The sequence below is a fragment of the Macaca mulatta genome, chromosome 6 (assembly GCF_049350105.2).
Source record: "Macaca mulatta isolate MMU2019108-1 chromosome 6, T2T-MMU8v2.0, whole genome shotgun sequence".
NCBI classification, from domain to species: Eukaryota; Metazoa; Chordata; class Mammalia; order Primates; family Cercopithecidae; genus Macaca; species Macaca mulatta.
This window is the reverse complement of record NC_133411.1, coordinates 64,993,003-65,137,181: the sequence shown is the minus strand read 5'-3', so window position 1 is coordinate 65,137,181 and position 144,179 is coordinate 64,993,003. Positions and strand designations below refer to the sequence as shown.

Below are 144,179 nucleotides of genomic sequence, written 5' to 3'. Positions count from 1 at the left end.
TTCTGACAACTGGATGACTCCACCTAGACCAGCACCTCCTCTGTGGTCCCCACCCAGAAGTGGACTCAGCGCATGAGAACTGATTTACCCACTCCCCTGATCGCATCCCCAACCAATCAGTAGGGTGAGTTCACCCTACTCACCAAACTATCCTTGAAAAACCCTAGCCTCCACATTTTCAGGAAGGCTGATTCTGATCTCCCGTTTAGCTGGTTCTATGTGTATTAAACTCTCTCTCTATCATAATTATCCTGTCTTAGTAAATCAATTCATCTGGGCAGTGAGCAAGAAGAACCCAGTGAGCAGTGTAATTAGTCAGGGCTCTCTGGAGAGATAGGACTAATAGGATAGATGTATATATGAAAGAGAGTTTTTTAAGGAATATTGACTCACACAATCACAAGATGAAGTCCCACAATAGGCTGTCTGCAAGCTGGGGAGCAAGGAAGCCAGTCCAAGTCCCAAAACCTCAAAACTAGGGAAGCTGACAATGCAGCCTTCAGTGTGTGACCCAAGGTCCAAGAGCCCCTGGCAAACCACTGATGTAAGTCAAACAGTCCAAAAGTTGAAGAATGTGGAGTCCGATGTTCGAGGGCAGGCAGCCTCCAGCACTGGAGAAAGACGAAGAATGGAAGACTCTGCCAGTGTAGTCCTTCCACATTCTTCTGCCTGCTTTAATCTAGCCACGCTGGCAGCTGGTTAGATTGTGCCCACTCACATTGAGAGTGGGCCTGCCTCTCCCGGTCCACTGAATTAAATGTGCATCTCCTTTGGCACAGGCACAGCCAGGAACAATACTTTGCATCCTTTAATCCAGTCAAGTTGACACTCAATATTAACCATCAGAGGCAGTTACAAATGTGATCCTGTAAAAGAATATGGGGCATGGGGATCTACTTGCTTCAAATCAGATTCAGAGGTGCCCTTCTAGGCTCACTTCCAGGCTCACTTCTTCATTTTACAAATGAGGAAACAGAGGTTCCATGGTCTGTTCAAGGCCACACAGCTCACGGATAAATGACACCATAACCCAATACTCTGGACTCTGATGGCACCTCAGCAGCACTTACCAGAAAACATCACATGGTACCAAGGCCCATATGAGTCCTAGCTGAAAAGCGCCTTCCTCTTGCCAATAACAGCTATATTTGACCACTTCATACAAGCAAAAGGCAACGTGCCTTCTTCACCCGCCCCGCACCAACTTGGACAAAATTGTGCAAAGTTTTAATTTGAAAATAATAATAATAATAATTTAATTATGCAAAGGTATCCTGTCAAGAAAATGTGGTACATATACACCACAGAATACTATACAGCCATATAAGAGAAGTATATCATATCCTTTGCAGCAACATGGATGAAGCTGGAGGCCATAATCCTAAGGGAATTAACACAGGAACAGAAAACCAAATGCTGCATAGTCTCACTTATAAGTGGGAGCTAAACACTGAGCACACATGCACATAACATGAGAAAAACAGACTATTAGAGGGGGGAGGGAAGAAGAAGGGCATGGGTTGAAAAACTATCTACTGGGTACTATATTCACTACAGGGGTGCAATATACCCATGTAGAAACCTACAGAGGTACCCTCTGAATCTAAAGTAAAAATTGAAATTAAAAATGAATAATTAACTAAAATTAACATATATTATATAATTATATATATCTTGGGACTAATTCCCAGAGTCCACAGAGGAAATAGGCTTAGGTAATTTAGAATAAAATATCTAGGCAAACACAATGAAGCTTTTGCCTATGTGGAACGTCCCTCGGGACAGTGCAAGGTCACCCCTGTGAACATGCTTACTTGAATAGGACCCCTAGAGTTCTCCTATCACCTGGGGGGCAGGAGGAGGTCTTGGCAGAATCTGTATTAACTTAGAGACTGACACGGTTTGGCAGTGTCCCCACCCAAATCTCATCTTGAATTATAGCTTCCGTAATTCCCACATGTTGTGGGAGGGACCCGGTGGGAGATAATTGGATCATGGGGGCAGTTTCTCCCATACTGTTCTTGCAGTAGCAAATAAGTCTGGGGAGATCTGTTGGTTTTAAAAGGGGAAATCCCTTTTACTTGGTTCTCTTTTGTCTCTTGTGTGCCTTTCACCTTCCGCCATGATTGTGAGGCCTCCCCAGCCACGTGGAACTGTGAGTCCATTAAACCTCTTTTTCTTTATAAATTACCCAGTCTCTGATATGTCTTTATCAGCAGTGTGAAAACAGACTAATACAGAGACCCACCGGGTGGAGGCCTCCAGCTCCTCATCCCTCAAGATGCAGGAAGTGAGCTGTTCAAGCCGCCTGTTCCCCCACGAGGTGCGTGGTTTTGGAGGATCAGTGGTAGCCGTCTTTGTGGGAGGCCCTAAGAGGGCTCCCTGTAAGAAGCCCAGTGTGTGAGGTGGCGGGCGCCTGTAGTCCCAGCTACTCGGGAGGCTGAGGCAGGAGAATGGCGTAAACCCGGGAGGCGGAGCTTGCGGTGAGCTGAGATTCGGCCACTGCACTCCAGCCTGGGCCACAGAGCGAGACTCCGTCTCAAAAAAAAAAAAAAAAAGAAGCCCAGTGTGCGGCAACGCTGAGTGTCGCATGTGAATGTGCTCCATGAGAAGATGGCAGATAACGTGTGGAGGGAAATGAAAAGTAAAGACAGCGTAAAAGCAGCCTGACAGCAGACATCTCTTTTTAGATGATGTTTAACAAACACATCACGTGTTCAGGAAAACAATCTTTCGGCCTCACTAAATTTTGTGCAAACGCTCCTCCGAACTGTGGTTTGCTGCCCCCTAGTGTTCGTTTATTTAAACAGTTTAACACACCCTGATAGGAGTCTCTCCTTTTCTTCTCAGCCTCTCCAAGAAAATCATCTCTTGACTGTCACTGCAATAGCCAAATTAAACCACAAGTTATGTTAAATTAAAAGCATGGGTGTTTTTATCAACACAGAGCCCCTACATGACAGTTGTTTAGAACAGAAACATGCTCTTTCTGCCTCTCCTCCAGCCACCACCCACTCCACTGCCATGACCACTAAGGTGGGAAGGAATCCAAAGGGCCATAGGACAAAGCCAGAACCACAAAAGTCACCTTTTCTGTCCCTCCAGCAGGGACTTTTTAAGGAGAGGACAACTCCCTACCTAAGGGAAGCTATTAGCTGCCCCGGAGGTTTCCAAACTGGTTATTGGGGGAGCTGTGTCTAAAATACAGAGTTCTGAACCTTAGCCCCAGCGCTGCCTTTTAAAACATTTTATGTTTTTATATACAAAAAGCCTTCTTGCATTAATTCTTTGCATTTGCAGTTTGACAATGTGCGTATGTCATTCTATATATAAGTTAAAATTACTTCTTTAAGAAAATGACCGCTATGGCATTTCTTGTTGGACACCAAATTTAAACATTTTTATATGTGCTGCACTGTTAGGCAAAGGTGATACTGATACTTTCTCTGACGCCAGGAAGTTTCCAAACCGTGGAAAGCTCTTTGGCCCCCTCTGCTGGTGAGTGATACACTTGTAAAAGAATATTGAAGTCCACTACAGGTGCCTTAGCTAAGAACCTCACCTAAGCTGAGGAACATTTGTTGAGGAGTTTCATTTCTAGGAAAGATCCCATTGAGCTCTCCAGGTGTGTTCTACATTCACTGCCTAAGTCAGAGGAAGAGCCATTTCCATTTCATGTTTCTGTAAATTCCAAAGGCCTTTTCTTTCTTCAGCTAATATTTTCATATGCTCAATCAAAATCTTTTCTGAAACTCAGAGATGCCTTTCTCTCATGCTGGAACTATAAATAAAACACCAAATGCAGGTTGAGCATCCTTTTTTTTTTTTTTTTGAGACGGAGTCTCGCTCTTTCGCCCAGGTTGGAGAGCAGTGGCCGGATCTCAGCTCACTGCAAGCTCCGCCTCCCGGGTTCCCGCCATTCTCCTGCCTCAGCCTCCCGAGTAGCTGGGACTACAGGCGCCCGCCACCTCACCCGGCTAGTTTTTTTGTATTTTTTAGTAGAGACGGGGTTTCACCATGTTAGCCAGGATGGTCTCAATCTCCTGACCTCGTGATCAGCCCATCTCGGCCTCCCAAAGTGCTGGGATTATAGGCTTGAGCCACTGCGCCCGGCCCAGGTTGAGCATCCTTTTGTCGAAATTCTTGGGACTGCTTGGGACCAGAAGTATTTGGCATTTCAAAACCTTTTGGGTTTTGGAATTCTTACTTTACACTGGCAAAGCATCCCCAGTGGGAAAATCTGAAATGCCCCAAGGAGCATTTATTTTATGCTGGTCAGCATTCAAAACGTTTTAGATTTGGGGCCTTTGGGACTTCAGATTTTGAGACTAGGCATACTCAATATGTAGTAAATTTGTGACTTTTTCTTGCTTGTCAGGTAAGTTCCAGGGGACAGAAACAAGCTCTCTAAAGACTCTCATTAATCTTTGCTGTCTGAAGCTACCTTCTCCATCTCCTGCTCACCTGGGAGGACTCCCTGGAGGAAGCCAGGAAAGGTGAAAATCCACGTATCTCTTTTACACATTTGGAGAACAAAGGGAATTCAAGAACAATTTTATGGATTTTCTTTGTTTTTTATTACGTAAGACATGCCTGCTTTAAATTAGACAATAATGTTTAAAATATCCTTCAGATTATAAAATATAAATTGTCATGGCGTCTTTTAAAGGCAATTCTACAGAATATGCTGTAGTCTCTTTTCTTTTAAGTTTTTGTAGAAATGAATTCTCACTGTGTTTCCCAGGCTGGTCACAAACTCCTGGCCTTAGCAATCCTCCTACCTCGCCCTCCTAAAGTGCTGGGATTACAGGCGAGAGACACCACACTGGGCCTGAATCTACTTTAAAACTATTTTTCAAATGTCATACACTATTACCCAGCAATTTTACTACTGGTGTCTCTCCTAGAGAAACATAAACATGCGTTCAAGGAGGCTTGTACACGAGTGGCCCCTGTAGCACTGTTTCTAATAGCTAAAAAAATGGCAACAGTCTAACTGCCCATCAGTAGAGGAATAGCTAAATAGATGGTTATTTGCTAAGGCATCCTATGCAGCAATTAAAAAGGGATCAGAGAGTTTACATGTACTAACATGGACACATAACAACAACAAAAAAAAAACCACTGTGGAGTGAAAAGGTGTATTATAGAAAGATCCATACAACGTGGTATCATGTATTTTTAAAAATTCTAAATTCTCCCCATGTACATATATACCCATGCAAATACACAGAAAATCTCAGGAAACCCACATATAACAAGGGAGGAAAGAGGACCGGGAGTGTATTTAATAGGGCCAGCCTTGGCTCTAAAGTTTTGTTTTCAAACATAACGGCTTTGTTAATTACTTGAGTAATTTAAAAAGGTAACGACCTCTCCACCCCCATCCAATCACACCTTCCCAAAAGTAATCACTTTTAAGAGGCTTTCATAACTTTCTCTATGCTCATACAAAGATACACAAATATAGATGTGTTAGCAGCAGCGAACCCTTAGGGGTCTGCAGCAACTCAATTCTTGCCTCCTCAGAGCAAAGAATATATCCAAGCGGCATAAGGCAAGTTTTTTGAGCAGGAGTGAGAGTCTATTATGAAAGTTTTAGAGCAGGAATGAAAGGAAGTAAAATACACTTGGAAGAGGGCCAAATGGGCAACTTGAAAGATCCAAGTGCCCTGTTTGACCTTTGACATGGGGTTTTATATATTGTCATGCTGCTGGGGTTTTGTGTGTCTCCTCTAATTTTTCCTTGGGCTGGGCTGTCTGCATGTGCAATGGCCTGCCAGCACTTGGGAGGGGCTGCATGTGCAGTGCACTTACTGAAGTTGTACACTGCTCATTTGAGGCATTTTTCCCTTACCAGTCAGTTGTTCCTAGGGGAAGGTCATATACCAGTTAAACTCTGCCATTTTGCTTCTTAGTGCACATGCTTGAGCTCACTCTTCCAACTCCCAAGATCTTATTAGGAAGCTGCTGATCACTAGCTTCAGGTATTTTCTATCTGTTGGAGGTTGCCTTCCCCTGGCACCGCTGTGATCAATTATTGCAGAAAAACAGTTTAACAACCACCTGGTAATCACGTGATGGTCACCTGACATTCCTTTTGGGAGGCTCTCTTGCCCTGCTCATGTCTGCCTAGCTACCTACCCTAACATATGCACATATACTTTTTTCTCTTCTGTTTTTTAATTTTCTAAAATAGGATCAGACTATACATAATATTCTACAATTTTCTTTTTTTACCTAATAAAATTTCAAAGTAATTTGAACTAATATATAGACATATTGGATTCTTTTGTTTTTTGATTTTTGCTTTTCAGATGGAGTCTCCCTCTATCGCCCAGGCTGGAGTGCAATGACATGATCTCAGCTCACTGCATCCTCTGCCTCCCAGGTTCAAGTGATTCTCCTGCCTCAGCCTCCCAAGTAGCTGGGACTACGAGCACAAGCCACCACACCCAGCTAATTTTTGTATTTTTAGTAGAGACAGGGTTTCACCACATTGGCCAGGGTGGTCTCAAACTCCTGACCTCAAGTGATCTGCCCACCACAGCCTCCCAAAGTACTGGGATTACAGGTGTGAGCCACTGCGCCCAGCCAGATATATCATAATTTATTCTAAATTTCCTTATTTTTGAACCTTTCCATTGTAGAAACAACTGAAGAAACAAGTGATTTTTTTGCTACCATGATACATGTATATGATACATATACGTGTCTTTTTTTTTTTTTTTGGTTGAGACAGGGTCTCACTTTGTCACCCAGGCTAGAGTGCCATGGCATGGCTCACTGCAGCCTTGAGCTCCCTTGCTCAAATGATCTGCCCACCTCAGCCTACCAACTAACTGGGACCACAAGCGCATGCCACCATGCCAAGCTAATTTTTTTTTTAAAGACAGAGTCTCAATCTGTTGCCCAGGTTGAATTCCTGGGCTTCAATGATCCTCCTTACTCAGCCTCCCAAAGTGCTGGAATTACAGATGTGAGCTACTGTGACATACATGTGTCATATATACATAACATGGCTGCAAAGATTCAGATGTATATATAGAAATATATACTTATATGAAACAGCAAAAAGAAAAAAATAGAACTAATTATCTTTATATTCTGGCAGTTTTTTCTGGGGGTGCTGGATCAAAGGTGTGCAAATTTATGATTTGATTAGATAACGAGGCTATATTCCCAACAGATGCACGTTCCCACCAACAGTGCATGAAGTCCTCATTCCACCACACACTCACCAGCTTTGGATGCTACCCATCTATTACCAAATGTGAGATGTGGAAGGGAGTCTAAGCAAGATTTCCCATTACAACTTCCTTGTTTTACAAGTGGGAAAGCTAAGACCTAAAAAGATTAAGTTATCTACCTAAATCATGCAGCTACCAAAATAATTGAATTGGAAACTAGCCTGCAGGTTCACCTGCCTAAGAATCTGATCCCCCTTTCACCTAGTAACAGCTACCTGATTTAAGGGATGTGGAAGGCAGAATCATGACCCCCTAAAGATGCCCACTTCCAAATGGCTGGAATCTGAATATGCCACCTTACATGACAAAAGGACTTTTCAGATGTGATTAAGGGTCTTGGAACAGGGAGATTATCCAGGTGAGCTCAATGTAATCACAAGGATCCTAATAAGTGAAAGAGGAGGAGGAGTCAGGGGGAGGAGAGGTGAGGGCAGAAGCAAAGATTGGAGCGAAGTGACTGCTGGCTTCCCAGGGAGAAGAAAGCCATGAGCCAAGAAATGCACGTGACCTCTAGAAGCCACAGAAGGCAAAGAAACAGACTGTCCTGAGAGCCTCCTGAAAGAGCACAGCCCTGCCAACACCTTGATTTTTGTCCGGTAGAAGCCATTTCAGAATTCCGACCTCCAGAACTGTAAGATTAACCAATCTGTGTTGTTTTAAGCCACTCAGTTGGTGGTAAATAGTTACAGCAGCAATAAGAAACTAACATGGGAGGGAACACCGCTGCCCACTCCCATCTCTGTAGCTTGGATGAGGACTACAGAAAAGTCAGCCTAGGGCAAATGGCCCAGGCTCTGGTGATCAGCATACATACACCATCTCAGGCCTCTATGATTGGAAGATCTTCAGTATTGACCCATGAAAGTCAGACTCAGAACTTGTATTGGAACTAACTGGAAAACGGAATTTCTATTTTTCACTGGGCTTTACTGGCAAAAATGTAAGCTTGGGGCTGCCTGGGGCCACCATGAGTGGACACCCTGTCTGAGAACAGAGTGATACAGAAATGGACAGAGCTGAGAGAAGGCAGAAACAGGCCCCTCCCCTACATGTTATTTTAGAATTCGATCCATCTGAATGTGAAGACAATTTCAGCTTGTTTTTTTATCATTTGTAGCCTAAAAAATTTTTAATTCAACAAATTCCCAGTCATGTGCTTTCGTCGTTATGATTCTTTCTGAAGATCATTTTAAGTTTTATTTCGTTTTGAGATGGAGTCTTGCTCTGTCACCCAGGTTGGAGTGCAGTGGCGCCACCTCAGCTCACTGAAACCTCCGCCTCCCGGGTTCAAGTGATTCTCTTGCCTCAGCCTCCTGAGTAGCTGGGATTACAGGCACTCACCACCACACCCAGCTAATTTTTGTATTTTAGTAGAGACAGGGCTTCGCTGTGTTGGCCAGGCTGGTCTCGAACTCCTGACCTCAGGTGATCCGCCCATCTCAGCATCCCAAAGTACTGGGATTACACACGTGAGCCACTGCGCCCAGCCTTACTACGTTTTTTTGAAGCAATCTCTCACTCTGTTGCTCAGGCTGGAGGGCAATGGTGTGATCACGGCTCACTGCAGCCTCAACCTCCCAGTTTAAGTGGTCCTCCCACCTCAGCCTCCCAAGTAGCTGGCATGATATGTACATACCACCACACCTGGCTAATTTTTTTTTTTTTTTTTTTTTTTTGTAGGGACGAGGTCTCCTGTATTGCCCAGGCTGTTTTTGTTTTTTGAATTCCTAGGCTCAAACAATCACCTCACTTTGGCCTCCCAAAGCACTGGGATTACAGGCATGAGTCCCCACACGTGGCAAGTTGTTTTTAAATACATTGATATGCTAGAAAACTATACAAAACAAAGAACTACCTGAAAGCATAAGAGAAGTAACTATTTGATAAAGTAATACCCAGGTTCCCAGGCTGGTGGACTCCTTTCCTTGAGTAGAATAAGAAGGATCATGTTTAAGTTAAAAGCAGAATGAATTTAAGTTTGACAGGAAAAAAAAAAAAATTGAATGCATAGTTGGTAAGATATAAGCATATTCTAAAAGTACAATGTTCTGTAGAAATTTTCAAGATTATGCAGGTCATTTAGAGATAAATAAATACCAGGATGAATAGTACCTCTGGCTCTTTGTTCTGACCCTGGAAAGAAAGTTCATATTATGGCTGGGCGCAGTGGCTCATGCCTGTAATCCTAGCACTTTGGGAGGCCGAGGATCACCTTGAGGTCAGGAGTTCGAGACCAGCTTGGCCAACATGGCAAAACCCCATCTCTACTAAAATACAAAATTAGCCAGGCATTGTGGTATGTCTGTAATCCCAGCTACCTGGGAGGCTGAGCCAAATGGCTGGTTCATAACATGAACCAGTTATCAGCCTGGTGATCCACAGCAAGGGTGACCACTTGTTTTTATAAATAAAGTTTTATTCAAGCATGTCCATACCTACTTGTTTATATATTGCCTATGGCTGCTTTCTCACTACAAAGGTAAAGTCAATTCACTGCAACAGAGATCAAATGGCCCACAAAGCCAGAAATATTTAGTATTTGGTCCTTTACAGAAAACGTTTGGCAACCCTTGCTCTAAAGGGTTTCCTTATTCTGGGTCAGGCTAGAGAATACCGACTTTATCAGAAGTACAGTTAGGCCAGCGTTGAGGCCCATACAGATATCCTCACATCAAACCAAACACGCCATAATGCTTGCGTGGAGTGGAGTCCCTCAATATACAAATAGAGCATGAGTACCCCCTATGTGCAGGCACTATGCCAAGCGCTGGGAAGTGTAAAGATGAAGAGCTTCCAGTCCCTGACTTCTGTGAGCTCTCTGTCTCTTGGGAGAGAGATCAACAAACACAGCACAACATAAAGGACTGGGGAGCTCTCCTTTTAAATGAAACAATGCGTGCTTGGCATGTGAAACAGCCACAGGCACTTTTGAAACCTGGTGAAGGAGAAGTTGAATCAGGGACACATTTAGTTTGGGTTTAGGTTGTAGTGGGACATAGTTATGTTAGTTTGGGTTTAAGGGACATATTTATGTTATTCACTGCCAGTTATGTATATAGGAAAGTTACTGCTAGCAAGTTATTCCTGCTGCCATAGGTTAGTAAGTGACAGGGTCAGGATTCAGACCAGAGTTTTTCCAACTCTGCTGTTAATGACCTTAATATTTCCATGATGTTCTTCAACTGGTTAGGAGTCCATCTTGGGCTTTGGGTTGTTTAACTTAAAACGTGATCTCTCTTCAGCACAAACAGCACCTGGCTCCAATATACTTTTTTGGTCTCATTACCCACCTGCTGCCCTGCATGTTCACTCTTCTCAGGCCCCCTGTAGCCCCTGTTTTGCCAGCCCACCCCTCTGCACAGGCTCCTCCTCTGCCCGATCCCATCTATACATTTCTTGTTAATTTATTGCTGATTTTTAAAATGAAATACCTACTTAAAGAAAATACATAATTTAGAACATATTCCTACAAGAACATTGGCAATAAACTGGTTAATAAGTGTCATCATTTCAAAGATTATTTAACATTAGTAACTGAACAAGAAAACTTTAAATGCCTAACAGCTCACTTATATGTGAAACACACTTGATAGAGGGTATCTCAAAGTTAACTGTTCTAAAAGTTTACAAGTCATTAAACCAAAAGAAACTTTTCTTAACTATCAATAATTAAAGAGGGAAGAGTGGATTATCTTTTTATTCTCTCTATTTAAAAAACACTAGGTTTTATTCATTCTAAGTATTTTTTTTATATGCATTAACCATCCCACTCCTCTCCCCCATCCCACTACCCTTCCCAGCCCTGGTAACCATCCTTCTGCTCTCTAGCCCCATGAGTTCAATTGTTTTGATTTTCAGATGCCACAAATAAGTGAGAATATGTGATGTTTGTCTTTCTGTGCCTGGCTTATTTCACTTAGCATAATGACCCCCAGTCCCATCCATGTTGTTGCAAATGACAGAATCTCATTCTTTTTTGTGGCTGAATAGTACTTCATTGTATATAAGCACTACCACATTTTCTTTATTCATATGATGATAGACACTTAGGTTGCTTCCAAACCTTGGCTATTGCGCTGCAACAATCATGGGAATGTTGATGTCTCTTCAATACGCTGATTTCTTTTCTTTGGAGTATATACCTAGCAGTAGAATTGCTGGATCACATGATAGTTCTATTTTCAGGGGTTTTGTTTGGTTGTTTGAGATGGAGTTTTGCTCTTGTTGTCCAGGCTGGAGTCCAATGGCATGATCTTGGCTCATTGCAACCTCTGCCTCTTGGATTCAAACGATTCTCCTGCCTCAGCCTCCCGAGTAGCTGGGATTATAGGCATGCACCACCACCACCAGTTAACTGTTGTATTACTAGTAGAGACAGGGTTTTAGCATGTTGACCAGGCTGGTCTCGAACTCCTGACCTTAGGTGATCCACCCACCTCAGCCTCCCAAGTGCTGGGATTACAGGCATGAGCCACCGCACCTGGCCCTCTTTTTAGTTTTTTGAGGAACCTCTGAACTGTTCTCCATAGTGGCTGTACTAACTTACATTCTCACCAGCCATTTACAAGGGTTCCCTTTTCTCCACATCCTTGCCGGCATTTATTATTGCCTGTCTTTTGGATATAAGCCATTTTAATTGGGATGAGATGATATCTCATTATAGTTTTGATTTGCATTTCTCTGATGATCAGTGATGTTGAGAACCTTTTCATATGCCTATTTGCCGTTTGTATATCTTCTTTTGAGAAATTCAGACCTTTTGCCCATTTTTTAATCCGATTATTAGATTTTTTCCTATAGAATTGTTTGAACTCCTTATATATTCTGGTTATTAATCCCTTGTCAGATGGGTAGTTTGCAAACATTTTCTTCCATTCTCTGGGTTGTTTCTTCACTTTGTTGATTGCTTCCTTTAGTGTGCAGAAGCCTTTTAATTTGATGTGATCCCATTTGTCCATTTTTGGTTTGATTGCCTGTGCTTGTGAGGTACTAGCTCAAAAAGTTTTTGGAGAGTTTCCACAATGTTTTTCTGTAATAGTTTCACAGTATGAGGTCTTAGATTTAGGTCTTTAGCCCATTTTGATTTGATTTTTGTATATGGTGATAGGGGACTAGTTTCATTCTTTTACATACGGATATCCAGTTTTCCCAACACTATGTATTGAAGAGACTGTCTTTTCCCCAGCATGTGTTATGAGCACCTTTGTTGAAAATGAGTTCACTGTAGCTGTGTGTATTTGTTTCTGGGTTCCCTATTCTGTTCCATTGGTCTATGTGTCTGTTTTTATGCCAGTACCATGCTGTTTTGGTGACTATAGCTCTGTAATATAATTTGATGTTAGGTAATGTGATTCCTCCAGTTTTGTTCTTTTTGCTTAGGATAGCTTTGGCTACTCTGGGACTTTTGTTGATCCATATAAATTTTAGGATTTTTTTTAATTCTGTGAAGAATGTCATCAGTATTTTTATAAGAATTGCACTGAATCTGGAGACGGCTATGGGTAGTATGAACATTTTAACAATGTTGATTCTTCCAATCCATGAACGTGGAATAGCTTTTCCTTTCTTCATGTATTCTTCAATTTCTTGTATTAGTAGTAGTGTTTTATAGTTTTCATTATAGTACTCTTTTACTTTGGTTAATTTCTAGGTATCAAATTTTATTTATGGCTACTGCAAATGGGACTACTTCTTTTTTAATGCTACTGATTTTCATATGTTGATTTTGTATCCTGCAACTTTACTGAATTAGTTTTTTAGCAGAGTGTTTAGGTTTCCCCAAATATAAGATCATATCATCTGCAAACAAGGATAATTTTACTTCTTCTTTTCTAATTTGGATATACTTTATTTCTTTCCCCTTTCTGATTTCTCTAGCTAGGACTTCCAGTACTGTTGAATAACAGTGGTAAAAATGGGCATCCTTGTCATGTTCCAGATCTTAAAGGAAAGGCTTTCAGTTTTCCCCATTCAGTATGATACTAACTGTGGGTCTGTCATATATGGCTTTTATTATGTTAAGATATTCTTAGTCTATACTCAGTTTTTTGAGGATTTAAATTTTGAGGATTTAAAAGGATGTTGAATTTTATCAAATGGTTCTTTTAGCATCTATCGAAATGATCATATGGTTTTTGTCCTTCATTCTGTTGATATGATGTATTGCACTGATTGATGTGTGTATGTTTAACCATCCTCGTATCCCAGAGATAAACCCCACTTGGTCATAATAAATGATCTTTAAGTGTATTATTAAATTCAGTTTTCTAGTACTTTGTTGAGGATTTTTGTATCAATATTCATCAAAGATATCAGCCTGTAGTTTTGTTGTCGTTGTTGTTGTTGTTATGTCTTTGTCTGGGTTTGGTATCAGGGTAACCCTGGCCTTGTAGAATGAGTTTGGAAGTGTTCCTTCCTCCTCTGTTTTTCAGAATAGTTTGAGTAGGATTAGTATTATTTTTTATTTAAATGTTTGGTGAAACTCAGCAGTGAAGCCATCAGGTCACAGGCTTTTCTTTACTGGGAGACTTTTTTTACAGCTTCCATCTTGTTACTTGTTATTGGTCTGTTCAGCTTTTGGATTTCTTCATGGTTCAATCGTGGTAGGTCGTATGTGTCTAGAAATTTGTCCATTTCTTCTAGATTTTCCAATTTTCCAATTGGCATATAGTTGCACATGGTAGACAATAACGATCCTTTGAATTTCTGCACTATTGGTTGTAATGTCTTCTTTTTCATCTCTGACTTTATTTATTTGGATCTTCTCTCTTTTTTTTAGTTAGTTGGGCTAAAAGTTTGTCAATTTTGTTTAACTTTCAAAAAACCAACTGTTTGTTTCATTGATCTTTTGTATTTTCTTCATTTCAATGTCATTTATCTCTGCTCTATTCTTTATTACTTCTTTTCTTCTACTAATTTGGAGTTTTCTTTGTTCTTGCTTTTTAGTTCTTTAAGATGCATTGTTAGATCGTTTATTTGAAGTTTTTCTTCTTTTTTGATGTAGGTATTTAAATAGCTATAAATGGCCCCCTTAGTAACTTCTTAGCACTGCTTCTGCCGTGCTATATATCCTATAGATATTGGCATGTTGTGTTTCCATTATCATTTGTTTCAAGAAATTTTCCAATTTCCTTCTTAATTTGTTACTTGACCCACTGGTCATTAGGAGCATATTGTTTAATTTCCATGTGTTTGTATAGTTCTCAAAATTCCTCTTGTCATTAATTTCTAGTTTTATTCCATTGTGGTCAGAGAGAAAATGCTTAAAATTAGTTTAATTTTGGCTGGGCACAGCGGCTCACGCCTGTAATCCCAGCACTTTGAGAGGTCAAGGTGGGCGGATTGCCTGAGGTCAGGAGTTCAAGACCAGCCTGGCCAACGTGATGAAACCCTGCCTCAACCAAAAATACAAAAAATTAGCTGGGTGTGGTGGCAGGCACCTATAATCCCAGTTACTTGGGGCTGACGCAGGGAGAATCACTTGAACCTGAGAGGTAGAGGTTGCAGTAAGCTGAGATCGTGCCATTGCACTCCAGCCTGGACAACAGAGAAGACTCCGTCTCAAAAAAAAAAAAAAAAAAAAAAAAAAATTAGTTTAATTTCCTTGGATGTTTTAAAACTTGTTTTGTGCCAGGCACAGTGGCTAGTGCCTGTAATCCTAACACTGTGGGAGGCTGAGGCAGGCGGATGACTTGAGGTCAGGAGTTTGAGACCAGCCTGGCCAACATGGTGAAACCCATCTCTACTAAAAGTACAAAAATTAGCCAAGCATGGTGGCATATGCCTGTAGTCCCAGCTACTTGGGAGGCTGAGGCAGGAGAATCGCTTGAACCCAGGAGGTGGAGGTTGCAGTGAGCCAAGTTCGCACCACTGCACTCCAGCCTGGGTGACAGGGTGAGACTCCGTCTCAAAAAAAAAAAAAAAAATTGTTTTGTGGCCTAATATATGGTCTATCCTTGGGAATGATTCATGTGCTTAGGAAAAGAAAGTGTATTCTGCAGCGATTGGATGAAATATTTTGTAAGTAACTATTAGATCCATTTGGTCCATAGTGCAGATTAAGTCCAATGTTTGTTGATTTTCTGTCTGGAAGATGTATCCAATGCTGAAAGTGGGGAGTTGAAGTCTCCAGCTATTATTGTAATGGGGCCTATCTCTGTCTTTAGCTCTAATAATATTTGCTTTATATATCTGGGTGCCCAGCGTTCAGTGCATATAGATTTAAAATTGTTACATCCTCTTGCTAAATTCACCTCTTTATCATTATATAGTGACCTTCTTTGTCTCTTCTTCTAATTTTGCCTTAAAATCTGTTTTATCTGAAGTATGTATAGCTGCTCTTTCTCTTTTTTGATTTCCATTGGCATGGAATATCTTTTTACATTCCTTTATTTCAGGCTATTTGTGTCTTTATAGGTAAAGTGTGTTTCTTGTAGGCAAGAGATCACTGGGTCTTTTTTTTATATCAATTCAGCTATTCTAAGTCTTTTAATTGTTGAGTTCAGTCCATTTACATGCAATGTTATTATTGATAAGTAAGGACTTGCTCCTGCCATTTTGTTGTTTGTCTTGTGGTTGTTTTGCAGTCTTCTCTTCCTTTTTTCTTTGCTTTCTGTCTTCCTTTTAGTGAAGGTGATTTTCTCTGGTGATATGATTTAGTTTCCTGCTTTTTATTTTTTGTGTCTCCGTTGTATGTTTTTTGGCTTAAGGTTACCAAGAGGCTTGCAAATACTATCTTATAAACAATTATTTTTAAGCTAACAGCTTAACACTGTTTGCATAAACAAACAAGCAAGCAAAAAGAAAACTAATAAAGACTGATGCCTTCACTTCATCATCCCACCTTTTTTTGTTGTTTGTATTTACATCTTATTGTACTGCCTATATTGAACAATTGCTGTAGTTATTTTTGGTTGGTTCATTGTTCAGTCTTTCTACCTAAGTGTAGTTTATACACCACAATTACAGTATTATAATATTATGTGTTTTTCTGTGTAGTCACAATTACCTCTGAGTTTAGTACCTTCAGAGGATTTCTTATTGATCATTAGTATGTCTTTCTTTCTGATTGAAGTACTCCCTTTAGCATTTCTTGTAGGACAGGTCTGGTGTTGATCCAATCTCTCAGCTTTTGTTTATCTGGGAAAGTCTTTATTTCTCCTTCATGTTTGAAGGATATTTTCCCCAGATATACTATTCTAGGATAAAAGGCTTTTTTTCCTTCAGCACTTTGAATATGTCATGCCACTCTCTCCTGGCCTGTAAGTTTTCCACTGAAAAGTCTGCCATCAGACATATTGGAGTTTGATTTTATGTTATTTGTTTCTTTTCCCTTCTTGCTTTTAGAATCCTTTCTTTATCCTTGACCTTTGGGAGTTTCATTTTTAAATGAAGGTAGTCTTCCTTGTGTTAAATCTGTTTGGTGTTCTATAACCTTCTTGTACTTGAATATTGATATTTTTCTCTATGTTTGGAAGGTTCTCTGTTACTATATTTTTAAATAAACTTTCTACCCCTATCTCTTTCTCTACCTCCTCTTTAAAGTCAATAACTCTTAGATTTGCCCTTTCGAGGCTATTTTTTAGATCCTGTAGGCATGCTTTTTTTTTTATTCTTTTTTCTTTCATCTTCTCTGACTGTGTTTTTTTAAATAGCCTGTCTTCAAGCTAACTCCTTCTTCTGCTTGATCAATTCTGCTGTTAAGATATTCTGATGCATTCTTCAGTATGCCAATTGCATTTTTCAGCTACAGAATTTTTGTTTGATTATTATTAATTTTTTTTTTTTTTTAGACGGAGTTTCGCTCTTGTTGCCCAGGTTATAATGCAATGGCACAATCTCAGCTCACTGCAACCTCTGCCTCTCAGGTTCAAGCAATTCTCCTGCCTCAGCCTCCTGAGTAGCTGGGATTACAGGCATGTACCACCATGCCCAGCTAATTTTGTATTTTTAGTAGAGACGGGGTTTCTCCATGTTGGTCACGCTGGTCTCAAACTGCCAACCTCAGGTGATCCACCTGCCTCGGCCTCCCAAAGTGCTGAGGCATGAGCCACCGTGCCCAGCCAATTATTTTTAATTATTTCAATCTCTTTATTAAATGTACCTGATAACATTCTGAATTAATTACTTCTCTATGTTATCTTGAATTTGTTTGAGTTTCCTCAACACAGCTATTTTGAATTCTCTGCCTGAAAGATCACATATCTCTGTTTCTCCAGGATTGGTCCCTGGTGCCTTATTTAGTTCACTTGGTGAGGAGATCATATTTTCCTGGGTGGTGTTGATGCTGGTAGATGTTCTTCAGTGTCTTGGCATTGAAGAGTTAGGTATTTATTGTAGTCTTTGTAGTCTGGGCTTGTTTGTACCTGTCCTTCTTAGCAAGGTTCTCCAGGTATTCTAAAGGACTTGAGTGTTGTGATCTAAGCTGTATCTGCTTTAGGGGGCACCCCAAGCCCAGTAACACTGTGGTTCTTGCAGATTCATAGAGGTACTGCCTTGATGGTCTTGGAAAAGATCCAGAATAATTATCTGGATTACCAAACAGAGACTCTTATTCTGTTATCTTGCTTTCTTCCAAATGAATAGAATATCTCTCCTTTTGCTCTGAGCCACCTGCAGCTGGGGGTGATGTGACACAACACCCCTGTGGCCACCACCACAGGTACTGCACTGGGTCAGACCTAAAGACAGCTAGGTCTCACCCAAGGCCTGCTGTAACCACTCCCTGGCTATGGCCCATGTTCAGAGCCCTGGAGCTCAAGGCCCTAGGGCTCTACAATCAGCAGATGGCAAAGCCAGACAGGCCTATGCTCTCTTCAAGGCAGCGAATTCCTTCAGGCCCCAAGTAGGTCCAGAGGTCCCATCCGGGAGCCAGGGACTACAGTCAAAAACTTTAGGTGTCTACCTGGTATTTTACTGTCCTGTGGCTGAGCTGGCACTCAAACCACAAGATGCAGTTATTTCTTCCCTTCCCTCCCCTTTCCAAAGGTAAGGGAACCTCCCCCAATGATTACCACCAACACTGGCCCACAGGGAATACTGCCAGGCCACCACCAATGTCCCCTTAAGGTCCAAGTGCCATTCAGTCAGCTCGTGGTGAATGCTGCCTGGCCTGGGACTCACCTTCATGGCAGTGGCTCCTCTCTGGTCAAGGGCAGTTCTAGAAATGCCATCCAAGGGTCAAGTCCTGGAATCAGAGACCTCCAAGAGCTCGTTTGTGTTCTACTCTCCCATGGCTGAGCTGGTATGTAAGCTGCAAGACAACCTCCCCTTTGCTTTTCCCTACACTTTTCTCAAGTGGAAGGAATCTTGCCCTGCAGCAACCATAGCGGGGAGTGTTGCTCAGTCTTGCCTGAAGTCAGCAAGTCTCAGAGGCTCACCGAAGGCCCTTGACGTAGTATCTGGGTATTGCTGCTGGTAATTCAGGGCCCAACAGCTCTTCAGTTAGCAGGTGATAAATCCTTCCAGGACTAGGTCGTCCTCTTCAAGGCAACAGGTTCCCTTCTAGCCCAGGATGTGTCTAGAAATGTCATCCAGGAACTAAGGTCTGGAAAGGAGACCTCACAGTTCTGACTGGTACCCTATCCTCCTGTGGCTGAGCTGGTATCCACGATGCAAGACAGAGTCCTCCCCATTCTCCCCTCTCCTTTCCTCAAGTGGAGGGAAGTAGTCGCTTTTGGAACTGCAAACTGTGCAGTCTGGGGTTAGGGTAGGGGTGAGACCAACACTCCCTTGGCTGCCCAGGTTGGGGTCTCAGTAGGTCACATGCCCCCTTAGTCCACTGTCTCGGCCCAGTTCAGCACTAGAACTCACCTAGGAGTTTCGGTCCTTGTGGCCTAGACTGCCTTTCAAGTTTATTTAGGGCCCCAGAACACTTTAGCCCACAGTGGCGAGGCTTGCAGGAACTCAAGTTCAGATCACTGGGATCAGCAATTCCCCTCTGGTTATGTCTGATTTAAATTCTGCCTCTGTGGTGGACATCAGCTGAGTTTGGTCCAGTTTTGCTTTCTGTTATAATAGGGCAGCACTGAGTTCAATGCCTCACAAATGCTGCAATCTCTCTCTCCCAAGAACATCAAAACACTTGCCACACCATGCCACCACTTCCAGAGGTTGGGGGAGGAATGGCTGTACTTGCATTGCTATGAAGAACTACCTGAGAACATCAAAACACTTGCCACACCATGCCACCACTTCCAGGGGTTGGAGGAGGAGTGTCTGTTCTTGCATTGCTATGAAGAACTACCTGAGACTGGGTAATTTATAAGAAAAAATGTTTAATTGACTTAAAAGGTTCTGCAGGCTGTACAGGAAGTATGACTGGGGAGGCCTCAGGAAACTTACAATCATGGTGGAAGGAAAAGGAGAAGCAGACACATTTTACATGCCAAAAGAGGAGGAAGAGAGTGAAGGGGGAGGTGCTACACACTTTTTTTTTTTTTTTTTTTGAGATGGAGTTTCGCTCTTCTTGCCCAGGCTGGCGTGCAATGGCACAATCTCGGCTCACCACAACCTCGGCCTCCCAGGTTCAAGCGATTCTCCTGCCTCAGCCTCCTGAGTAGCTGGGATTACAGGCATGCGCCTCTATGCCCGGCTAATTTTGTATTTTTAGTAGAGACAGGGTTTCTCTATGTTGGTCAGGCTGATCTCAAACTCCCAGCCTCAGATGATTTGCCCACCTCAGCCTCCCGAAGTGCTGGGATTACAGGCTTGAGCCACCGCGCCTGGCCTGCTACACACTTTTAAACAACCAAATACCATAAGAACTCTATCCAAAACAGCACTAGTGGAATGATGCTAAATCATTAGAAACCACCCTCATAATCCAATCACCTTTCACCAGGCCCCACCTCCAACACTGGGGATTACAATTCAACATGAGATTTGGGTTGGCACACAGATGCCACTAATATCAGTGGCATTAATGATTCAAGACGGTTTTTTCTATGTCTTCAGTGCTTCTTTCAGTGATAAGTTAAAACCAGGTATTGTGAGTGCTCACCTAATTTTTTGTTCTTATGAAGGCGTTTTTTTACATAGACAGTTGTTAAACTGTTGCCCTTGTTGGGGGAATGATAGGTGGAGCCATCTATTCTGCGTTCTTGCCTGTCATCTTTTTAAATTTTGCAATTTTTTGTGATCTTTCTCATTCTAAATATTCTCTTTATTTTGTGATTTTGAATTTTCCTTAAAGAGAGACCCCCAAAATGCATACATTTTAGGCTCCACAAAACACATATCACCCCAACAAAACTGGGATGGCATATTCGTTTTATATAGTTGCTTTAACAAACTACCACAACTTAGAGGCTTAAACAATACGTATGTATTGTCTCATAGTTGTGTAGATCAAAAGTCCGACATGGGTCTCACTAGGCTAAAATTAGTGGCAGGGCTGCATTCCTTCCGGAGGCTCTAGAGGAAAATTGGTTTCCTTGCTTTTTCCAGATTCTAGAGGTTTCCCCCATTCCTTGGCTCATGGCCCCTTTCTCCATCTTCAAAGCGAGCCACAGCAGTCGAGTCCTCACATCATATCACTCTGGCCTTCTGTGGTCATACTTCCTTCTGACTCTCTCCTGCCTCCCTCTTCTGCTTCTAAGGACCCTAGTGATAACATTTAGCCAACCTAGCTAATCCAGGATAAATTCTCTATTTTAAAATCAGTTGGTTAACCATTTTAATTTCATCTGCAGTCTTAATTCCCTTTTGCTATGAAGGAAACATATTTACAGGTTTCTGAGATTAAGAAATTAGCTTATTTGGGGGCTTTTCTTCTGCCTATCATTGAGGGTGTAATCCTGGATCAGGCATCTCCACACCCACACCCACACTTGTACCCACACCCATTCCCAAAGGAGGAGGCCATCCACAGAAGTGAAAGATAAACTTCAGGAGATAAGGCAAGGTGTGACTGGGTGAGAGAGAGACCTGATGACACTGAGACCCTGACTCTGCCTCCTGTTCTACCTTGCCATTGATCAACTTCCTTTGCCACTTAAGCAAGCTGGAGTTCAGTTCCTGTCACTTGCCACTAGCGGGGTACTGATTAATACAGCAGTCATTTATTGAGAGTCAGCTATGTGGCAAGACTGTGTTAAATATCTTACAAGTACTTGTTTTTACTGCTCATAACTACTCTGAAAAATATTATTTTTGCATTTTAAAAATGAGGAAACTAAAGGGTGAAGTACCTTGCCCCAGGTCATCTACTAAGGCTCAAACCTAAGTCTTCCCAATGGATGTTGGCAGAGTTTATACAGTTGGCCCTCTATATCCTTGGGTTCTGCATCTGCTAACTCAGCCAACCATGGATCAAAAATATTATTTAAAAACCAATGAAGAAACAATTAAAAATAATATAAGTTAAAAATATAACTATTTACATAGCATTTATATTGTATTAAGTATTACAAGTAATCCAGAGGTGATATAAAGTATATGGGAGGATTATATATGTTATATGCAAATCCTACGCCATTTTACATTAGTTACTTGAGCATCTTTGGATCTTGGTATCCGTGGGGGTCCTGGAACCAATCTCCCATGGATATCAAGAAAGGACATTGAAAATGAACCTCCTCATCTATAGGTTTCTTATTTCTAGAAGTCTTCCAGTAAAGTTCCAGCAACTGTGGTTGCCTCAAGGTCTGTTCTGTGCTTCTTTAAGCCAAAAAGATTGCAGGTTTTCTGTTGGAGTTTTAGCTGTTCCTGATTAAGGCTTGACTTAAAGGCCATGAAAAGAGGAAACTCAGCCAATGCCATTCATTTCTTCCAGGGCTAACTCCCTGCCTGATTTTGCTGGGTGGTCTCCCTCCAGTACACCACTTGTGACTTCTCAAACTGTATGACAAACTGCAATTTGAATGTCTTAAATTCAACATTCAAAGCTGAACTCTTTTCCCCTCCCCCTCAAAAATACACTCTTCTTTTTGAATTTCTCATCATAATGGATGGCACAACCATATAAGCCAAGTACGGCGCAGGCATCCTTATCATCTTCACTCCCTTACCAACCAAACCCTATTGATCTGTCTCCTTAACATCTCAATTTACTCCCACTACAATGACCTTACTTCTTTTTCATTCCTTTCTAGTAGCATTGCAACATTTTAACTGCCTCCATATTTCTTAGTTTACCCCTTCCAATCTTTTCCTTTTTTAATTTTTTAATTTTTAAAAATAATAGAGATGGGGTCTTGCTATGTTGGCCAGGTTGGTCTTGAACTCTTGGCCTCAAGCAGTCCCCCCACTTTGACCTCCCAAAGTGCTAGAAATACATGTGTTAGCCACTGTGCCCGGCCCAATCTTTTCTTTATACTGTGGCCATAGTGTAACCTGCAGTATTTCCTTGGCCTCCAGGAAAGCATTCCAGATGTTTAGTTAGAGTCTCAAGATTTCTACCTGCCTTTCTAGCCTTTTTTTTATTCTATATTTTTTGTTTTGTTTTGTTTTTTGAGACAGAGTTTCGCTCTGTCACCCAGGCTAGAGTGCAGGGGTGCAATCTCAGCTCACTGTAACCTCTGCTCCCAGGGTTCAATTCTTATGCCTCAGCCTCCTGAGTAGCTGGGGCTACAGGCCTGTGCCACCATGCCTAGCTAATAATTGCATTTTCAGTAGAGACATGATTTCGCCATGTTGGCCAGGCTAGTCTTGAACTGCTGGCCTCAAGTGATTCTCTCACCTTGGCCTCCCAAAGTGTTAGGATTACAGGTGTGAGCCAACGCAACCAGCCTTTCTAGCCTTCATCTACTCCTCCACATGCACTCCTCCAATGTCGTTCACACACTAGCCCCTCTATTGAAACACCTTTTTTTCCACCATACAGCTAACACCTAATTGTTCTTCAAAACAAAGATCGGATTATTTTCCTTTCCTTTCCTTTTTTGTTTTTAAGACAGGGTCTCACTCTATTACCCAGGTTGGAGTGCAGCGGTGCAATCATAGTGAGAGGTGAAGCCAGCTGGGCTTCTGGGTCAGGTGGGGACTTGGAGTTTTCTGTCTAACTAAAGGATTGTAAATGCACCAATCAGGGCTCTGTGTCTAGCTAAACGTTTGTAAACATACCAACCAGCACTCTGTAAAAACACACCAATCAGCGCTCTGTGTCTAGCTAAAGGTTTGTAAACACACCAATCAGCACGCTGTAAAAACGGACCAATCAGCACTCTGTAAACACTCTGTAAAATGGACCAATCAGCACTCTGTAAAACGAACCAATCAGCAGGATGTGGGTGGGGCCAAATAAGGGAATAAAAGCTGGCCACCACAGCAACCAGCGACAACTCACTCGGGTCCCCTTCCTGCTGTGGGAGTTTTGTTCTTTTGCTCTTCACAATAAATTTTATTGCTGCTTAGTCTTTGGGTCTGCACTAGCTTTATGAACTGTAACACTCACTATGAAGGTCTGAGGCTTCCGGGCTGAAGTCAGCGAGACCCGGGGAACAAACAATTCTGGATGCGCCTCCTTTAAGGACTGTAATACTCACTGCGAAAAGTCTGTGGCTTCACTCCTGAAGTCAGCGAGGCCACGAACCCACCGGAAAGAAGAAACTCCAGACACATCTGAATATCTGAAGGAACGAACTCCAGACACACCATCTTTAAGAACTGTAACACTCAGCATGAGAGTCCGCAGCTTCATACTTGAAGTCAGCGAGACCAAGAACCCACTGGAAGGAACCAATTCCAGACACAATAGCTTACTGTAGCCTATAACTCAAGCAATCCTCTCAGCCTCCTACGTAGCTGGGATGACAAGTGCATGCCACTGTACCAGCTTGAATCAGATTCTTCTATTAACTTGCTTTTATGCTTGTCATAGCGCTCATGATGCTGCCTAGTTAACTTCGCTGTCTCCTTACTAGAGGAAGAGCTTCGTGAAGGATAGGCCTCCTTTTTTAATATCTGTATTTCCAAATACAAAAATATTCCCAGATACACAACAGTTGAAATTGCGTATTAGAGTCTGTAACTATTGGTTGAGCAAATGAATAAACGTTTAAATAATGGAAGGTGGCCATATTGTAAATGTACTTCCTTGGTGGATGTCTCTACCCCGGACTTTTCCTTGGTTACAGAATTTTAGTCCTCCCAACCTTCAGTTTGATGAACCTCTAAAATACATATATATGTGTGTATATACACACATATATATACAAACACATATATATCCAGGTTCTTCACATATCCTTGAACCTGAATCAAACATCCCTAAAGCAAGTGTCTCACTCATGGTTCATTCCAATATAGTGGCCATTGATTGATCTGAAAGACTTTTTTTTTTTTTTTTTTGAGACAGTCTTACTCTGTCACCTAGGCTGAACTGCAGTGTGACAATCTTGACTCACTGCAACCTTCACCTACCAGGTTCAAATGATTCTCCTGCCTCAGCTTCCCAAGTACCTGGTATTACAGGTGCCCACCACCATGCCCAGCTAATTTTTGTATTTTTAGTAGAAACAGGGTTTCACCATGATGGCCAGGCTGGTCTTAAACTCCTGACTTCAAGTGGTCTGCCTTTCTCAGCTTCCCAAAGTGCTGGAATTACAGACGTGAGCCACCATGCCCGGCCTGAAAGACTTTTAACAGTTTGGAGAGTAAAAGGAACTCAATACATCTGCAGTATGTCATCCAATTTGCCAAATTCCTAATCATAATTTGGAAGAGCACCCACATTTTTCATATATCTCAGAGTTCCCTTTGAATATGGCCACCCTCACTCTTTTAATTACAAGTACATGCACCTACAAATTCACAAAGTAAGAAAAAAAAATTCATGTATTTTGGAAGAGGCATTACAAGAAAAAGTAAAACTAAATGAAAATAGAAAATATAAAAATATGCTTGACATTCCTAATACGAAATAAGTATCTGCTCTCAAAAGAAATGCAGATCCATAAGGAAGTAAAGTATGTAAAGACTTGAGTTAAAGGCTGGAGCTAGCTCGAGAACCCTGCCAGGTATATAACTCATTTCTCTTATCTAAAAACTAACTAATAATGAGAAGCACTCAACATTTTATGGCAATGTGAAAGAAATGAAAGACTATGATTGATGGTCAGCTCAATGAATCTAGTGAAAAATTATATAATGAATAGAACAATTTCAACCTGTATCAAAATAAAATAGGAGATGGAGATGGAATTAATCCAAATAATTTTTTTGACATGTGCAAGATAATTTGAATCAGAAGAAAAGGGTTTTTAATACAGAATGGCAACCAAAATCCAAACTGGGCTCAAGATTTTTAACTAACACATGCAGTTTTTTCTAAGTTGCTTTGCAATATAATGCCACCTGAGGGCACCAAAGCATTAAAAATATTTTTTCCATATTTTCTGCTGACATGAAAAGTTCAAATTCTTTCAATGAACCTTTTTAAAGCAGTTATAAGTTTTTTGGTTTTGTAGAAACAAGGTCTCGCTATGTTGCCCAGACTGGTCATGAACTCCTGACCTCAAGTAATCCTCCTGCCTCAGCTTCCCAAAAAGCTGGGATTAAAGGCATGAGACATTGCACCCAGCCACTGTTATATGCTTCATGGACAAGGATCTGTAATAAGGACACAGAGATAAATGAAACATGATCACTGGCCTTGGTCAGTGAGCTCAACATGTGAAGGGGGTGGCTTAGTGCTACAGAGGAGAATGTCATGGTTTGGGTTACTTATTGTCGTCAGGTATAAGCACATCCAACGTCATTGACAGTGGTTCTCTAAGTAGGGCCCAGACTCCTAGGAGTCTCTCAGATCCTCTTGGGGTTAAGGTCAAAAAAAAAAAAATTCATTATAATAGTAAAATGTTTTTGCTTTCATTTTTTTAATGCATGTAGAGTGGTATTTTCCAAAGGCTATATGACATGTGACAATGTCGTTGCTATGCTGATGATATGGTTTGGCTTTGTGTCCCCACCCAAATCTCATCTTGAATTGTAATCTTGTAATCCCCACGTGTCATGGAAGGGATCTGGTGGGAGGTAATTGAATCGTGGGGGCAGTTTCCCGCCATGCTGTTCTTGTGATAGTGAGTGAGTTCTCATGAGATCTGATGATTTTATAAGGGGCTTCCCCCTTTGCTAGGCACTGATTCTGTTGCCGCCCTGTGAAAAGGTGCCTTCTGCCATGATTGTAAGTTTCCTGAGGCTTCCCCAGCCATGCGGAACTGAGTCAATTCAACCTCTTTTGTTTATAAATTACCCAGTCTTTGGTATTTCTTCACAGCAGCCTGAGAACAGACTAATACAGCTGACTAATGGAATGTATGCTTCTAAATTGTGTTTTTAAAGAAATCTCCAAGAGAGTAAGTTTAGCATATAAATTTGTGCACTTTCAGAGATTAACTCAGTTTGCTTTCTGTACTTCCATAGGGCTCTTACAAACTATCTTTAGTAATAACACTATGATCTCTATAACCTTTTTGTCCAACAAATTGTTATTTTGAAACTCAGAAATTTTTCTGAGTTTCTGTAGAAATACACTATTTAATATACTTTGATGTCTTATTTTGCAAAATTTTAAAATTCTTTAGAACTTTTCTAAATTTTTAATTTTTACCTAAAATATTTCAGTTTAATATTTTATACTAAAATTAGCAGTCAGGTGCAGTGGCTCATACCTGTAGTCCCAGCACTTTGAGAGGCCAAGGCAGGTGGATCACTTGAGGTCAGGAGTTCAGGACCAGCCTGGCCCACATGATGAAACCCATCTCTGTTAAAAATACAAAACTTAGCTGGGCATGGTGGCATGTACCTGTAGTTCCAGCTACTCGGGAGGCTGAGGCAGAAGAATCGCTTGAACCTGGAAGGTGGAGGTTGCAGTGAGCCAAGATTGTGCCACTGCACTCCAGCCTGGGTGACAGAACAAGACTCCATCTCAAAAAAAAATAAATAAAAAGTTAATTAGCAAAAATAGATTTTTATTTTTATTATCGTTAAGAAGATAAGTTAGCTAAAAATAAAGATTAGAAGAAGAGGCTGGACACAGTGGCTCACGCCTGTAATCCCAGCACTTTGGGAGGCCGAGGTGGGTGGATCACCTGAGGTTGGGAGTTCAAGACCACCCTGACCAACATGGAGAAACCCCATCTCTACAGAAAATACAAAATTGTCCAGGCATGGTGGTGCAGGCCTGTAATCCCAGCTACTCGGGAGGCTAAGGCAGGAGAATTGCTTGAACTGAGGAGGTGGAGTTCGTGGTAAGCTGAGATCACACCATTGCACTCCAGCCTGGGCAACAGGACCGAAACTCTATGTCAAAAAAAGAAGAAGACTTGTTTTCTCAATCAATAGCTGCGCCATCAATATCTAAAAATGTTCAAAGAATGAAATTGACACCAAAGTGTTTTCTAACTCATGGAAAAAGGGAATTTACTTCAAATAAACTGGGCAAAACTATAAATAAACAAAAAGTGTGAGGAAAGTTATTGTGATGGTCAATTTTAGATAACTTGTCAAATTAAAAATTTAGTTGCAAACATGAAGACTCAATAGCTCATCTGCAGAATTGTACTTGCTTTACAAATGGGCAAATCTACATATGTGGCTGAACTTGCTGTTTTACTTGTATTCATGTGATGTCAGCACCAACCAATTATCAAAGAATATCTTCTTTTATGTGAATACTTGCCAACATACATAAGTGATGCTTAAATAGTCAAAGCACTAAATAACCTTTTTTGAATCACACGGTGTTTTACTGAAACAATTGTGTCAAACATTTGCACTGATGTGCACAAGAAATGGATAAAACTGCTGGTGTCTTAACATGAATCAAGAATATTCATGATGGTACCAAAGAATATTAGTAGTCATTGTATTTCTTAGTGACCAGGTATTTAATAGTAAAGGGGAAAAAATGCCAGCTTCACTTACAGATGTTCTGTATAAAACAGTAAAAATTATTAATTTTATTAAGTTTCAAACCTTGAGAACATCTTTTTCATATTCTGTGTGATACAATGGGACATACACCTAAAGCTAAATATTGCAGGTCATATTACTCATATTTTGCTATTTAGAAAGCATGAAGCAAATAAATTACACTAGAACATCTAAGGGAGAAGTAGTTTACGTGACTTGTGACATTTTATGACAATCTTAAAAGTATGAGTCAACATAACCAGGCACAGTCTCTCACACCTATAATCCCAGCACTTTGGGAGGCCAAGGCAGGAGGATCACCTGGGGCCAGGAGTTGGAGACCAGCCTGGCCAATGTGGTGAGACCTCATCCCTACTAAAAACACATAAAAATTAGCTGGGTGTGGTGGCACACACCTGTAATCCCAGCTACTCAGGAGGCTGAGGCACAAGGATTGCTTGAACCCAGGAGGTGGAGGTTGCAGTGAGCTGAGATCATGCCACTGCACTCCAGTCTGGGTGACAGAGCAAGACCCTGTCTCAAAAAAAAAAAAAAAAAAAAAAAAAAAAAAGTATGAGTCAACAAATTTCATGTACTTAAAACTATAAAACCAAAATTTAAAAGGCCATTACAGTCATCTTGGTCAAAATTTTCCCAAGTGCAAGATCCTCCACCATATCTAGGAAGATTGGTCACACATCTCCTGCTCAAACCCCATCACTACTCATTCCCTTTTAAGAAAATCATTTTTTTTTAAGAATTCTGGTAGGAAGATTATTTTTCCCTCAGTGAAGTAGAATCTGCATCCTTTCAACATGCTTGGATCAGCCCTCATTGCATTCCTCTTCAATGCAACCCACCCTGCTTTGAGAGATATGCAGAGAATGTAACTTCTCCCTATAACAACCTCCAAGTCAGAACTTCTCGATTTGATACAGTGGAAAGAACATTGCTATAGAACATTGCTATGTTTGGAAGCAGAGCCTTTGAGAGGTGATTAGGTGACTAATCACTTTGAGAGGGATTAGTGCCTTTTTAATAAAGGAGACTTTGGAGTCTAGCAAGTGAGTCTTCTTCAGATGCTAAATCTGCTGGCATCTTGATATTAGACTTCCCAGCCTCCAGAACTGTGAGAAATAAAGTTCTGTTGTTTATAAGACACAGACGTTACAGAATTTTTGTTATAGCAGACTGAATGGACTAAGACAAACACTGAATTGAGAAATTAGACCTCATTCAAGTTCCAGTGCACTCACACCTGCAAGGTAACTTTGAGCAAATTACTAACTTCCTTGAGTTTCAGTTTATGAAAATAGAGAAGAATAATTCTTTCAACCACCCCCCAGCAGTTGGTGCAAAGATCACTGGAGAATATGTTTAAAACTTCTAGGTAAACACAAAAATAGTGTTCATCCATGCAACATACATTTATTTAGAAACACACCTTGCTAGATTTCTTTCCATGGAGCCATACAGAATTTTAAAGAGCTACTATTGCTGGGCGCAGTGGCTCACGCCTGTAATCCCAGCACTTTGGGAGGCCGAGGTGGGCGGATCATGAGGTCAGTAGATCGAGACCATCCTGGCTAACATGGTGATACCCCGTCTCTACTAAAACTAAAAAAAATCAGCCGGGTGTGGTGGCAGGCACCTGTAGTCCCAGCTACTCAGGAAGGCGAGACAGGAGAATCGCTTGAACCCAGGAGGCGGAGGTTGCAGCGAGCCAAGATCGCACCACTGCACTCCAGCTTGGGCGACAGAGCGAGACTCAGTCTCAAAAAAATAAAACATAAATAAATAAATAAGAAGCTACTATTGCTGAACATTGACTATGTGCCAATGTCTCATTCATGGTTTCACTCCTTTTATAAAAAATTCTTTCAAACAATTTAATGGCATAGCTCAAAAATAGTATACCATTTTATACCTAAGGAAATTGAGGCACATACAAGCCAGGTAACTTAACCCAAGTCACACAAAAACAACCTAGTTAGTTCCTCTTTTCCTAACAGCCCTTCAAATACTGGAAGACAGCTTTCCTACCTACTGTCTACTTGCTTTATCTCTGGAGATCCCTGCATACACATTTGTCTTTTGCTCAGAAGAGCCTGGCCAGAGGCCTGGCTCAGAATCCTGGAGTCAATTGGTCACTGGACCTTTTGAGACCCAAGGATGCCTATGCTAATCAGGTTCAGCAAGACAAACATCTGTGAAGTAAATGCAACCCAGCCTGCATTGAGAAATACGCTAGGAGAATCTAACCTCTCTTCATAACTAACTCCAAGTCAAAAAGAACGGCTTGAAAATTTGTCAAAGTTAGCAACTGCAATTTCAGCAGAACACTTGTACACCAAATAGCTAAATCCCAAGGCTAACAACCAGTGTTACTTTTTTTTTTTTTTTTTTTTTTGGAGTCTCACTCTGTCGCCCAGGCTGGAATGCAGTGGCACAATCTCGGCTCACTGCAACCTCCGCCTCCCAGGTTCAAGCGATTCTCCTGCCTCAGCCTCCCAAGTAGGTGGGACTACAGGCACCTGCCACCACGCCCAGCTAATTTTTGTATTTTTAGTAGAGGCAGGGTTTCACTCTGTTGGCCAGGCTGGTCTCAAACTCCTGACCTCAGGTGATCCACCCACCTCAGCCTCCCAAATTCCTGGGATTACAGGCATGAGCTGCTGCACCCAGCCTCAGTGTTAGAGTGTTTATTTCTCACTAATGTCATGTCATAATAAACAAATGTGATTTTTATTTTTTCACACACACAAACTGGATCATCCAAATGACTGTTGGATGACTACCTTCATAGTAGTCACTTTGGTGACTCTGCACTTATTTAATAACACCCATCATAGTACCAGGCACACAGAAGGCATTCAGTCAATGTAGGAATTGTTCTGGTAATGCTGCCATTGCTTACAGCATTTTTGGAATTATTCTTCTGATGTGTCTTCTGAAGTCAAAACATATTTTAAGCATCTTGTTTGTTTTTTGGGTTTTTAGTTTATTATTTTTTTCTTTTGTTATATCTTAAATATCTTTAATAGTAGCAGTTCTTGGCCTTAGAGGACATAGCTTAGCAAATTGTAAAATTAATTTTCTCCCGTTGTGAAACAAACCACAGAAAACTACATTAAACATATAAATTGATTACATTTTTAGAAATGCCAAAAGCACCTATTCAAAAAGAAGTATTCTGTTTTTCTGGACACAAATTTTCAGGTACTGAGAATGTGCCTAGCTATACAGAAAAATCCAAGGCTTGTCTTCCCTGGATTTAGTTATATATGGAAACAGATGTAGATAAAATAGAGAACATTTCTTGAGGTAGGACCACATTTTTTACATTTTTGGGTCTCTTCCACCACTAGCACTACATTTTGTTTATAGTAATTACTCAATTAATTTTCAGTAAAAATTACTTTGGACAGGGAATAGAGAATAGGCTTATTAAAAGAGTAGAAATTACTTATTAGAAACTCATCTTTATTTGTGAGATCTAAAATTATGTGATAGACTATTATTGAGGGACTGCCTTAGACCATTTCTCTAATTCAGGTCAGATCCTTGGTCAACCTTTCCCCCATCCCAACATGCCAGGAAGTTTGCCTCTTTCATTACTAACATGTCCTCCTCTAGATGACTCCTCACTTAAAGTGACACCTGAATGAAGTATTTACAAGTTTTCCCTCCTCCTTTACCCTGCAGTTTTAAGCAATCATATGTATGGATCTTAGTGTTACTTAAGGGTCTTTAAACAGAAGAAACATTAAGTCTGGTATTCCAGTTTTAAAAAATCTTTGATGGCTCCCCACTGCTTGCAGGATAAAATCAAAATTTGGTCAAAATGGTAGAGGGTCATTCATGACCTGGCTCCTGCTGTGTCACCAGACTCATTTCCCTTTCCTCCCCTTACACCTATACTGAACTCCGAAAGGTTTCCTGTACCCAACAGGCTATAGTGTGCCTATTGTTAATCAATTGTTAAAACCAAACGATGACATCCTCTGGAAAGCTTTCCCTGAGCTCTCCTACTATGCTCTGTGCTCTGCACACAGCACATACTGAAAAACTCATTTGCAGTAGTCTGTCCTACAAGGTTGTGATCAATTTCAGCACAAGGGTTATCTTTATTCTTTGTACCCTCAGTACAAGGCCTAGCTTAGCAGGCCCCTATTTACTGACTTTATTGCTTTAATTTGGTAAAAGGAGAAAGAATTATACAATCTAAAGAGAAAGCAGAATATCGTTTTAATCTGGAAAGTTGCAGTTACAAGAAATATTTACTACCAAAGAAATCATTGATCACATTTTAATGTAACTAGTGAAGTCCTTCTCTACTTACTCATCATCATGGATCAGGTCCCTTCTCGTGGAGGTTAGATAGACTGGGCTATTTGAACTTCCTTTAGCCCTGCCTCTAGCTAGGTCTAGGAGGGTTCTCAGTGCTTCCTGCAGCAACTCGTTCTTTATTCTTTTCTATGGATTTAGATATCATGTGGTACCTCTGGGGTGGTTTCACTGGCTGAGGACAGTGTTTCCTAATTCCTAGATTTCAGGTCCAGTACACTGACTTCACATCTTTGCCCCATCACAGAAATCTTTCCCTCATCTCCACCCTAGAAAGAATTTGAGTATTGCCCTCTGTGCCTAGTTGTTAGTCTGAAGCATGTGTTACTGATAAGATACTAACTTCATCACCTATAGCTTTCTGCTGAGCTATTATGTCTCACCAGCATCTACTCAACTTTAGTACAAACCCCAAAATTATGGCAACCTGATGCCTTATCACAGCAACTTCAATACCAAACCTTGGCCTCTTGTTTCAAAGCTCTTATCCTATTTTATGATTTCCTGTTGCTGGTAAAGTGATGCCTCTAGTTCTCAATTCATGTTCATAACAAAGTGATGAAATACTCTTCGCCAACAATGTCTCCACTTTGGAGAAAAATAAGCTATAATTTCCACCAAAGGAAGGCAAGGGTCTTCTGTTAAAATAAACGGTCCTTATTATTGTTGGCACAATCCAATCAAGGAAAAAAGAGTTTTTATCTTCATACTCAAAGATACTCAAAGCAGAGAATGCTGGCAGAGTGACAGAAGAAATTACCTCACTTTTGGAGGAGAAAGGGAAGCAGGTCTGTCCTTTGAAAATTATCTCCATGTTTCACAAGTTTTCCCACTCTTTGTAAAAGTCTCTATATTGCACTGATAAATTTGCACTTCTTTCCTTGTGATTTAGGACATACTATATTTTATCCTGTGTGGACACATTACAATCATGTTTTACAAGCGGGAAATAATTGTCTTAAAAGTTAAGCTCTGTACATTCAGAATGTCTGTGTTAAAAGAAAAAAAAAAGGTTAGGCTTTCAAATATTGCCCCAGAACGGGGCAGGACAGGGGGAAGCATTTTGCAAGACTGAAAAAATCACACAGGTAATGGTGTAAAGATCAAATATGACAACCCAACTTTCACTTTCCTTAAGTTTCCAAAGGCCTAGTTTTTAATATTTATAACGAGGACCAGCAAACTACTGTCCCTACCCAGCTGGTTTTATTGGAAAAGACACACCTAGCTGTTTACTGTCTGTGGCTGCACTGGTACTATTAGTTGAGTAACTGGAACAAAAATCACATGGTCTAAAATATTTACCCTATAGCGCTTTACAGAAAAAGTCTGCCAACACTCAATTTAGAAAATAATCTTCAAAAAAGAAATTTGCAGATGTCTTAATAGATGGCATGAGCCTCTATGTCTCTATCTGGGGATACAGAATTTCCTAGACTCACTTCTCAGTAGCCAGGTTCTTCTCATTCTGTAAAATGACTCACTCTAATATTCAATAAACCAAAATAGCTTTTAAAAGCTAAACAATGTCAGGACATTAAGTCCAGATTTGAGGGGGAAAATAAGTATCTCTTCACCTCACCAACTTCTCATAACGCAACTGTACCTGCTTATTACAGTATCCAGATTAACTGACATTTCATTGTTTTCCCTTCTGCTAGTTTCTGCGTCTCTCCAGCCATTAAAGAAAACCACATTAGGGTCAAGCGCGGTGGCTCACGTCTGTAATCTTAGCACTTTGGGAGGCTGAGGTGGACGGATCACTTGAGGCCAGGAGTTCGAGACCAGCCTGGCCAACATGGCAATACCCTCATCTCTATTAAAAATACAAAAGTTAGCCAGGTGTGGTGGCAGATGCCTGTAATCCCAGCTACTCAGGAGGCTGAGGAATAAGAATCACTTGAACCCGGGAGGTGGAGGTTGCAGTGAGCCACATTCATGCCAGTGTGCTCCAGCCTGAGCAACAGAGTAAAACTATCTCAAAAAAAAAAAAAAAAAAAAAAAAATTCAGATTGCATTAAGACTACAACAAAATTATATTCCCTACTTAGGAAAGGTACATCCTGGCATCTAAGAAAAAATTACATACATAATTATAAACCTCTTACACAAAAGCTGACACAAACATACAATTTCATTTTCTCAAGATATCAATGTCTACCAGACAACTAGTTTTAGGATATCAAGTGCCCAATTTTAAAAAGGTTAAGTAACCGAAGTAAGGCAAAAGAGTTATATATTCTTGCCAGATACGGTGGCTCACGCCTGTAATCCCAGCATTTTGGGATGCTGAGACAGGAGGGATGCTGAGACAGGAGGATCGCTTGAGCCCAGGAGAGTCTGAGACCAGCCTGGGCAACATAGCAAGACCCCATCTCTTTAATAAAATTAAAAAGTGAGAGGAAACAGTTATATACTGTTGTCAAAATTCTCCAGTCCATTATCGTTCACCTTTAGCATTCCAGAAAATGAGGGAAAACCTTGAGAGAAATGGAGTGCAAGTATCAAGTTAAACTCTTGCTTAATTATGTGCTTACCTACCTTATTTCCACAAAAAGCATAAAGTGGTATGACTAACAAAGGCAATTCTATTTTGAAAGATTTGAAAGCATGGAAACCCGTTCTTGCAAGTAGTTCACAGGACTATGACTTACCATTAAAGTTCAATGATTACATTTCAGATATCTGATAAAACTCATTTTAACGGCTGAATAAAATCAAGCTTAGGTCATGACTGAACATAACACCAAATAAAGCAGAGATAAAACAGTTGTAATTTGCTGTGAGAACTCAGATGTTTCACACTATTTACAACCACTTAGAATAGTACCTGCCTATTTAACAATAGTTAATTTTTTTAAAATAGGTACTGCCTGCTACTGGGAAAGGTCCACTTGAATTATCACTAGTAGTGAATTAACAGCTAAATTTATGGAACACCTACTGTGAACCAGGATTTACACCAGGTGGTTTTCATTATTGTTTTCATCCTCACGATAACACTATCCAATACCTATGAGGTTGCCTACCTGGATTAAAGTCACAGCTAAAGCTGTGCATGGCAGCTCATGACTAATCCCAGCACTTTGAGAGGCCAAGGACGGCGGATCATGTGAGGCCAAGTTTGAAACCAACCAGGCCAACATGGCGAAACCCTATCTCTACTAAAAATACAAAACTTACCTGGGCGTGGTGGTGGCTCCTATAATCCCAGCTACTTGAAAGGCTGAAGCATGAGAATCGCTTGAACCTACGAAGCAGAGGTTGCAGTGAGCAGAGATCGCGCCACTGCACTCTAGCCTGGGTGACAGAGCAAACCCGTGTCTTTAAAAAATAAAAATAAAATTTAAAAAGGCACAACTGAAAAGGGGCAAAGTGTAGTTTCAAACCCAGGTGTGACTACTTCCACCATACTGTATGTTAATACATTATAACTGGTTGCTGGGCGCGGTGTCTCATGCCTGTAAGTCCTAGCACTATGGGAGGCCTAGGCGGGCGGATCACTTGAGGTCAGGAGTTCGAGACCAACCTGTCCAACGTGGCGAAACTCCATCTCTAAAAATATGAAATTTAGCCGGGCATGGTGGTGTGCACCTGTAACCCCAGCTACTTGGGAGGCTGAGGCATGAGAATCACTGGAACCCAGGAGGCAGAGGTTGCAGTGAGCCAAGATCACACCACTTATACTCCAGCCTGGGTGACAGAGTAAGGCTCCATCTCCCAAAAAAAAGAAAAAGGGTTTTGGGGGGCAGGATTTTTAAAATATTCTAAAGCCCAGGCCATGCCCCAGTCCAATTAAACCACAATCTGGGGTGTTGGTGGGGGCGGGGGATGGCTGACACATTGGGGAAGCTCCCCAATGATACCAATGGTGTAGGTAAGTTTGGGCCCCACCACTACACATGCTCTTATATATTGCAAGTTAGGACACTGCTGCATTGAACATGCTTCAGCAGTATCCTTCAACCAGACCTAATGATGTAATACACTGTACCTCCAATCATTGTGCCATAGTTCTACAAAACAAATATTCCAGAAGGGTAGGCAGAATGAATTTAAAGTCAACTGTACAAGTGAACAAAAATTCACAATTACAAAACCTCTTAAACTAGATAATTACAAGACATTCTCAAGTCCTGAACTACAAGTTTTTCAGGTCCACGTGTCCCATAATTATATATATATATATAAAAATGTATATATGTATAAATATGTATATATGTGTGCATATGTATACACATATACATATATATTTTTTTGAGAGACAAGACTCTCGCTCTGTCGCCCAGGCTGGAGTGCAGTGATACAATCTTGGCTCACGGCCTCTGCCTCCCAGGTTCAAGCAATTCTCCTGTCTCAGCCTCCTGAGTAGCTGGGATCAGAGGCATACACCACCACACCTAGCTAATTTTTGTATTTTTAGTACAGAGTGGGTCAGATGGGGTTTCACCATGTTGGTCAGGGTGGTCTTGAACTCCTGACCTTAGGTGATCCTCCCGCCTCAGCCTCCCAAAGTGCTGGGATTACAGGCGTGAGCCACCATGCCCGGCCCCCCAGTTAAATATTAAGTTCAAGCATTCAGCCCTGCCTAAAGAAAGGAAATAAAAAACAAACACCAGCATCTGAAGCATCTCTGCAGCATCTGGAGGCTTTCAGCGATTTTTCTATTGCTTGAAATGTCCTGTCATTCCCCTAACAGCCAAATCACTTTTATAACCTCGGGAAACATATCTGAAAGTTAAAATATCCAACTCTTAGTGATAATCATTTAAAAGCTCTAGTAACACATCCCTTATTGTGTAAGCCAAAACAAAAATCTCACTTTATAGAATTATTTCACAAGTGTGTATCCTTTTTTCCTTTCTACCCTAGTTATCTATTCCTTTTTATTTTTTTGAGACGTAGTCTCACTCTGTTGCCCAGGCTGGAGCACAGTGGCACGATCTCAACTTACTGCAACCTCCGACTCCTGGGTTCAAGCGATTCTCCTGCCTCAGTATCCTGAGAGTAGCTGGGATTACATGTGTACGCCACCACACCTGGCTTATGTTTGTACTTTTTTTTTTTTTTTTTTTAAAGTACAGACGGGGTTTCACCACGTTGGCCAGGCTGGTCTCCTGACCTCAGGTGATCCGCTAGCCTTGGCCTCCCAAAGTCCTGGGATTACAGGTAGGAGCTACCGCACCCGGCCTACCCTCATCACCTAGATTCAACTTAGTTTGCATGATTATGGAGCATGTATGTAGAATCTAATATCAGATTAGGGATGATGACGGATGGGGTGTTAGAACAAGTTATTTAACAGATTCCTAAAAGGATTATATAACCACATTTTAACAGTATACATAAACACTAGCAAAAAAGGACAAAGTATTTTGGGGGGAACCAGATCCTTTAACATACTGAATTTTGTCTATTATGAATCTGATTTTATTGTCAATCTGGCTTTTAGATTAACACACTATTTCAATTTTAATAGAAATTATCTGCAGAAATTAATATTCTAATCCTTATACTAAAATCAAGCAAATAGTTTTTGAAATGCTATTTTAAATCACCACCTTAAGAATTTTGCTCATGAATTACATTTTATAACAAAATAAAATAAGGGGGGGTAGAGAATTAGTAGTGACAGGGACTTAAAAGGAACCAAGAAATTCGGGGGAATAGATTATGTTCACTTAGTTGTAGGTCAAGACACTGTAAACTGTATGCTTTACCTGTGTGTTCAAGTCAATTTATACCTCAATAAAGTGTTAAAAAAAATATAAAAAAGCTGCAGAAAAAATGAGTTTGAAATGGCCAAATTTGCTTTTCAGACTTCCATAGCCTAGTTCTGAGTTCAGCAATTCCACCTTAGATCTGTAACTAGTTTCTGTGTTTGTAGGCTGTCTTTACAACAATATGGTCCAAGCTGTTTACCAGCTGCCTGTTATTTAGACAGCAAGCTAAAACTATGTTAAACTTTATAACTGTTCTCTTAAATTATGTGTATGGCTCCAACCCCTCATAACCAAGCTTATTAATGTCATTAACTTAATGCATACAATAACCATACCACTGTACTTTACCATTTTTATAAAGAGTAAATTACTAAACACATTCCATATCACAATGCATTAAAGCACAATAAACATGAGTTAACTGCTGGTAAATGGGAATTAAGGCAGAAAAAATTGTCTGAGTATAAGACAGATGCCAAAAAACCAAAATTACAGAATCTTTTTTGAAAGTAGAAAACACAGTAAGGTAGATCTCAAATGTAAACCACGTTCCTCAGGTTCCTTCTAGCTTGTTTTTGAAAATACAGGTTGCATCTGACAGATTTCATTAATCTATTAAGCAAATAGTACAATCTAAGAGTCTCAAAGACATTAATATGTGATACCGATAGCTTTGTCAAAGCATGCTTTACATTCTCCTGTGGCTAATTCTAACTACATTTAACTTTAGCTGATTAGATTGAATTGTGACAAATCATATAGTAAAACCTCATTTTAAGTATAAGGTCTATTTAATATTTTATTACCATTCTAACTTCCTCAAGTTTTGTGGGAGTGTGCTAGTGTGTTGTTTTTAATTTCCCCATCACCGCCAGTCTCAGTGGGAACAAAAAAAATACAGTTTCCGGTGAAAGCTAGGGAGTCCGGGTAGGGTATTTATGTAGAAATAGCAAAATACTGCAGCCATCTGAGAAAATACCGTTTTAAAAAACAACAAACACTTAGGAATAGATCTGACATAAAACCCCAAATATTTTTGCTCTAAGATTATGCTCTTTACAGTTAGAATATATTTAAACATGAGGTGGAGCTAAAAGGAAATGGGGGTAAACAAAACCAGAAAAATCAAAATACAAATATACACAGAGCCAAAATACTTTCAGTCAGCAGCAAAACAGAAACAATTTCAAAGTTAATGTGCAAATGAAAATAAAGTAGTTAACAGTCATTCATTTAATAAGCTTGTGTATTTGATAATGAAAAGGCTTAGCTTTCCTTTTCTCACCTCGGAAAGTAATCATCATCTTTAGTAAGGTATTACTTTTAAAAGTATGACTTTAACAAGTGAATAAAGCATGTTTAGAGTATGTTTATGTTTAGAAACAATACCTTGAACACTACAGAAAACAACAATATTCTGAAAATCCAGTTTATTTTCCATGTTGTGGACAGATCCAGTCAGTGTGATCAGTTTTTCTGCGTGTGTAATAATTTATCAAAATAAGTTTTCCCACAAGACTCTTTTCCATCAACTCTGAAAACCCTGGTCTGACAACATACCCCAATAAAGCTTTTGAAAATCACCTCTTAAAATTTGGAAGAAAATGTGGCAAGTCTTTTCCTGTAACATTTACTGCACTACAAATGGCTAAAGAGCAATTTATGTTTTAAAAGGTGAATAGTACAACAGCTGAGTTCAGGAAATTGTTTTAGTGCACTTTGCTCCAGTTTTAGCCAACATGCTACATTTTCCTTTTTGGTTTTTTTGTTTGTTTTTTGGGGGGAGGAGAGGGGGACCGCACAAAGTGGACTTAAGGATTTCCATTGTACGAAAAAGATATGACTCTGCAAGCAAAACAGTGTAAGCTGCCTTTTTTCTTAAGACCTGGACATTTTAAGACAGAAGCTTTGCAAAACATTACACAATTTTTTATTATTAAATGAGAAAATCTCATTTGTTACATCGTCACATTGCTAGTCAGAGAAATGTTGCAGTGATGAAGAAAGTCAATGTTGGACCAACCCAAGTCTTCATTCCTACAACATTCATTTACAAAGAAATAATGTTCAACACAGCCCAACAAAACATTCTTGGTTTTCTTCGTATTGAAGTCCCCCAAAAAATCCTCTTCTAAATGGGGTATTTCACTACATAAATTATAGTTCTTCATTTTTACAATTCACCCCAAACTGTATGAGAGATGTATCACACTAAGATTTCTAAAGCTGTTAGGAAATCCTTCACACATCGTCATCATCTGATGTGTCACTGCTACTTGTCTCTGTGTCATCATTCTCAGTTGTGGGTTTGAAAGTGCTGTTCTTCCAAGGTCCAAACTTGAAGTCACAGATCAGGCCGTTTTTCAAAATACCATTTTTTCTCAGACCATTCTTCTGTAACTAAAATGTTAAAGGCAAAATAAATAAATTATCCCTCAAGAGTTACAAACCTACTGTAATAAATATAAGCATGAATATAATAAAATTGTATCTTATCCCCAAAACTCCACAAGTAATATGTCTGAAAAAATCCTGGATCCGGACAAAGTAGATGTGAGTAATAACTGTCACATTGATTAAGGTACTAAACTTTTCCACATTTTTACTGCCTCAAGTGACAACTGTGATAAATACCTTCAGGGACTTCCCAGAATATAATCAGAAACTATTAACCTATATCTGTTATTTTAATTATTCTAACCTAAATTAATACACTCCCCCACAGTCTGCTTTGTTCATAGTTTGTAAAGTAGAATGAGGTATATAAAGTTACAAATCCCTTGCTTAACCAGAGATGAAGATACTAGAAAAAATATAGTTGTCTATTTCTGAAAATGAGAAATCATAACTAAAAGGTTAGTTGGTAATAAATAAGAATTGGGTCAAAAGATCATCAAAGAAGAAAAAAGATAGTTGGCCCAAATTAGAAACAATGTAAAGACAGAAAATAAGCCCAGTGTAGTGGCACAAGCCAGTAGTCCCAGCTGCTCAGGAAGCTGAGACAAGAGTATTGCTTGAGCCCAGAGATTTGGGGACGCAGTGAATTGTAAGTGGCCACTGCACTCCAGTCTGGATGACAGAGTGAGACCCCAACTCTTTAAATAAACAAATAATGGATTTGAAAAAAGCATCTCAACTTTCCGATGCTGTAACAAAAATTCCCTAATACTCTTTCAGAAAGGTAACTAGGGAGACATTAAGCAAGATGTTTTAGAATATGAAATACTCTTGTGCAAGAAAAGGATAAAAGGTGAAGTTACTTATGAATCTACTAACACTCTCTACTTATCACTCTTGCTCCTCCCCCAAAAAAGTCAAAAAAACAAAACAAAAAAGGTCCAGAAAATGACTAATCATAGACATCACTTACACTAATTCCTAACTATTGCACACCCAATAGTTTAAAGAAGCCACTATTGCAGATTTCTACAAAGTCAATTCAACCAGGTGCAGTGGTTCCTGCCTGTAGTCCCAGTTATTCCAGAGGCGAAGGTTGGAGGACCACTTGGAACCCAGGAGTTCTAGAGGCCAGCTGGACAACACAGCAAAAGCCTGTCTCCCTCTCTCTTTTTTTGTTTGTTTTAAAAGCAATTCTGACCTATCGTGATAAATTCCTAAATAAAACTTTTAAAATCTCCCCCATTCCATGCTTGCATATAATTATATTGTTCTAAATAAGGGCAATTTAAAAGTGAAGTTGTGTGATTCAGGTTTTCTCACCTGTTCACTAATAACTTGGAATTCTCTCATTTCATCCTCAGTTAAGGGAGCACATGTTTCATCATTTTCACTGTCTTCCTGCCAGCCCATTTCCTTTAACAATCTGAAAAGGAGAGGAAAGGAAGTTTAATTTAAAGCTTACCCTGTGCAGGACAGTTTCATTTTTATTATGTATAAGAAAACATGATCTAGGATCCATTATACAAAGACCCCAAGATACATCAAAAGGATTTTTGAGCTCAGGCTTTGAATATCTTTCTGAAAATGAATAAACAGGTAAGATTAACAAACTGATATTAAAATTAGAATGAACTCCTTGACTGCTTAATCTTTGGTGTCAAAGGCTCTTCAGGCTGGAAACTTTTAACGGACGTGAAGCAAATCTGCTAAATTCTTATACTAAAAGTAACAGCAATATCACTCCTCTTTTTCTTCAGTACCACCATATTTCTGACTACTCATTAGGTTTTCTACTTGGGCAATCATAAACACTGTAGCAATAGCTACAGAATTTGATTGGGAAATCTCCAAGCTTGTTTCTTATATGGCCACGTATCTTGTATTGATATGAAAGGGTTTTTACAAAATGAAACCCCTAAGTACCTCTGTTACTCCTACAAGGAGTCTTCAAAAAGTTCATAAAAAAATGTATATCATGGAAAAACTATGCAAGAATTTCAAGAAAAAAAACTCTGCACCAAAATAAACTTGTGCTAACTTGTGATAACATGTTTCAACAGAATCTTGTTTAAGGCACCACAAAGGGTAAGATTTGGGAAAAGCCCCTATCAGATCAACATGAATTCTGCTAAAATTGGAGCAAGAACAAATACCAAATTTATAGTGAAACTTGGAAGAATAATGAAATCACTGATGCTTTACGAAAAGTTTATGGGGACAATACCCAATGGAAACCAACAATTTCAAATAGATAACTCATTTTAAGAAGAGATGAGGTGATTCTGAAGATGAAGCCCTCACAGAAGCAGCAGCAGACCATCCCCATCAATTGACAAGGAAAAAATTAATCCTGTTAGTGCCCTAACTGAAGAGGACTGACAATTAACAACAGAAACAGCCAACATCACAGACATCACACTTGGTTCAGCTTACTTAATTCTGTATGAAAAATAAAGCTGAATAAATTTTCCACTCAATGTGTGCCCAGATCATCTGCAGACAAAAACAGAGCTTTCAATGGAAAGTTTAAACAAGTGGGATCAAGATTCTGAAGCATTTCTTCAAAGAACTGCACATGGCTTTACCAGTATGATCCAGAAGACAAATCACAATCAAAGCACTAGCTACCAATAAGTGGAAGTGATCCGCTCAAAGCAAAAGAGGACCAGACAAGAGCAAAGGTCACGGCAACAGTTGTTTGGAAGGGATAAAGAACAGTAACAACTGCTTATTATGAGTGTTTTGAGAAGGCAACCTAAAGCTTTAGCGGAAAAATGCCTGGGAAAGCTTCACCAGAGAGTCCTTAAAACACAACAATACTCCTGCTCATTCCTCTCATCAAACAAGGGCACTTTTGCAAAGTTTCAATGGGAAATCATTAGGCATCCACCTTTCAGTCCTGATTTGGCTCCTTCCGACTTCCTCATTTCCTAACCTTAAATTTTAGAGTGGGCCCATTTTTCTTCAGTTATTGTAAAAAAGACAGCACTGATACGGTTAAACTGCCAGGGCCCTCAGTTCTTCAGGGATGGTCTAAAATGACTGGTATCACTGCTTACAAAAGGGTCTTGAACTTGATGTAGTTATGTTGAAAAGCAGAGTTAACAGTTTTTATCATTTAATTATATTGTTCCACAAACTTTTAAGTCCCCTCTCATTTACACCTACTCATCTTTAACTTGCGCCTGCTACACATTAGCTGCTTATAGACTTTTAGACCTTTTTTCAAAGAGTCTCACAGAATATCTGAGACCTTGAATAAAACATTAATATGATATCCACATTTTGCAGATGAACAATAAAGATCACATAAGTAAAGTAACTTGCTTACTTGATGGCAAAGACAAATAGAATTTTGGTTTTCTGTCTCCCAAATCAGTATGTATTGCACAGCACCTTGCTGCTTTTGAACAAAAACGTCACAGTCAGCATTCATCATTTCTTCTTTCATTCCTTTTAGCCACGACTTCTTCCAATGCACTGTCTTTACTTTTTAATTTGGATGGCCTCCTTTTGAAATAGCATTTCCACTCACTTTTACCATTCAATGTCACCTAATACAGAGGCTATTAAATCTAGACCAGCAAAACAATCTGACTGCTCTTTTGCTGGATCTAAACTTTTACCTGTTTTACTTTTAAAAACTGAATCGTAACTAAGCAATGCAGGTGGAAAAAACTATCAACTATTATGAAAGAGAATATAACAGAAGGCAAGTATTTCTACTTCTCCACCAGAGGCTGTAGCTTTTAACTGTTCTTGAAATAGCTTTCAAAATAATCTAGTCGGGCGTGGTAGCTCATGCCTGTAATTCCAGCACTTTGAGAGACCGAGGTGGGAGGATCACTTGAGCCCAGGAGTAAGGCCAGGCTGGGCAACAAAGTGAGACCCCATTTCTACAAAAAATAATAAGAAAAATAAAAACAATCTGTGTTTCCCTTTCCCCCATAAACATACAAACATGTGCCACATAACTATATTTTGGTCAGATAACTGATGCATAATCCCATGAGACTGTAATACCATTTTCTTACTGTACCTTTGTATATGTTTAGATATGCTTAGATATACAAATACATACCACTGTATTATAATTACAAATACTGTACAATATTCAGTACAGTAATATGCTATATAGGTTTCTAGCCTAAAAATAAGAGTCTATACCATACAGCCTAGGTAGGTAGCAGGTTATACCATCTAGTTTGTGTAAGTACACTCTGAGTTTCACGCCATGACAAAATCACCTAACGACACATTTCTCAGAATATATCCCTGTCATTAAGCAAAGCATGACTGACTGTATTACCGTAACCCTCACCTGTACTTTGCATTTTCATTTAAATTATTCCTTCCCACTCTCCTTCAAACTATTGCCACATCATCCTGATACCAGTTTCACAATTACCATCTCTGATAAATATTTTCGGTGGTTTCTCACTTTCTAAAGAACAAACTCCTTAACTGTGTTTGTGCCATAGTCACAAATTCAAATTCCTCAGTAGAGGAAATCTAGGATTAGAAGTTAGAAGACCTGGGTCACAGTTCCTACTTTATCACAAACCAAGCATAAGACATCTCTAAAGTCCTGCCTTTTCAATATGATCGTTAACTTCAGGGAGTAAATTTCCCATTCCTGTCAAAATATTCCACTGAACACCCTTAAAACAAACTAGGTATATACACCATTCTAACCATGTCTTTACATCCCTTCTTTTTCCAAACTACTACCTAGCACGCTTGCCCTTATTTATGTCTAACCCTTTCAAGATTTAATTTAGGTCCCAATTAAAACTTCCTGACTAGGGCCAGGCGTGATGGTTCATGCCTGTAATCTCACCAATTCAATAGGCCAGCTAGGATTTCAAGACCAGCCTGGGATATAGTGAGACCATGTCTCTAAAAAATAAATTTTTATACAAATAACTATTTTAAAAAGAAAGGAAAGGAAAGGAAAAGGAAAAGGAAAGGAAAAGAAAAAGAAACCTTTGACTGGTACCCAAGTCACAATGATCTCCATCCCCAAACCCTCTGAATTTCTTTGGCATTTACTTCCACTAATTCATTTGGTGCTTGCTTAAATAAGTTGACAACTGTATCCCTTTGATGTTGAGGCTACCCTCAATACTCTGATAAAGTTGCTAAAACTTGACAACTAAGAATGATTTACGTGCCTGAGTATTTAATATTTCTTATTTTAATATTTGAAAAGTATTATTAAAAAACCTATCACTGGCCAGGCGCAGTGGCTCACGCCTGTAATCCCAGCACTTTGGGAGGCCAAGGCAGTGGTTCACCTGAGGTCAGGAGTTCGAGACCAGCCTGGCCAACATGGTGAAACCCCATCTCTACTAAAAATACAAAAAATTAGCCCGGCGTTGTGGCGGGTGCCTGTAATCCCAGCTATTCTGGGAGGCCAAGGCAGGAGAATCACTTGAATCCGGGAGGTGGAAGTTCCAGTGAGCAGAGGACACGCCACTGTACTCCAGCCTGTGTGACAAGAGTGAAACTCCATCTCAAAAAAAAAAAAAAAAAAAAACCACATACAAAACTATCACTGCCCTGTGATTATTAAATTCAACTAATATGAGTATTTATATGTATAAAACTTAAGAAGTCACAAAGTTTACAAAAAATATGAAGCAATGGAAAAGAAGTATCATTCCACTTTGACAGGAAAAAATAACCCTAAAATCTGAAAGAAGCCATTAACTCTCTTAGCTTAGAATGGGGAAAAGGGTATTGATATATGTCTTTGAAAAATTTACAAACACATATTCTACTTAAACAGTCAAGAAAACTGAAGCTAAGAAATTTAAATTAAAAAGTTCCATATCAAATAGCACCTTTACTCTTCTTCCCTTTTCTGTCTTAGGATCTTTTTTGCCTTGTGCAACATTTCTATAAAACTATCCCTCCATTCCAACTAGCTGCTACCAAATCTGATATCTTGAATCCACAATTTTATCATATTCTTTGCAAATAACAAAATGTTCTTATTGTTTGCCCCCTTCACCTTCATGTCCACACTAGAAAATGGTATTCCTATGCAAAACTAATTCTTTTTATAGTTTAAACTATATGGTTTAGGGGAAAAAAATTGGTTAAAACTTTTACAGTAACCTAAATATAAAAGAAAAGTATCCATTGTTTTAAAAAGACAAACACAATGTAATCTATAAAGTCTCAAAAAAAATTAAAACATATATACTAATCATTCAAGTAGTAATCATCAATCATTCACTGATACGATCTCTTCATGCAGTATCGGGTTTTTTCTTTCCCTCCCTCTACAGCTTACTCCAATTTAGGATGTTTTTGTATTTTTTATTTTTTACTTTTTGAGATGGAGTCTTGCTCTGTCATCCAGGCTAGAGTGCAGTGGTGCGATCTCAGCTCACTGCCACCTCACCTCCTGGGTTCCAGAGATTCTTGTGCTTCAGCCTCCTCAGCAGTTGAGAATACAGGCACATGCCACCACGCCTGCCTAATTTTTGTATTTTTAGTAGAGATGGGGTTTCGCCATGTTGGCCAGGCTGGTCTCAAACTCCTGGCCTCAAGTGACCCACCTGCCTCAGCCTCCCAAACTGCTGGGATTACAGGCGTGAGTCCCTGTCCCCAGCCGAATGTTTTCATCTTGATTTGCCTTAGTTTCTAAATCTCATCCTCTCCATTTTCTCCTGTTAGTAGTCACAGAGAACCAAATTCTGTCAAGTTATGAAACGAAAGTCTCTCTTTCGTAAGTTTCCTAAATGGAACAAGAAGCCACCAAAATGCTTCCTGCACTAAATATCTGCTCTGCAGATTAAAAAATAAAATAGTTAAAACATTCAATATGTCTGTTAGGGGTTATAAGAAATACTTTCTAAAGGTATGGGCCAACTTTTTTTTTTTTGCTACTAAAGTACTGAAGGGAAATCGGATGACAAGATATTAGGTGACAACTTTCTCACTATGGCCATTTCTCACTATGGCCTTAATGAATAGATTCTGTGAGTTAAAAAATCTTTTATCTGTATTCTTTTACTGCCTATGCTCTCTCTCTTTAAGAGGTAACTCATCTTTTACAATCATTAGAATATCTGATATGTTTGTGTCATTATTCTCCTTTCTACACACAGGCCTTTTCCTTTTCTACCAATTGTGTGACTAGAAATATTTCAATCATTATTGGTGAGAGTGTAAATTACCAGAATGTTTTGGGATAACATGGCAGTAGCTGATTATTTTAAATATGTATGGCATCTGACCAATCAAATTCACTCCTGGTAATCTGTTACCTACACATTTATACAAATATTTAAGAATATAAATACAAGGATGCTGATAACAGCATTATTTGGAATAAGGGGGGGAAGAGGAAAGGAGAGGAAGAAGGGAGTAGAGGAAAGGGTAGAGAAAGGGAAAGAGAAGGGGAGACAAAAGAGAGAGGGGATGTGAACACACATAAATCTGGATCACAGGAAAATAGTTTCACAATTTATATCCATACTATAGAATAGTGGCTTCAAATGGCAGCAGGGGAAAAACAAGGTGATTCATTAGAATGATGGGAAAAAATCCTGAAATATCTATTTACGTTCATCTTTTTTAAAAAGAATTCATGTTTGCTAAATTTTTTCTATATTTGCCATTTCAGCCATCACTCAAGCCTATCAGTCACAAGTTGTAAACCGTATAGCGTGAAATTCCACAATTTGGGAGGCAATAAAAAGAGTGTGGTGACTTATTCATCCATTCACATTAAATGTACAATAAATTATATTTTGTCTAAACAAGTGAATTTAAAGATATTATCTGGCTAAATTAGTTATAAATTAATCTAGCTAAATTCTCAAATGCAATTATCAGCCCAATAAATTATTTTAGAAGAAAGTTAGGTACGAATACAAAAATTACTGTGTTTTTTTGTGTGTGGTTTTTGTTTTTTTTTTGTTTTTTTTTGTTTTTTTTTTGTTTTTTTTTTGACAGTCTCGCTCTGTCGCCCAGGCTGGAGTGCAGTGGCACGATCTTGGCTCACTGCAACCTCTGCCTCCTGGACTCAAGTGATTCTCATGCCTCAGCCATCCGAATAGCTAGGATTACAGGCAGGCACCACCATGCCCAGCTAATTTTTGTATTTTCAGTAGAGACAGGGTTTCACCATGTTGGCCAAGCTGGTCTTCCATTCCTGACCTCAAGTGACCCACTCACCTTGGCCTTCCAAGGTGCTGGGATTACAGGCATGAGCCACCACGCCCAGCCTACAAAATTAAATGCCTACACATTCACATACAATAGTTACAGCCACATTTAAGAAGCAACACAGGACATGATTTGGAGAAGGGAAACAAAAATAATCACGAAGATAAAATAATAATGTATGATTAAAGACAGAAAGATAAAGATTTATTCTGAAGGAGCAATCTAAGGGAAAAAAAGCGGGGGGCATCGGGCAAGGCTGGGCATGGCGGCTGTAATCCCAGCACTTCGGGAGGCCGAGACAGGAGGATCGCTTGAGCCCAAGAGTTTGAGACCAGCCTGGGCAACACGGCAAAACCCCATCTCTACAAAAAAATACAAAAGTTAGCCAGGCACGGTGGTATGCACCCGTGGCTGAGGCAGGAGCATCACCGGAGTGCTATCAGTGAACTGTCACTGTGCCACTACACTCCAGGCTGGACAATGGAATAAGACCCTGCCTCAAAAAAAGAAAGAAAAGAACAAAAGACAATCCAGCCAGGTGTGGTGGCTCACGCCTCTACTCCCAGCACTCTGGGAGGCCAAGGCAGGAGTATCACTTGAGTCCAGGAGTTTAAGAAAAGCCTGGGAAACACACTGACATAGTGAGAGCTCATCTCTACGTTTTTCTTGTTTTAAGGGGGCGGGTATAACCTTTGGCAGGAGAAATATAAACTAAACTATTAAACATCTGAAAAAATTAGAAATAAAAAAATTAAAGTATTCCTCAAAATAAGTACAGATTTACAAAACAGAAAAATACTGCAATATTTACTTCACTCACTCATTCGACAAATTCAAGCAAAGTAATGTGCCAAGCACCATTCTAGGTGCTAGATACAATAGTGAACAAAATGGACAAAACGTTTGGCCTCATGTAGCTTATGTTCTTAATTGAAATAGAAGTTGAAATTATAAATAAATTCTACAAAAGTTATTCAAGAGGAGAGATAACCCAGTTTTCCACTGTCTTAGAATTAAATGAGGTTCTAGAAGAAACTGGGAAAAAGTAAAGTCAATCAACTGGGCTGTTAATAAATGTAACTTAGCCCTAAGCTTGTCTTAGAAGGTATTTTTAAGTTAAAAAAAAAATTCAGTTTATACAAAGCAATTACAGAATAATATAATCTAAGAGTATAAACTATTAACTTTCTTTGCTTTCGTAGTTTTTAAATCCTTTAGTTATGCCGAACCATGTGGTTATTTAAGGAATACAGTAAGGGTGTGTCATTTCTGCAAAAACACCTGCTTTTAACAACAAAAAACAAAAGTAAATTCTAGATATAAAGACTCTTCAATTCTAAGACTAAACCACTTAAGAGGTTACTATTTTTTAAAATGCTTAAGACTATACTGACGGAAGCAAAAAGTGCTGTTAAAGTTTACAACAGGCTCGGAGCAGTGGCTCACACCTGTTAATCCTAACACTTTGGGAGGCTGAGGCAGGTGGACCACTTGAGGTTAGGAATTCGAGACCAGCCTGGCCAACATGGTGAAACCCCATTTCCACTAAAAGACAAAAATTAGCCAGGTATGGTGGCATGTGCCTGTATTCTCAACTACTGAGAAGGCACACGAATCTCTGGAACCCAGGAGGTGAGGTGGCAGTGAGCCAAGATCGCACCACTGCACTCCAGCCTGGGCGACAAAGCGAGACCTGTCCAAAAAAAAAATTTTACAATAAAAACTAAATTACAGGCTAGGCACTGTGGCTCATGCCTGTACTCCTAGCACTTTGGGAGGGCGAGGCAGGAGAATCACTTCGGCTCAGGTATTTGAGACTAGCGTATGCAACATAGTAAACCTTCATCTCTATAAAAAATACAAAAATTAGCTGGGTATGGTGGTGCACACCTGTGGTCCCAGCTACTTGGTAGGCTGAAGTGGGGGGATCACTTGAGCCTGGGAGACAGAGGTTACAGTGAGCTAGTATCGCACCACTGCACTCTAGCCTGGGTGACAGTGTGAGATACTGTCTCAAAAAATAAATCACATATTGGGACAATCCGCTATCCATGTGGGAAAGGATGAATTTGGACTCCTACCTCACATCATCCAGAAAACCTGCATAAACCACGAGAGGAAAAAAATGAACTAGATGAACCAGACTTCATCAAAATTAAAACTTTCTGCCCTTCAATAGGTACCACTGATGCCGTGCGTGGTGGTGCAAGCCTGTAATCCCAGCTACTCAGTAGGATCACTTGAGACCAGTCTGGGCAACACAGAAAGACCTCATCTCAAAAGGTGCCTGTGGGGTGGTGGTGGGGGCAGGGCAGAGGTGGGTGGGAGGTGGCTGTACTACTGAGAGAATGAAAAAACTCACAGGAGAAATTATCTGCCAATCATATACAACAGACTTATACACAAATATATAAAGAACTGTTACAACTTAGTAAGAAAATGTAATTTTAAAAGAGTAAAGTATTTATACAGTTATTTCTCTCCAAAGAGGATAAATGGCCAATAAGCACATAAAAAGACACTCAACACTATTAGTCATTAGGGAAATCATACTTCACACCCACTAGAATGACTTAATCAAAGAGAGATGGTACCAAGTATTGGTAAATCATACCACAAAAAGAAATCATACTTCAAACACACTAGAATGACTAATCAAAGATAGATGGCACCAAGTGTTGGTAAGAATATGGAGAAACTAGAACCTTCTATATTGCTGATGAGGAAGTAAAATGACAGTCATTTTGGAAAATAGTTTGACAGTTTCTAAAAATGTGACACACAGAGCTATCATATGTCCCAGCAATTCAACTCCTAGGTATCTACCCAACAGAAATAAAAACATATCCACACAATAACTTATATATGAATGTTCACAGCAGCATTATCCAAAACAGTCAAAAAGTAGACTGGACTAGAGCCTACTGTTTAAAAAAAAAAAAAAAAAAAAAAAAGAGGTACAAACAACTAATATTCATCAACTGATGAACAAAAAAGCAGTATAGTCACATAGTGTACTATTCAGCACTAAAAAAGGAATAAAGTACTGACATGTGCTTACAATGCAAATAAACCTTGAAAATATTATACTTAGTGAAAGAAGTTAGACATCAAAAATCACATACTGTATTATTCCACTTATATAAAATACCTACACAAGGCAAATCTATAGAAAGAATAGTAGCTGCCTAGGACAGAGTGCAAATGAAAAGTAAATGCAAATGAACAAAGGGCTACTTTGAATATATTAAAAATCATCTGTATATCATAATGGGTGAAATTTATGGCATTAGTTGTATCTCAAACCTGTTAAATCACACAAAAACTCTATAGTATTGAAATCTTGAATACAGAAAATGCTGAGGAAAAAGTAAAAACAAATACTAGCCTGTGTTCTGCCTCAAGTGAACTTGAAAGAACATCAGTTTGTGGGAAGGTTGAAGACCGAATGATCTGCTGGGAAATCACCGAGGCATTGCCATTCTCTTGAGGAATTTCATTTTCATCGAAGTTTCGGTTTATATCCCTTTCTTGGTGAGTACTATTGCTGTTATGTAAATTAAATGAGTCGTCATCCTGATTTTCAGAGAGTTAAAAAAAAAAAAGATTGAGTTCTAAAGAATACAGTTATTAAAAACTTTTAATAGATCCTAACTAAGCTTCCACTGAAAATACATCAATGTGGCCGGGCGCAGTGGCTCACCCCTGTAATCCCAGCACTTTGGAAGGCCAAGGCAGGCAGATCATCTAAGGTCAGGAGTTCCAGACCCACCTGGCCAAATTGGTGAAACCCTGTCTCTACTAAAAATACAAAAAAATTAGCTGTGCGTGGTGATACACGCCTGTAGTCCCAGCTGCTTGGGAGGCTGTGGCAGGAGGATCGCTTGAACCTAGGAGGCGAAGGTTGCAGTGAGCCGAGATCATGCCATTGTACTCCAGACAAGAGCAAAACTCTTATCTCCAAAAAAACCAACAACCATAAATGTAATACTTATTAAATTAGGAATGAAAAATTAATTTTTCATATTTTTCATTCCTAATTTTGGATGGATATCCAAAGCTTTCTTACCCTAATTATTCCTATCTATACAACAAAGGTAAAACTAAAAGCATGAAGTCAGGCAAAATGGGAGAAGCACAAGAAAGCAGATATAAACAAGAACGCTTTTTAAATGTATTTTTCCACAGGAACTACAGAATGAAGTAAGTCTACTTTAGAAATGAAGTCATGGCTGGGCACAGTAGCTCAAGCCTGTAATCCCAACACTTTGGGAGGCCAAGGCAGGCGGATCACCTGAAGTCAGGAGTTCAAGACCAGTCTGGCCAACATGGTGAAACCCCGTCTCTACAAAAAATGAAAAAATTAGCTAGACGTACAAAAATACAATAATTAGCCAGGTGTGGTGGCACACACCGATAGTCCAGCTACTAGGAAGGCTGAGGAACAAGAATCGCTTGAACCTGGGAAGTGGAGGTTGCAGCAGCCCAAGATGATGCCATGGCACTCCAGCTTGGGTGACAGAAAGAGACTTCATCTCAAACAAAGGGAGGAGGGAGGAGGGATGGGGGGAAGGAGAGAAGAGGAGGGGGAAGAGAAGGAGAGAAGAGGAGGGGGAAGAGAAGGAGAGAAGAGGAGGGGGAAGAGAAGGAGAGAAGAGGAGGGGGAAGAGGAGGAGAGAAGAGGAGGGGGAAGAGGAGGAGAGAAGAGGAGAGAAGAGGAGGGGGAAGAGGAGGGGGGAAGAGGAGGAGAGAAGAGGAGGAGAGAAGAGGAGGAGAGAAGAGGAGGGGGAAGAGGAGGGGGAAGAGGAGGAGGAAGGGGAGGGGAGAACAGAGAAGTTATTATTTATGCACATGGCTTTCCAAGTTACTTTCCAAGGAGATGATTCAAATGTATTCCAAGGTCCTAACACATGCTCAAATATTTCAATGACACACCAATGTCAAATTAATTATTGCTATTCAATTACCTTCTCTGAGCCAGCACGGCTTTCATCTTCATGTTCCTCTTCTACTCTGTCTCTTTTCAATGCTTTCAAAAATTCACTCTTCTTATCAGTGCGCATTCGTGTCAGTTTGGTTAGACGAGGCTGCTGATTAAGTTTGTCAACAGGAGAAGAGGAATTTGAGCGATTACACTAAGAGGAAATTCAGAAATACTGATAAATATGTAGCCAAGGAATCAATGTCAACATAAAATTCATTACTACCACAGCTTCCTATTTTACCTTTATTTACAGAAAACAAAATTGATCACAATGTCTATGTTAAAGTCTAGTTCTCTCTATCCCTGTATTTTCCCCTACTCAATGAGTCAACAAAAGATTTTTCTTGTCCCACAAACAATGAAGGTCTAATAATACTCAGAACTACGATTCTAAATTAGGCGTCTAAATATTATTTTATAAATGCATCCTAGGATTGTTTAAACTTTTCTATAATACACAGAAGAGCAGCTTTTCAAACCGTGTTACACAGAGCTCTACAGTTCAGTAACAGCTCCAGTAAGATCTATTTGATAATTATTTATACACATACATAAGGTTTATCTGAGTGAATTTCACCCGGGAAATGTTTGAGAGACAGCAGGGAGGAGAGGAGAAAGAATCCTTTTGTTTTTGGTTCTTTGGTGTTTTGACAGTGGAACATAAAACAGAATGTTAAAACTCTGTGTCATACGGATTATCAGTCATGGAAACAAACCATAATAATGCTTACTTGTTGGCATTAATGTTTGTATAGCTAATCTTAGCAGAATTAACCAGCTAGGAATGCTAGTCCTTCCCTCAAAGTTCAAAAATTCTGTGTCTGAGATCATAAATAATAGTATATGAGGGGTTCCAATACAGTACACAAAGCAGTTTCAGGTATAATAAGTGTTATGGGTGTCCTCTGACACTAGACTGGTCAGAGAACTCCCTGTTCTGGGAGTTTCAAAACCTCGATCAAATGAGAAAGAAATACCTGAACTACCATCCTGGCTAACACGGTGAAACCCCGTCTCTACTAAAAAATACAAAAAACTAGCTGGGCGAGGTGGCGGGCGCCTGTAGTCCCAGCTACTCGGGAGGCTGAGGCAGGAGAATGGCGTGAACCCGGGAAGCAGAGCTTGCAGTGAGCCGACATCCGGCCACTGCAATCCAGCCCGGGCGACAGAGCGAGACTCCGTCTCAAAAAAAAAAAAAAAAAGAAATACCTGAACTACCAGGTACTCACAGTCAGTACAGTAACAATACATACCTTTCTCTCTTGTTCCTCCTTTCGCCCCACTCAGTATTAACAGTAATAAAATGTCCACCATCCCCAAAAGAAGACATTATACAATACAAATCCTCATTAGTTAAGTTCAATACTACAACGTAATTATCACAAGTATCAAATAACAATGCAATTTTCATAATTATTTTCTTAAAAATTACTCTTGGTCCAGGTGTGGTGGCTCATGCCTGTAATCCCAGGAACTGTGGGAAGCTGAGGAGAGAGGATCACTTGATGCCAGGAGTTTGAGACCAGCCTGGACAACATAACGAGATCCTCATCTCTACAAAAAATAAAAAATTAGCTGGCCCAGTGGCAAGCACCTGTAGCTGTAGTCCTAGACAATCAGGAGACTAAGATGGGAGGATTGCTTGAGCCCAGGAGGTCAAGGCTGCAGTGAGCCACAAATGAGCCACTGTACTCCAGCCTGAGCAACAGAGACCCTGTCCCTCCCACCACCCCCAAAAAAATTATTCTTTGTTTTTTAGGATGTTTGGAATTCCCCGCCCCCCACATCTCCAACCTGCCACCACCACTTTTGAGACAGGGTCTCACTCTGTTGCCCAGGCTTGAGTGCGGTGGCACAATCACAGCTTGCTGCAGCCTTGACACTCCCAGGCCCGGGAGTTCCTCCCACCTTAGCCTCCCAAGATCTGGGATCACAGGCACATACCACCATGCCCAGCTATATATATATATATAAAAATATATAAAAATATATATAAATATATATATATATATATATATTTTTTTTTTTTTTTTTTTTAAAGTAGAGACAGGGTTTCACATATTGCCCAGGCTGGTCTGAAATTCCTGGGCTCAAGTGATCCTCCTGTCCCACTTCCCAAAGTACTGGGATTATAGGCATGAGCTACCACACCCAGCTGGGAATTTTCATTTAAAATATTTTAAATGATTCCTACTTTCCCAAAGTGCAAAACTGGTTAACAAATGAAGTATATGAATCCAGTTTTCTGAAGGAATGAAACTCATTTTAATGTATTCATTTAATGAATGTCTACCTTTTATTCACTGTTAAATTATCAAAATTAAAATGTTACATTCCTCAAGAGTAATTTTTAATGTCATACCTCTTTCACTGAATTTGTTGATGGACTAAAATTCTTGGCAGTTGATTTAAAAGCATTAAAGTTGCCAACACCATATGTGGACTCATGAGGGAAAGAAGTTCCAACTTTATTTTCTTTTGTTTGGCTTTTCCATTGTGTAGGCTAAAGAAAAACACACAAACATTAATGGCTATCAAAAACCGGTTATAGGAGAAAGACAAAAACCATCAATATTATAAAACAAAAAAGACTACACTAGGCTCATAAAAACAACTATTTTTGTATCACACTGCATTATTCCTACACAGTTCTCTGTTCCTTTTTCTACAAATAAAATCAAAACTGAGCATTTAGGTATCTAACTAATCTGCTATTTTTCCAAAGTTACATAAAGTTGGGTTTCTTTCACTTGAGAATAAGAAAACATGTAAGTTTCCAAAACCCAAAACTGAGCACCAGGTAAAACAGCATTATATATTATCATTAAGCAAATATATCACAAACACATCTAGCAAAAAAAAAAAAAAAAAAAAAATTTGTAGGTTTCACTTACTACTGCTAAAACAATAAAACCACACAAACGCACACACCACATCAAAGATAATTAAGAGCACATATGGGTCAATTCTTGCCACCTAGAACTCAGCACCCCATGAAGTACCTTCATACACATTTTAAATTCTTTAACATTTTCCCCCATAGTATATAAATTGGTTATCAACTCAAAATTTACATTTGTGGTAATTTAGAACTTACTTTTGTAGGTGGAGCAGCAGGTTTAGGGACTAAACCTTTATAAACACTTGGACCAGTTCCATTCTTAACTGGCTGCGACGGAAGATTTCCTACTACTGGGAATCCAGATAGCTGTAAGTCTTTTGTATTACCTTTCTTAATGACCAGCATCCTTGGGGCTCTAGATTTAGGATTCGGAGGATATTCTGCATAAATAAAGCATGAACAACAGTCACTCACAATTTCAAATTTTAGTATAGAATAAAACCACCAAAAGAACAGTATATTCCAAACTTTTTTTTTTTAAACTAACAGCCAACTCCTGGGTAAAATAACTAAACTAAGTAAGTATAAACTATATCCCAACTTAAGAAGTAAAGCTAAAACATTACCCCACAGAATATAGAAAGAACTGGGCAATGTCAAGTAACACAGATAAATTTTGCTAGACAGTGGCTCAGAATGTTAAAACCAAGACAAATTATATTCTAACATGTCTTGCATTAACTATAAAAAATTGCAAATTTCAACCTAATGACTCTTAAGATATAGAATATAAAATACACTTCTATTTTCCCTTATCCGTTTGAAAAGAGAATTAAAATTTCAATTTTTTCATTTTACTCCACTTACAAAATTATTACCAATAAGAAATTACATTCCTTTTATTTCTAAATACTTCAGTTATGACTAAGAATTCTATTTCACAATATCAATTCATGTATTTATTGACCATTTATCTACATTCAATGCATTATATGAATGCAGAACAACCAACTCAATCCTGATTTCTGAAAATAAGTACTACGAATAATTGCTAAGGGCAGACTTTTCTCAAGACTACTACAGCTGCTAAAAATAAATATTATTTCTATAATCAATGTGTGTGTATAATCAAACAGACATTGCAATGAAGTCTTTCTATCCTTACAAAAACTTTGAAAACATCAGTTTCATAGCTGCAAAGTTTAGAATAAATAAAAATGAGTTCTGCGCATTAAATAAGATCATGTGAATTAGTGAGTTGGGTAGATATTTGTAATGATTCCCTCCTCAAAAACTAAATCAAGCTTCCTCAAGGATCATCTCAAAACCCAAAACTAAATATGGACTCCTAGGGAAACCTGGAGGGACTCTTCAGTTCATGGGAGGGTTCAAGCTCTCCAAAAGATAAAGCCGGTATGGTGCTTCACCTATTGAAATGCTAAAGGATAAAAAGAACAAGGGCTTACAATAATCTGAGAAAAGGTTCATCTTTCCAAAAATTAAACACGTTGACTTAAGTAGGGTAAATATTCGAACTTCCTGACAGTCTAAAAAAAGCCCAATATGATGGGTTTTTTTCCTTCTGGCACACAAAAACACACAAAGTATTATCACCAAAGGATACACAATAAAGGTAACAGAACAAAAACAAATAAAGATCTCAAACAGGCCAGGCGTGGTGGCTTAAGCCTGTAATCCCTGCACTTTGGGAGGCCAAGGCGGGGAGACCATGAGGTCAGGAGTTCAAGACCAGCCTGGCCAGCATGGCGAAACCCAGTCTCTACTAAAAATACAAAAAAACTTAGCCGGGCATGTTGGCACGTGCCTATAATCCCAGCTACTCGGGAGGCTGAGGCAGGAGAATCTCTTGAACCCGGGAGGCAGAGGTTGCAGTAAGCCGAGATCACGCCACTGCACTCCAGCCTGGGCGACAAAGCAAGACTCCATCTCAAAGAAAAAAAAAAAAGATCTCAAACAAAGAAGAGTAAATAATATTAGGAGTGTACTAACAATGTAAGATTTCCAATTATTTTTGGTAAGCAGATGATAATGGCATGGATAAAGGATAAAAAAAAGATTCTTGCTATTAATAAAATGTCAGAGAAAATCTTAGCATATAACTCGAAATCTAAGTTAAGTAAAGCCCAGGAATCTGAGGAATGATCAGTGCTACAAAATGTAAAAGGTAATCTCATCTGAGAGGAATCCAGGTGTTAAAGCAGAGGGCAGTTCTACCACTATACCACAACTAAGTTTAAACATGGCTAACAGAGACTTCTAGTTCAATGTGGTTGACTAAGCACGTAAGTTTATTATCTTCTTCTAGATTCTTACATTAAAATTACTATAAGGGAGGAAATCAAACACAACTATATAAAACAGGAGTAGAGTCATCAGCAAGAAAATGATTTCAACACACATTTCTAGAGAAGTAAATAAAAAGTTTCAATTTAGAGTGTACACAAAAGAACCTAACAGCTGAGGAGGACCTAATCTACCAAGTAGAGCCTCAAAGAGATCGGGACTTGAAAATGCCAGATATGGCAGAGGGCAGAAATGCAACTTTGACAAATAAAAATAAAATAATTCAAGAAAAGATCCTTACTAATTCTAAAGAATGTACTTTAGGCAGACGGAAAATGATCCGATGTGGAAGGCTGAAGACATGAGAAGAAATAAAAATTTGTATAAATATGAATGTATCAGATCCAGGAAGTAGGCTGGGTATGGTGGCTCACGCCTGTAATCCCAGCACTTTGGAAGACCAGGGTGGGAGGACTGCTTGAGTCTAGGAGTCCAAGACCAGCCTGGGCAATACAATGAGTGAAACTACATCTCTACAAAAAATTTTTTTTAAATTAGTCAGACATAGTGATGAGCACCTGTAGTCTCAGCTACTTGGGGGGCTAACATAGGAGGATCCCTTGAGCTCAGGAGGTTGAGGCTGCAGTGAGCTGTGATGGCACCACTGTACTCCAGTCTGGGCCACAGAGTAGGACCCTGTCTCAAAACAAAAACAAAGAAGCAGAAGAGATAACAACTAGATAGGCAAGTAGATATACTGTCTTTAAGCCTCAATACAGCTCCTGAGTACAAATTTCACCTTTCCCAAAACTGGATTCCTAGACACCTAGGAGTAAGAAATATTCTGGCTAGTTCCTCAATGAGGTCTTCAGTACAAAGAATGATGAAATATCCTAAAAAGAAGAAAAGTGAAAGCTAAGAAATCACTCACAAAAGAGCAGGTGACAGAGTAAGAGATGACAAAAGTCCTTGAAGAAAGACGATAGAGACTGAGAGGGAAGGGGAGGGATATACCGTTATTGTGCTAAGAATTCGTATTAGGCCAGGCGCAGTGACTCATGCCTATAATCCCAGCATTTTTGGGAAGCCGAGGTGGGTGGATCACGAGGTCAGGAGTTCAAGGCCAGCCTGGCCAACATGGTGAAACCTTGTCTTTACTAAAAATACAAAAAATTAGCAGGTGTGGTGGCGGGCCCCTGTAATCCCAGCTACTCGGGAGGCCAAGGCAGGAGAATCACTTGAACCCGGGAGGCAGAGGTTGCAGTGAGATGAGATCACGCCATTGCACTCCAGTCCAGGTGACAGTGTGAGGCTCCATTTTAAAAAAATAGTAATAATTCATATTTAGGCCAGGCATTGTGGCTCAAACCTGTAATCCCAGCACTTTCAGAGGCCAAGGTGGGATGGATCACTTGAGCACAGGAGTTCAAGACCAGGTGGGGCAACATAATGAGACATCATCTCCACGAAAACATTTTAAAATGAGGCAGGAAGATTGCTTGAGCATAGGAGGTTGCGGCTGCAATGAGCCATGATCGCACCACTGCACTCACGCCTGGGGGACAGAGCAAGACCCTGACTCGAAAACCACAAAAAGAATTCACATTTAAATACCACACAAGAATATGTACTTTTGTACCAGATTTATCAGAATTTGAATACTAGTTTCAATCTTACCAGTTGTATCATCTTATATAAGTTACTTAATCTGTCACCTATAAAATGAAAAACAATAGCTCGTCTGGGATTTACTGTGAAATGTTTCATATTCAAATAACTACTAGAAAAAAATACAGAAAAGCTATACACTGTCACTAGCATAGGATTCCAATTACAATTCAAAATTAAAGGTGCCCTTTTGCAAGAATTTCAGGTTACTTAACCTGGAATTAGATAGCAGGGGGAAAAAAGAATTTTAGGTTGACACGTAAGAGTAAGAAAAAGAAAAACTTAAGATAGACATGATAAAACCAATCTATGTCCTGTGTAACAACTCTGAATAATCGACATAAACCTGCTCATTTAAGAAAAAGAAGTGTTCTTAATGGTAACTATAACCTCTAAGTAATGGAAGAAGTGAAGTGGCACTAAAAGGCAAGAATTAATTTGCATCATGTATCCCCATTTTATATTATTTAAAAATTGGCTCATCTATTCATAGATTTTATCCACAAATTCTCCTAGGAAAACCTTGCCAAGTAGTTAAGCTCTTAGAGTCAAACATTATCCAATGTTTGCTTTGTGACTTGGTTAACTATATGAAGAAGACCCCAAATATTTACCTTTTAAAAGAGAAAACATATATTGACGAAAGACCTTAACACCTATATAAAAGAATGAGAAAGTGACTACCTTCTGTAAGTTTCATGTGCTTATTACCTCAACCTCACCTACACAGGTATTCTCATGTTCAAATTTAAGTTCAGAACAACTGAAGGCAAATATGACCTTTGGATTTTCTTAACATTATTTCCCTCTATCCTCGCAAATAACTGTAGCCTGACAATAACTGACCTTTTTATTTTTGTAGAGACAAGGTCTCACTATGCTGCCCAGGCTGGTCTCAATCCCTTGGCTTCAAGTTATCTTGCCACCTTAGCCTCCCAAAGTGCTAGGATTACAGACCTGAGCCAAGAATCCTGGCCCTATAATTGACTTTATCATTTTTACTGTCTTGTTATTCATGCTCTCCCCATACCTATGAATGTAAGAACTAGTCTTCTATAAATGCAGTGATGACGGGGAACTGGCCCAATTCTCAGGAAGACAAATTAGAACCAAAATACTGCCACATATAATACAAAGTAAATTGGCCACACAGATAATTCAAAGCTGACGTTTCAATTCCTCACCTCTTTTTTTTCACTACAATCTCCATATAGCTACCTTCTACATACATGAAGTTTCTGACTCAATGACTACATTTAACTACTTCATTCTTTGGCCCACTACCTAGAAATTCATTTTTGCCTTCTAACAAATCTACGAGAATCTCCTTCATTTATTGGATTTGAACAACATAATTAGCTGACATTTATTAAACACCTGTGACATGACCAAAGATTTTTACACAGTAGACAATTTAACCTTAACAGTGCTTTTCTTTGTTTTTTTGCGGGGTAGACAGAGTTTCGCTCTTGTTGCCCAGGCTGGAGTGCACCACAACCTCCGCCTGCCTCAGCCTCCTGAGTAGCAGGAATTATAGGCATGCGCCACCACACCCAGCTAAATTTGTATTTTTAGTAGAGACAGGGTTTCTCCATGTTGGTCAGGCTGGTCTTGAACTCCCTACCTCAGGTGATCCACCTGCCTCGGCCTCCCAAAGTGCTGGGATTACAGGTGTGAGCCACCGTGCCCAGCCCAACAGTGCTTTTCTCATTATAATTTTTGTGGTCATCCTCACCTCACAAATGAATAAATTCAATCAGATTAAGAAATCTGCCCAAAATCTAAATAATCAATAAGCAAAAGATCTAATGTTAGAGCCACATCTGATTCTGAACTCAATACTCTCCCACTATTATCTTAATGAAGCAAATGGAAATTGTTCCCGTGGCAGGTTTTCAAAATGCTTACCAATCCAACTCCAATAGTAAACCTACACTGAATGGTTGGGATAAGAGGCTTGCAAGTCTGCACTATACCAAGTGACGTCAAGAGTCATCATCACATTGATGCCAGTTAATAATTTAGTTTCCTATTATTTTGACAGAAGAAGCAAATTTAATGTATAAACAAAAGCATGTAGCCAAGTGAAGGGTAATTATTAATCAAGTTTTCTTTTTGTTTCTTTCTTTGGAGAAAGGGTCTTGCTCTGCTGCCCAGGCTGAAGTGCAGTGGCACAATCATAGCTCACTGCAACCTGGAAATCTTGGGCTCAAGCAATCCTCCCACCTCAGCTTCCCAAGTAGCTAAGACTACAGGCGCACAAAACCACGTCCAGTTTATTTATTTTTTACTTTTTTGTAGAGACAAGGGTCTCTTCTGTGCGAGCTCCCGGCCTCAAGTGACCCCTGCATCCTATGCTCCAAAAATGCTGGGATTACAGGCATGAGCCACTGCACCCAGTAAGCTTGCCAATTAATTTGAAGAGAAAACTTGACACTAAGTTTTGATCACTAAGACAATAGTATATACACAGACCAAATGCAAAGACTCTATAACACAGCAATTTCAACAAATTCCTATTATGAACACTAATTTCAATACCAAAAAAATATGTTAAAGATCATTTTTATAACAATTGGTGCTGTTTGAATTTTGTTGGTTTTTAATGTTTGTTTGTTTGGAGATGCAGTGTCTCTTTGTCGCCCAGGCTGGAGTGCAGTGGCGCGATCTTGGCTCACTGCAACCTCTGCCTCCCCGGTTCAAGCAAATTCTTGTGCCTCAGCCTCCCAAGTAGCTGGGATTACAGGCACACAGCACCATGCCCAGCTAATTTTTGTATTTTTAGTAGAAACAGGTTTCACCATGTTGGCCAGGCTGGTCTTGAACTCCTGACTTCTGATGATCAGCCCACCTTGGCCTCCCAAAGTGCTGGGATTACAGGCACGAGCAACCACACCCAGCTGATTAACATCTTTATTAACAAATCTATTTCGGTTTATAATACTATGAGTTTTAGTCAAATGAGTTTCACTAACTGTGATAACTTATATCAACACCAATCGATATGGTATTTCCCTTTAATGGGGGCTCTCAACATTGTTCATATAAAGAACATGCTTAAAGATACGCACTTCACAAATATCAACAATTTCCATGGTGAACAAGTAATTCAGACCAAATAAAATGTACTTGGGTCAAGCTGTATCAAGCTGTCTCCTCGAATCCTATTAATTTTCCCTTTTCAACCTTGAACACATGTTGCACTACTTTTTTCTTAAAACACTATAATTTTAACAACTGTTTTCATGTAAGACAGATACTCAAAAGTCATTTCAACATACAAAGCAATTCATCAACAGAATACTGTCAAAAAAATTCAATGAAGAATTTTCCCTTCCCTTAATTCTGTTTATCAAAGTTCCTATTAATAAAATCAATCCCGTTGGCTTTCATCATAATTTACCTCACTGAATGCAATGATGTCAACCTGTATGCTTGTGGCAAATATTGGAATTATCTAGAAAACAACCCATTTATATTAACTGGTCACTAATTTGCCTCGATTTAGAATGCTCAACGAACCAAAAGAACTCTGAGCAATGAACCTTTATGTTCTTAAGTAGCATATCAAATATGAGCTAAAATCAAGAAAGCTCATCAAATACCAAGGAGCTGAAAAAAATATATAAATGCTGAGTTGGAAGAAGACCATGCTTAAGCTAATTACTAGTCACTGAAATTTCTCATTATTTAATATCTTAAGTAAATGTTAAGCCCTGCCAATAATATGTTGCTGACATAGTCACTGACACAAAAACAGTCCTCCCTAGAACTTCTGAAAACACACGATCAGTAGCCACTAACTTTTTTATTATTTTTATTTTTTGAGACGGAGTTTCACTCTTTGTTGCTCAGGCTAGAGTGCAATGGCGTGACCTCGGCTCACTGCAACTTCTGCCTCCCAGGTTCAAGCAATTCTCCTGCCTCAGCCTCCCGAGTAGCTGGATTACAGCCATGCGCCACCACATCCGGCTAATTCTTTATATTTAGTAGAGACAGGGTTTCTCCATGTTGGTCAGGTTGGTCTCGAACTACCAACCTCAGGTGATACGCCCGCCCTGGCCTCCCAAAGTGCTAGGATTACAGGAATGAGCCATTGTGCCTGGTCGCCACTAATTATTAATGCAACTCAACTCAATTGCACACTAACACTTGAACATACACTTTCTTCCTCACTCACCAAAGAAATCAAACAATTGTATTATTTTTAAATTCTCACAGGCAGCTTGAATTCCTGTTTTACTTTTAAATTATTAAGAGCATGGAGATGGAATATTTAATAACCATTAATTTCACGTAACAAACCGCTACAATCCTGGTTAAGATAAAAACACTACTGAAGTCACAGATATAAGCTGCAAGAAGGTGTTTCCAGTAAAGCCAACTAGGTTCTAAGCAGAATTCAATTTATGTAGTTATATTACAAATGGCTTAATTACCTTCCCCGCAGGGTATCCCTCAAATTGGGGCATCATGTTTAAGTCTGCCAGTTTTTGATCTACAAAATTATAGTTTCAGGGACAAATTGCTTTTTCTTTTTATAAATATTATATTTTTGTTAGTAAATTTTTACTTACCTGGAAGGAAGTAGCACTAGAAAAGTTCTATTGAAGTCTTTCCTAAAATTCTCTTGTCTTCCTCAGGAACATAGCTATTTTAAGTGTTGCAATAGGGAAAACAATACTTGGGAACCCAGGGGGGAAAGTGAGAGAGGAATAGTAAAGTGTGATACAATGAGAGTTTCATTGTATTCCTATGGGAAGTACTGGGAATTTAACAATTAACCATTCCACAATTAACCATTTTCTTTTTTTGTTTATGCAGACACATTTTCTTAGTTTACCTAAACACAGTAAAGAGTACATCTTCCTTTTGAACATCTTTTCAACTAGTACTCAAAATCCTTAGACCAACCCTGAAACAGTAGAACCAAAATCTTTATATTAATACATTTTACTCTCATTATTTTCAAATATGTCTTTGTCTCTAAATCATTTCTAAGATTATTAAATCAACCCAGGATCAGTACCAATAGTATCTATAGTTTTATATGACAAACGCTCACTGGCATTCTTGACTTTTTAAATTTACTTTCATTCTAATCAAATCCAAATTATTCCTAACTTCTTAGAGATTCTATTTAACACCTTCCAGGTGGTTCTATATTCTTATGCAATCAGTTGTTCCCAGAAAAACTGAATAATAAGGAAACATACCTAAGAGAGGAGCTTGGGAGATTTTTTTGGTTGGGTATGTGTGTGTCTGGGCGTGTAGGCCTGGGGAGAGTGGTAGAAATACTAATTTGCAATACAGAAAAAACAATGCCATTCACATGGTTCTAACAAAAGTGTCTGACCACCCCCACCCCCACCCTCAAAAAGCCCTTAAATAAAGAGGGAGATCAAAAGAAAACAAAATAATTCCCGAATTTCACCTCATACATACAATACAGCACAGGAAGTGGCAAAGTTTAAAATAATGCCTTTACTGTTAGGACTAGTATGCTGTCATAAGCCACAATCCTTTTGTTTTAGTGAGTTGATTTTCAATAGAAAAATACAAATGAACATGTGTTTAAGTTCCAACATGGATTGAGCACCTCTGAATTTAGTATCAAATAATTAAATTTATTTTTCAGATGTCAAATCTTAGTATTATAAAATTTTCCATTATTTTAAACTTCACTTGAATCTTTAAAAAGCTGTCTAAATCGTACTATATGAGTTCAGTTTAATCTTCTGTAAAATTCTATCAAATTGAACTGTCAGCAGTCTTTTAAAAAAAAATGGGGGCTGGGTTATTACTAGAAGAACTCTCATTAAGCTTTGAAAATCAGAAATCAGAGACAAGTAATTTCAAATATAGACTAGCTCCACAAGCAAATTTATACAATTATCTGTGACAGTCTACACATATATGTGTGTATATATATATATAACCATTTTCATAGGTAAAAATATTAACTTCATGTCACACTATGATCAGAAGTACTTTCACAGTTAACTTTGAACAACTAAAAATTAATTTAAACTCAGTTTTTGTTTCTTTACATTATCCAGCTGCTCTCAAAATTGTTTCAATTCATTACACTATTACCATTTAAGTCATATTCAAGTTGAGTATGTTTAATGATACTAGCATGTGCAAATCAACTACTTCAAATCAAACTCTTCTATTCCAAAACTCCTTTTTAAAGATGAATGTTACCTTTTTTGTAGCTAAGTACATCAAATACAAATATTTTAAAAAGAAAGTTTTATTCTAGCCTGCTCTCTATTTTAAAAAACGCAAAAAGTGAAACCTATAAATATCAACATTTTTGTGCCCCTCAAATATAGATAAAAAATTACTTACCCCACACACCTGCAGCTAAAGATTTATTGTGGTTTGGTTCTCTCTCATATTCAGGATTTAAAGATGGCTGGAAGAAAGTTGGAATAAACATTTCACATTTTAAAAATAAATCCTTTGAAAGCAATCTCAGAATCATACATGTTGTAACTGATGAATCAAATATGACCAACTCTTAGCTACAGGTTGAATAACCCTAATCTGAAAAGCTATAAAATCTGAAACTTTTTGAGTGCCAGTGTAACGCTCTGTCTACTCATCGAAGCACTTGGATTTTGGATTTTCAGAAAAAGGATGCTGAACTACTAAATGTAAAATCCGAAAAAATCCAAAATCCAAAACACTTCTGGTCCCAAGCATTTCAGATAAAGGACATTGAGCCTGTATTAAAGATGAATTACTCATAAACCTTACTCTCAGCTTACTCTGCTAGCCATTAAAATAGTTACTATCTATACTAATTGCTGGTCAGAGAAAACAAGAGTGTGTTTAAGTTTCATTATCCATAACTAAGAAAAAAATCAGGATTAAAAAACAGGCTACTCTGCCTATGGAGTAGTCATTCTCTTATTCCTTTACTTTCTTAATAAACTTGCTTTCATTTAAAACAAAACAAAGAAAAACTCAAGAGAATGTCTTTGCATCAATCTAAGAAATAATCCCTCCTTACCATAAGGTTGAGATCAGAGAAGAGGAAAATCAGACTAATTTTTTAAAAAATAATTTAATCTTTTTTGTTGTTGTTGTTTTGTTTTTTGAGATACAGTGTTGCTCTATCACCCAGGCTGGAGTGAAGTGGTATGATCTCAGCTCACTGGAACCTCCGTCTCCAGGGTTCAAGTGATTCTCCTGTCTCAGTCTCCCAAGTAGCTGGGATTCCAGGTGAGCAGCACCATGACCAGCTAATTTTTGTATTTTTAGTAGAGATGGAGTTTCACCATGTTGGCCAGGCTGATCTCGAACTCTTGGCCTCAAGTGATCCACCTGCCTCAGCCTCCCAAAGTGCTGGGATTACAGGAGTGAGACATCACATCTGGACTAATAATAATTTTAACTTTTTAATAAAAACTCTGTAAATAATGGGTCTTGCTATGTTGCCCAGGTTGGTCTCAAAATTCGTGGCCTCACTTGAACCTCCCACTTCAGCCTCCCAAAGTGCTGGGAAAACAGGCATAAGCCACTGAACCCAGCCTCCAATTCTTAAAGTTGTCATCACTAGTTAACACACTCACTATCAAAGCCAAGTTCAAATCTGTATTTCAACAAGTGATGTTCAGGATTATTAAAAACAAAAGTGAGATAAGCATTGAATGAGTACTCTAAAGCTAATGTTGGTAGATGCATTTATCCTCTAAAATCCTAAATTTCCAGTATTCTTTCAGGTATTTTTCATATTCCTAGCACACAAACTGCCTTATTTAAAGAAGGTACTTAATATATATTAAATAAAATGAATTTTAATATAAATATTTTAATCACCTAAAAAAATGAATGATTACTAACATTGTACTGAGATTACTGTAAAGCAAATATGCATGCATATCACCATGATTCCTTCAGAGATACAAACTAAGCAGAATTAAGATTTTGGCAGTGATTACGTGTGCATAGCATCTTTAAAGTATACTATTAGAAATAATACTCTGCCAAATCTAGGATTATCATAGTCAATGACAACCACATCTTGAGAATGGGGGTGGGATATGACAGTACTATTACCATTCCCAGAGTTTGTTTATACAGTTGATCCTTGAACAACACAGGTTTCAACTATGCAAATCCACTTATATCTAGATTTTCTTCCATCTGTGCCACCTGAGACAGCAAGACCAACTCCTTCTCTTCCTCTTCAGCCAACTCAACATGAAGACAAGAATCAAGACCTTTATGATGACCCACTTCCACTTAATCAATAGTAAATATATTTCCTCTTATGACTTTAGTAGCAGTTTTTCTCTAGCTTATTGTAAGAATACAGTATACAATACATATACAAAATATGTGTTAACTGTTTATATTATCATCAAGAGTTTGGTCAGCAGTAGGCTACTAGTAGTTAAGTTTTTGGGGGAGTCAAAAGTTATAAGCAAATTTGACATCAAGGGGGGATCAGTACTACTAACCTCTGTGTTATTCAAGGGTCAACTATACTGTAAAATTTCAATGTTATGATTATTAAGTGGAAAAAACAGATCACCAACATGAGAATACAGAGTAATTACAAAGTTACTTGGTAACAGGACCTAAGAGTAATCTTTTATTTTTCTATTTCCCTCACCACTCCCTGCCCTAAATTCAATCTATCAAAGTTTTCCTCTTACTGAAACCTTCCATCCAAAATACTTCCATATGATATCCAAAAACTATTTTCATTTATCTCAACTACCCAGTTCAAGCCATCATTTTCTCCTGAACTATTCTCTTTTGCTATAACCCGTTCAAGACCTAAGAAGTGTAAAAACTAACATCGCATCACATGACTCCTCTCTAAACAAGCTTCTCATTAACCTTGTAATTAAACCAAAATTCTGTACTTGACCTGCAAAAATTCCATTTGATTTAAATCCTTTCCTCTCTCTCTAACCTTGTCTAATACTAACTACTCTTTACCCATACTAGCCTAACTTTTATCCCTTAAACATAACAAGATTGGCTGGGTATGATGACTCATGCCTATGTTAGAAATGCTTGTTCTTTGGTGCCATAAAGAAATAGCACTTGAACATAAATTTAATTTCCTCAGCAAGGAAATTTTTACTTTCTGCAGAAAGGGTACACTCGCCAGCAGTTTTGCCACGAGAGTACACCGAACAAAGGAGACAGAGTCATTTATAACTTGACACATCTACTTTACTGCTGTGTCCAGTTTCTACTGGCTGAAACAGGACTTCATATTCTGTATTTGTCCTGATTGGCTAGCAACTTAAAACTTTTTAAAAGTTTTTAAACTTTTTAAAAGAGGCAAAGGCAGAGGAGAACAAAGGAAGGAGGAAGTAACTTCTGGAATGCTGAGAAAGGTAAAAACACCTCCAAATAAGGAAGAACAGGCTATGACTTAACGCCTGCTTGGACTAGTATAAGTATGCCAAGGCAAATATTTAGGCTAAATTGTAGGAGCTAAGAACATAAAGTACATTGATTTATTACGGCTAGCAGATAAATTAAGAATGTTAGCACAAGTGTTTGAATAAATTCTGCTTCTAAGAGAAGTTACTAATTATTCTTAATTAGACAAGGAAGAAAGTCTCTTTGAAGAACCTCTACTTTACTTTTTACACCTATAATCCCAGCCCTTCGGGAGGCTGAGGTCGGAGGATTACTTGAGGCCAGAAGTTCAAGACCAACCAGGCCAACATAGTAAGCTGGGTGTGGTGGTGTGCATCTGTAGTCCTAGAGCTAGCTACTCAAGAGGCTGAGACAAAAGAGGACTGCCTGAGCCCAGAAGTTTGAAGATGCAGTGAGATATGACTGGGCAACTGCACTCCAGTCTAGGCAAAAGAGTAAGGCCCTGTCTCAATACCACCACCAACCCCCACCCTGATACACATGAACATGAAAAAAATAAGATAAACCAAGGATGATCGCATCTTGGCATGAGCTCTCCCTCTCTTCCTTTGTCTTAACAAAAGTTCGCTCCTTATCAAGTATGTCCCAAATTAAATGTCACTTCCTATCTAAATTCACTACAAAATATTACTTGCTTAGAGAACACAAACTTGGTAAGAGTAAGGGCTTTGCCTATCTCAATCCAGTACGTATTGTGTGTGCCAAGAACACCAGCTGACTCAGTGACTCATATATACTGAATAAGAATTGACAATGAATATATAAAAAAGTAAAGTACAAATTCTACCTAGCTTTTAAATTATCAAGAATGAATCAAAAGAACTAGATAAATGTGACTGTACACTAGGTCAGTTTTTCTGTAATTTAAGAAATACAGTATTTTGGCCGGGCGCAGTGGCTCACACCTGTAATCCCAGCACTTTGGGAGGCGAGGCAGGCGGATTACCTGAGGTCAAGAGTTCAAACCAGCCTGGCCAACGTGGTGAAACCCAGTCTCTACAAAAATATAAAAATTAGCCGGGCCTGGTGGTGGGTGCCTGTAATCCCAGCTACTGGGAAGGCTGAGGCAGGAGAATCACTTAAAATAGCACTTATAGAAGCTTCATTTGTATAAAAGTTATAAAAAACTTACAAAATCCTCAGCTTCAAACTGTTTACGTTCTCTCTTGTCCTCTTTCCTCCCGGTTTCATTGTCAGGTATGTTGTTTTCATGCAGTCCTTGGCTTTTTCCAGAATGGAAAATACTGCTACGAGAACGGGAACTTCCACCATGGTATCCACCTCGATGATTTATGTTTTCTGTACCATTTCTTCCATGCGTACGCCATCCATTTTTTTCTTTCCTTCCAAAGTTACCTTTATTTGATAATAGTAAAGTAATATAAATTAAAAGAAGAGAGTTAGGCTTAAAAATCGAATCACATCAAAACATTCTTTAAAAATCATAAAGAAAATTAGTCATAACACCATTCCTTAGCAAATTTTACCTCCATTAGGACGTCCAATAGCAGAATCAAAGCCATCTGAAGAGTTGTGTCGTCGACGATTCACATCATAACGATTCTCTGTCCATGCAAAGGTTTCAGAATGCTTCTCAAAATTCAATGACGACTGAAACAAATTATAAAAATACAGGTAAATATTTATGAAACCTAAATATAACTTAAAAACTAGTAATACTCCAACTTATTCCCAATAATTTTAAATGGTTAAGAAACACATATTGCAGTTATTTTCAAGGTTTTTCAAGGTATTTGATAATTGGGTAACTCTATGTATAATGGATTCACCAATGGTCCATTTTCTTCTATCTAATGGAAACAAGCACATGTTCTTAGAGTTCAACATCTTTTTTTCCAAAAAATATAAAAGGTAAAGTGCTATTGTATGGAAAACAAGTTAAAATATGATATGTTTCTTGTATAATGAAACATTAAGTCTGTATCATACATTACCTGATATAAACGTTTTCACTACAGCTCAAAGTTTCCTTCTACATCAGAGAAAAACTGTCAAATCAATCTTCAGTTTTAAGTCCCTTAAATTTATTTCCATATTCCTCTTCCCCAAACCAAGTGTTTTTTTAAAAGATCAAAATAAAAGAATGTACAATAACTATTCCAAAAAATTAGAAACACAGAAAAGTTCTAACAATGTATAAAAGTCACTAGCCCCAAATATATTAATCTACTAATCGGATAAAACCACAATCAAAACTTCCAACAGTTTTTTTTAAAGAATTTAATTTTGGGCCAGGCGTGGTGGCTCACACCCGTAATCTCCAGCACTTTCAGAGGCTGAGGCAAGCGGATCATCTAAGGTTGGGAGTTCGAGACCAGCCTGACCAACATGGAGAAACCCCCGTCTCTACTAAAAATACAAAAAAATTAGCCGGGCATGGTGGCGCATGCTTGTAATCCCAGCTATTCGGGAGGCTGAGGTAAGAGAATCGCTTGAACCCAGGAGGTGAAGGCTGCGGAGAGGGGAGAGGGGAGAGGGGAGAGGGGAGGGGAGAGGGGAGAGGGGAGAGGGGAGGGGAGAGGGGAAAGAGGAGAGGAGAGGGGAGAGGTGAAAGAGGAGAGGAGAGGGGAGAGGGGAGAGGAGAGGGGAGAGGGGAGAGGGGAGAGGGGAAAGGGGAGAGGGGAGAGGAGAGGGGAGAGGAGAGGGGAGAGGAGAGGGGAGAGGGGAGGGGAGAGAGGAGGGGAGAGGGGAGGGGAGAGAGGAGAGGGGAGGGGAGGGGGGAGGGGAGGGGAGAGGGGAGGGGAGAGGGGAGGGGAGAGAGGAGGGGAGAGGGGAGGGGAGAGAGGAGAGGGGAGGGGAGGGGAGAGGGGAGGGGAGAGGGGAGGGGAGAGGGGAGGGGAGAGGGGAGGGGAGAGGGGAGGGGAGAGAGGAGGGGAGAGGGGAGAGGGGAGAGGGGAGAGGAGAGGGGAGAGGGGAGAGAATTTTAACAGGTGGTCTCAGTAATCTAAAAAGAAAATGCATGAAAATTATCAAAAAATGTTTGGTGAAAAAGGCCAGGCATGGTGGTTCACACCTGTAATCCCAGCACTTTGGGGTACCGAGGTGAGCAGATCACCTGAGGTCAGGAGTTCGAGACCAGCCTGGCCAATATAGTGAAACTCCATCTCTACAAAAAATACAAAATTAGCCGTGTGTGGTGGCACACGCCTGTAGTCCCAGCTACTTGGGAGACTGAGTCAGGATAATTGTTTGAACTCGGGAGGCAGAGGTTGCAGTTGCAGTGAGCTGAGATCACACAACTGTACTCCAGCCTGGACGAGACAGAGTGAGACTGTGTCTCAAAAAAAAAAAAAAAAAAAGAAAAAAAGAAAAAGAAATAGAGCTCTGTAAGTCAATATAAATAAGGACAACCCAATGGGGGAAAAATGAGCAAAAAGCCAGTTCTCAAAAACATGAAGAGCCACAAATCACATGAAAACACAGCCAGGTTCTCTTGTAATCAAAATGGAAGATTAGAATGAAGTTGACACTTCTTGCCCATTGGCCAAAATATAATGACAGTAAGGGTTGAGAAGACAGACAACTCTTTTTTTTTTCTTTTTTCTTTTGAGATGGAGTCTCGTTCTGTTGCTCAGGCTGGAGGGCAGTGGCACGATCCTGGCTCACTGCAACCTTCACCTCCTGGGTTCCAGTGATTATCCTGCCTCAGCCTCGTGAGCAGCTGGGATTACAGGCACCCACCACCATGCCCGGTTAATTTTTATAATTTTAGTAGAAACAGGGTTTGGCCATATTGGCCAGGCTGGTCTTCAATTCCTGACTTCAAGTGATCCACCTGCCTTGGCCTCCCAAAGTGCTGAGATTATAGGCGTGAGCCACTGCACCTGGCCCAGACAATTATTTATTACTGGGTTAGAAAACATACACATACATATATGCTTACTTATTTATCTCAGTAGGGAGAGAAATGCACATGTATATCTGTACTTATATTTGTCATCTTTAAAGTCTTTATAGTTTTTTTTAGTCTTGCATGTATTTCAATAGATTTATTCCAGCACCTTACAGTATTTTTAACTTTTTTTGTATTATGCCCCAGAACTGAGCAGATGCCATTTATACTGCAAATATTTTTCCACAGCTTGATTTTTTTTTTTAATTTCCTTTAAAAAAAATTTCCCCCACTGAAATCTGGGTAAAATAAAGAATGGGGGGATCTTTTTCCCCCTTAGAGACAGGATCTATGTTGCCCAAGCCAGACTCGAACTCCTGGCCTCAAATGAAGCTCCTGCCTCAGCCTCCTGAGTAGCTGAGACTGTTCACCACTGTGCCCAGCTTTGAGATACAGATATAGATATAGTTGGTTTTTTTTTTTTTTTTGAGACAGAGTCTCACTCTGTCACCCAGGCTGGAGTGCAATGGTGCAATCTCAGCTCACTGCAACCTCTGTCTCCAAGGTTCAAGTGATTCTCCTGCCTCAGCCTCCCGAGTAGCTGGGACTACAGGCACCCGCCACCACACCTGGCTAATTGTTGTATTTTCAGTAGAGACAGGTTTTCACCATATTGGCCAGGCTGGTCTCGAACTCCCAACCTTGTGATCTGCCCGCCTTGGGTTCTCAAAGTGCTGGGATTACAGGCGTGAGCCACTGCACCAAACCAGCTTTGATTTTCTTAAAAAGACTATATTGGTGGTTTTAATGAAGTATTTAAACATACAAAGAAATAAACAGGCCAAGTGTTTGTTACTATTTTAAATTATATTTTATAAAGCCTTCTTAAGTCTTTGTTGCACTTACAATTCTATCTTGTTTTAGTCTTTTATCTAGCAACTTTATTTCTAGTAACCTTAATTCTTACTTTGTAGCATATCTGTTGGGATTTTATATGGACAGTTACTGTTCATAAATAATACCAATTTTCTATCTTGCTCTTTAGTCCTGTTACCTGTATTTCTTACTCGTACTTTACTGTGCTGGCTATATGTCAGAGTCTTTCAAGAGTCTGGGATTTTATCATCTCTGCAAGTTATGAGCTAGCCTGGATACTGTTTTATGTATGCTGGCAAAAGAAATGAGACAAAAAGACTTTACTACTCATGGCACAGCAAGCAGCATAAGCATGATGTTAGCACTGGTTCTGTACAGCTCCCAAAGACCTCTGGGGCTTGACATGGAGGGGGCCTAGGTGGATGCTGCCGTTGCACTGAGTTTGGCAAATCAACCACATTTATAAAGAGCTTGGTCTTTGTCCCTCAATGTTGCTTACTACAACCAATCAAGAAATGGCCCATGCAAAGTGTAGTCAAGATCTTGCATACAAGCAAGAAGGTGCAGGGGGCTGGGTGCAGTGGCTCATGGCCATAATCCCAGCACTTTGGGAGGTTGAGGCAGGTGGATCACTTGAGGTCAGGAGCTCGAAACCAGCCTGGTCAATACAGTGAAACTCCGACTCTATGAAAAATACAAAAATTAGTCCAGGCGTGGCGGTTCACGCCTGTAATCCCAGTACTTTGGGAGGGTGAGGTGGGCAGATCACCTGAGGTCAGGAGTTCGAGATCAGCCTGGCCAAAATGGTGAAATAGCTCACTAAATACACTAAATTCACTAAAAGTACAAAAATTAGCAGGGTGTGGTGGCGGGTGCCTGTAATCCCAGCTACTCAGGAGGCTGAGGTAGGAGAACTGCTTAAACCTGGGAGGTGGAGGTTGTGGTGAGCCAAGATCGCACCACTGACTCCAGTCTGGGCAACAGAACGAGACTCCATCTCCAAAAGTTAAAGAATAATTTCAGAAGAATACAGGCCGGGCGCGGTGGCTCACGCCTGTAATCCCAGCACTTTGGGATTTTGGGAGGCCAAGGCGGGAGGATCACGAGGTCAGGAGATCGAGACCATACTGGCTGACACGGTAAAACCCTGTCTCTACTAAAAATACAAAAAATGAGCCGGGTGCAGTGGTGGGCGCCTGTAGTCCCAGCTACTTGGGAGGTTGAGGCAGGACAATGGCGTGAACCCAGGAGGCGGAACTTGCAGTGAGCAGAGATTGCGCCACCGCACTCTAGCGTGGGCGACAGAGCAAAACTCTGTCTCAAAAAAATATATATATATATTAGCCAGGCGTGGTGGTGCACACCTGTAATCCCAGTGATTTGGGAGGCTGAAGCATAAGAATTGCCTGAACCCGGGAGGCAGAGGCTGCAGTGACCTGAGATCGCGCCAGTGCACTCTGGCCTGACAGAGCAAGACTCAATCTCCAAAAAAAAAAAAAAAAAAAAAAAAGCAAAAATGCTCAGAGCCCAGGATGAATTGCCTCTCTCAATGATCTACACATCAGCCCTATACATTCTTGGCTGAATCTGAATTTTCCCATCATTATTCCACTGTCAGTAACTCATATTAATCTTCCTGACAGAGACTAGAAGCAAATTAATTTAACTGGTCTTATACAGCATTTCATGAAGTCTATTATCAACATCTCAAGTGAGGTCAGGACCCAGCCAACTGAATAAACCCTGGAAGAAGGAACGCTGGTGAATGTTGGGGACCACCAATAAATAATTTTGCCAGAATATGGTCTATGGCCATGATTATGCATTACAGTTCATTAACAGGAATTTAAACTGACCTGATTGTTGGTGTCACTCTAACAATTACAGGGACAACAAATGGGCCAAAAGTTACCCCTCATTGTCAATAGAGACCTCCTGTATCTCATTCTCTCTCACATAAAAACTAGCCACCCCAAGGGACACAGGTCACTCCAAGATCTGCTGTTAAACTTGATTTGGATTACTGTTAATAGCTTAGTTCAGAAACATGAACGATGTCTCAAAGTAACTGCAGCCTCAGTTGCTACACATGTCATAACTATTCAGGTATCTGGATAAGCATATGAATTGTTATCGATCATAATGAAACAAGGTTGTATGGATCTGAGTGTTCAAATGCAGATTCAGGAGCTGCCATTGATGGCATCAGGAATAGCAGGATAGTTGACTGCCCACGTCCACATGAATTTTTCCAAGTTCAAAGTATGTGGACAGAGGTGGCAAATCTAGCAGTGTGTCAGTGTCAACTCCTCCAGCTACTGTTTGACTCAGGCAGTGATGCTGGTTCAGCGTACAGAGAGGGCATTAATTGTTCACCTTTCTGCACCTCCTTGGGTAACATGTTCCTCAAGTGTTGGGGTATGTTTGCTCTCCTCCACCGCCATGAAATTGGTTAGTCTTGTGTCTAAGCAATCTTAATTCTTACTTTGTAGGATCTGTTGGTTTTTTTTTTTTTTTTATGGACAGTTAATTGTTCACAGACATCAGTTTTCTTTCCTTTTTTTTTTTTTTTTTTTTGAGACGGAGTCTCGCTGTCTCCCAGGCTGGAGTGCAGTGGAGCGATCTCTGCTCACTGCAAGCTCCGCCTCCCGGCTTCACGCCATTCTCCTGCCTCAGCCTCCTGAGTAGCTGGGAGTACAGGCGCCCGCCACCACGCCTGGCTAATTTTTTGTATTTTTAGTAGAGACAGGGTTTCACCATGTTAGCCAGGATGGTCTCGATCTCCTGACCTCGTGATCCATCTGCCTCAGCCTCCTAAAGTGCTGGGATTACAGGTGTAAGCCACTGCTCCCGGCCAAATAATACCAGTTTTCTATCTTCCTTTTTAGTACTACTGTATTTCTTACTCATATTTTACCGTGCTGGCTATATGTCAGTCTTTAAAGTACAAGAGCTGTGACTTCACTTAAGAAAAAAAGAAAATCTCCTACTTGAACCTCGACTTTTCACCTGGGGGGGTAAGATGTTAATGAGATGGGGGCATTTTTATGTAATTTGTAGTGATCCACTGTGTCCCCTACCTTGGTCCTCAATGGATTCTGTAGGGGGAGACTAGGTGAGCAGTTCACTCAAGCAAATGGTCATTGTCTTCATGATCTAGGATGTCAACCCAAGAGAATCTAATAAGTTAGAATTACTTAGATTCCATTTTGGCCACGTTATCACCCTGGGGTATGGCCCGGACTTTACTCTTAGAGGAAAGCAATGTCATGTCCAAGGATGGTCAGGTCATAATCCCAAATTTTAAAACTATAAACTGGGTACGGTGGCTCTTGCCTATAATCCCAGTGCTTTGGGAGGCCAGGAGTTCAAGACCAGTCTTGGCAACATAGCAAGACCCCATCTCTACAAAAAAACTAGCTGGGCATGGTGGTGTGCACCTTTAGTCCCAGCTACTTGGAAGGCTGACTAGAGATGATCACTTGAGGACGGGCACGGTGGCTCATGTCTGTAATCCCAGCACTTTGGGAGGCTGAGGCAGGTGGATCCTCTGAGGTCAGGAGCTCAAGATCAGCCTGACCAATATGGTGAAATCCCGTCTCTACTAAAAATACAAAAATTAGTGGGGCGTGGTGGCGTGTGACTGTAGTCCCAGCTACTTGGGAGGTTGGAACAGAAATGCTTGAACCTGGGAGGCAAAGGTTGCGCCACTGCACTCCAGCCTGGGCAAGAGAGAGAGACTTAGTCTCAAAAAAAAAACAAAAATAAAAAAAAAGAGGATCACTTGTGCCCAGGAGTTCCAGGTTGCACCAAGCTATGATCACGCCACTGTACTCCAGCCTGGGCCATAGTCTGAGACCCTGTCTCTAGAAAAAAAAATTTTAATTAAAAATATAATTTTAAAAATATATATATAATTAAAATGTCTACATTCTCACAATTTCTCATTTATTTTATACCAATTATACCCAGGAAGTGACTATGAAGAGGTTTTAGTTATGCTGTATTCAATGACCAAACAGCCTCACGGAGGTGTGAGGAGGTAAGGAAGGTAGAGTTTTAAGTTGTTTTGAGCTGAATTTTGAGGATGTTCTTCTAGTACTTCACAATACCAGATGTCTATGGATGGTAGAGAGCATGGAATGTCCACTGATTATACTGAATATTGACCCTGCAAGGCATTCTTGAAAAAGTTTCAACCATAGTAAGGTACCATTGATAGCACCAAGAATTGGAGCTCATCTGACAAACTTCTGGCAAGAGTATAAAGAAAATAGTTATAGAGGCCGGGCATGTTGGCTCACACCTGTAATCCCAGCACTTTGGGAGGCCGAGGTGGGAGGATCAGGGGGTCAGGAGACAGAGACCATCCTGGCTAACACAGTGAAACCTGTCTCTACTAAAAACACAAAAAATTAGCTGGGCATGGTGGCACACGAGTGTAGTCCTGGCTACTCAGGAAGCCAAGGCAGGAAAATCACTTGAACCTGGGAGGCAGAGGTTGCAGTGAGCCAAGATCGTGCCACTGCACTCCAGCCTGGGCGACAGAGTGAGACTCCGTCTCGAAAAAAAAAAAAGAAAAAGAAAAAAAGAAAATAGTTACAGATAGCATATGGAGTAAAAATTAGACCACCACAAGGGAAAGAATGTGGCAATATCTAATCAAGTCCCAGCAATTTTACTTCTAACCATAGCTTAGAGTACTGCTATTCATAACGTAGTCCACAGACAGGCAGCATCAGCATCACTTGGAGGTTTATTAGAATTTGGGACCCTACCAAAGACCTACTGAATCAGAAACTTAATTTTAACAAAATCCCAGGTTGTCTTAATACCTATAAAAAGTTTTGAGAAGCAGTAGCCTTAAAAATTCTTACACATATGGACAAGGAGAAATTACAAAAGCATTCAATGCAGTACTGTCATAGCCAAAAGTTATAAACAATCTAAGGCTACATAGACAAACAAAATGTGGTGAGTGGACACAAAATAGAATATTAGTCAACGTTCAAGATAACTACACTAGGCCGGGCGCGGTGGCTCAAGCCTGTAATCCCAGCACTTTGGGAGGCCGAGACGGGCGGATCACGAGGTCAGGAGATCGAGACCATCCTGGCTAACACGGTGAAACCCCGTCTCTACTAAAAAAAATACAAAAAACTAGCCGGGCGAGGTGGCGGGCGCCTGTAGTCCCAGCTACTCGGGAGGCTGAGGCAGGAGAATGCCGTAAACCCGGGAGGCGGAGCTTGCAGTGAGCTGAGATCCGGCCACTGCACTCCAGCCTGGGTGACAGAGCGAGACTCCGTCTCAAAAAAAAAAAAAAAAAAAGAAAAAAAAAAGATAACTACACTAAACCTATAGATATCAACATGAAAAAAATTTCAGACATAATGAATATAAAACATGTAGACATTTAAATAATCATTTATGTAAATTTTAAAACATATAATACTATCTATTGGCATTTACACATATAGTAATAAGAATATGCATTGAGAATACCCGTGGGAAAAAAATTAAAATGGAAACAGGATTGTGAATAGTGGACTCTGTATATGTAATACTCTTATTTCCAAAAAGAAATATAAAGCAAATATAGTGAAATGTTTAAGATATAACTATGTTGAGTGGTAAAATTTTTTTTTTTTGAGACGGAGTCTCGCTCTGTTGCCCAGACTGGAGTGCAGTGGTACGATTCTGGCTCACTGCAATCTCTTCCTCCCGGGTTTGAGTGATTCTCCTGCCTCAGCCTCCTGAGTAGCTGGGATTTACAGGCACGTACCATCATGCCCAGCTAATTTTTGTATTTTTAGTAGAGACAGGGTTTCACCATGTTGGCCAGGCTGCTCTTGAACTCCTGACCTCAGCTGATCCGCCTGCCTCAGCCTCCCAAAGTGCTGGGATTACAGGCATGAGCTACCTACCATACCTGGCCTAAATTTGTTTGTTTGTTTGTTTGAGACAGGGTTTTACTCTGTTGTCCAGCTCTACTAGCACACTCATAGCTCAATGCAGCCTCAAACAACTTCTGGGCTCAAGTGATCCTACTGCCTTAGCCTCCAGAGTAGCTGGGACTACAGGTGCAAGCCACCATGCCTGGCTAATCATTTTTAATTATTTTGTATAGACGAGATCTCATCAGGTTGCCAAGACTAGTCTTGAATTTCTACCCTCAAGCGATCCTCCTACCTCAGCCTCCCAAAGCACTGAGATTACAGAAGCGAACCATTGCACCTGGCCTACTTAATTACCAGGGTGGTTAGTAAGTGTTTACTTACTTCTTTGTACATTTAAATACTTCATTAAAACCTTCTACATAGTGTAGAACTATGTACAACTGGGTACAGTAGTGTGCACCTATAGTCCCAGCTACTCAGGAAGCTGAGGCAGGAGCATCACTCGAGGCCAGGAGTTCAAGACCAGCCAACACAGTGAGACCCTGTCTCTAAGGGGGAAAAATTTTAAGGAAATTTTTAAAATATCAAACAAGCTGTAGAAAAACATTTGCAATATAAATGGCATCTGCTTAGTTCTGGGGTGCCATACGAAAAAAAAATTTTAAATAAAAAATATAGTCAAACATAACCCAATATGAAAGGAGCTATAAGTCACTAAGAAATAGACTACATAAGCAATTCTGAGAAAAAATTTCTAACATAAAAATATGCTCAATCGTAATTAAGTGATGCAAATCAAAACAAAGTATTATCTTTTCATCTAATTTCACAAAAACGTAAAAATGAAAACATCCAGTATCTCCGAGACTGAAAAGCTGCCTCCCTTCCCATAAAACTGTAACAGGATTATAAGTAGATGAGAACTTTTTGGAGAGGAGTTAGGCATTATCTACCAAAATGTACACACCTTCTGACCCAGCAATTCTGCTAGAAATTTACCTTACCATTATATTCAAGAAATGCCCAGGTATTTCTACAGTCTAATCCATTAATAGGTAATTACATAATTCACGTAGATCCACTCAACAAAAGTTTATACAGCCAAAAGAGATGAATTTCCTATGACTGACTATAGAAAGATACTAGAGATGGTATCCTTGAAAAAAAGGGAAAAAACAATTATTTCATGTTTCTCCAAACTGGGATAAAAATATATTTTGGTGTATGCATAAAAGTATCCTAGTATTTCTCTTCTGAAACCTAGTCTACTATCCTAATAATCACGAAAAGAAAGTTATTAAACGGATGAATTTTAAAGTCTGATACATACGGCTTCCTATTCCAGCTCTAGTACGTCTCAGCAAATTAATCTCAACCTGAGTTCCCTCATCTGTAAATGGTGGGGCAGGGGGAGATAAGAGTGTCTACCATCTTAAGATTTTTGTTACCTTTATATAAAGTGTTTTATTACAACAAGTAAAGCAGAGCCCATCTCCATCCATTTCCTCTTACACTGCCTTTCTTTCTGGACTGTTTTTAAAAATAGTTTTAAGGCCAGGTACAGTCGCTCAAGCCTATAATCCCAGCACTGATTTCAAGACCAGCCTGGGCAACATAGTGAGACCCTGTCTCTAGAAAAATTAAAAAAATAAAAATAAAAATAAAAAAATTTTTAAAAAAGTTTCATTTAAAATTTTCTCTAAATCCCAGAATACCTAAATAAACAATAAACCAAAAAATCTACACAGTAAACCTTCTCCATAGAAGTTTCAATGAACTCTGCCTATGTGCCTTCAGAACAGCAAAAATCAAAATAAAAGTTTCAATGAACTCGACTAGCAGTCTGATTGAATTTTCTGATCCTTTCAGCCTAAAAGTATAAATAGCCTACATTTTCATCGCAAGCTGACATTGCTTACGTTGTCAAAGGAAAGTTTTGGTACAGTAATACTAATCTTTTTAACACTGCCATAAAAGAATCAAAAAATATTACTATTATACACGTTATAGAGATAACTACAGATTATTGGATACAGATATGAAAATGTATTCATCATAGTAAAGTTCTACCATAACACATTTATTTTGTTTAAAAAGAAAAAAATTCTCCAACTTTGTTTCTATTTCATACCATTCATCTACCCTTTTAATACCACAGCCCTGAAATCTTTCATCAAACAATTACGAAGATACAGCATCCTGTTTACAGGGATTATTTTGTCATCCTTCCTAGCATAACAAACAGAATTTGCTAGTTATCTAAATTTTTCAGTATCTGTTCAACATTCATTCAGTAATACTTTCAAACTGCTGGTCAGGACCTATTAACAAATGATGAGATCAGTCACAATTAGCATTTTTTAATGGAATTTTTAAAAAACCAGAAAACTACAGAAGAAAACATTAGTGTACCATAGATATATGAAATTTATTTGTTATTATCTATGTGGAAATGAAAAGAGTGTGTAAAATATCCTTCTCACTACAGGTCACAACTAACACTCCAAAAGTCACTGCCCTAAATAAGAGAGTTATACTCAGCCACATGCAGTTTAAATTTTTACCACATGATGGGGCTAAAGTTCTACACATTTCAAAACTACTGCCACACAGTTCTGAAAACATTTTTACCCTTAATTCAAATCTTCATGTCATCTTTTCAAACAAAAAATAAATACTGTCATTTAATTTAAATAGAGAATGCAATACTAAATGTATGTTCCACTTACTCAGAACAATATTAAAAAGAGAAAAATGATGTGGGTAAACAAAAGACAATGGCAGAAAACAAGAGGTTAATTACAAATAGAATTCATAAATGAGGATCTGACAGAGGGAAGAATAAGACAGAAAAGGTATAATAAAAGTATCACTAGAAGGTATTTTGTTTGTCAAAACCACTATAGGCAAAGAAACAAATCTCAAATACTGCTGGGTGAGAGTTTAAATTGGGTGGGGTGCAGTGGCTCATGCCTGTAATCCCAGCACTTTGGGAGGCCAAGTCAGGTGGATCACCTGAGGTCAGGAGTTTGAGGCCAGCCTGGACAATATGGTGAAACCCCATCTCCACTAAAAATACAAAAATCAGGTGGGTGTGTTGGCAGGAACCTATAATCCCAACTACTCAGGAGGCTGAGGCAGGAGAATCGTTTGAACCCGGGAGGCGGGGGTTGCAGTGAGCAGAGATCACACGACTGCATTCCAGCTTGGGTGACAGAGTGAGACTCCATCTCAAAAAAAAAAAAAAAAACAAGTTTAAATTGTCAACTATTTTCTAAAGCTAATTTTCAATTAGAAGAATTCAGAATTTAGAATTGGCATTCCAAATTCTAAAAATCAAAATCATCATCATTATGAGGGCCTATACAAATTAATCCAGAGTCACGTCCCAAAAAGCATTAAGAATTTCAAGGCCGGGCGCGGTGGCTCACGCCTGTAATCCCAGCACTTTGGGAGGCCGAGGCGGGCGGATCACAAGGTCAGGAGATCGAGACCACGGTGAAACCCCGTCTCTACTAAAAATACAAAAAATTAGCCGGGCGCGGTTGTGGGCGCCTGTAGTCCCAGCTACTCGGGAGGCTGAGGCAGGAGAATGGCGTGAACCCGGGAGGCGGAGCTTGCAGTGAGCCGAGATCGCGCCACTGCACTCCAGCCTGGGCGACAGAGCGAGACTCCGTCTCAAAAAAAAAAAAAAAAAAAAAAAAGAATTTCAATGCATGATAACAATTATCAGCCAGGCTCAATGGCTCACATCTGTAATCACATTTTGGGAGGCTAAGACGGAAGGATCTCCTGAGTTCAGCAGTTCAAGACCAGCCTGGGCGAGATAGTGAGACCCTGTCTCTATTTTTTTAATTTTTTAAAGTGCCAATCTTAACTTCAAGTTAACATTTAAATGAAGACAAAAAATATTTACAAGTTTTTTTTTTTAATGTTTTGTTTATTCCAGATTTTTTTTTTTTTTTTTGAGACAGGGTCTCACTCTTGTTGCCCAGGCTGGAGTGCAATGGCACGATCTCAGCTCACCACAACCTCCACCTTCCGGGTTCAAGCGATTCTTCTGCCTGAAGCCTCCCAAGTAGCTAGGATTACAGGCATGTGTAGATTACAGGCATCTGTCACCCAGGCTGGAGTGTAGTGGTGGGATCTGGGCTCACTGCAACCTCTGCCTCCCGGGTTCAAGTGATTCTCCTCCCTCAGCCTCCTGAGTAGCTGGGACTACAGGTACGTGCTACCACACTCGGCCAATTTTTGTATTTTTAGTAGAGACGGGGTTTCACCATGTTGGCCAGGCTGGTCTCGAACTCCTGACCTCAGGTGAACCACTAGCCTTGGCCTCCTAAAATGCTGAGATTATAGGCGTGAGCCACCACACCCGGCCTCAAGTCCCTTTTTTACAGTCAATGAAATTTTTACTCATTTTACAGAATTCCAAAATGAGTCCTATAGAAAGACCGCAGAATAGCAGATGCATCCTGGATTCCAATCTAGGCTCACACTAATCAGCAATGTGAAGGCAATTCAACTAACCTTCCAAAATCTGTATAAGGTTTAGATGATCACTAAGATCCATCTTCAAACCCCAAAATTACAATCTATAGGAAAATTCTGTAATTTCAATGTATCTTTTTCAACACATATGGCAAATTTATTAAGACCTGGTAAGTCCTTATGGGAGAAGAAAATTCCAAATTATAAAATTGTTTCCGGGCCGAGTGTGGTGGCTCATGCCTGTTACCCAGCACTCTGGAAGGTAGAGGCAGGCGGATCACTTGAGGTGAAACCAAGTTATCAGGTCCCTGTGATAACTCAAGTTTATGTTAATGGTCACTTAGACTGGGGACCCCCAACAGTCTCAGCATAGGGCAACAGCAAAAATCAAGTGATTAGAGAGTATGAACTTTCAGCCCCACCCACAGACCAACAATTGCTGAACACATGAAACTGCTGGGAGGGTAGTATACCCAGACAGGACATCGAAGCTCCACACACCACCTCTCCATACCTCACCATTATCAATCTATTCACCTGTATCCTTTATAATAAATCAGCAAATGTGTTCCCCTGAATTCTTTGAGCCATCCTAGGAAATGGTTCAGACCCGACGGGGGTGGTTGCAGAAACCCTGCTTTGTAACCAGTGAGAAGTACTGGTGACTGGGACTGGCTATTGGCATCTGAAGTGAAGGCAGTCTTGTGGGACTGAACACTCAACCTGTGGGATCTGACACTATCCCAAGCAGACAGTGTCAGAACTGAAATGCATTATAGGATACCCAGGTAGTGTCTGCTAGAAAACTGCTTTGAGGGGGAGAATCCAAAATATGTGGTTATAGAAGTGTTCTGTGTTGAGAGTAGAAAGGAAAAATAGTTTTTTGTTTTGTTTTGTTTTGTTTTACACAGATCTTATAGTCTAGAAAAGCCATAACACCTAAAGGAATTACTTTCCATCAAAATGAACACAACTTGGCTGAACCAAAAGTATACATTACTATAAAAAATTTCATAAGTGATAAGAAATTAACTAGTATTCATGAGAAAGGTATTTTTAAATAAACTCTTAAATCTGTGTGAAAATTTTCATTTATTTATTTACTTTTGTAGAGAGGCAGGGTTTCACCATGTTGCCCAGGCTGCTCTCAAACTCCTGGCCTCAAGAGATTCTCCAGCCTCAGCGCCCCCATAGTGCTGGGATTACAGGTGTGAGCCACCACGTCTGGCCCAAGAGAATCAACGTGCTTTTTCTGAAAATGGTTATATTCTTAATTATACCAGCTCTTTGCATTTGCATTGTCTCATTATTTAGAGGCAAGTATTTAGACAGTTACAGGTGGATCTTTGACCACTTACAGTTTTGTGTGTGTGTGTGTGTGTGTGTGTGTGTGTGTTTTGAGACAGCATTTCACTGTTCTTGCCCAGGCTGGAGTGCAACGGCACAACCTCCGTCTCCCAGTTCAAGCGATTCTCAGCCTGGATTAAGGCATGCAACACCAAACCCTGCTAATTTTGTATTTTTAGTAAAGACGGGGTTTCTCCATGTTGGTCAGATTGCTCTCAAACTCCTGACCTCAGGTGATCCACCTGCCTCAGCCTCCCAAAGTGCTGGGATTGTAGGCGTGAGCCACTGCACCCGGGCCGTAGTTGTTTTATGTCTACACACTAGATCGTGCTGGAAGAAAGGCCCATCAAAAAGCTCCCCTAACAAAATAACTTGACCAAAAAAATTGTATTATGACTTTTTGTCAGAATATGCCGCTATTTTCCACTTTGCAGACTATTAAATCACTATCTTTTTTTTACATAATCTATCAAAAAAGCCCATTTCTAGCATCTGCTTCAAAAATTTATTCTTAGCACATCTTAAAAACAGACAATTTTAATAATTTGCAATCTCCTTGAATGTCTGTAAATGTATCTGTAAAAAACTATTCTATTTTTATTTATATAAGTTAAATGAACATTCCTTAGTGAGTCCTAATGTATAATGATATTGCAAAGTTCACATTATTCCTGAAATTTTAGTCATGAGCCATTCGAAAGTCGTATTTATGTGGGGGAAAAAAAGGGTTCCAGATATACGAAAAGGCTTTCAAAAAATGTTTATAAGGAAAAAGCAGGTTATCAGAAGAATAGTACAGAAACACAAAGTTTTCAGATTTTCTTGAATAAATGTTTCTTCATTTGCTATGTGCCCTTAGAATAATTTTCACACTTTTAGTGTTTTGTTTTGTTTTGTTTTTAAGACAGAGTCTCGCTCCTTCACCCAGGCTGGACTGCAGTGGCGCGATCTCAGCTCCCTGCAACCTCATGCCACCCCACCTGGCTAATTTTTGTATTTTTAGTAGAGACGGGGTTTGGCCATGTTAGCTAGGCTGGTCTTGAATTCTTGACCTCAAGTGATCTGCCCGCCTGTGCCTCCCAAAGTGCTGGGATTACAGGTGTGAGCCACCACACCCAGCCACAGTGTTTTGTTTTTTAATTGTTTTTCCCAGTTATACTTGTTCAAACTAAAACTCAATTATTTAAGAGTCCGCAGCACTTGAGCTGCAACCAACTACCCCTCCTGCATCCAATCTGGGCAGCTATAATCAAGAGAAGACAGGTTTCTTCCCCCGTCTCATCTCCTAAACAAGGGGTACACCTTACTGGGAGAGGCAGACTGCCAACATTTCTCACCCGCTCCAACTCGAATTGAAGAAGTTAAATTCCTGATAACTCCAGTCAAGAAATCTGAGGCTCCTTTATTCCACCCAACCCCCACTCACAGAATGAAGGCTCTAACCCAGGTTCATCAGCCCAAGAAAACTGAGCCCTAATTGCTCTTGCTCCAGCTATCTAACAGGGCAGTAGTTTCACTCTGGAAAAACAAATGGAGAAGATTCAGGCTATTGCTCCACCTAGCATGAGGAGTAATGACTCAAAGATTTTGCCAAGGGTAAGAAGCAATCTCTCAAAGGAACTAACTTTATTCAACACTAACAGCCCTCTCAGAAACAATGGAGATACTGGTAGTAATAAGAGGCTGGTAGCTCCTCTCCATGAAGAGCAATAAGCTGAATCACAGGCCAGTTAGTTCTGAATGAATCTGAGAAAGAGATACGTTAAGGAGAGCCCTACTACGGTCAGAACCAACCTCAGGAGGCTGGGCCTCAAAACTACACCTGCCATAACTAAATTGGATCAGAGCATGGATCATAATGTAGGCCCCCACAGGCATTAATGAAAACAATAGAGCAATTAGCTGGGAATTAATGGAGCCTGACAGATGGGTTTGATACCAAATGAGACAAACAGTTTTACAGAAAGATGGGGAAAGACAGAGAACTCAGATAAATCGTCCTCATCCCAAAGTGACTGTGCACAAACGCTTTTCTCTGCACCTCAATGATTTTACTTTCCCTCATAGAAAAAGGAGATCAATATTTAAAATGAGTACAGCAGGGACTAAGAATAATTCTAAATCACCACATTCATGGAATTATGAACAAATTACATAATGTTCAGAAAAGCACTTTGCAAACTGAAGTACACCATGTCTGGTGGGTATCATTATGAACAAGTCAACCTATGTAACAGTAAAAAACAGTATAGAAAAAGATGCTCTGTTCAACATATCTGACTAGTAAGAATTAAAATTTTTGAAACTGATTACTACAAAAGACAACTTTGAAATAAATGGCTTAGTGTGCTGATGGTATAATAAAAACTGACTTGTTAACTAATAGAACAGGCAGGGCATGGTGGCGCATGCCTGTAATCCCAGCAATTTGGGAGACCGAGGCAGGCAGACCACTTGACGTCAGGCATTAGAGACCATCCTAGCGAACATGGCAAAAACCTCACCTCTACTATTAATAAAAATATAGAAATTAGTCAGGCATAGTGACCCACCCTTGTAATCCCAAATACTCAGGAGGCTGAGGCAGAAGAATCGCTTGAACCCAGGAAGCGTAGGCTACAATAAGCCAAGATCATGCCACTGCAATCCAGCCTGGGTGACAGAGCAACGCTCCGTCTCAAAAAAAAAAAAAAAAAAAAATTAATACAGCCAACAAATTAGATAACTTAGATGGTAATATAAATGTTTTGGGTTTTTGTTTTTGTTTAGTTTTGAGACAGTTTTGCTCTTGTTGCCCAGGCTGGAATGCAATGGTGCGATCTTGGCTCACCACAACCTCCACCTCCTGGGTTCAAGCAATTCTCCTGCCACAGTCTCTTGAGTAAATGGGATTACAGGCATGCACTACCACGCCTAGCTAATTTTGTATTTTCAGTAGAGACAGGGTTTCTCCATGTTGGTCAGGCTGGTCTCGAACTCCCGACCTCAGGTGATCCACCCACCTCGGCCTCCCAAAGTGCTGAGATTACAAGGGGTGAGCCACCATGCCCGGCCACAAATGTACTTCTCTGCAAAGATATTATTACTTCTCCATGACTTAATTACATTTGTGTAAAAAACGAATGCAAGAGAAGCAGACAGAAAGAGAGATGCAGAAAGAATACCTTTGTTGATGATGGTGGAGTAGGGAAATTAAGCCAGGCTGGAGCAAAGTCATGCTGCGCCATTTAGGTCCAGTCTCTCCAACTCAGTGAAACAAGGCTTCAACACCTCATGGCAAGTCCCTGTCATATAAAAATGGAAGGAATTAGACCTGCAGCTCCTGGCCAAAATTTATCGCCTTTATATTACAATGATCTTACTACTTACTACTATAGGATTCTATTTATAATGAAAATCCAGAAAAGACAAAACTATGGTGATAGAAAATAGATCAACTTGGAAGGGGGATGACTGCAAGAAACAAGAGGGAATTTTCTGGGTAACTGAGTATTATCTTGATTACGGTGGTTATTACTACAGTACACATTTGTCAAACCTCAAATTATAAACTTAAAACTGATTTTTTCATAAAGTATACCTCAGTATAGCTTTTTAAAAAAAATCAAATAGATAACTAGACATCAAGTGTTTCCTGACATAACCCAAAATGAAATACGGAGTACCATCTATGACACAGTCTTGTGCCCACCTAAAATAAAATTAGAAATCTGATTTAACTACCAATTAGCAGGACATTCAAGATGGAGAACAAGTTAAAGGACATCTGGGGGAAGTAATAAGTCAAATCCAGATCATGGGATAATTTAAAGGTTAAATGAGCTGGTTTCTACAACAAACAGTGGCTTTTAATGGGCAGATGAACTAAGAATCCTTTATGTGAACAAATCAACCTTAAAAAAAAAGAAAGAAAATTATGAAACAATCAAAACTTTGAACACAAGCTGGATATTATTAAATGGCACTAACGAATAATCACTTTAGATGTGATAATGGTATGGTGGTTATGTTTTAGAAGGAAGACAGGCCAGGCGCAGTGGCTCATGCCTGTCATCCCAGCACTCTGGGAAGCCAAGGTGGGAGATCACCTGAAGTCAGGAGTTCGGAACCAGCCTAGACAACATGGTGAAACCCCATCTCTACTAAAATAAAAAATTAGCTGGGCATGATGGCGGGTGCCTGTAATCCTAGCTACTTGAGAGGCTGAGGCGGAAAAATCACTTGAACCTGGGAGGCAGAGGTTGCAGTGAGCTGAGATCACGCCACTGCACTCCAGCCTGGGCAACAGAGCAAGGCTCCCTCTCAAAATAATAATAAAAAAGACATATACTCAAATCTTTACAACTAAATTGATGATACATCTGGACTGTTTTTAAACCAGGGAATGGGCCTGGCACAGTGGCTCACGTCTATAATCCCACCACTTTGTGGTGCTGAGGTGGGCAGGTGGATCACTTGAGGTCAGGAGTTCAAGACCAGCCTGGCCAGCATAGAGAAACCTGTCTCTACCAAAAATACAAAAAAAAAATTAGCCAGGTGTGGTGGCATGCGCCTGTAATCCCAGCTGCTCAGGAGGCTGAGGCAAGAGAATTGCTTGAACCTGGCCCGGGAGATAGAGATTGCAGTGAGCCGAGACAGTCACTGCACTCCAGCCTGTGCAACAAAAGCAAAACTGTCTCAAAAAAGAAAAGAAAAGAAAGGTTAAGAGTAACCAGATATAAAAAGCAAATACAACTAGTTAAAACTGACAATGTAAGTGAAAATGTTTAAATGCTCATATTGGCTGAGGGAGAAAAACTCTGATACAACTTGAAAACCTTAAGAGGAATTCCAATAAAACACTCATGAAACAAAATACAGGTTTTGAGACTGTCTAACCAAAATATAGTGCACATCACAAAAATCCAGGTATTCAGAATCCTATTTATTTCTATTTGCATTAAATTTCAAAGTCTTGGGGAATAACAATGAAAACTAACGTGTTTTAAAATTTATAAAAGATTTTTTCTTTTAACATGAAGTTAAATGCTAAATGGTGCTTTGTGATACACACTTTTCCAACAACTCTGTTGAAAACTCTTAAAATTGTAGTTTCAGTAACTCAGTGGGAATGAAAAGCTTGTACCAAATAAAAATTCGTAAGAAACTTCAGAGAACTGAACCAAAAACTGGCAGGGCTCACGCCTACAAAAAAATTTTAAAAATAGCTGAGTGTGGTGGTCTATGCCTGTAGTTTCAGCTACTAGGGAGCCTGAGGGAAGAGGATTGCTTGAGACCAGAAGTTTGAGGCTGCAGTGAGCTATGATCATGCCACTGTACTTCAGCCCAGGTGACAGAGAAGATCCTATCTTAAAAAATAGAAGTTAACTCATGTTCTGAAAAAAGCTTTAAAAAAAAAAAAAAAAGCAGTATTGTTATGGCAGTTACACAAGTATATAAAGGTTAATTAAAGTTTCACAAGTTCCACACCACTCATCTTAACTGCATTGTGCCATCTGATTTTGTCTCATCTTCCTTTCCCTGTGTATGTTATGGGTTGAACTGTGTCCCCCCAACCAATAAGACGTATGTTGAAGTCATAGCCCCCAATACCTTAAATGTAGCAATATTTGAAGATAAGGTCTTTAAAGAAGTGACTAACTGCAAATGAGGCAATTAGAGTGGGTTCTATTCCTACAAGACTGTGCCCTTTTAAGAAATTTGGACACATGCACAGATAAAAGGACCATGTGAAGAGGCAGCAAGCAGACAGTCATTTGCAAACCAAGGAGAGAGGTCTCAGAAGCAATCAACCCTCTGCTGATGCCTCTATCCTGAACTTAGAACTCCCAAAACTGAGAAAATAATTTTCTGTTGTTTAAGCCACCCAGTCTGCAGTATGCCCTAGTAAACTAATGGCAGCCGTAGTAAACTAATACAAACAACTTTAGAAATAGACCAACTAAAATGTTTATGTATTATTTCCTTTACACATACACAACCACCAAGTACATACAGAAGACAACTACCCTCCCCCACAAAAAAGGCAAATCAACAGTCCTACTAACAATCCAGGAGTCAGCATTCCACAACTCATTAGAAATCTTCCACTGGCCCCCCACTGGTAAATTTGACTGGCTTAAGAAAAAACTATTTTTTAAGAAATCTACTGGATTCTGTTATATGTGAAGGTCCCACGTGGACATAAAGAGTTTAAGATACACAAACAGGTCTGGCACGGTAGATCCCGCCTGTAATACCAGCACTTTGGGAGGCCGAGACGGGCAGATCATGAGGTCAGGAGATCAAGACCATCCTGGCTAACATGGTGAAACCCCATCTCTACTAAAAATACAAAAAAATTAGCCGGGCGTGGTGGTGAGCGCCCGTAGTCCCAGCTACTCCAGCGGCCGAGGCAGGAGAATGGAGTGAACCTGGGAGGCGGAGCTTGCAGTGAACCGAGATTGCGCCACTGCACTCCAGCCTGGGCTACAGAGCGGGGCTACAGAGCAAGACTCCGTCTCAAAAAAAAAAAAAAAAAAAAAAAAAAAAAAAAAAAAGATACACAAACACTGCTAGTATGAAAACCCTAATTTTTTTTTCTCTGTCACCAAATTTACAATTTATTCACGACATCCATGTAGAATACAAATTTCCCCAGGAGAAAGCTGGTTCTGAAAAAAATAAAACCTAAGTGTACATCTTTAAGTGCACATGCCTGACTTTAATTTTTTAAAAAAGATTATTCTTCAGACTGAAAAATAATACACTTTGGCAAAAAATACACAAATAGATGAAACTTTTTCTCTTTTTTGTTATGTTTTATTTCTGACCCTACCAAATTTGTGCTGTTTTCAAAGAAAAACTTACTCAAATTGATTCCGTCAGAATAACAAACTTAGTCTTTAAAATGATTTCAGAAAACTTTAAGCTTTAAAATCACAAAGACCATCAAAAACACCCAAAATCAACCAATAGCTAAGGAATTCTAACTACAACCAGAGTAGAGTAAAAATCCTCAACAAAATACCAGTAAACCAAATCTAGCAGCATATAAAAAGGATCAAACACCGTACAAAGTAGTATTTTCCCAGGAATGCAAGAGTGACTCAACATACAAAAATCAATCAAAAATACACCACACTAATAACATGAAAGAAAAATACCAAATGATCATCTTAATTGATGCAGAAAAAGCATTTGACAAAATCTAGCACCCTTTAATTATAAAAATACTCGACAAACTGGAAACAAGAAGGAAACTTGCTCAACCTGATAAACAGCATCTATTAAAAAAAAACCCACAGCAAAGCATCCTCAACTGTGAAAGACTGAAAGCTTTCCCCTTAAGATCAGGAACAAGACAAGAATGCCCTGCTTTCACAAGCTCTATTCAACACTGTAGCAGATGTTCTAACCATAGTAACTAGGCAAGAAGAGAAATGAAAGCCATCCTGAGCCAGCACAGTGCAAAGCACCTTTAGTCCCAGATACGTGGGAGCCTGGGACAGGAGAAGTGCTAGAGCCCCGCAGTTCGAGGCTGTAGAGTGCTATAACGGCACCTGTGAAAAGCACTACACTGCAGCCTGGGGAACATAGTGAGACAGTGCAAATTTTTTTAAAAGCATCCAAATTGGAAGGAAGAAGTAAAATTATTCCTATTCACACATTACATGATCTTATACAAATTCTAAAGAGTCCAAAAAATATGTATTAGAGCTAATTAAATTCAGAAAACCTGCAAGATACAAGACCAACACACAAAAACAGCTGTGTGTATATACACTATTAACAATCCAAAAAAGAAATTAAGAAAACTCAATTTGCAGTAAAATCCAAAAGCATAAAATACCTATAATAAACATAATGAAGAAAATGTAACACTTGTACACCAAAAACTATTAAGACAATGCTGAAAGAAATGTTAAAAGACCTAAACAGAAAGACATTCCTGGCCGGGCACAGTGGCTCAAGCCTGTAATCCCAGCACTTTGGGAGGCTGAGGCAGGTGGGTCACGTGAGATCAGGAGTTTGAGACAAGGCTGACCAACATGGTGAAACCCCATCTCTACTAAAAAAAACAAACAAACAAAAAAATTAGCTGGGTGTGGACGCAGGCGCCTGTAATCCCAGCTACTTGGAAGGCTGAGGTAGGAGAATCGCTAGAACCCAGGAGGCGGCGGTTGCAGTGAGCCGAGATCACGCCATTGCACTCCAGCCTGGGAGACAGAGCGAGACTCTGCGTCTCAAAAAAAAAAAAGAAAAAGAAAAAGACAAGACAGACAGCCCTGAGGAATGGGAAACTTAACATTGTTAAGACAGCAATACTACCCAATCATCATCTACAGATTCAACGCAATCTCTATTAAAATTCCAACACTCAGCCAGGCACAGTGGTTCACGCCTATAATCCCAGCACTTTGGGAGGACGAGGGGAGGAGACTGCTTGAGCTCAGTGGCTCAGAACCAGCCTGGGCAACATGGCAAACCTCGTCTCTACCAAAAATAAAAAAATTAGCCAGGCATGGTGGCTCGTACCTGTGGTCCCAGCTACTTCGGACAATGAGGCGGAAGGATCGCTTGAGCCCGGAAGCAGAGGATGCAGTGAGCCAAGATCACACCACTGCACTCTAGCCTGAGCGACAAAGTGAGACCCTATTGATACGGAAGGAGGAAAGGAAGTGCTGGGAAGAAAAGGGCATGATCCCTGGCTAGGGCTCCACCTCCATGAGATCCCTGGCTAGGGCTTCACCCCCCTGAGAAAGAGTAAGACCACATTGATATGGAAGTGGGCAGACAAGTGCTGGAAAGGGAAGGGCATGGTCCCTTGCTAGGGCTCCATCCCCGGGTCTGTGCCCACGGCATTTCTGTTTTCCTGCCCAAATGCTGCATTTCCCAAGACCACTCTGCCAGTCACACCCCCAACGTGTGCCTATAAAACCCTCCGAGACTAGTAGGCAGACATACAAGTGGCTGGACGTCATTAAGAGAGACATATCAGCAAAAGAACACACAAACAGCTGGACGTCGAGGGGAGCATGCCAGTGGAAGACCACACGTCAGTGGAAGACCACATGCCGGTGGAAGACCACACTGACAGAGAGCGGGCTGGCAGGCCATCGACCAGTAGAAGGGCTCGAAGTTTCGCTGAGTTTGGCAGGTGCAGTCAGAGGAGAGCCCAGGTCGCTGAGCTGCAGGACTCCAGGGGAAAACCACCCTCCCACTCCATCTCCCTCCTGGCTTCCCATCCATCTGCTGAAAACTTCCACTCAATAAAACCTTGCACTCATTCTCCAAGCCCAAGTGTGATTCGATTCTTCCCATACAGCAAGGCAAGAAAGCCCTCTGTCCTTGCGATAAAGCAGGGCATCTAACTGAGCTAATACAAGCCGCCTACGGATGGCTAGACTGAAAGGGCACCCTGTAACACATGCCCACTGAGGCTTCAGGAACTGTAAACATTCACCCCAGGTGCTGTAGTGGGGTCGGAGTCCCACAGCCTGCCCTGTCTGCATGCTCTGCATAGATTTGAGCAGCGGGGTGCCAAAGAAGCAAGCCACACCCCCATCACACGCCCTGCAAGGGGGATAAGAGAACTTTTCCATAAGTTTCACTATTTCAAAAAAGAAAAAGTCCAACACACTCTTTCGTGCAGAAATAGAAAAGACCATTCTCAATTTCCTTTGGAAGTGCAAGGGGCCCTAAACATCCAAAAACAATGCAGAAAAAGAATAAAGTGCCGGGCGCGGTGGCTCACGCCTGTAATCCCAGCACTTTGGGAGGCCGAGACGGGCGGATCACGAGGTCAGGAGATCGAGACCATCCTGGCTAACACGGTGAAACCCCGTCTCTACTAAAAAATACAAAAAACTAGCCGGGCGAGGTGGCGGGCGCCTATAGTCCCAGCTACTCGGGAGGCTGAGGCAGGAGAATGGCGTGAACCCGGGAGGCGGAGCTTGCAGTGAGCTGAGATCTGGCCACTGCACTCCAGCCTGGGCGAGAGAGCGAGACTCCGTCTCAAAAAAAAAAAAAAAAAAAAAAAGAATAAAGTTACAGAACTCACACTTCCCTATTTCGAAACTTACTGCAAAGTAATAGTGAGCTGGCCATTTGTAGATCTTCTTAGGAAAAATATTCAAGTCCTTTGCCCATTTTGATTGATTATTTTTTGAGACGAAGTCTCACTCTATCACCCAGGCTGGAGTACAGTGGCACTACCATGACTCAATGCAGCCTCCACCGCCTGGGTGCAAACAACCCTACCACCTCAGCCTCCCAAGTGGCTCGGAATATAGGCATGCCCCAACACACCCAACTAATTTTAAAAATATTTTTCATAGAGATGGGGTCTCACTATGTTGCCCAGGTTGGTATCCAACTCCTGGAATCAAACAATCCTCCCACCTCGGCCATAGTGATCAAAGCAGTGTACTACGGCCTAAGAACAGACATATAAACCAAAAATAAGCCCACACATCTATACCCAAGTTATTTTCAACAACACTGCTAAGATCATTCAATACGGAACTGTCTTTTCAAAAAACAGACTGGGACAACTAAATAGCCACTGGACCCCCCCTACCCAAACCACATACAAAAATAAACTCAGCTGGGTGCAGTAGCTCACATCTGTAATCTCAGCACTTTGGGAGGCCAAAGCAAGTGGATCGCTTGAGGTCAGGAGTTCAAGACCAGCCTGGCCAACACGGCAAAATCCAACATGACACGGTGGTAGGTGCCTGTAATCCCAGCTCCTTGGGAGGCTGAGGCAGGACAATAGCTTGAACCCAGGAGGCGGAGGTTGCAATGAGCTGGAATCGCACCACTACACTCCAGCCTGGGTAACAGAGCAAGACTCTGTCTCAAAAATAAATAAAATAAACTCAAAATAAATCAAATACCTAAATATAAAAGCAAAAACTATAAAACTCTTAGAACAGGGAGATATAGCTTCTTGACCTTGGATTTAGCAATGAATTCTTAAATATGACACCAAAACCAAGAGTATTAAAAAAAAAAAAAAAAAAAAAAAAAACTTCATGAACATTTAAAACACGTGCAAATAATATTATCTATAAAGTAAAAAGACAACTGACAGAATAGAAGAAAATATATGCACCTCATATCTAATAAGGTCTAGTATCCAGAATATATAAAGAATTCTTCCAACTCAACAACAAAAAGACAACTCAATTTTAAAATGTACAAAGGACCAAATGCAGTGGCTTGTGCCTGTAATCCCAGCACTTTGGGAGGCCAAGGCAAGAGGATCACTTGACCCAGGAGTTTCAGACTAACCTGGGCAACAGAGTCCTCATCTCTACAAAAAATTTTTTAAAACTTAGCCAGGTGTGGTGGGGCACACCTGTATTCCCAGCCACTCAAGAGGCTGAGGTTGGAGGACTGCCTGTGACCAGGAGGTGAGGACTACAGTGAGCCTTGATAGTGCCAGTGCACTATAACCTGGGGAGCAGAACAAGATCCTGTCTCAAAAATAAATAAATAAAATAAATAACAAAATAAAAATGGGCAAAGTACTTGAATATTTTCCCAAGATAAACAAATGACCAATAAGCACATAAAATATACTGAATATCATTAGGGAAATGCAAACCAAAACCACAATGAAATACTACTTTGCTCCCACTAGAATGGCTATACTCAAAAAAAGAAAAAAACAGAAAATAAATGTTACCAAAGACATGGAAAAACTAGAACCCCTGTATATTGTTGGCGTGAAGGTAAAAGGGTTCAACAACTATAAAAGTTTGGCAATTCCTTAAAAAGTCAAACACACGATTACCACATGACTCAGCAATACCATTACTAGGTATATATACAGAAGAACTGAAAAAGGGTGCTCAAATTCTTGTACACCAGTGTTCAAAACAGCACTACTCACAGTAGCCAAAAGGAAGAAACACCCCAAACGTCCATCAATAGAAAATGAACAAAATGTGGCATATACAATGAAATCGTAACGATAAAAAGGAATGAATTACTAATACATGCTGAGTATAAACATCAAAAACAAAGAGAAGCCAGACACAAAAGATCACGTTGTATGCCTCAAGTTGTAAGAAGTATCCATAACAGGTAAATTCATAGAGGCAAAAAGCAGATTAGTGTTACCAGAGACTGTTGGGAGAGTGGAATGGGGGTGACTGCTTAGAGACAGTTCTCTTTCGGGTTGATGAAAACATTCCAGAACTTGACAGAGGTGGAGGTTTGAAAACACTATGAATGTACTAAATGCCAATGAATTGTATACTTTAAATGATTAACTTTATGTGATGTTATTTTTACTTTAATAAAAATAAGTAGAGTACTATATTATAATCTCTTGAATAAATTAAAAAATCGTAAGTCCAGATAAATACAAATAAACGAATGTAAATTTAAGAAACAGGCTTTTCTATAATTTCTAAGTACCTCATCCCCCCAAAAAATTAACTGCAGCTTTGCAGTGAAATAGCCTGGCAAATGTGCCCTTAATTGACACATCAACATCAGTGACAGAATGAACTGATATTGTGTGCCTGAACAAGCGCCACTTACTTCTGTAATATTCTAGACCAAATAACCTGAATCTAAACATAAGAAAAGCCAAACCTGAGAGACATACTAATAAAACTGCCCCCAAATTTTCAAAAGTGTCAGGTTTAAATTCAAGGAAAATAATTTTTAAAAACCAATCAAGTCAGGCAAAGTGGCTCATGCCTACAATCCCAGCACTTTGGGAGGCCCAGGTCGGGGGATCGCCTGAGCTCAGGAGTGTGAGACCAGCCTGGTCAACGTGGCAAAATCCAATCTCTACCAAAAAAATACAAAAATTAGCCAGGTGTGGTGGTGCAGGCCTGTTGTCCCAGCTACTCAGGAGGCTGAGGCGGGAGGATGGTTTGGGCCTGGGAAGTGGAAGTTGCAGTGAGCCAAGATTCAAGATTCAACCACTGTACTTCAGCCTGGGCAACAGAGCCAGACTGACCAAAAAAAAAAAGGTGTAAAACATATTTATTCTATTTTTGAGTCATGGTTTTAACTTTAAAAAACTATGACATTTTTATTCCACTGAACTGTTTGCTTTGGTTTTAACATAACGAAACTTTATTAATATTTAGTAGACATCTACTGCAAGCACAGTCATCTACAGACTTCCCTTGTTGATTCTCATTCAGTGGTACTTAAGCATTGCACAGAACTCTTTTAAATAAATACTAAGAGTTACGGGTCATCAGATAAGGATGGTAAATGCCCTACTACTCAAAGAAGAAAACACCTAAGGAACATGGCCTCTACAGGTAGCAAAAATTGCCGCTTCCCTATTTTTTAGATGTTTGGTCCCGAAAGAAGTATCCAATGTCTTATCTGTTATCAAGCTATCTGTTTACAGATCAGATCAGATGATCTGAAACATGAAACTGCATTCATAAATTTTTAAGAAATCTGGATTAGAAAGTTCCAACATTTGAAAACTTCCATTTTAATGTTCCTCTTATCTGAAATTTGTTAGACTCCATCCTCTTCAGTTTACCTCTTAAGCTGTCAGCACCTTTCAATGCTTTTTCTTTTTTGTTGTTGTTGAGACAGAATCTTGCTCTGTCACCTAGGCTGGAGTACAGTGGTACAATCTTGGGTCACTGCAACATCCCCCTCTTGGGTTCAAGCAGTTCTCATGTCTCAGCCTCCCAAGTAGCTGGGATTACAGGTGTGTACCACCACGTGGGCCTGGATAATTTTTTTTTTTTTTTTTTGGTATTTTTAGTAAAGACAGGGTTTTGCCATGTTGCCCAGGCTGGTCTCGAACTTCTGCCCTCAAGTGATCTGCCCGCCTCAGCCTCCCAAAGTACGAGGAGTACAGGTGGGAGCCACAGCGCCAGACCCTTTCTATGCTTTACTTGCATTTTTATCATAAAAATCAAAACAGGAAGTTATAAAAATTATATTTGTTAAATTATTCCATATGAAAATTGCTATACATGTATTTAAGTACATACATATACATAAATATGGTGCGTTCAGCCTCCTAAAAACAAATAAGGTGAAAAAAGCATTATATTCTGGAAACAAGATGCTTTTAATTCTCAATTTTTGAGACGTATTAAAGACGCAACACACAAAATATAACTGAACTTGAAAACTTACAAAGAACTTTTATATAAACTTCACTACCACAAGAAAATAAGCTTTACTCTCCATAAGGTAAACAAATTTCTACTTACTGAGCTTCTCTTTCCTCACAAACTGAAACCAACTGAGTAATCACTGAAATTTATTCTAACAGCCTATGGAATCCTTTTTTGTTTTAAAGATTGGCAAGTTTTAATTTATAAATATATTGCAAACAGTATGAACTCATTGGGATAAAATTTAATTTAAATCAACTCATTTATTGAACAGCTATTAATAATATGAGCAATATGGCCTAAGCATTGGAAGATATGAGGCATAAGAGAGGGCAGTCCTGCCTCTAACAGCTTACAATCTAATAGCATTAACAAATAACTGTAATACAAGGCTGCTGCCTCAAAATCCTCTTAGAAGTGTAGACACAAGCAATTTTTTCTCTGAAATATTTACCAAAAAGTGTCATCACTTCGAGTGTTCAAATGATAGATAAGCTTTTTTTTTTTTTTTTTTTGAGACGGAGTCTCACGCTGTTGCCCAGGCTGGAGTGCAGTGGCGCGACCTCGGCTCACTGCAAGCTCCGCCTCCTGGGTTCACGCCATTCTCCTGCCTCAGCCTCCTGAGTAGCTAGGACTACAGGCGCCCGCCACCGCGCCCGGCTAATTTTTTGTATTTTTAGTAGAGACGGGGTTTCACTGTGGTCTCGATCTCCTGACCTTGTGATCCGCCCGCCTCGGCCTCCCAAAGTGCTGGGATTACAGGCTTGAGCCACCGCGCCCGGCCTAAGCTTTTTTAAAAAAAATATGCTGCTGGGCATGGTGGCTCACGCCTGCAATCTCAGCACTTTGGGAGGCCGAGGAGGCTGATCACTGCAGGTCAGGAGTTCGAGACCAGCCTGGCCAACATGGTGAAACCCCATCTCTACTAAAAATATAAAAATTAGCCAAGTGTGGTGGCATGCGCCTATAATCCCAGCTATACTCAGGACACTGAGGCAGGTGAATCACTTCAACCTGGGAGGTGAAGGTTGCAGTGAGCCAAGATCAGGCCATTTGCACTCCAGCCTGGTGACAAGAGTGAAATTCCAACTCAAAAAACAAAAACAAAAACAACGCTGGAGCCAGGCCCAGTGGTTCACGCCCTTTGGGAGGCCAAGGCAGACCGACTGCTTAGGCCCAGAAGTTTGAGATCAGCCTGGTCAACATGGTGAAACCTCGCCTCTACAAAAACTAGCCAAGTGTAGCGGCATGCACCAGTAGTCCCAGCTACTAGGGAGGCTGAGGTGGCAAGATCACCTGAGCCTGGGAAGTCAAGGCTACAGTGAGCAATGATCGCTCCACTACACCCTAGTCTAAGCAACCGACACTCCATCTCAAAAAAAAAAAAAAAAAAAAAAAAAGGCCAGATTATCTTACATGAAAAAAAAGGCAGAATTATAAAAGATTTAAGTAATTTGCCCCTAGGCTACAAGAGCCAATAAATGACAGAAGCCAAGCAATGTGAACCCAGGTCCCCCTGCCTCAAAAGCCCACTCTTTCACTACGGTATCGCTAACTTTCCCACAGCAATTATTGAATGTTAACAAACCCATTCTCCTAAGACATTTTTTAGAAAGTAACCAAATAACCTGTCTTCAAGACCTGTTTAACAAGTTAATGAAAGGTCTGCATTGCACTACAATATCCATGTGTTTTAATATAAAAAAGAATGTTTACTGTCAAGTAAAATAACCTTACAGCAAGCGGCTACCTTAGGTGTCGGCTACCCTAGGTGTTTCTTAAGCAATTTATATTTAAAAACACTGCTGAACTATGTAAAATCCTAGAGATGGCTTAGTCCAACATGAACAAAAACAAGGCTACATGACTACAGTATTATCAAAAAGAACTATCTGGCCAGATGCAGTGGCTCACGCCTGTAATCCCAGCACTTAGGAGTTCAAGACCAGCCTGGGTGACACAGTGAAACATCATCTCTACTAAAAAGTTTTTTAAATTAGGAGATCGATTTGAGTAATAACTCCATCTCCCACGTGGCATGGGCAGCAATGCATCAATTAAAGTCTATCTTTACTGGGAAAAAATTAGCTGCACATGGTAGCACACACTTGTAGTCCCAGTTTCTCAGGGGGCTGAGGCAGAAGGATCGCGAGCCTGAGCAACAGAACAAGGCCCTGACTCAAAAAAAGAGAGAAATACCTGACAATTACCTCATATGATACAGAATTTAACTTTTTAAAAAATAAGGTTCGGCCGGGCGCGGAGGCTCAAGCCTGTAATCCCAGCACTTTGGGAGGCCGAGACGGGCGGATCACGAGGTCAGGAGATCGAGACCATCCTGGCTAACACGGTGAAACCCCGTCTCTACTAAAAAATACAAAAAGCTAGCCGGGCGAGGTGGCGGGCACCTGTAGTCCCAGCTACTCAGGAGGCTGAGGCAGGAGAATGGCGTAAACCCGGGAGGCGGAGCTTGCAGTGAGCTGAGATCTGGCCGCTGCACTGCAGCCCGGGCGACAGAGCTAGACTCCGTCTCAAAAAAAAAAAAAAAATAAGGTTCATGGCCAAGCGCAGTGGCTCATGCCTGTAATCCCAGCACTTTGGGAAGCCAAGGAGGGAATATTACCCGAGATCAGGAGTTCGAGACCAGCCTGGCCAAGATGGTGAAACCCCGTCTCTACTAAAAATACAAAACTTAGCCAGAACAGTGGTGGCCACCTGTAATCCCAGCTACTCAGGAAGTTGAGAAGAATAGCCTGAGCCCAGGGGGTGGAGACTGCAGTGAGCCGAGATCACGCCACTGCACTCCAGTTGGGCAACAAGAGTGAGACTCTGTCTCAAAAACACAAAACAAAAAACAGGCTTCATACACTAGAATCAATAATTATCAAGGAGCTGCTAATGTACCATACCTTAAAATACAAAGGTAGGTTTTGTTATTTAAAGTTTTCAGGCCAGGCGCACTGGCTCACGCCTGTAATCTCAGCACTTTGGGAGGCCGAGGTGGGCGAATCACAAGGTCAGGAGTTCAAGGCCAGCCTGGCCAACTTGGTGAAACCCCGTCTCTACTAAAGATACAAAAAATTAGCCAGTCATGGTGGCGCATGCCTGTAATCCCAGCTACTCGGGAGGCTGAGGCAGGAGAATCACTTGAACCCAGGAGGCAGAGGTGGCAGTGAGCACAGATTGTGCCACTGCACTCCAGTCTGGGAGACAGTATGATACTCTGTCTTTAAAAAAAAAAAAAAAAAAAAAAAAACACTTATTTACTCAAGACACAAACACTACAATGCTTTATATTTTGTTTTAATTACGTAGAAAATGAAATTACCTTCTCAAGCACTAACATAGAAAGAACATGGAATTTATCAGTTTCTCCCTGCCTGCATCCATGCCTTGGCCAGCAGCATAATTCTAAAACGAAAGAAAGAAAAGGAAGGAGAGGAAGGAAAGGGAAGGAAGTGGGGTGAGGGGGAGGCAAGGCAACAAAGTCACTTTAAGAATTTCAAGTAAGGGCTGGGAGCAGTGGCTCACTCCTGTAATCTCAGCACTTTGCGGTGGGTAGATCACTTGAAGTCAAGAGTTCCAAAAGAAAGAAAAAAAAAAAATTGTTACAAATACATCTGGAACCACCAGGTCTAGTCGACCAAACACCACTTAATATATTCCAGGTACACCTAAATTCAAGTAGTATGGGGACAGTAGGAGGTCTTGAACAGCACACAGCAGTATGAGAAATCGGCACTTAATTCAGCAGGTAAGGGAAGTATTAAAAGCAAGTTTTAAAGTGACAATTACACGTCTGGAAGTATGCTTTCAGAAAATAAATCTCGTAGCAACGTGTAAAAGGAAGGGGAAGAGTCACCTTTCAATTCTTATCTCCTTCAGCCACCTTCCTTTCCAGGGCTAACCCAATACACCACATTACTGGTTTCCCCTGTATTCCTATGGCTACTCCTCCTCAGTCTCATCAGGTTCCACCCATCCCTAATGTTCATATATCCCAATGTCTAGCCCTAGTTCTAATATTAGTAATATAAAACTGAAAGTTAAAAACTATAAAAAAAATAGTCAGAAACTAAATACTATGACACTGCTGACTTTTGTTGTATCTACCAAACAGGAATATCACTAGTTTTACTTCACAGGAGTATGATTACATACAAGTATTTTGTATGTTAAAAGAACATAAATATTGTGGAATTGATATAGTATTCTGAAAGAACACAGAAAAGAACTGTACTAAGCGTACCCTGCCATTGTAAATGTACTCTTTGATTTTGTTTGAGAAATATTTATTGGAGTCCAAATCATGATTAATTCATATTAAATCCCACTTTATCATGAGATATAGTAAGATTTTTCCTGTTTAACAGATGCCTATTACCTAAAGAAACAAATAATTTTAAGCATAAAATTATTGCAACTGCAAAGCCAAACGATATATTCATAACTGGAAAAAAACAAAATGTGAAGCAAATGACATTTGGAGTACCAAAAAGTTAAATAATTACTAATAAACATTTATTTAGAGATAGTCTCACTCTTTCACCCAGGCTGCAACCTCCGCCTCCCAGGTTCAAGCAATTCTCCTGCCTCAGCCTCTCGAGTAGCTGGATTACAGGTATGTGCCACCATACCTGGTTAATATTTGTATCTTTAATAGAGACAAAGGTTGTACCATGTTGGCCAGCTGGTCTCGAACTCCTGACCTCAAGCAAACTGCCTGTCTCAGCCTCCCAAAGTGCTGAGAATACAGGCATGACCACGGCCGGCCTAATAAATATTTATTTATTTATTTATTTATTTATTTATTTTTTTGAGATGGAGTCTGGCTCTGTCGCCCAGGCTGGAGTGCAGTGGCCGGATCTCAGCTCACTGCAAGCTCCGCCTCCCGGGTTTACGCCATTCTCCTGCCTCAGCCTCCGGAGTAGCTGGGACTACAGGCGCCCGCCACCTCGCCCGGCTAGTTTTTTTGTATTTTTTAGTAGAGACGGGGTTTCACCGTGTTCGCCAGGATGGTCTCGATCTCCTGACCTCGTGATCCGCCCGTCTCGGCCTCCCAAAGTGCTGGGATTACAGGCTTGAGCCACCGCGCCCGGCCTTAAATATTTATAAAGAACAATAGAAAACTAAGAAACTATGATAATCACTACCATAACAGAAATATAAAAATACTCAATTTACACAAGATACTGAACTTGTTTATTCTGTTCATTAGTACCCATTACAAATACAACAGGATTTCAAATTCATGATGGCATCATGACTTCAAAGATCCTATTTAAAAGGCAAAAAAGAACAAAGGAGTTAAAGAACAATAAAGGAATAAAACTGTGATAATGAAAAGGCCATGAGCCACTTCATGAAATTTTTGGAATGACATAAATGCAAGCATAATAACTGATGAAACAAGACAATGAAAGCCAAGGCCTAGAAGACATGTGGAAGGTAGAATACAGTGGGAAGCTGATCTGCTCCCCAGAATGCTGAAATGATTTAGGATTACAAAACTGCAGATACAAAGGAGGGCAGAGCGGGAAATGGGACTGAAAAGAAGTAGCTGAAAAACCTGAATGCACAATTGTCTACATGAATATAAGCAAACACAATAACATAACGATGACACCGAAACAAAAAGGAAAGGTAGATTCTCTCAAACACAAATAAGGAGCTAATATGGGTTCTGGCACCAAAAGATATTTGGCTTTTCAGGGTCCTACAACATTGACAGCTGTTCAATAAGCACTGCTAACATACACATTAACTCTCAAACAACTTTTTATTGCCTCATTCTTAAATATGAACTAATAATCATCAAACATTTTAAGCAAAGTAGCAAGTGAAAGAGATCATTAAAAAAAACTATCAACAAAAAGGAAACAAAGAATTTAAGAAATAACTAGCAAGATAAATGAATTTTTCAGAACCAAGGACAAACAACAACTTCTAGAAGGAAAACAATACCTGCCTGCAAATGAAGAAAAAAATGAGACATTAAGCAAAAAAATTTTTAAAGCAAAAAAAACTGAAGCAGGCCGGGTGTGATGGCTCACGCCTGTAATCCCAGGACTTTGAGAGGCTGACATGGGTGGATCACCTGAGGTCAGGAGTTCTAGACCAGCCTGGCCAACATGGCAACCCCATCTCTACTAAAAATACAAAAACTTAGCTGGGCATGGTGGTGGGCGACTGTAATCCCAGTTACTTGGGAGGCTGAGGCAGGAGAATTGCTTAAACCAGGAGGTGGAGGTTGCAGTGAGCTGAGGTCGTGCCACTGCACTCCAGCATGAGCGACAGAGCAAGACTCTGTCAAAAAAAAAAAAAAGAAGCAAAAGATTTTCTTTTACAATTCTGGGAAGCCTAGGGACTGCTTCAGGAGAGTTCCTGCTCTGAGCATGGAAATAAAGATTCTATAACAACTCTTCTCCTCAAATGGAGGAGGAGAATATGTAAGAAAGTCTTGTAAACTGTAAACTACTATATAAATTACTTAAAAAAAAAAACGGGCTAGGCGTGATGGCCAGGCAGGAGGATCACTTGAGGTCAGGAATGTAAGATCAGCCCGGGCAACATAGAGAAACCCCATCTCTACTAAAATTCAAAACAGGCCAGACGTGGTGGTTCACGCCTATATCCCAGCACTGTGGGAGGCTGAGGCAGGTGAATCACTTGAGGCCAGGAGTTTGAGACTAGCCTAGCCAACGTGGTGAAATCCCATCTCCACTAAAAATAAAAAAAATTAGCCAGGTGTGGTGGCGCACACCTGTAATCCCAGCTACTTGGGAAGCTGAGGCAGGAGAACTGGATGAACCCAGGAGGCAGAGGTTGCAGTGAGCCAATGTCATGCCACTGCACTCCAGCATGGGCAACACAGCAAGATTCCGTCTCAAAAAAATATATAAAATAATAAAATAAAATTCAAAACAATTAGCCAGGCTTGGTGGCACATGCCTGTGGTACCGGCTACTTGGGGGGGGGGGGGTGCTGAGGCAGGACAATGGCTTGAGCCCAGCAAGTCGAGGTTGCAGTGAGCCCTGATTGTTCCACTGTACCACTCCAGCCTGGGCAACAGAGCGAGACCTTGTCTCCAAAAATAAAAATAAATAAATAAAAAGATTATGACAATTGCATTTAAATCCTAGTTGTTCTAGCACCATGAAAGCAAATTTGTTCAGTGGTTATTTGCCATTTATAGCATCTGATGCTATACAACACAAAATAGGTGGAAAACAAAGGTGCACTAAGGTAATGCTTATCCTGAAATTACCAAATGTGAAATCCACCAGACTAAATTTCTCTACTATTAATTTGATAACAAATTAATTTCATATCTGGTTACTTTGTGTTGAAACTCCACATCAGTAAAAAACAGTCAAAAGAAGTCTTGACTCTGAGGCCACACATGGTGGCTTACACCTGTAATCTCAACACTTTTGGGGAACTCAAGATGGGAGGATCACTTGAGGCCAGGAGTTCCAGACCAGCCTGGGCAAATAGAATCTAGTCCTTGGCTCTACAAAATATTAAGAAAATAAAAAAATAAATCTTGACTTTAAAAACTGAAAGTAACTAGGCAGAGATAGAAAACGCTGACAAAAAGTAACCATCATATAGAAGGAAAAGGAAATACTGAGAGACTATGTGCAGATATCATACTGACTTTTACATATCTCAACCACTGCAAAAAAAAAAAAAAAATTTTTTTTTTTTTTTTTGAGATAGAGTTTCGCTCTGTCACCCAGGCTGGAGTGCACTGGCGCAATCTCAGCTCACTACAACCTCCACCTCTCCGGTTCAAGAGACTCTTCTGCCTCAGCTTCCCAAGTAGCTGGGACTACAGGTGCACGCCACCATACCCAGCTAATTTTTGTATTTTTAGTAGAGACAAGGTTTCACCACATTGGCCAGGAGGGTCACAAACTCCTGACCTCAGGTGATTCGCCCGCCTCGGCCTCCCCAAGTGTTGGGATTACAGGTCCTCATGAGCCACTGCACCCAACCAAAAAACTTATTTTAATATTCATTTCACAAATAAAAAACCTTTGGGCTTAAAAAGGTTGTCCCTAAGTCATCACAGCTAGCTCCTAATGAGCTTCAAATACAAGCAAATACATCTTACTCCAATGTTTTTTCATCTACATTATGGTACAGAATTCAGTTTCAAAACTGTAACTTCGGTAACTACAACAAAATAGGCTTTATAATTTGCATGTTTCAGGCTAATCAACTTCCTAGAATTAGAAAGTAAATAATTAAACAAAATGTTAAGAATAAAATTTCTAGGTCAGACGTGGTACACTTTGGGAAGTCAAGGCAGAAAGACCATTTACGCCCCAGTTGGAGACCAGCCTGGGCAACACAGGAAGACCCCATCTCCACAAAATATACAGGCATGGTGGCATGTGCCTGTAGTCCCAGCTACTTAAGAGGCTGACATGGGAGGATCACTTGGGCCCGGGAGGTCAAAGCTGCAGTGAGCTATGATTGTGCCACTGCACTCTAGCCTGGGCAATAAACTCTGTCTCAAAAAGAAAAAAGAACTCAACAGAAAAATCAGCAAAGGATATAAACAAAGTTCAAAGAAACTAATCTTATACATGGAAAATTTTTATTCTCATTGCAAAAAAAAAAAAAAAAAAAAAAAAAAAACCCCATCCTCAAAAACCTAAAACCAGAACTACCATATGATTCAGCAAGCCCACTGCTGGGGATGTATCCAAAAGAAAGGAAATCAGTATATGGAAAAGATATCTGTATTCGTATGTTTACTGCAGTAATATTCACAACAGCCAAGATACGGAATCAACCTTACTGTCAATCAATGGATGAATGGATACAGAAAACATGGTATGTACATGGCTATGGAATATTATTCAGCCATAAAAAAAGAACAAAATCCCGTCGTTTGCAACAAGGATGGAACCGGAGGACAGTATGTTAAATGAAATAACAGAAAAATAAATACTGCCACATTCTCTTGTGTGGGAGGTTAAAATGAACTCACAGAGATAAAGGAGAATGATGGTTACTAGAGGCTGGGGAGTGGGAAGGTTGGGGAGATAAAGAGCGGATAGTTAGTGGGTACAAAAACAGGAGGAGTAAAATCCAGTATTTGGTAGCACAATAGCGCAACCACAACCACAGTTAACAATAATTATATATTTCAAAGTAACTAAAATGGAGTTGGAATGTTCCTAAGACAAAAAATTACAAATGCTTGAAGTGATATTCCCACTACCCTGATTTGATCATTACACACTGTATGTACCAAAATATCATGAGCTCCTTAAATAAGTGTAACTATTATGTATCCATAAGCAGAAATATATATTTTTTTTACACAAGGCAAAAATGCCCAAGAAAAAAGTCTGATACACCTCATTAACACTAGAAATTTACATTGGTACACCTATATGGAGAACAACTAGGCATTATCCCAAATTACACTCAGAAATTCACTTACAGGAATTTGCCTTATATTTACGAGAACTATTCACTAGTGCTACTCATAATAGCAAAAAAGAAACAAAAACAAGAAACAGCCTAATGTACATTAATAGAGGTCTAGTTATACTACCATGCAGCCAATAAAAAGAATGAGGTAACTTTACACATATTAACATGCAATAATGTTCTAAGTTCATTAAGTAAAAAAAGACTGCACAGCAGGGTAGACATGATGCTACTCCTTGTATTAGAAAGCAAAAGAATGTGGTTTTATACACATCTCTAAAATACATAAGAAACTAACAGCGGTTTCCCCAGAGGGGAACTGCTGAGAAACAGGATTAAAGGGGTGACTTTCCTCTAAACCTCTTGTGGTACACACCTTTCGTAATTTGTGTGCATAAATTCAAAACAATTTTAAATCTTTTTTAGTCTGACTCAATTTTACTGTTTCCTGAATAAACTTTTTTTAAAAAAAATCCTTAAACTCTTAATCCATTTTTTTTTTTTTCCTGAAACTGAGTTAGGCTGAAGACCAATCATCCCAAGCACAGGAAACAAGTTCCAACAAATTAATTTTTTAAATGAGCCCAACCTATGAACCAGATAGCACTAACAAAGAATACTTTCCATATATATATATTTTTTGAGACAGGGTCTCACTCTATTGCCCAGGCTTGAGTGCAGTGGCATGATCTTGGCTTACTGCAACATCTACCTCCTGGGCTCAAGCGATCTTCCCACCTCAGTCCCCCAAATAGGTGGAACTACAGGTGCAAGCCACCATGCCCAGGTAGTTTTTCTATTTTTTTGTGGAGATGGGGTTTCACCATGTTGCCCAAGCTGGTCTCAAATTCCTGAACTCAAGTGATCTCCTACCTCGACCTCCCAAAATGCTGGATTACAGAGTGAGCCATGGCACTCAGCCCAGGCTGTTTCTTTTTGAGGCGGAGTTTCACCCTTGTCACCCAGGCTAGAGCACAATGGCTCGATCTCAGCTCACTGCAACCTCAGCCCCCCAGTTCAAGCAATTCTCCTGCCTCAGCCTCCTGAGTATCTGGGATTACAGGCACCCGTCACCAAGCCCAGCTAATTTTTGTATTTTTAGTCGAGACAGGGTTTCACCATGTTGGCCAGGCTGGTCTTGAACTCCTGACCTTAGGTGATCCACCCGCTTTAACCTCCCAAAGTGCTGGGATTACAGGCCATGAGACACCGTGCCTGGCCAGCAGTTTCTTTAGATTTCATCTCATTTAGTCCTCATCCCATCCCCAGAAGGCTGGTGTTACCTTCTTTTCAAAACAAGAAAAATAAGTGTTCATATAGATGAGAAGTCCATTTTAAAGTTCCCAAGGTCAAGTACTAGACAGTAGTAGCTGAATTAACCACTCTGGATACGCATACATACTATAAGTAACATAGGATACATCAAGCAGAGATCTTACCTAATACAAAACATTAGCCTTCACAATAGACATAAGTAACTCCTTTTTTTTTTTTTTTTTTTTTTTGAGATGGAGTTTCGCTCTTGTTGCCCAGACTGGAGTGCTATGGCATGATCTCAGCTCACCGCAACCTCTGCCTCCTGGGTTCAAGCGATTCTCCTGCCTCAGCCTCCTGAGTAACTGGGCTTACAGGCATTCACCATCACGCTGGGCTAATTTTGTATTTTTAGTAGAGATGGAGCTTTCCCATGGTGGTCAAGCTGGTCTTGAACTCCCGACCTTAGGTGATCCACCTACCTCAACCTCCCGAAGTGCTGGGATTACAGGCATGAGCCACCATGCCCAGCCAACTCCTAAATTTTAAGTTTTACTCAGGCACTGTCTTACTACTGCTATGTCAAAAAGTACAAAATACAGATCTCGATCACATAGACAAGTAAAAGATGAGCAGTTTGAGCTATCACTGCAATCTAGCACTATCCCCAGACTACTGTCCTCTCAGCAAATTAAGTACTCGAAGTACTGAACAGGAAGAACCAAAGTGAAAACATTTTCATTCACTTTTCACCATTTCCATTTGTCCTTACAAAAGGAACTCATTTCAACCAGAGACACAAGAATAATTCATGTAAAAAATGTGAAACCACCAGTCAAGTTAAAAGAAAAAAATTAAGGAACCCTGCTCAGGTGAGTGCATTTTTCAAGTAGTTTTCAAGCCAGTGTTCCAGAAACAATTTCATCACTCTGCTGAGGATACTCACCTGTAACAGCCTCAAGTTTAGCATCCTTCTAAGAGCTTTAGTAAACAAGGTCCTTGCAAGGGATCTATTAACATGCTTTTCTTACACAGAACGAAAACAAGATCACACAGGTAAACTTTGTACCGACAAAAATAATTTAAGTTCTGTGGATATTTATCTGTATTAGTTTCCTCCTCAAATAAAGACACTACAAATGAACTATCATGACCTGATTTCTGAAAATGAGAAGTCTTAAATTCTGCTGATAAATTTCAAAGCCACTCCTTAAAACCTAGATAGGCTGGTGTGGTGGCTCACGCCTGTAATCCCAGCACTTTGGGAGGCAGAGGCGGGCGGATCGCGAGGTCAAGAGATTGAGACCATCCTGGCCAACACGGTGAAACGCCATCTCTACTAAAAATACAAAAATTAGCTGGGTGTGGTGGTGTGCGCCTGCTCAATCGCTTGAACCCAGGAGCCGGAGGATGCAGTGAGCCGAGATCACACTACTGCACTCCAGGCTGGTGACAGAGAGACACTCGGTCTCAAACAAATAAACCCCTAAAGATAAATGTATTTTGTTTCTTTGAACCTGAGAGCAAAAATAACCTAGGTTTCAAGCCTTCTGACTCAACAGTTCAAAATTGGGGAAATTTTTAAAGGCAAGGGTCATAGTAAACAAATCTTGATGAGATGAGGCAGTCCCTTCAAAAAGCTAAGAGCAAGGCTGGGCGCGGCGGCTCACACGTGTAATTTAAGCACTTTGGACAGCAGAAGCAGGCGGACCACTTGAGGTCTAGAGTTCGAGACCAGCCTGGCCAACATGGCGAAACCCACCTCTACTAAAAATACAAAAATTAGCTCAATTAGCTGGTCACGACAGCAAGTGCCTGTAATTCCAGCTACTTGGGAGGTTGAGGTACAAGAATCACTTGAACCAAGAAGGCAGAGGTTGCAGTAAGCCAAGGTCGTGCCATTGCACTCCAGCCTGGGTGACGAAGTGAGAATGCCACAAAAAAAAAAAACAAAGAAAAGAAAAGAAAAAAAGAAAAAACAGCTAAGACCAGCCAGGCACAATGGCTCACACCTGTAACCCCAACACTTGGGGAGGCCAAGGCGGGCAGATCACTTGAAGCCCAGAGTTCGAGACCAGTCTAGGCAACATGGCAAAACCCTGTCTCTACCAAAAAAATACAAAAATTAGCCAGAGATGGGGTACGCACCTGTAGTCCCAGCTACTCGGAAGGCTGAAGCGGGAAGACTGCTTGAGCCCAGGAGGTCAAGGCTGCAGTGAGCTGTAATCACGGACCACACTCTAGCCTGGGTGACAGAGCAAGACCTTGTCTCAGGGGGAAAAAAAAGGCTAATAGCAAATCCAAAGCCAGTCTTGAATCTAGTGGACAAAAATCTCATATAACAAATTATTTTAGCTTGAATAAATAGGTAGCTGGTGGAGCCATACTGAAATGAGAAATAGAGAGAGTATGAGGCTAGGAAGTAAGACTGCAGTTTGCCTTTTATTTTTTGAGACGGAGTCTCGCTCAGTTGCCCAGGTTGGAGTGCAGTACCACAATCTTGGCTCACTACAACCTCCGCCTGCCGTGTTTAAGCGATTCTCATGCCTCAGCCTCCTGAGTAGCTGGGGATTACAAGCACCTACCACCATGCCCGGCTAATTTCTGTATTTCTTTTAGTAGAGACAGAATTTTGCCATGCTGCCCAGGCTGGTCTCAAACTCCCAAGCCATCCACCTGCCTCAGCTTTCCAAAGTGCTTGGATTACAGGCATGTGCCTCCATGTCCAGCCTGAGTGTAGCTTTGAACGTTAAACTTGACATGTAGAGAAGTCAAGGTGGCAGTTAAGTTATAAGCCTAGAATACGGGGAGAAGATCTGAACTGGAAATTTAAACTTGGGATCATTTGCATAAATATACCTTTTAAAGCTATGATATCGTATCACAAATTACACAAATATTATCCCAGGAGTGGAATGCATGTGCTTCAACAATTTTTTTTTTTTTTTTTTTTTTGAGACACAGTCTCGCTCTGTGGCCCAGGCTGGAGCAGTGGTGCAATCTCAGCTCACTGCAACGTCCACTTCCTGAGTTCATGCGACTCTCACACCTTAGCCTCCTGAGTAGCTGGGACTACAGGCATGCACAATCATGCCCGGCTAATTTTTGTACTTTTTGGTAGAGACGGGGTTTCACTATGTTGACCAGGCTGGTTTCAAACTCCTGACCTCAAGTGATCCAGCCGCCTCAGCCTCCCAAAGTGCTGAGATTACAGGCGTGAGCCACCAAGCCCAGCCTCAATAATTTTAAATGTCATATATACACATATGTATTACATACACACAAATACATTATATGTACATAGATACATATATATCTTTGTTGTGTGTATATATATGTGTATCTCATTTCTGCTTCTTCTGTCCCTTCAATGTATACTTACCTATGTCCTCCAATTCACAATCTCTCCCTCCTGGTTGATCATACGGTCTTCAACCACTACCACCTGTGACCAGCCACACCACCATTGTCTATATTTTACAATTTCAAAGCATTTAGCATTCATTTTTTCACTTGACTTTAATAGCAACAACTCTGTGAGGCACTATTTTATACAGTAAGAATTAGGTCATAAAGACTATGTTGGTCAATATCACATAGCTATTATATAATGTAACAGATGGCATGAAACCGTAATTCAAATTCAAGGACTCTTTTTATCCTGTATTCACAGAACTTCACAGCAAACTACATGGACAGAGGAATCTTACATTTTTGCCTTGTTCACTAGAAAATCCCAGCACCAATGATACCATAGGCATTCAAACATTTCCTGAGGCAAAGGAAATCTCCAGCACATAATTAGCACTCAAGAGAGAAGAGTCCCAAATCCACTGTTGAGATAATATATTATAATAAATAAGTTGATACTTTTACATCCTACTTTCTTATTTCCAGTATAGAAATGTTGTCATTTTCTAAGTATGCTCAAGTATGAATTAGATACCTAACATTTCAAGCCACTTAAAAGATTGATACACGAATTCAAGATGTCATTATTTTGCAACAGGTTTTACTTCACACACCCACAAAAACAATTTCCTTATTACTCTAAATTTCCTATAAAAGATTTTTTAAAATGTAAGACATCCAATGTTAAAACAGAAAGAAAAATCAAATACTATTTTATTTATGGACTAGTATTCCATGGAATTAGCATAATACATACACACACACACGCACACATCTCCCTCTCAATGAGTCCAGAAATAGACACACATAATTTGATTTTCATCATAGAAATTTCAAGGTGATTCAATGGGAAACAAAATCTTTTCAACAAATGAAACTTGCACAACTGGACATTTATATGGAAAAAAAATGGGGGGTGGTCACCGTAGCTCTCGCCTGTAATCCCAATACTTCGGGAGGCCAATGCAGGAGGATCCCATGAGTCCAGGAATTTGAGACCAGTCTGGGCAACACAGTGCGACTCCGTTTCCACAAAAAAATTTAAAAATTAGCCAGGTGTGGTGGCACACACCTGTAGTCTCAACTACTCAGGACGTTGAGGCAGGAGGATTGTTCCAGTCCAGGAAGTCAAGGTTGCAGGGAGCTGTAATTACGCCACTGCACTCCAGTCTGGGTGACAGAGCAAGATCCTGTGTACCCCACCCCCCAAAAATTGGACATTTTTTTAATCACACCACATGCAAAAAATTCAAAATGAATCAAAGACCTAAAACGTTAAGAACGAAATTACAAAACTTCTACAAGATAGGAGAAAACCCTATGACCTTGGGTTAGGCAATGATTTCTTAGGACACAAAAGCACAAACCATGAAAGAAAAAAAAAAATTTTTTTTTTTTTTTTAAGAGGCAAGGTCCCGCTCTGTCACCCAGACCAGGGTACAATGCCGCAATCATAGCTCACTACAGCCTTGAACTCCTGGGCTCAAGCAAACCTGCCACCTCGGTCTCTCAAGTAGCTGAGGTATGCCACCATGCCCACTTGATTTAAATTGTTTGGAGAATAAGCATCTTAGTATGTTGCCCAGGCTGGTCTTGAACTTCCAGCATAAAAGGATTCTCCAGTCTCAGCCTCCTGAAGTACTGAGACTAAAGGCATGAGCTACCAGGCATTTTATTTCAGTATTTAAAATTTTTGCTCTTCAGAAGACACTGTATTAAGAAAATGAAAACAAACCACAGTCTGAGAGAAATTATTTGCAAAACATGGATCCAAAATACATAAAGAATTCTTACAATTCATTAAAACAACCCAATTTTTTTTTTTTTTTTTTTTTTTTTAAGACAAAGTTCACTCTCATTGCCCAGGCTGGAGTGTAATGGCTTCATCTCCACTCACTGCAACCTCTACCTCCTGGGCTCAAGCCTCCAGAGTAGCTGGGACTGCAGGGGGCATGCCACTGTGCCAGGCTTACTTTTATACTTTTTATAGTATATTACTTCTATGATTTTGGAAACACTTTTTGTAGTGCCACCATGTTGCCCAAGCTGGTCTCAAATCCCTGGGCTCAAGCGATTCACCCACCTTGGCCTCCCAAAGTGCTGGCATTACAGGCATGAGGACCGCGCTTGGGCCCCCGTTTTTGTTTAAACAGGCAAAATATTTGAACAGACACTTCACCAAAACACACGAAAAGATGCTATCATTATTAGGGAAATGCAAATTAAAGACACAATACTAATTCCAACTATACACAATGGTTAAAATTTAAAAGACATAACCAACCGGGCGTAGTGGCTCATGCCTGTAATTTAAACACTTTGGGAGGCTGAGGTGGGCGGATCACCTGAGGTCAGGAGTCCCAGACCAGCCTGACCAATATGATGAAACTCCGTTTCTACTAAAAATACAAAAATTAGCCAGGCATGGTGGCATGTGCCTGTAATCTGAGCTACTCAGACGCTGAGACAGAAGAATCACTTGAACCCGGTAGGTGGAGGCTGCGGTGAGCCGAGATCGTGCCATTGCATTCCAGCCTGCGTAACAAGAGCAAGACTCTTGTCATAAAAAAAAAAAAAAAAAGACCAAAGATGGTTGCCAAAACAAATTTTAAAGAGTGCTGGTGATAACAACATCCATTGCTAGTGGGAAGGCACACAATTCACATGACCCGGGCAGTTCTGCTAGAGATTTTCATATGAGAAATTAAAACTTAAGTCCACACACCCCGTATCAAAAATAAGAATTAAAAAGAAGAAGCCGGATGCGGTGGCTCATGCCTGTAATCCCAGCACTTTGGGAGGCCAAGGACGGTGGATCACAAGGTCAGGGGTTTCAGACCAGCCTGGCCAACATGGTAAAACCTCATCTCTACTAAAAATACAAAAATCAGCTGGGTATGGTGCCGGGCACCTGTAATCCCACCTACTCGGGAGGCTGAGGCAGAAGAATCACTCGAACCTGGGAGTTGGAGGTTGCAGTGAGCCGAGATCGAGCCACTGCACCCCAGCCTGGGCAACAGTGTGAGACTCCATCTCACCAAAAAAAAAAAAAAAGGCCAGGCACAGAGGCTCATGGCTGTTATCCCAGCACTTTGGGAGGCTGAGGCAGGCAGACAGCTTCAGGTCAGGAGTTCGAGACCAGCCTGGCCAACATGGTAAAACCCCATCTCTACAAAAATACAAAACTTGGCCAGGCCTGATGGCAGCTGCCTCTAATCTCAGCTACTAGGGAGGCTGAGGCAGAAGAAGCGCTTGAACTTGGGAGGCAGAGGTTGCAGTGAGCTGATATCATGCCACTGCACTCCAGCCTGGGCAAGAGGGAGACTCCATTTCAAAAAATAAAATAATTAAAGGGAAGAAAATGGAAAGACCAAAAACACTGCACCCACCAAGCTGTGAACAAAAGAATAACTAAAGAACAAGAAACTAAATGACATACCTTGTACATAGAAAGATGCAGAAACTAGCAATTATTTGCAGGGTTATACGGCAAATCTGTTAACTATTCTGATGGGTGGGACAGCTGACAAAATGGGAAAAGCAAGCAAGTAAAACTGAAATACAGAGTCACAACCACAAAACAGTTTACCAGTAACTATGAACATCTTGTTTTTCAACATTTCTGTTGAAGGTAATGGACCTACTTTCCAGAAAAATGCACTGAAATGCCCACAAAAGTATCAATTTCGGAGAATTCTCAGAAACCACCGTCTCGGCCTGGCATGGTGGCTCACATCTGTAATTCCAGCACTTTGGGAGGCCAAGGTGGGTGGATCACCTGAGGTCAGGATTTTGAAAAGAGATGTATTCCCTGGCCCCCCCAACCCCCAACTTTTTATTTTTTTTTTCTTTATGTTCCCTAGGCTGGTTTCAAACTCCTGGGCTCCAGCGAGCCTTGTGCCTCAGGCTCCCAAAGTGTTAGGATAACAGGCATAAGCTACCATGCCCTGCCCCCTCACCCCTTTTTTAAACAGTATTTTATATGTCAGAGGTTTTTTTTTTGTTTTTGTTTTTTTGAGATAGTCTTGTTCTGTCGACCCGGGCTGGAGTGCAGTGGCGAGGAAAAACACCGAGGCGCCTGGCCTCTTCTCTTTAATTCTTATTCATTTAAGAGACAGGGTGTCACTCTGCCACCCAGGCTGGAGTGCAGTGGTGTAATCACGGCTCTCTGGCGTCTCGACCTCCTGGGCTCAAGCGGTCCTCCCGCCTCAGCCTCCCAAGTAGCTGGGACTACAGGCACATGTCACCATGCTTGGCTAATTTTTTTTATGTTTTGTAGAGAGTCTTGTTACGTTTCCCAGGCTAGTCTCGAACTCCTAGTCTCAAATGTTCCTCCTGCCTTGGCCTCCCAAACTGTTGGGATTACAGGCATGAGACACTGCGGCCTCCCCCTTTAATTCTTAATTCAGTTTTCAAAGTATACTTTAAAGCCATATTTAAATTTCTGTCGAGGTAGGTGGATCACCTGAGGTCAGGAGCCTTGCAGACCACACTAACCAACATGGGGAAACCCCATCTCCAATAAAAACACAAAAATTAGCTGGGCATGGTGGTGGGCACCTGTAATCCCAGCTACTTGAGAGGCAGAGGCAGGAGAATCGCTTGGACCCAGGAAGCGGAGATTGCAGTGAGCTAAGACTGCGCCATTGCATTCCAGCATGAGCGACAGAGCGAGACTGTCTCAAAAAAAAAAAAAAAAAACAAAAAAATCTTTACATCTGTATTACACTTCACAATTTACAAAAACCCTCCGTACACATTTCCATCAGTTTAATGAAAAAACTATGGCCAAAAAAAGTTAGGTGAACATACAGTCACACAGGCATTTTTCTAGATATTCCATAACCTAAACCAAGTTCCCTTCCAAAGTCTCAGCCATGACCCTTTTTCTACATCACCACCTTACCTGGATCTAAACTGTTACCTAAACATTGATAGATCTAAATACTGTTATCTAAACATTTTTATCAAAAAAGAAACAAAAAAGATGGTTTGGTTAAACAAAATTAAATAATCTGACCAGGTGCAGTGGCTCACGCCTATAATCCCAGCACTTCCCAAGGCTGAGGCAGGTGATCACCTGAGGTCAGGAGTTCGAGACCAGACTGGCCAACATGACGAAACCCCATCTCTACTAAAAATACAAAAAATTAGCTGGACGTTGCGGTGGGGACCTGTAATCCCAGTTACTCGGGAGGCTGAGGCATAAGAATCACTTGAACCCGGGATGTGGATGTCACAGTGAGCGGAGATTGTGCCACTGCATTCCAGCCTGGGTGACAGCAAGACTCTCTCTCAAAAAAAAAAGAAGTTAAATAATCTGGTCTGGTTTTAAGATCTATCCTCACTTGCTTATTTTACTTTCAGATTAGAAGTCCTCCTCAAATATCCCTTTCTTGAAACTCTCCCCATTTTTTTTTCTGTTCACTCTTCCTGTTCTTTCTCCATTACTCTTCTCTCTTCCTCAATTTTAATGTATCAGCAGCTTCTACCATAAAAATTCATGTAACTATTTTAATTCAAAAACAAAGACAAGGGGCTGGGCCCAGTGGCTCACTCCCATAATCCTAGCACTTTGGGAGGGGGAGGCGAGCAGACATCTGAGGTCAGGAGTTCGAGAACAGTCTGACCAACATGGTGAAATCCTGTCTTCTAAAAATACAATATCAGCCAGGCCTGGTGGCACATGCCTGTTATCCCAGCTACTCAGGAGGCTGAGGCAGGAGAATCGCTTGAACTGGGGAGGCAGAGGTTGCAGTGAGCCGAGTTCATGCCATTGCACTCCAGCCTGGGCAACAAGTACAAAACTCTGTCTCAAAAATACCCAAAAAACAAAAACAAAAGACTAGGTAAAACAAAGCTATGCATTTAGCTCCATGCCTGTGGAAAGAGGTTACGGGTGAAAGAAAAATACAAGGCCAGGCACTTGTGGCTCACGCCTATAATCCCAGCACTTTGGGAGGCCAAGACAGGAGGAACCCTTGACCCCAGGAGTTCGAGGTTGCCTGAGCTACAATCCCGCCATTACACTCCAATCTGGGTGAGAGAGCAAGACCCTGTCTCAAACACACACACACAATTTAATTTTAGCTAACCAAAGATATCACTCAAATAGTTACTAGCAAATAGCAAAACAGTAGTATCTCTTAGTTTATTACCAAACTCCATCAGTAGTCTGTAATCGACATCAACCAGAGAGAAGCAGTACATGAAAAGAAAAACAAAAATATCAAAGATAATGTTCAAATAAATGAATTAGCAAAGTAAAATCCCCAAGAAAGCAGTGTAAGTATGGCATAGTGGTGAGTATGTGCTCTGGAGTCAGACTGCTTGAACATTTATTTGGTCAAGATTACAATTCTAACAAAGTAACTTTCTCCCAGTCTCAGCCTCCCTAAATCCTAATTTTCTCATCAGTACCACAGTGACTATAATAGTACTTTCCTTACGGGATTAAGAATTAACTAAAATATGCCACATAAATTACACAGCAAAACATATGACACCATCATCATCTATAAATGTTAGCCACTATGATTATTATTTTTAGAACTACAGTTTACAAAGGGAGAAAAAAGGAAAATATAAAGAGTAAGAAAGAAAAGGAAAAGTGGTGTAACTTCTGGGGAAAATCAGCAGTCCAGCAATAGTTCCAATTACCAACGGGTGGAATTACTTATTTCAATCTCCAGAAAATAAAATACTGAAAATATCTGTCAAAATGTTCAAGTAAATCTATCCTTGAAGAACTGCTGTAAGCTAAGTTCACAAATGTTAAGACTATTCACAGATTAAAGTTAATTGTTAAAAACTCTGATCTCTGGAGTAATCTTTATTCTGACACTACTGCTTAGGGGTAACAATACCAATAACGGCAATTTAGAAGAAAACAAGGCTGGACGCAGTGGTTCATGCCTGTAATTCCAGCAGGAGTTCAAGGCCAGCCTGACCAACATGGTGAAACCCTGTCCCTACTAAAAATACAAAAAATTAGCCGGGCGTGGTGGTGGGCGCCTGTAATCCAAGCTACTTGGGAGGCTGAGGCAGAATCGCTTGAATCCAGGAGCGGAGGTTGCAGTGAGCTGAGATTGTGCCACTGCACTCCAGCCTGGGCACACGACAGAGCAAGACTGTCTCAAAAAAAAAAAGAAAAAAGAAAAAAAGAATCACGAATAAATATTATACAGTTTTCTAGGAATAATGATCGTCTGACTCCAGCTCAACTTCTTAATCATATTTAAGATGTATATTCTTAAGTAACTTGAGAAGTCACTGAATTGAGGAATGAACAAAATACAGGCTCTCCCAAGTGAAAAGGTGTGGAATGTTCTCACCAATTTTATAAATCAAGGTAGACAATTAGAACTACTACACACAGGTCTGACCGAAAACACATATAACCTAATCTACTATGGCAAAGGGAATTACTGAACTCTCTAACATCAATTTCAGGGAAAAAAAAAACTATGTATTTTTTACTACCACTTTTGCTCCATGGGGACTAGCAGGATTCAACAGTTTAAGCAAAAAAAAAAAAAAAAAAAATTCGTTCAAAATAAGCAACTGACAAGTTATTAGGTTAGGCCATTCTGGTAAAGGGTTCAAAAATTACAATTTCGGCCTGGCACGTGGGCTCAGGCCTGTAATCCCAGCACTTTGGGAGGCCAAGGCACAAGGATCACCTGAGGTCAGGGGTTCGAGGCCAGCCTGACCAACATGGTGAAAACCCGTCTCTATAAAAACAAAAAATTAGTCGAGCCTGGTGGCGGGCTTCTAAATTGCCGTTACTGATATTGTTATTCCTAAGCAGTAGTGTCAGAATAATCCCAGCTACTTGAGAGGCTGAGGCAGGAGAATCGCTTGAACCCGGGAGGCGGAGGCTGCGGTGAGCCAAGACCATGCCATTGCACTCTATCCTTGGCAACAAGAGCAAAACTCGGTCTCAAAAAAAAAAAAAATTGGCCGGGCGCGGTGGCTCAAGCCTGTAATCCCAGCACTTTGGGAGGCCGAGACGGGCGGATCACGAGGTCAGGAGATCGAGACCATCCTGGTGAACACGGTGAAACCCCGTCTCTACTAAAAAAAAAAAAAAACAAAAAACTAGCCGGGCGAGGTTGCGGGTGCCTGTAGTCCCAGCTACTCGGGAGGCTGAGGCAGGAGAATGGCGTAAACCCGGGAGGCGGAGCTTGCAGTGAGCTGAGATCCGGCCACTGCACTCCAGCCTGGACCACAAAGCGAGACTCCGTCTCAAAAAAAAAAAAAAAAAAAAAATTAGTCTTTCGTCTCAGAAAGACAATTGAAATAACCCTCTAATTTGAGTTATACTTATGTGTTCACTAATATTAATTGCCTAAAAATTAAATTTTGTCAGTAGTCAAAGAGGAAAAAAATTAAATTTTAGTGTATCTCTTTAAAAAACACTAAATGCCTGTGATTCACTGAAAAATTAAACGTAGTAACTAATGGTAACTAAAAACACCATTTAATCCTGAAAAATACAAACATTAAAAGATAACTCTCCCACCTGTCAAAACAATTTCTATTATAGCAATTAATATTCACAACATTTTTTTTAAAAAAAGCTTTATTTATAAACTTAGGCCAGCATAACATCGAGTGAAAAAAAAAGTATACTCATATTTTCTTAAGTTACTTAAAGGTTCTTAATTCAGCTTGCTCAGTTCCTCTGAGCTGCTGGTCCTGGTAATACCCTCCTTTTTTGAAAGTAAAGTCTTAATTAAGAAATAATCTGAAATACAAAACCATTTCAACAAAACTATTTCAAAAACTTAATTTCTATAACGGATTAATATGTTAGGAAGTTATGCCTTAAAACAAGCTAGTTCATGAAATACATTAAAAACTACCACCTGTAATATAACCAAACTATGTAACCCCAAATGCAACACTAAACTGCAGTTCGAATGCAGTCTAAACTCACATTTGAAAAGTAAACTGGCTATCAAGGCACATGTATTTAGAATGCAAACTGGCTAAAAAGGCACGTGGTGAATTATTTGTTGCATTTTTTCCTACCTTTCTACCACTATGAATGAATCCTCAAAGCCTAAAGCAATACATACTGGCCAGACGAATTTAGCTTTTTACTTAAAAAGCACAAAAACCTGTAGCTCAGGACTGTTTGAATCTGAAAAATTCCTAAGCTTTAAAGGTTTTTTCTGAATTTCAGTTTACTCAGACAATGGTTAATAGCTGTTTTCAGACTGTCAAAGAAACTGAAACCAAGCACTATTACTGCAAGAAACTGAAAGGCTTCCAAGAATAACATAGGATAAACTCGACTCCCATTACAGTTTACAAACGAACATTTGATTTGCTCACCATAAAAGTACTTACAAATTCCAACAGGACTGCACAGGAAGGTGTTGGTTTTTTCTTTGTAATCTTTGTTTTCCAGTTTGTATTTTTATTTTGTATCCTCTGAAATAATATCGAAGTTCTTTGAAGATACTTAACCTATGACTATTTGACATAGAGTTACTTCAAGTCAGCTACCCATACTTCTGTTTTAAAGTTTTCATATGGCTATCTCCCGAATTAGCCAAGTTCTTTAGATTTAAGATCAAAGTCTTCTTTATTATTCCATGTACTTGCCACTGTTGTACTTGTCCACTCCAGATGAAATATCCAATTTATGAGCCAAAAAGCAAAAACAAAAAGAAAATTTCACATCTGAAGAGCATTCCTAAATATCAGCATATACAGAGACACACATAGCTATCTCAACACTACCATGCTGCCGGGAAACTGCAACATCTTAAATTTCTACGTAAATAAAAGATAAAAGGAAAAAAATTCGGTATTCTTTCAATGTCTTCATTTAGAAAAAGTGTCCCATTGTAACACGAAAGAGCTGAAGTCAAAAATTCCTAAAACTTTCAATAAAGGTAAAAATAAACTGCCATGAAACTTCAGCAATACTCAGTCATTTGAAACTGCTGAAACTACTCAGTACACAAATCAACGTCTCTCAGTTTCGGCTGAAGAACCCCAACAACGGGGTGGGGGAGGGGGAAGGCAAAAATTACCACCAGCTGAAATACTGTAACCAGTTATATAATCCGTTTGAACCAAAATACTGAAGAAATGCTGCCTGGGTCTCTTTTTAAGTAGCTTGCTGAATTGCTCACTACTATCAGTTCACTTCATAGACGATTCTTGCCAATTTTAATAAACTTCTGGGGCAAAATTATCCAAAAACATTGTAAATCCAAAATGGCCACTTAAAATATCCGGGGCCTTCTACACAAAACCTAGAAGATGATCTTCATATCTGAGTAATCCATTCACCTGTAAAAGTTATAAAAAAAAAATTATATACTGAGTTTTGATTTTGAGCTAAAAAAATCAATCCCCAACTTAAAAAGTCAACCTCTGGAGAGAAAATCACTTCTGTATAACCTTACAGGAGCCTGGAAAACGGCTTTACCCAAGCAAGCACCCGATAAAAGTCTACTGAATGAAAAAGACATCGGAGTAGAGGGAGGTAAAAACGGTAGGTGACGGTATTATGGAGGGCAAGGGCAGATTTCACCTGGGAAGGGGTGCAGATCCAATATTGGGGAATTATATAAGCAAACCCTCTTATACTTCTTGAATACATTTGAAACTATGAAACCGTCACTTAATCTTACAAAAGATCTTCTCCAACCCTCTTCGATGTACCAAGGAAAACGAAGACAGGTGTGTTGCCACGGAGCATTAGCAAATGTAACTCAGAGAATAACAAATGTAAAGAAAAGAAGGCTCCCTCCAAATCAGAACGTCTACCAGAGGAGGCATATTCCCCCAGTAAGGCCAGAAAGGTGAACTAGAAGTAGGGCAAACCCGCTCCTTAAATTCTCCCGAGGAGACTTCCCCACTTCTGAGGGAGCAGAGGGCTAGAAGGTGTAGGTTTCCACTTCCTCGAATTAAGAAAACAGCTTTCTCCCAAAACTGAGGGGGTGGAAGGTACAGGGCCCTTTTCGTAAACCACAGGGAGAATGGTTCTCTCCCAAAAAAGCACATGTCCCCTCAGACCCCACAAGACTCGGAGGAACAAAGTAGCCTTCGCCCCAGTCCACGGCAAGTGCCACGGACCTGGGAGAGGCGGGGAAAGCTGAGGCGCTGCTGAAGAAACCGCCGAAGGCCACAAATCGGCCTCGACTCCCTCAGCCCTGAGAGGGGTAGTGGTGCAAAAGCAGGCGGGTGTGTGCGAGAGGCCGGGGGAAGGCCGAGCACGGAAGGCGTCGGACCCGCTCCCAGCCTCCGCCAAACGGCAAACACCCCCCAACCAAGCTGCCGGGGCTAAACCACCCACCCCCTCCTCACAACCGCCACCTCCGCTCCACCCGGGCCGAGGCAATAGCTACAGGGGCCTATCCGCGCCTCCCTCCCCTCTCACTCCTTGCCCCTCGCCGCCCCTCCGTCCGCGGGCAGCCTCTCACCTCGCGCCGCCAACGCCGCTCCCGACCCCTCAAACCCCAACACGGACACGGGCACTCCCCTTCTCCCCCGGACTCGAGCGTGGAGCCTAGAGGACGGTGTTACCTTCTGCCCCACCAGAGGTGCCCCTGGCCTGGGGGTGTCGACGCGCCTGATCCCGGGAGAAGGTTTTCGGTACTTTGAATAATCCCCTTTTGCCGCTTTTCCCTCCCCCACAACCAGTCTCAGTCCCAAAATGGCGCCGACCCGATCCGCAATGTTCTGGGCCAAGTCTCGCGAGATCGTGGACAGTGGCGAGGCGGGGAAGGAACTAGAGGGGTTGAGAAGAGGGGAAGGCGGGGCGAGGAGAAGGAGGGAGAAAGGGTGTGGAAGAAACGGTGCGAACGAACCTACTGGGCGGGACACCAGGAAGAGCGCCTCCACCAGAGAACCTTCTGGCCCAAGCAACCGCTCACGCCGCGGTCAAAATAGCTCCGCCCTCTACGTCGGGCGCCTGGGGGGAGGGGGAAGAAGGCGTGGCTAAGCCTGGGGGCGGGGCTTTGAGGAGGCCCCGGAGCAGGGGCGCGCGGGGGGCGGTGGCTCCACGCGGTGACGTCAGGAGCAGCTGGAGTCGGGGATTACCCCCTGCTGCTGACGTGAGGACGGTGAACAATCGGGAACGTTCGGTGGAAGGGGGAATTCCCCGCCGCTCTGTGAGGCGCCCCTCCTCCCGCACTCCCCCGCCCTGGGCTGCTTCGGAGTCCGGGCTGTTGGGGCCGCGGGGAGGGCGAGAGAGGAGTGCTGCGCCCGGAGGCGGCCGCGCAGGCTCGAGTGGCGCGCGGCGCGGCGTCTTCTCCAGTTCTAAGTTCCCGAAGCCGCGCCGCAGCTTCTCCGAGCTTCAAGCTGCGGAAGACGCCGCGGCGCGCGCCTTTCGCCGGGTACCCCGCTCGGGCTTCGCGCTCGGGCCTGGGTGAAGCGGCGCTCACACCGCGCCTATGCCCAGCCCTGCGCAGGCGGAACGTCTGCCGAGCCGGCGCCGGAGCGATAGGGTGGACTGAGGGGATGCTCCACCGTGGCGTGCGAACGCGGACTGTGTCGGGCGTGAGAGGAGCACACGGGAGCCCTACGGCGGAGGAAAGCAGACGTGCTGGGAGCCAAGCCCAGACTCTCGGAGGGTAGAAATGGCTACTAGATATAATTGTGCTAATTATTTTTCTTTCTACTAAATTTACAGTAGGTGAATTATTCCAACAGTCAGAGTATCAGAACCACAGAGCCCATTCGAGATTTTAAAAAATCAGTATTATGGTGTTCACAGTCGTTTATCTAATTGTGACACCTTTTCGCCTTATAATCGTAGCCTCACTTTAACACCTGGGAGGTTGGCATTCCAGGGGAAAAAGTCACATTTGTTTAGAGGGAGGGTGGGGGGAGGTTGTCTCAAAAAGGGAAAGTCTGGAAAATAAAAATATTTGGCTTTTCGCCCTCCCCTAAGCCACAAGGACTTCATAACGTAGAAACTTTATGGTACTTGTATATGCATTACTGGGTTTTTAGTTTAATGGAATGTTTCTAAAAGATACCTGAAAAACGGGTGGAGTGTAAACTCACCAAAATTTACCGTCGCCAACCTTTTGTTTTAATCTTTATCGGGAATTGGCCACTTTGAGCAATTAATAATGGCCCTCTGCGGGGCAAAGGAAAGGGAATTAACACTTGCTGGATGCCTTGCCCTTGCCAGGCATTTTAATGCTTGTATCACCCTCTGGGGTGGGTACTATTTTGCTCATTTTGCAGATAAGGAAACAGGTTGAGATTGACGTGTTTAACAGTACGGAATATGGAAGTTGGGCACCACGACTTGGCTGTACCACATTTAAACAAGTCTATTAGGGGCTTGATCCACTTTGTTTTCTCTACACCACGTTGTTTCCGTATAAGCGACTTATGTATTGGGAGAGGACCTGCTCGTGCTTTTATTTGTAAGCATGATATCAAACCAAGAAAAAGTAAACAAAAAAAAGATAAAACTGATAACTTGGAAACACAATGTGGGCCTTTCATGTGACAGAAGACACTATAAAGTCGAAGAACTAGTAGTGAAACAGAAACAATTGTAATAAATTACAAGCAAGTTGATATTTATATATATTCGGTTACTATCTTTAGCGTATGTTTTATTTGCATAATAAAATATAAAGAGCTCTACAAATTATTAAGAAAAAGATAACACCCACTCTTTTAAAAAGTTAAGGGCGGACCGACTGTGGTGACTCATGCTTGTAATCCCAACACTTCAGAGGCTGAGGCTGGAGGATCACCTGATGTCGGATGAACACAGCGGAAACCCCCTCTCTATTAAAAATACAAATATTAGCCGGGCGTGGTGGCGGGCATCCCTAGTACCAGCTACTAGGGAGGGTGAGGTATGAGAATCGCTTGAACCCAGGAGGGAGAAGTTGCAGCGAGCCAAGATCGCGCCACTGCACTCAAGCCTGGGCGACAGCGTGAGACCCTGTCTCAAAAAAAATTAAAAATCACCCGGGTGCGGTGGCTCACACCTGTAATCCCAGCACTTTGGGAGGCCGAGGCGGGCGGATCATAAGGTCAGGAGATCGAGACCATCCTATTTAACACGGTGAAACCCCGTCCCTACTAAAAATCCAAAAAAAATTAGCGGGGCGTGGTGGCGGGGTCTGTGGTCCCAGCTACTCTAGAGGCTGAGGCCCCAGAAAGGCGTGAACCCGGGAGGCGGAGCTTGCCGTGAGCCGAGATCGTGCCACTGCACTCCAGCCTGGGCGACAGAAACTCCATTTCAAATAAATAAGGCCGGGCGCGGTGGCTCTGGCTCAGGCCTCTAGTCCCAGCACTTTGGGAGGCCCAGGCGGGCACATCACCTGAAGTGAGGAGTTCAAAACCAGCTTGACCAACATGGTGAAACCCCATCGCTACTAAAAATACAAAAAATAGCTGGGCTTGGTGGTGTACGCCTGTAATCCCAGCACTTTGGGAGACTGAGGCGGGCGGATCACTTGAGGTCAGGAGTTTGAGACCAGCCTGGCCAACATGGTGAAACCCCGGCTCTACTAAAAACACAGAAAATTAGGTCAGATGCGGTGGCTCATGCCTGTAATCCCAGCACTTTGAGAGGCCTAGGCAGATGGATCACCTGAGGTCAGGAGTTCGAGACCAGCCTGCATAACATTGGCGAAACCCTGTCTCTACTAAAAATACAAAATTTACCAGGCTTGGTGGTGAGCGCCTATAATCCCAGCTACTTGGGAGGCTGACGCAGGAGAATCACTTGAACCCAGAAGATGGAGGTTGCAGTGAGCTGAAATCACGCCATTGTACTCCATCCTGGAATTGCACTCCAGCCTGGGTGACAGAGGAAAAAAAAAGAAATACAAAAAATTAGCTGGGCATGGAGGTGGGTGCCTGTAATCCCAGATATTTGGGAGGCTGAGGCAGGAGAAATGCTTGAACCTGAGAAGCGAAGGTGAAGGTTGCAGTGAGCCGAGATCGCGTCATTGCACTCCAGCCTGGGCAGCAGAGCAAGACTCTGTCTCAAATAAAATAAATAAATAAATAAAAGTCGAGGGCATGGACAAGCTAGTCATGTGTGTGTGTATACATACATAACATATGGGGGGATTTAATAATTTTATGAAAAAATGTCCCACCTCACTAGAAATCGGAAAAACTGAAAATAAAATTAACAGTGATATACCAGTTTCACATAGCAGACTGACAAAGATTTTAAAAAGACCAAAAACCTAGATGAGGATATAAGGAATCGGCCAGGTGTAGTGGCTCACACCTATAATCCCAACACTTTGGGGAGGCCGAGGTGAGTGAATCATTTGAGGACAGAAGTTGGAGACCAGCCTGACCAGCATGGTGAAACACCATCTCTACTGAAAATACAAAATTAGCCAGGCGTGGTGGCGGGTACCTGTAATCCTAGCTACTCCGGAGGTTGAGGCAGGAGAATCGCTTGAACCCAGGAGGCGAAGGTTGCAGTGAGCCGAGACTGGGCCGCTGCACTCTAGCCTGGGCAACAGCAGTGAAACGCTGACTCAAAAAAAAAAAAAAGAAAGAAAAAGGATATAAGGAATAGGCATTTATTTGCATTAACCATATCAAGAATGAAACTTGATATGTGCAAGCCTTTCTGGAAGATAGTTTGGCTTTCATAAAAATGTAAAAGCCTTTAAGATACCCTTTAAGCAGTTATTTTATGTCTTAGAATTTATTTTAATAAAATAATAGGAGGCCAGGAGCAGTGGCTCACGCCTGTGATCCCAGCACTTTGGGAGGCCAAGGTGGGTGGATCACGAGGTCGGGAGTTGGAGACCAGCCTGACCAAGATGGTGAAACCCTATCTCTACTAAAACCACAAAAATTAGCGCGGGGGCGGTGGCTCACGCCTGTAATACCAGCACTTTGGGAGGCCGAGCCAGGTGGATCACCTTAGGTCAGGAGTTCAAGACCAGCTTGGCCAACATGGTGAAACCCCGTCTCTACTAAAAATACAAAAAATTAGCCGGGTGTGGTGGTGGGCATCTGTCATCCCAGCTGCTCGGGAGGCTGAGGCAGGAGAATCGCTTGAACCCTGGAGGTGGAGGTTGCAGTGAGCCGAGATCAAGCCATTGCACTCCAGCCTGGGCAACAAGAGCAAGACACTGTCTCAAAAAACAAACAAACAAACAACATAAAAATAAACTACAAAAATTAACCAGGCATGGTGGTGGGCGCCTGTAATCCCAGCTACTTGGGAGGCTGAGGCAGGTGAATCAAATCGCTTGAACCCAGGCAGCAGAGATTGCAGTGAGTCGATATCACGCCACTGCACTCCAGCCTGGGCGACAGAGCAAGTCTCCATCTCAAAGAAAAATAGATAATAATAATAATAGGAAAGGTGTCCAACAATTTATGAAGCTGTTCATTGATAACTTGTTTAAAACTCCGCACAAAAAATAGGTTGGTCCGAGTGCAGTCGTGTGTTTAAATAATAATAATAGGAGAGGCATCCAACAATTTATGAAGCTGTTCATTGATAACTTGTTTAAAATTCCCCACAAAAAAATAGGCTGGCCCAAAGGCCGGGCATGGTGACTGACGCCTGTAATCCCAGCACTTTGGGAGGCCGAGGCAGGCGGATCACGAGGTCAGGAGATCGGGACCATCCTGGCTAACACGGTGAAACCCCGTCTCTACTGAAAATATAAAAAATTAGCTGGGCATGGTGGCGGGCGCTTGTAGTCCCAGCTACTCGGGAGGTTGAGGCAGGAGAATGGCGTGAACCTGGGAGGAGGAGGTTGCAGTGAGCCAAGATCATGCCACTGCACTCCAGTCTGGGAGACAGAGCGAGACTCCGTCTCAAAAAAAAAAAAAAAAAAAAAAAAAAAAAAAATAGGGTGGTCCAAATGCAGTGATGTTTTCAACTAATTGATGACAACTGGTTACAGATTTCTTTGTTCCTTCTCCACCCCCAGTGCTTCACTTGACTAGCCTTAAAAAAAAAAAAAAAAGAAAATGAAAGAAGAAAACCACACACAAAAAAAGAGAAACAACCTAAATGTCTACAATAAAGAAATTGACAAAGTAAATTATATTACAACCATAGAGTGGAATATGAAACCATTAACAATGATATTTATTAAAAGATGGTCACATGAAAAGATGCTCACAGCATACTGTTAAGAAAAATGGGCTGGGCGCCGTGGCTCATGCCTGTAATCCGGGCACTTTGGGAGGCCAAGGCAGGTGGATCACAAGGTCAGGAGTTTGAGACCAGCCTAACCAATATAGTGAACCTCCATCTCTACTGAAAATACAAAAATTAACCAGGTGTGGTGGTGTTCACCTGTAATACCAGCTACTCAGGAGGCTGAGGGAGGAGAATAGCTTAAACCCAGGAGGCAGAGGTTGCAGTGAGCCAAGATTGAGCCACTGCACTCCAGCCTGGGTGACAGAGTGAGACTCAGTCTCAAAAAAAGAAAAAAGAAAAGGAAAATGAGAGGCAGATTACAAAAATGTATATGTAATATCCCATTTTTGTCAAATAAAAAAGTATAATCAAATGAAAAGTTTTGACAGACTAGAAACAAAATGTTAACAATGTTTATTTCTACATGGCAGACAAATAGAGGATCTTAATTCTTCATACTTGCTAAGAGCATATATTACTTTTCTTTGAGATGGAGTCTTTCTATCACCCAGGCTGGAGTGCAGGGGCAGGATCTCAGCTCACTGCAACCTCTGCCTCCTGGATTCAAGAGATTCTCCTGCCTCAGACTCCTGAGTAGCGGGGATTACAGGCATCTACCACCACGCCCGGCTAATTTTTGTATTTTTGGTAAAGACCGGGTTTCACCGTGTTGGCCAGGCTGGTCTTGAACTCCTGACCTCAGGTGATCCACCCACCACGTCCTATCAAAGTGCTGGGATTACAGGCGTGAGCCACCGTGCCCGGCCTACTTTTCTAATTATAAAAGAAAAAAAAAAAAAAAAAGCTACATCTGTGCCCACTCTGAGGGGACTTAAAAAATTTTAAGAAAAATTTTAAGAAAAAAAGCTACAGCAGGGCATGGTGGCTCATGCCTATAATCCCAGCACTTTGGGAGCCTGAGGTGAGCAGATCACAAAGTCAGGAATTCGAGACCAGCCTGACCAACATGGCGAAACTCAGTCTCTAATAAAAATACAAAAATTAGCTGGGCATGGTGGCGTGCACCTGTAATCCCAGCTACTCAGGCTGAGGCAGGAGAATCTCTCGAACCCAGGAGGCAGAGGTTTCAGGGAACCGAGATCATGCCACTGCACTCCAGTCTGGGTTACAGAGGGAGACTTTGTCTAAAAACACACAAAAAACAAACAAACAAAAACAGGTGGGGGCTGAGGGTTTGATGTCACCATGTTCTGCTTAGTTTTGAAATTTTTATCTTACTTTTTATTTTTATTTATTTATTATTTTGAGATAGGGTCTTACTCTGTTGCCCAGGCTGGAGTGCAGTGTTGTGATCTCAGCTCACTGCAATCATCACCTCCCAGGCTCAAGGGATCGTCCTATCTCAGTCTCCTGATTATCTGGGCCTACAGACACATGCCACCACACTCAGCAAATTTTTTTTGTATTTTTGGTAGAGATGAGTTTTTCCATATTTCCCATGCTGGTCTCAAACTCCTGAGCTCAAGCAATCCACCCACCTCAGCCTCCCAAAGTGCTGGAATTACAGTCATGAGCCACCATGTCTGGCCAAATTCTTTCTTTCTTTTAGAGATGTAGGTCTCTCTCTGTTAGCCAGGCTGGTCTGGAACTCCTGGCCTCATGCTGTCCTCCTGCCTTGGCCTCCCAAAGGGCTTGGATAATAGGTGTGAGCCACTGCATCCATCCCTTTAGGAGTTTTTATATTAACTGCTGGAGAATTTACTACATGCTTCCTTTAATTTAATTTAATTTATTTATTTATTTATTTATTTTTGTAGAGACAGGGTCTTGTTGCCCAGACTGGTCTCAAACTCCTGAGCTCAAGTAATCCTCCTGCCTCAGCCTCCCAAAATCCTAGGATTAACGGCGTGACTCACCACACCCAGACTTACTACATGCTTCTTAATCCAAAGAGATGCATGGGTTGACAAATATTCCTCACTGCTCCAGTTATGGGTGGCCCAGTTTCCCTAATTGGCACTTCCACCTCTCTGCCTCTCCCTCTGTACTAGGAGGTATACAAGAACATACAACATGATCACAATTAACAGCAAAATTTTTAAATTTTTCTTTCTAATAAGTGACTTTCAAAATGCTGCCTCTATAAATGGCATTTATTATTTTAAACCTACAGCAAGAATGTAAACATGTAAATTCTTGTAGGTAAGGTGAAGAATGTATTTTGTAGTGTTTCAAAAGAGTGATCTGTTTCAATAGGTTGTATCCTGTGTCTCTAGAAATGGAAAAGAATATAGGGAACCCTGGAGGTGTAGTTGACTCCCTGCAACTACAATTCTCTGCAACCTTGTCAAAGACTGGGTGACACAAGAAGGAACCCAGTCCAGCGCTGGGCTACTTTGCTCATTCCTGATTCTATGTACAATGAACAGATGGGACCATGGTTAGGAGTATTCTGTTTGTTATGTCCTCTAGGTATGGTAACATGCTGCAAACCCAACTTCCTGTTCCTGTCTAATATGCTCTGGAGTGAAAGGAATGAAGTATGGCCAATGAATGGTCGAAGAGAAGGGCAAACACAGGTCGTGGAATTTCCCTATTATTTATCCTCTTAGGTTTGTTTCCAAGTTCATTTTTGCATAGCATCCTCCACTTTTAACTCTGGTTACCCATTTTAGGAAAGGAAATCCATCACATTTTTCCGAAACTTGATTGAATCTGTAGTTTCCCAGTGTAACTAAGTGGCAACCCTCCCAAACACTCTACTTGAATGAATTAATATTTCTCATAATATTGAGTCTAATTGTCTAATGAGCATATAGGGATGCAGATAAGCTAAATGACATGGTCAAAAGCCAATCAAAGGAAATGGAGATAGAAGTAAAACTAAAGATTTCTCATTTGGGCTGGGCTGGGTGGCTCACACCTATAATCCCAGCACTTTGGGAGGCTGAGGCAGGAGAATCCCTTGAGCCTAGGAGTTTGAGACCAGCCTGGGCAACATAATAAGATACCATCTCTATTCTAATAAACATTTTTTTAAAAAGACTTCTCATTTTGGTGTCTAGTATTGAGCTTTTAAATTTCACAACTAGAGTAGTCATAGATCACTTCAGCTTTAGTGAAACTAGGACCTGTTTTCACACTAATCAGCTTTTTAAAAACTCCAGTCCAGGAGTGGTGGCTCAGGCCTGTAATCCCAGCACTTTGGGAGGCCGAGGCTGGCGGATGGCTTCAGCTCAGGAGTTCGAGACCAGCCTGGGCAACATGGCGAAACCCTGTCTTTACACAAAATACAAAAATTAACATGGCGTGGTGGCCTATGCCTGTAGTCCCAGCTACTTGGGGGACAGAGGCAGGATTGCTTGAACTTTTGGAGGTCAAGGAAGCTGCAGTGAGTGGAAATCATGCCTCTGCACTCCGGCTTGGGTGACAAAGCGAGACCCTGTCTCAAAAAAAAAAAAAAATGCAAGCAAAAGTATATGTTAGAAGTAAGGTCCTACTCTACTTCAAAATTAAACTTTATTATTATTATTATTATTATTATTTTGAGACAGGGTCTCACTCTTACCCAGGCTGTGAGTGATTTTTGTATTTTTTATAAAGACTGGGTTTCACCATGTTGCCCAGGCTGGTCTCAAACTCCTGGGCTCAAGCGACCCACCGCTTAATAAATTAGATATGATCCATGCTACCCTACCATTTGTCTTAAGAATGCTACTATTTTCACTTTAATAGACTTAGATTCATCTGGTTTTCACATAGCAGTGGAAAGAGCATGGGCTTTGGAGTTAGACAGACCTAGGCTTGAACCCTAGCTCAATTCAGATTTATTTCATATTAGGTGCTGTTGCTGTGATATCTGTTGCAGATACAGAAATGATTAGGATATAGTTTCTGCCTCCAAATTCCTACCATCTGAGGGATAAAACTGACATAATATCTACACTTACTGCTCTACCCTACAGTACCTAGCAATAGTAGCCATTCAATAAATATTTGTCAAGTGAAAACATTTCAAAACGTTTTGCTGGGTGCTATGTTAGAAGCATGTACAGGCTGCTGAGGGATGGCTTTTCAAGAAAAAGCTTTAAAAGCTGAGTCTGGCAAATTGGACAGAATTCCAGGAGGCAGGGGCCTTCCAGGTAGATGCTGTTTCACAACTAGAAAAGCACAGGGATGAAAATAAGCCACAAAGGGGCCAGGCGCGGTGGCTCACACCTGAAATGCCAGCACTTTGGGAGGCCGAGGCAGGCAGATCACCTGAGGTCAGGAGTTGGAGACCAACCTGGCCAACATGGTAAAACCCCATCTCCACTAAAAACACAAAAATTAGCTGGGCATGGTGACGCACTCCTGTAAGTCCAGCTACTCTGGAGGCTGAGTCAGGAGAATCACTTGAACCCAGGAGGTGGAGGTTACAGTGAGCCAAGATCATGCCACTGCACTCCAGCCTGGGCGACAGAATGAGACTGTCAAAAAAAAAAAAAAAGTCACATCAAGGCATTTCCAAAGATGCAAAGAGAAATGACTGTTACCACCCAGGCTGCTGGGAACCCAGAGAGGGTTGAGATTGCATCACAAGGGCCTCAGCACTGTGCTAGGAAGATTAGATGTTTATCCTGGAGGCTTTGGAAAGTCTTTTAAGCAGGAGAGAGGCATGATTGGATTCATGCTTTCAAAAGAGCCTTCTTGTGATCCCGTGAAAAAGAGATAAGGAAATGAGGCTACAGGAAGATAAAGAAGCTATGAACCTATTGCGGTAAAATAGGAGAAAGATGATGGTGGCTGGGACTCCGCTGGCCTCCTTTCAATTTCTCCCACACACTATGATTCTCCCTGATGAAAATCATTACGCAAACTGTTTCTTCTGCCTGGAACATGTGTGCTCTCCCACTTTCTGTTACCAGCTCTTACAAGCTTTTAAGTCTCAGCCTAAATGTTACTTTTATAGACAGCTGCACTGACTACCTACCTAGTTTCCCTACTCTCCCTTATTGCATAATTATAATTTTTAATTATAAATAATTATTTAAATTAAAAATTAATTATAATTTAAAGGTACTAATAATTATAAATTAAAGGTATTAATAATTTATAAATTTATTTAGCTGGGCATGGTGGTTCACGCCTGTAACCCGGCACTTTGGGAGGTCATGGCGGGATTGCTCAAGGCCAGGAGTAGAGACCAACTTGCTCAACATAGCGAGACCCTGTCTCAAAAAAAAAATTTTTTTTTCGCCTAGCGCAGTGGCTCACGCCTGTAATCCCAGCACTTTGGGAGGCCGAGGCGGGCAGATAACCGGAGGCCAGTAGAGACCAGCCTGGCCAACATGATGAAACCCTGTCTCTACTAAAAATACAAAATATAGCTGGGTGTGGTTGTGGGTGCCTGTAATCCCAGCTACTCAGGAGACTGAGGCAGGAGAATTGCTTGAACCTGGGAGGCGGATTGAGCCATTACACTCCAGCCTGAGCAACAAGAGAAAGCTCCACCGCAAAAAAAAAAAAAAAAAAAAAAAAAATTAAAAAATAAGATTATTCAATATCTGCCTCACCCACTGCACTCTAAGTTTCATGGGGAATTGAATGAGTGAATAAATGAATGAGCAGAGAGTGGTGGAGCAACATAAACAGATTCAAGAATAGGATATAAAACTCAGAAAATGTGATGTTTCAATGTTTGTGTAGACAAGGCAGAAAAAAAAGTCAGCGATGACACCCAGTTTCTAATTTAGGCACTTGGGTGGCTGTTAATGGCATTCCCTGAGTTAACTGAGGCCCAAAAACAAGTTAGATGGAAGATGGAAATCATGAGTTCAGTTTGGGACCTTGTGATATTATGAAATACATATTTGGTCTTGTCCCAGCTTCCTGGCATGCAACTCTTAAAATCCTTGACATCTCTAAACTGATAAGTGTCTTTTTGTATGCTAGTAAATTGACTGATGGCTGGGGATTCCTGGATAGCCTTAGGATAGGGTTGGTTGCCTGGAGAACCAATCTTGTGATTAGAAGGTTGAGATTTTCCAGCCTCACCCACCAACCTCCAGGTTGAGATTTTCCAGCCTCACCCACCAACCTCCAGGTTGAGATTTTCCAGCCTCACCCACCAACCTCCAGGGAGGCTAGAGGTCAAGTTGATCACCAAAGCAGTGAGACGGAGTTTCGCTCTTGTTGCCCGGGCTGGAGTGCAATGGCCTGATCTTGGCTTACCACAACCTCCACCTGGTGAATTCAAGCGATTCCCCTGCCTCAGCCTCCCAAGTAACTGGGATTACAGGCGTGCACTACCACGCCTGGCTAATTTTGTATTTTTAGTAGAGACGGGATTTCTCCATGTTGGTGTTAGAAATGCTTGTTCCCTGGTGCCGTAAAGAAATAGCACTTGAACATAAATATAATTTCCTCAGCAAGGCCATTTTTCACTTTCTGCAGAAAGGGTACACTCTCCAGCAGTTTTGCCACAAGAGTACATCCAACAAAGGAGACAGAGTCATTTATAACCTGATGTGTTCACCCTACTGCTGTGTCCAGTTTCCATTGGCTGGAACGGGACCTTACATTCTGTATTTGTCCTGATTGGCTAGCAATTTAGAACTTTTTTTTTTCTTTTTTTTTTTTCCGAGATGGAGTCTCGCTCTGTCACCCAGGCTGGAGTGCAGTGGCGCGATCTTGCCTCACTGCAAGCTCCGCCTTCCGGGTTCACGCCATTCTCCTGCCTCAGCCTCCCGAGTAGTTGGAACTACAGGCGCCCGCCACCAAGAACTTTTTAAAAGAGGCAAAGGCAGAGGAGAACAAAGGAAGAAGGAAATAACTTGTGGAATGCTGAGAAAGGTAAAAACACCTTCAAATAAGGAAGAGAAACAGGCTATGACCTAATGCTTGCTTGGACCAGTATAAGCATGCCGGGGCAAATATTTAGGCTAAATTGTGGGAGCTAAGAACATAAAGTACATTGATTTCTTTATTACAGTTAGCACATATCTAAGAATGTTAGCACAGGTCTTTGAATAAATTTTTCTTCTAAGAGAAGTTACTATTTATTCCTAATTACTTACATTGGTCAGACTGGTCTTGAACTCCCAACCTCAGATGATCTGTCCGCCTCGACCTTCCAAAGTGCTGGCATTACAGGCATGAGCCACTGCACCTGGCCCGAAAGTCAATGATTTAATTATTGCCTGTGTAGTGAGGCCTCCATAAAAACCCAAAAGACAAGGGTTTTTTTTGTTGTTTGTTTGTCTGTTTTTATTTGTTTTATCCAAAAGGACAAGTGTGGAAAAGCTTCTGGACAGCTTAACATGTAGAGGCTCCTGGAGGGTGGTATGTACAAAGAGGACCCTGAAGCTTCTTCCCCGTTACTGATTCCCATGTAATATCCTTTATAATAAACCAGTAAACATAAGTGTTTCCCTGAGTTCTGTGAACCACTCTGGCAAATTAATCAAACTCAAGGAGAGAGCCATGGGGACTCAGATTTATAGCCAGCCAGGAAGTCAGAAGCACAGATAAAACAACCGGGTAGATAGCATCCGAATTGAATTGAAGGATGCTGGTGTCCCCTGAAGATTCCACCACAGAACTGATTGGTTGTTGGTAGGGAGAAATCCCCACACACTTCTTGATGATCAGAGGTCACAGAAGTTTTTAGTCAATGTTGAGTGAGAAAACAGAAAAAACACCTTTTTTTTCTGTATCTATGGAGACATGTAGTATGAATCTCAAACCACAAACTCAAGTTGGCAAGAAATGAAACTCAGTGAAATTTTCACAATAAGCCCTATCTAGCATTAACCTCAGTCAATTTAGGAGGTTTCCCCTTTGCCTCCAGTTGTCTTATTTGGAGATGGATAACTTATGTATGCTAATAATTCAGGGAAGGATAGGGTTTCATGTCACCTGGGAGTCAACGTTGGAATCTGCTGAGAGATTTTTTTTTTTTTCTGCTGAGAGACCTTTATGCTGAATACTTATTTATTTATCTGAGACAAAGTTTCACTCTTGTTGCCCAGACTGGAGTGCGATGGTGTGATCTCAGCTCACTGCAACCTCCACCTCCCAGGTTCAAATGATTCTCCTGCCTCAGCCTCCCGAGTAGCTAGGAATACAGGCATGTGCCACCACACCTGGCTAATTTTGTATATTTAGTAGAGATGGGGTTTCTCCATGTTGATCAGGCTGGTCTTGAACTCCCAACCTCAAGTGATCCACCCACTTCTGCCTCCCAAAGTGCTGGGATTACAGGCATCAGCCACCGCACCTGATCTTTATGCTGAATTAATGCTGATCATTGGCTCAAAAAAGTTCCACTCTTGAGTCTTCCCTTCGTAATGGCCCAGGAAATTAAGATTCCAATAACATACAATGGAAAAATTTGGAAGAGAGAACAGCAATAAGAGGTTGAATCCAGAGAGAAAGAACACAGGAGAGACACAATTAGTAATAGCTTACAACATGGATGGGGATAAAAGATAGGAAGGTAAAACAGAGTGGGTGAGACTCCTGGTCTTAACAGATCTTTATGCTATTAGAAGTAATTTTGACTTTTTTCTATATAAGAGAAGGAGCCTTTGGTTAATTAATAATTTTTTTTCTTTTTTGAGGCAGAGTGTCACTCTATCGCCCAGGCTGGGGTTCAGTGGCCTGATCTCAGCTCACTGCAACCTCCACCTCCCGGGTTCAAGCGATTCTCCTGCCTCAGCCTCCCGAGTTGCTGGGATTACAGGTGTGTGCCACCATGCCCAGCTAATTTTTGTATTTTTAGTACAGACGGGGTTTCACCGTATTATCCAGTGGTCTTGAACTCCTGAATTCAGGTGATCTGCCTGCCTTGGCCTCCCAAAGTGGTAGGATTTTAGGCAGGAGCCACCAAGCCTGGTCTGCCTTTGTTTATTTTTTTTATTGTTATTAAATTAATTTTTTTTTTTTTTTGAGAAGGAGTTTTGCTCTTATTGCCCAGGCTGGAGAGCAATGGCACGATCTTGGCTCACTGCAACCTCTGTCTCCTGGGTTCAAGCAATTCTCCTGCCTCAGCCTCCTGAGTAGCTGGGATTACAGGTGCCCACCACTGCGCCCAGCTAATTTTTGTATTTTTAGTAGAGACGGGGTTTCACCATGTTGACCAAGATGGTCTCGAACTCCTGACCTCAGGTGATCTGCCCGCCTTGGCCTCCCAAAGTGCTGGGATTACAGGTGTGAGCCACCGTGCCCAGATAGATGCCTTTGGTTAATTTAGATGGAAAAGTGACATGATCAGATTTACATTTAATAAAAATACTCTGGAAATAAATTGGAGGATGAATTGAAAAAAATTGAGGCTGGAATCTGGGAGACTGCTTACAAGGTTATCAAAAGAGTCTAGCTGGCTGGGTGCGGTGGCTAATGCCTGTAATCCCAGTATTTTGGGAGGCTGAGGTGGGCGGATCACTTGAGGCCAGCAGTTAGAGACCAGACTGGCCAACATGGTGAAACCCAGTCTTTAGTAAAAATACAAAAATCAGCCGGGCATAGTGGCGTACACCTGTAATCCCAGCTGCTCGGGGGACTGAGGCAGGAGAATCGCTTGAACCCGGGAGGCAGAGGTCATAGTGAGCCGAGATCCCACTACACTCCAGCCTGGGTGACACAGCAAGACTGTCTAAAAAATAATAATAAATAAATAAATAAAAATAAGAGTCCAGTCAGGGATTCCTTTCTTAACAAATATATCCATCTACATGAGTGGTGTCAACCTGGGCAATTTTGACCCCCAGAGGGTATTTGGTGATGTCTAGAGGCATTTTCGGTTGGCCAACTGGGTGGATGCTGGTGAGTAGACACCAGTGATACTGCTAAACATCCTACAATGTTCAGCACAACAGATAATTGTTCATCCCAAACGTTCTGTAGCGTAAGATTAAGAAACCCTCATCTAGATGGGTGATATAAAATTGGGATTATGGTCTAATAATTTTACATATATATATATATATATATATATATTTTTTTTTTTTTTTTTTGCTTAGCAATACACTGTTACCATCTTTTCAGGTTAATGATTGTAAATCTGGCCAGGCATAGTGGCTCACACCTGTAATCCCAACACTTTGGGAGGCTGAGGTGGGAGGATCACTTGGGACCAGGCATTCAAGACCAGCCTAGCCAATATGACGAAACTCCATCTCTATTAAAAATTCAAAAATCTGCTAGGCATGGTGGCATGCTCTGTAATCCCAGCTACTCAAGAGACTGAGGCAGGAGAATCACTTGAACCTGGGAGGCAGAGGTTGCAGTGAGCCGAGATTGCACCACTACACCCTAGCCTAGGCAAGAGAGCTAGACTCCGGCTAAAAAAATAAATAAATAAATAAATAAATAAAGCAGGGCATGGTGGTTCACACCTGTAATCCCAGCACTTTGGGAGGCCGAGCTGGGCAGATCACTTGAGGTCAGGAGTTCAAGACTAGCTTGGCCAACATGATGAAACCCCATCTCTACTAAAAATGCAAAAATTACCTAGTCGTGGTGGCACACACCTGTAATCTCAGCTACTTGGGAGGCTGAGGCAGGAGAATCGCTTGAACTCAGGAGGCGGAGGTTGCAGTGAGCTGAGATAGCACCACTGTACTCCAGCCTGGGTGACAGAGCGAGACTCCTTCTCAAAAAAAAAAAAAAAAAATTGTAAATCTACATTATTACTTGTAATGGTACAGTTGCATCAATATTGATTTAAATAATTGATCTCATATCAATGGACATTTAGGTTGTTTTTAATTTTTTGCAATTAAAGCTAATACTGTGATGAATATCCTTATACCTAAATCTTTTACAAAAAAAGAAAAATAAGCCAGGCACAGTGAATCACACCTGTAATCCCAGCACTTTGGGAGGCGTAGGTGGGCAGATCACCTGACGTCGGGAGTTCACGACCAGCCTGACCAACATGGAGAAACCCTGTCTCTACTAAAAATACAAAAAATTAGCTGGACGTAGTGGTGGACGCCTGTAGTCCTAGCTACTCGGGAGGCTGAGGCAGGAGAATGGCGTGAACCCAGGAGGTGGAGCTTGCAGTGAGCCGAGATCGTGCCACTGCACTCCAGCCTGGGCGACAGAGCGAGACTCCATCTTAAAAAAAAAAAAAAAAAAATTAGCCAGGCGTGATGGTGCGTGCCTGTTAAATCCCAGTTACTTGAGAGGCTGAGGCATGAGAATCACTTGAATCCAGGAAGTGGAGGTTGTGGTGAGCTGAGATTACTCTCCAGCCTGGGCAACAAGAGCGAAACTCCATCTCAAAAAAAAAAAAAAAAGAAAAAGAAGAGAAAAAGAATAAAGTAAAACTTGTATGTAACACTACTACCTAATTATATATAAAATAACCTATAGATCACTAAACCTCCACTTTATTCAAAGCTTTTTATAGTCATCTCACCCTCCCCCAGCTATATGCCCTATTCTTTTTTCAGCAGCAATCCATTTTGTGATCAGTAAAGGTTCTTTGCTTTTCTTTGTTTTGTCTTATACTACCCTAATTTGAGACATTTCAATATTTATTAGCACTTATGTCTCAAAATTGGCAGGGAAAAAACAGGAATTGAAACTCAAATATAATTTTTTTAGTGCTTATCAAAATTTTGATTAAAGACTCGGGAAAAAAGCTGGAAGCATGATTAAAGTGAAATGCTTGGATTATCTGTGGATTTCCTACTGCTAGTTTGGTGTTCCAGTGAGTAATTAAGGATTGCTTCCTTTGCTCATCAGTATTATTCAGTGTTACTATGGAAGTCTTCGTCCTACATTGCTGGCACTTACTCTAATGATAACTAAGGCTACCGATTGTCACTTCTTCATTTTTGCAGCTACTTGGTATCTGATTTATTTGTGTGTCTTCCCTGTTTCTTTTTGCTTTCTAGTTTTCTGTCTTTCCAAGTCATAAAGTTACTAAAGTTTGTCACAACCGTGTGATAGCTCCATCAAGATTCCAGACTGGGCATGGTGACTCACGCCTGTAATCCCAACACTTTGGGAGACTCAAAGTAGGAAAATCACTTGAGCTAAAAAGAAAAAAAAAAAAATTCCAAAAAAAGGAAATGTTTAAAAGTGTTTGTAAGCTGGGTGCAGTGATTCACACCTGTAATCCCAGCATTTTGGGAAGCTGAGGCAGGCAGATCACTTGAGGTCGAGAGTTCGAGACCAGCCTGGCTAACATGCTGAAACCCCGTTTCTACTAAAAATACAAACAAACAAACAAAAATTAGCCGGGCATGGTGGTGCATGCCTTTAATCCCAGCTACTCCAGAGGTTGAGGCAAAAAAAAATTGCTTGAACCCAGGAGGTAGAGGTTGTAGTGAGCCAAGATCATGCCACTGCTGCACTCCAACCGAAGCAACAAAACAGACTGTCTCTGAAATAAAGAAATAAGGCCTGGTTTGGTGGCTGATACCTGTAAT

The 144,179-nt window shown here is 40.8% G+C and overlaps 1 protein-coding gene across 20 annotated transcripts; it reads right to left on the bottom strand.

Annotated features, from left to right (window-relative positions):
• Nucleotides 1–39,588: 39,588 nt before the first annotated feature.
• Nucleotides 39,589–126,561, bottom strand: GPBP1 (GC-rich promoter binding protein 1). Of its 20 annotated transcripts, none has more exons than XM_078004751.1 (13): nt 126,491–126,561; nt 123,999–124,967; nt 89,601–89,720; nt 71,460–71,583; nt 71,105–71,328; nt 66,910–66,976; nt 65,772–65,831; nt 56,839–57,023; nt 56,104–56,244; nt 53,725–53,892; nt 52,146–52,333; nt 41,894–41,996; nt 39,589–40,573 (listed from the first exon to the last, which is right to left on the bottom strand). In XM_078004751.1, exons 3-13 carry the CDS (start codon nt 89,661–89,663, stop codon nt 40,415–40,417), a joined length of 1,482 nt encoding a protein of 493 aa, XP_077860877.1. In that variant the 5' UTR covers nt 89,664–89,720; nt 123,999–124,967; nt 126,491–126,561; the 3' UTR covers nt 39,589–40,414. The 20 variants fall into 20 exon arrangements, with proteins under 20 accessions (XP_077860877.1, XP_014995574.1, XP_077860876.1 ...); XM_015140088.3 differs by having other exon boundaries at nt 124,014–124,967; XM_078004750.1 differs by lacking the exon at nt 126,491–126,561 and adding an exon at nt 126,104–126,359.
• Between the last annotated feature and the right edge of the window lie 17,618 nt (nt 126,562–144,179).

Bases quoted from the DNA above. Each gene is read 5' to 3' on its own strand.
- GPBP1 (XM_078004751.1), bottom strand. From the start codon at position 89,663: ATGGCGCAGCATGACTTTGCTCCAGCCTGGCTTAATTTCCCTACTCCA. The intron at 65,832-66,909 runs GTAAGTAATTTT...CACTCTCCCCAG, and splicing joins TTTAGCTGCAGGTGTGTGGG to GCCTACACGCCCAGACACAC. The intron at 41,997-52,145 runs GCTAGTATTTGT...TCTCCTTTTCAG, and splicing joins TCACTTGAGGCAGAACACAG to ATTGTTAAAGGAAATGGGCT.